Source organism: Falco biarmicus, chromosome 8 (assembly GCF_023638135.1).
Source record: "Falco biarmicus isolate bFalBia1 chromosome 8, bFalBia1.pri, whole genome shotgun sequence".
In the NCBI taxonomy this organism is placed as follows: Eukaryota; Metazoa; Chordata; class Aves; order Falconiformes; family Falconidae; genus Falco; species Falco biarmicus.
The window spans coordinates 53,836,352-53,973,633 of record NC_079295.1 but is presented as its reverse complement, the minus strand read 5'-3'; the positions used below and the strand labels follow the sequence as shown (position 1 = coordinate 53,973,633).

The 137,282-nt window shown below is 53.7% G+C and overlaps 5 protein-coding genes across 15 annotated transcripts; all 5 read left to right on the top strand.

Moving 5' to 3' along the window:
- The first annotated feature begins 19,870 nt into the window (after nt 1–19,870).
- PPARGC1B (PPARG coactivator 1 beta) lies at nt 19,871–77,413 on the top strand. 3 transcript variants are annotated; one of them, XR_008823507.1, is made up of 13 exons: nt 19,871–20,040; nt 55,598–55,771; nt 58,246–58,458; nt 60,352–60,468; nt 61,254–62,400; nt 63,022–63,058; nt 63,472–63,536; nt 63,977–64,748; nt 65,239–65,314; nt 66,144–66,265; nt 66,646–66,800; nt 68,535–76,463; nt 76,575–77,413. XR_008823507.1 is itself a non-coding variant. In XM_056349153.1 (12 exons), the coding sequence occupies exons 1-12, from the start codon at nt 19,957–19,959 to the stop codon at nt 68,636–68,638; spliced, it is 3,066 nt and encodes a 1,021-aa protein (XP_056205128.1). In that variant the 5' UTR covers nt 19,871–19,956; the 3' UTR covers nt 68,639–77,413. The 3 variants fall into 3 exon arrangements, 2 of the variants coding, with proteins under 2 accessions (XP_056205128.1, XP_056205129.1); XM_056349153.1 differs by having other exon boundaries at nt 68,535–77,413; XM_056349154.1 differs by lacking the exon at nt 19,871–20,040 and adding an exon at nt 56,351–56,462 and having other exon boundaries at nt 55,644–55,771; nt 68,535–77,413.
- A 1,767-nt stretch (nt 77,414–79,180) lies between these two features.
- Nucleotides 79,181–88,425, top strand: LOC130153655 (E3 ubiquitin/ISG15 ligase TRIM25-like). The gene is made up of 6 exons (XM_056348805.1): nt 79,181–79,869; nt 80,506–80,601; nt 81,698–81,931; nt 82,027–82,049; nt 83,043–83,185; nt 87,096–88,425. The coding sequence occupies exons 1-6, from the start codon at nt 79,246–79,248 to the stop codon at nt 87,566–87,568; spliced, it is 1,593 nt and encodes a 530-aa protein (XP_056204780.1). The 5' UTR covers nt 79,181–79,245; the 3' UTR covers nt 87,569–88,425.
- Nucleotides 88,426–89,126: 701 nt separating this feature from the next.
- LOC130153654 (E3 ubiquitin/ISG15 ligase TRIM25-like) lies at nt 89,127–97,865 on the top strand. Of its 7 annotated transcripts, none has more exons than XM_056348802.1 (10): nt 89,128–89,792; nt 91,738–91,833; nt 92,413–92,646; nt 92,763–92,785; nt 93,940–94,076; nt 94,537–94,567; nt 94,805–94,836; nt 95,404–95,850; nt 96,780–96,830; nt 97,615–97,865. In XM_056348802.1, the coding sequence occupies exons 1-10, from the start codon at nt 89,175–89,177 to the stop codon at nt 97,653–97,655; spliced, it is 1,710 nt and encodes a 569-aa protein (XP_056204777.1). In that variant the 5' UTR covers nt 89,128–89,174; the 3' UTR covers nt 97,656–97,865. The 7 variants fall into 7 exon arrangements, with proteins under 7 accessions (XP_056204776.1, XP_056204774.1, XP_056204775.1 ...); XM_056348803.1 differs by having other exon boundaries at nt 89,130–89,792; nt 95,404–95,598; XM_056348801.1 differs by lacking the exon at nt 97,615–97,865 and having other exon boundaries at nt 89,127–89,792; nt 93,940–94,067; nt 95,446–96,830.
- Nucleotides 97,866–103,312: 5,447 nt separating this feature from the next.
- On the top strand, nt 103,313–121,435 carry SLC26A2 (solute carrier family 26 member 2). 3 transcript variants are annotated; one of them, XR_008823476.1, is made up of 4 exons: nt 103,313–103,462; nt 109,570–110,223; nt 112,558–114,113; nt 115,683–121,435. XR_008823476.1 is itself a non-coding variant. In XM_056348797.1 (4 exons), exons 3-4 carry the CDS (start codon nt 109,582–109,584, stop codon nt 114,061–114,063), a joined length of 2,148 nt encoding a protein of 715 aa, XP_056204772.1. In that variant the 5' UTR covers nt 103,327–103,462; nt 109,274–109,398; nt 109,570–109,581; the 3' UTR covers nt 114,064–121,435. The 3 variants fall into 3 exon arrangements, 2 of the variants coding, with proteins under 2 accessions (XP_056204770.1, XP_056204772.1); XM_056348797.1 differs by adding an exon at nt 109,274–109,398 and having other exon boundaries at nt 103,327–103,462; nt 112,558–121,435; XM_056348795.1 differs by having other exon boundaries at nt 112,558–121,435.
- Nucleotides 121,436–121,516: 81 nt separating this feature from the next.
- Nucleotides 121,517–131,741, top strand: LOC130153652 (sulfate transporter-like). The gene is made up of 3 exons (XM_056348794.1): nt 121,517–125,316; nt 126,262–129,022; nt 129,801–131,741. Exons 2-3 carry the CDS (start codon nt 128,378–128,380, stop codon nt 131,397–131,399), a joined length of 2,244 nt encoding a protein of 747 aa, XP_056204769.1. The 5' UTR covers nt 121,517–125,316; nt 126,262–128,377; the 3' UTR covers nt 131,400–131,741.
- Nucleotides 131,742–137,282: the final 5,541 nt, after the last annotated feature.

Sequence of the window (137,282 nt, the reverse complement as noted above, 5' to 3'; positions counted from 1 at the left end):
TGCCGGCGGAGCACGGCTGTGCCGCGGCAGCGGCTGAAGGCGAGCTGTGCCCCGCGGCCCTGCCGGCCGCTGCTGCTCGGGCAGGGGTGCTGAGCACGGCTCCTTGGGGCGCTGGGGACACCCTGTCGCCATTGCCCACCCCCACGAATCAGCAGTTTGACACATGCATGCTCTCGGGAAGCACCGGCCCCGTGGAAGAGGTCATTGGGACAATCAACCTGTGTCAGTCGGGCCCTGACCTGAGGCTTGGTCTGGGGATGGACACCGCGCTCCCTCCCACCACCTGAGGTGTCATGGCTCTGTGCCTCAGTTTCCCCATGGCTTGCTTTGATGCTGTGCTGTCATGCGATGCTGATGGGGCTCGGGGCTGGAAGCCATGCCCACACCAGTGCTGACATGGTGTCAGAGGGGAATTCAGGAGCTCCCAGCTGCAGCCCTCAGGGACTGGCACCACATTCCCCCCACAGGAGAGCTCAGCCCGTAGTGCCACACTGCCCACCCCTCACCCACCATGGGCAGTGGAGTATGGAGGCACACACCGGTGCAGTAGCCTGGCGGCATCCCGACTGCCCTGGCCACCTGCCACTTCCCGCATCAAAGGTGTGATGGCTCGGCTGGCGAGCGCTGGCGTGCCAGCTCCTGCACCCTGCCCGGCAGGGAGGCAGCACACTCGGCTGCCCACAGGCTCCCCGCAGGACGTGCTTTGGCGGCAGGGTGGCTGGGTGCAGGTGCCCACAGTGCTGCCCTGCGGCTGCGGGTTGGGCAGAGGGGCAGAAGTGGCATGTCCTCATCCAAGCTTGCACCATGTGGGGAGGGATGGGGTGGGTGCCAGGCAAGTGGAGACAAGCCCCAGACACTGCTCTGCTTTTGCTGTGCACCCCACATGTGGGTCTAGGGGCCTGGTTTGAGGCAGAGCTGCCTGTGAAGCTTGCCCTCCTTTGTACCTGCAGGGTCCTGAGGCTTTATCTGCTGGGAGGCTGGGGGCTTGCTATCTCCACCCAGGTGCCATTGAAAACCCCAAGCAAATGCTCACCCACATGAAACCTTGGAGGGGATGGCAGTGCCAGAGCTGGGGACATCACCTGGGGATGCTCCCAGCCTGGGGAAAGGCCAATAGGCTTCTCCAGATGGGCAGGCTGGGGGAACGAGGGCCACCGTGTTGGGTCTGTGTTTCTGAGGCTCACCCATCCAGCCCCAGCCCCACAGCAGCAGGGCTTACATCTCCAGCTCGCTGCTGATGGCTCCTCCAGATTTTTCCGTTCCTAATCAAATCACATCAGGTCGGATTTCCCTCCTGAATCACCTTCCTGCCAGCTCAGTGGGGTGCAGAAGCAATCAGCCCCGTGCCAGCACAGGCAACGGCAGGAGTCAGCGGTTCGGGCAGGTCCTGCTCTGCAGCCCACAGGTGCCCAGGACCCTTCAGAGGGTGAAAGGTGACAGCAGGACAAGGAGCACCAAGAAACAGCTGCTGCCTGTGCCCTGATCTGCCCATTGGAAGGAGACCTGGGGTGGGAAGGACTTGATACGCAGCTCATAAAACCAGTTGGGCTTTCCCTGTTCTGCTCACCTGGACTCTGGATTTCATGTACTCTGAAACAACAGCTCCCCTTTCCCTCCATCCAGCCACTGCTGATGCTGCCTGTGTGTCAGTGCTGGCCAGAAGGAGCTGTTTGCCCTGCCTACAACTGGCACAGGGGGTGCAGGCTGATGTGAGGTGCCCTAGACCCCTGCTGCCTCTCCTGGGTCCCTGCTCTACCCATCAAATGACCATCTACCAGTGCTTGCCAGGGCTGATGGGCATGAAGAGCAAGATGGAAACAGCCCACGCACATCACACCAGGAGATGGACATGGGCCACACACCAGTGATCTGCAGAAGGTGGGAGCACACTGGGGACATGCTGCTTGCGTCAGGCACCAGCTGCCTGCCCCCTGCCAGGTAATGTGGTTGTGCTCCAAGCTGGGTACAGCCAAGGCACCAAGAGGCTCCACTGTACGGTGCTGAGCCAGCCAGCACCAGCACCCGGCCCAGTGGTGGTGGCAGCTGTGCCCTGCCTACCCCAAGGTCCCAGAAGTGGCTGGAGCACGCTGTGGATGTCCTTGCTAGGAAGAGGGAAATTAGCTCGTGCTACTCCTTGGGTCTTTGGACCCAAAGGGGTGAGCTGGGTTCCGCAGTACCCACCAGCCCTGTTGCCAACCTCGGTGGCCACGGGACCTTCACCGTGGGGTCTGTTCCCAGGACATGGTCTAGTACTTTGCTGCAGGACATGGGGCACCAATATCCTGTACTTTTCCCATGATTTCACCCAAACTCTTTGCACCTGCTGCTGCCCTCAGCCTGGAAGCATAGCCCCTCGGACTCACCGAAGGGCACGGGGCTCTTCCACCCTAAACACGAGGGGTGTAAAGGGCACAAATGTGCCTTTAAATAGCCCGGTGAGGACAGGCTCTCCCAGAAGGAATGCTCTGGCTGGCATGGTGGAACATGCTTGTGGCTGGGGTCACGGGGGGACAGCCAGGCAGGGACGGCTCCTTGCCAGAAGGTCAGGTCAAGGTTAGGCATCGCCCCGGCCAGGCGCCAGTGTGCCGTGGCTTGGAACCACGGGAGCAGACCTGTGCAAGGGGGAGGGAAATGCATGCCAGGCCGGGGTCTTGCCATGCCTGGGGCTGATCTGCAAGGTGACAGCGGAGCCGGGCAGGTGCTGCTGCCTGCAACCTGCCTGCTGACCTGCAAGGGCTTTGGCACCAGCACAGCCTGGCTGCTGGAGCAGTCTGCTGGGCAGCTCGGGTTGTCCAGGAGTGGCTACTGCACTCCTGTCTGAGCTGATTCATATCCTAGACACGCAGGCATTTGGATAGCATCCACCCCTGGGGTGTGACAGCGCATGGCCCTGTCCCCAAGGTGCAGGGCACCAGCCCAGCTGCACACCTCAGGGCAGGATGGTGGCAGCTCAGGCTCTGCTCTCCCCTGCTTTGTGGGGCATGCTGGTCTCTGGGGACATGGCAGCGGCTGCAGGCAGGGTGAGGAGCCGCAAAGCACATCTCCATATGGAGGCACCTGGATTGCAGGGAAGATGGCTGCATGCCCAGGTGTCGATGTGCCCGCTGGTTCTGCTGGGGCACCCAAGTGGCTGGGAGGCATGAGGAGAAAGCAGCTGCCAGGGAAGCACCAAGCCTGGCTTCCCAAACCCAGACCCATCCCCTCACCACAGGGTGCCAGGAGGGGAGTCGGGATGCAGCGGGGCCGCAGTGGCCGGGGGAGGAGGGGAGCAGGGGGTCCCAGCAGGAGCAGGGCAGCTGTCCTGGGCTGAAGGGCACAGCCAGCCTGAGTGGAGCTGTGCTTGCAGGCATGGTGCTTGAGTTCCCCACCACTGCCAGGCTGAGCTGGCTCTGAGCAGAACCAGCCTGCAGCTGCACTGCTCCCAGGCACCAGCCCGTGTGCGGGAGCAGGGTGGCCCATGAGAAGCAGCCCACAGCCCTGGCACCCTAGCCCCCGGCAGCCCTTGCTGGCCCTGCTTGCTGTGCCACCAGCTGTGATCAGCGTGGTGCTGTGTGGCCTGAGGGAGGGCTGAGCCCCACAGAGAGTGTCCCCAGGGCTGTGAAACAGGAGCAGAGGTGTGAGCAGCAGTGCTCGCTCCAGGCTTGCGCAGCCGGCACCTGAATTGTCTAATAAAGTGTGAAATTGCTTTCATGCTCTGCTACCTTTGCTGAGATGGACCGTCATTACGCCCCCCCCACCCCCGCTCCTTCCCAGCCAGCAGCCGGCTGCTGCTGATGTCCCTGCTGTTACGGCACTGCCAGATGAGCCCCTTGCTGGACCTGTGCCTGGCACGGCTCTGCAGGACCACTAGGACCACTGTGCCAGGAGCTGCCAGGTGGTACCCACCGTCCTGGGGATAAGCACCCCTCCCCGGCCTCCTCAGCCTTCCACTGTGCCCACCCCATGTAAAAGCACAAGCTGGTGGGTGCACCACCCTGGATGGGGGCAAATCTCTGCCACGGGGCTGGGGGCTGCGGAGTCTCTGCCTTCCCCCCTATCAGGTGACCTGGGGGTGCAGGTGTCAGCTCAGGTTGGAGCCCTGCCCTGGGGTTGCTCCGCTGCCCTTTCCCAGGAAGGCCTGGTGGGAAGCACGCCTGTTGGATACAGCCCACAAAGAGATAGGGCTCCCTCCAGCTGCACCAGGAGTGCCAGGAGCCACCTCAGACCCTCACTCGGGCAGCAGAGGGTGCCCACCTTGGCAGGGACAGAGGCGCAGCCCAGCCCCCTCCCCCCACCGGTGGGTGACTAATTGCTCTTGAATCACCTGGATGTGCACAGAAACCATTCTCCAGCCTTAGTAACGATAATCAATCATCCTGCTCTGGGCAGGGGCTGTGGAAAGCTTTCCAAGACTGGGGAGCCGGCAGGGCTGGCAGGGGGTCCATGGTGCCAGCGGGGGGGCTCCCCTCAAGGGGACACAGAGAAGTCTCTGCTCTGGTGGTGGCTTTCCTCCTGCATTGCCTGCCGTGAGGGCAATCCATGCCCAGGTACACCCTACAAGGGGAAGTGCCAGCTCCTCTGTCCTGTCTGTGCAAACCGTGATTTTGGAGGGAAGGTAGGGCCAGCTGGGACCCCAGGCTGTGTGTGGGGCACAGGGTGCTCCCTGCCCCAGAGGGTGCCCGTGCTAGAGGGCCAGATGCAAGCACCAGGCAGCTGCTGAGGGGTGCTCAGGAAAAGGAGCTGCATCTGGGATTTCTGCAAGGATCACGATACTTTGCCCCAGGGAGATGGTGCCACATTTTTCCAGCCACTGATAAAGTTAAACCCTTGATCTGGTTAAAGATTTAGCCCACAAGGCAAGCCTGGGTAGGACACTGACTTGGTGACACTTGGCCAGGCAGAGGGGACTAACCCTGCTGCCCCCCTGCCTGCGGCTCAGCCCTCCTGTCTGAGCACATCCCCGCAGCCAGAACCTGCTGTCGGAGCATATCTCTGCAGCTGGACCCCACCATCCCTGGGCTGCATCCAGGCCCCTGCATGGGGGATGGAGCTGGAACATCCCCAGGCACCAAGCTGAGGCTGGGCAGGCGGATGGCACGCAGCCAGGGAGGGAAGCATCCCGCTGGGAGCTGCTCTTTCTTTGGTGTAACCTTATAACCTGTGTTCCCCTGCCACCTGCCCTGGCCACAGCTTGGCCCAGTGCCACCAGTCAGGGGGAGGCTTCATGCCGCTGGGAAGCCAGCCTGGCCCTGACGTGACATGAGTCAGCTGGAGCGGCTGGGCAATACTCCCCACTGTGAATAGCCTGGCTGGCATGCCAGCCCCTGCCCCACATGCCCCTGCCCCACCGTGCCCCAGGGGGTCCCCAGGCAGGGACACTCTGAGCTGGCGGTCCCAGGGTGATGCACCCTGTCTCTTGGGGCTTGCTCAGTCCTGTGGCATGAGGGGCTTCATCCACTTGTCAGCAAAAGGCAGATCCCTGTGGGCTTGTCCTGTCCCCAAGGTCACTCCTCTGGCTGGACAGCGCTCCGGGGCTTTCCAGAGGTCACAGGAGTTAAGCAGTGAGCGTGGTGGGGAGGAGGTGCAGAGCACCCTCCTGCCTTCTGCCGGCTCCTGTGACAGCTGCCCTTTCCTACTGCCCAGCCTGGCAAAGGGCACAGAGACCCACGGCCCCAGCTCTCCTGCAGCCCTCATGCCTGCATCCTCGGGGTGGCTGCACACAGTTGTTGCAGAAACACTTGAGACTTCAGAGGTTCTCCAAATACATCCCTGCAAAGGCATCCCAAACGCAACCCTGGTACATCTTTGGGGTGTTGCTGCCCCCCAGGCAGCAAAGGCAGCCCTGCCTTGAGTCATTTTGGGCACAGGGGCTCTGGAGTCCAGCTCTGCTCCCCTCTCTGTGGGTGAGCATGTGGCCTCCCCTGCCTGGATGGGCTTGCTGCCCCAGGGAGAAGCTGCATGTGTGATCCCTGCATGCCACCAGGCACTGCCGTCGTCCCCTGCTGCAGCTAGAGCTGCCATGGCTGGCCGTGCTCCTGAGCCAGGGGGTTTCTCCCTAGCCTGAGCCCTGTGGCTGCAGCCCCCCACCCCCTGCAGCTCTGGGAGCAGGTTTCCCCTGTTATATGGGGAGGGCTAAAGGGACTGTTGGGTCCCAGACAGCCTGGCCCTGTGGTTTCATGCCTCCTTGGCCAGCTCCCAGCTCAGCTGGCTGCTCGCTCAAGGCATGGCCCCACTGGTGCGTGTTCTGTGCTGCTGGGGAGGCCCCACAGGCAGCTTTTTGCTAAAGCAAAGGCAGAAGGTGCAGGTGGGAGGCAGGGATGGAGAAGCTCAGGTGAGCATCTCAGGGAACTGTCCCTGCCTGCAGGTAGAGAGAGGGCAGAGGGGTCGTCCTGCCTTCTGCAGACATGGGGCTCCACGGGGTGCTAGCTGGCATGCCACGGTGGGGACAGCACACACCTCTTCTGCCACAGGCCCTTTCAAATGGGCCACCAGTTCAGTGTGAAGACCCATTTCAAAGCCCTCTCCTCTCCTCAGTCACTGGAGGCAGAAAGGCTGGCTCATTCCCACCTCCCCTCCCCACTGCCCCCGAGCCATCCCATCTGCTAGAGAAAACCAGGAGCTGGGAGCAGCCAGGTGAACCGCGCTCCAACCCAGCAGCATTCCCTAGCCCTCCTTCATTGACATTCCTCCTCTCCCAGCCTGCACAGCCCGTTCCCGATGCCTGGACTGTTAATTGAATTACTTCCCCCAGAACTGCCGCAGCTTCAGCTTCGGGGATTCGAGCATCTGCATATGCCATGGGCAGCCAACTCCGTGCCGGCTCAGCCCTTGCCCGCACTCCTGCTTTCCCTGCAGCTGGCTCATCTGCACGGAAGAAAAATGGATCTGGCAATGGCAAATCCAGGTTGGTGTGAAGGTGCAAATGGTCCCATTGCAAAGGCTCACAGAACAAAGGGAGTTGGAGTCAAAGTGTAAATCAGAAGCCTCAGGGGCTGCGGGAGCCCCCCAGTAAGGTCTGCAAGTGTTCAGCGGGCTGAGCAGGGCTGGGAAATGTCCTGCTGCTGCTGCAGCCATCGCTACTCCCGCTGTCGGGCAGTAGTCCATCAAGCTGTCAGTCCGAGGCTGTTACTGCATCTCTACCTGAGGGAGGTGATGTGTGGGTCTACAGTTTGCCTCCTTTGGGTTGCATCCGACTATAGCTACAAGCTGCAGACACAAACCCCCTTTGTGTGCCCAGCCCGCATCCTGGCTGGGATTTACCTAAAACAGCCCCAGGGGGTTACAGCTGGGTGGGGACAGGGAGGGGGTGGGATGGGGAGGAAGGCTGCCTGGTGTTTGTTTTTACTAATGAAGCCCCATAATCACATCATTTCAATTTTAATTGTAAAGCCAGCAGGCAGATTTCTGTCTCCAGATGGGACGTGATAGGAATAGTTGAAGGCTGGGCACGTTCTGCTGCTCACCTTAATACTTGGAGCAAGGCCGATGGGAGCAGCCCTGGGGAGGCTCCTACCCTGCCTCAAAGAGCCTGATTCTTGACGGGTGTGAGGACCATATGAGCCTCCTTGGCATCATTCAGAAAAAAGGACCAAGGAAATAAACCCTAGGGAAAGAGTTGCTCCTGCACCCCGAGCCATCCCAGGGTGGAAGTGGAGGCACATCCAGCCACAGTGCCAGCAGAGCCTGGGGCTATGAAGCTGAACCTTGGCAGCGAGGTGTTCCTTGGAGCACCAGCCCAGCGAGCCAGCATCCCGTTTACACCAGCCTGGGACCTCATCTGGCCCAAACCTCCCCACACACACATGGGGGCAAAGAACACCAGAGCCCATGGGGTTGGACAGGGCAATGTGGGACTTGAGCTGGGGTCAGCCCCAAAGCATCTCTTGCTTCTCTGACCCGGGGAAGCTAATGCCGGGGAGGATGTGCTGCTGCTGTACCCGGATCTGAGCAGGGGAGGCGGGAGCCATTTCCCTTGCTTTCATCTCCCAGCTCTGTCAGGATATGTGAAATCTATTTGTAGCTTCCACTTGCCGTCTCATTTTTTGGGTGCTTGGACGTTGGGAAAAGAGAAAAATAAAGAAACTGGGTCATTTTCTATTTAGATAGAAGAGCTGAAATGTTAGCCCTCCAGCCGCAGAGAGCTCTGCTCACGTTTCTGTGGGGCTCGACACACTTGGAAGCAAGCAATGCGGGAGAGGAGAAACCTCCTCATCACCACAGAAAATGTGTGTTTTGCTCAGCTCCTTGTTTAGGCTAGGGGTCAACTGGGTGCAGTGCGATTGGGGTTGACCTCCCAATCTAAAACAGCTAATTCAGGCTAAACACATGTGTTTGTTTCTCGTGATGGAGAAATGCAGCCAGGAGGGGCTGGGTTGCTCTGGGACTGATTAACTCCCCCAGGTTGGGATATTCCCTGCTGCTTGCCAGCCCTTGGCAATTGCTCAGTGGTAAGGGATGGGCAAAGAGGTTCCAGCTGGAGGTGTCAGAGGAAGGAGAAGATCTCCTCTCCTCTCTGTCAGAGAGGTTTACTCCTCCCAGAAGAGGACAGAGTCAGAGGGCTGGAGTGGTACAGCACGATCCAGGCAGGTCATGCCATACTGGGCTAGTGTGGTTGCCATAGCCATAATGGGGCAGAGCCCATCTCTTATCAAGGATGGCTGCTTCCCTCCCCATGCCTGCAGTCCTGCTCCCAGTCCCGACAGCATTTCTGGAATCCCCTGGAAGGGATCCAGGCCGGGGGATGCCAGGCACTGAGAGCCACCAGCATCCCTCCAGCCGGGCCTCTTTGCTCTTATCTACTTTCCCTTTTTGTGCCTGAGTCATCAGAGACAAGACCATCAAATCAGAAATAAAGTCATTAGCTCACTAAGCAAATACAGATGAAAATCCTCACTTTATTTTTTTAAATTGGAGTCCCAGCTCCCTGGGGCTTTAAAGAGTGTCTTCCCTCCTCCAGCCTTCTCTCGGCCAAGTCTGTTCCAGCCCCACGTACATCCTGGGGGCAAGGAGAGGAGGGAGAGGTGGGTGCTCAGCTTTCTCCACAGCAGCCCATGCACTCACCATCAGTACAGCTCTCCAGCTGGGATGTGGGGAGCCCTGTGCCCAGTGCATTCCCTTGCTGATCGACTCCAGCTACACAAAACCACAGCAGCTCTCCCAGCCCGGGCTCGACGTGCTGGGCACATCCAGGAGAGGTGAGGTGTCCCTCTCCCCACCCTGAGGCTCCCATCCCTGCTGTCAGCGCAGCACCCTCTGCCCAGGGCTGGGCACATCCCTGCCGGCTCGTGCCTCCCATGTGGCTGCAGCTCAAGCATCCCCATCCCAGTCGATCCGTGTCAATCCATGATTTCGCTCTTCTTCCTATTTTTTTCTTTTCACCATGTACAAATGGGAATTAAATTGAGGCCACTAAACTCATTCGCACTCGCAGCTGTAATGGGGTTGCAGGCAGCATTTCATCACCAGCTCTTCACAGCAGCTGCCTGTCTCCGGCTGGAAAACCGCAGCGTGCTCGCTCCTGCTGCCGGTGCCCAGCGTGCTGCTGCCTGCTCCCTGCTGGGCCCCCGTGCTGGCAGCCCACGCGGGAAACCAGGGCTGGGGTTAAACCCAACCAGACCAAAACATGCACGAGCAATTTCTTTCTCATGTGAGTGTGCTAGGGGCCAAAAGGCACCGCTCAGCTCCTGCTTGGGCTGCCACGGCTCCGTCTGGCCCAAAGCCCCATCACACTGGGTTTACCTGGTGTCCCAGGGGTGCACCCCTGTCTGCACCCCTGCCCCAGGGAGCTGAGTGGGCTTCAGTGTGGGGGGACAATCCTCCCACCGGAGCCACACGGTGTGGTGCTGGAGGCCCCACAGTGTGGGTCAGCCTCAGGGTGTGAGGCACCATGGTGAGGAAATGGAAATGAGTCAGGGCCAGGGAGGCAGCTGCGGGGCACCTGTAGCTGGTGCAGGGGCTGGGGGTGCTGTTGAGCATGGGGGGCTCAACCTGCGGGCGAGCACCCAGCCAGCCCTGCACGACCCGCTGCACTGGGGCAGGGAGGAGGAGGAGGAGGAGGAAAAAGCCCCTGGAAGTGCCTGTGGGCAGCAAAGGAAGGCAGGCATGAGTGTGCTGGAGGGAACAGCTGCTGGGAATTTCAATGACCGCCCATGAATGCTGGTTTTGTTTTGTCCCAGCCATGACTGTACTCTGCTCCGGCCAGGCAGCATTCAAATACAGCCGCTCGTGGGCTTGCGCTTGCAAATAAAGCTGGTTTGGAAAACCCAGGGAGAAAATGAGCTTGAGAGGAGCCCTGGAGCAGCACCCTGCCCAGCCCTGCCAAAAGCCATTGCCCCGCAGAAGAAACCAGTGGAGCGGGACAGAGCGGGCAGAGCCGCAGTGGCAAGGGTGTGCAGGAGCCAGGCTGGGCTCGCCCTGCGGCCTCCGGTAAAGCTTTATTCCCATCTGCCAGAAAGAAGAGTGATGGAAAGAGAAAAGATGCTCAGGAAGTGAGCAAGGCGTGCTTCCTGCTTGCTTCCTGCATGCTTCCTGCTCGCTTCCCTCTCACCCTGCCTGCTGGACACTGCTGTGGGGCTGGGGCTGGGGACCAGAGGTGGACTTTTCCAGGGAAAACCTCAGGGTGCAGATCTCAGCTTGGCCGCCAGCCTGGGACATGGAAGCTGCCCCGTGACCCACCATGGCTCCCTGGGCAAGTGGAGATGCTGCCAGTCACCGCGGTTTGTGGCCTCAGCCACACGCCGACTCGACGCACGCTGCCAGATCTATGCCCTGAAAATCTAGTTTCATATGGATAAACAGCATTTCTTATTACTATTGTTAATGCAATGTCAGCACATTGCAACATAAATATTTTAATAATAGATAGTTCTTTTAACGAAGAGGCTTAACAAACTAATTTACTTTCCAGCATTTGTATATGTCATATTTGCTAATTTATTCATGCAAGAAATGAAATTAAAGTTACTAAACATTTAGAAAATAACGAGTATATATAAGAAGTGCACCTGTGTATTAAAAAAAAGGCAGGCGCTGCTTTTCCCGGCAGAGAGGCTGCCCACAGGCACACACTGCCGAGTGTTTCCTCCTCCCTGGGCAGCAGCACAGGCTGGAGGGGAGTGCAGCCGGGCACTGCCAGTCCCCCATTTCCCAGGCATGCTGACATCTGTGACAACCACTGCATTTGTATTTTTATCACCCCAGCAATATCACTGTTTAGATCAGCTTTTATTAAAAATAAATAATGCTTTTTAAAATGAAGTTGGCACTGGGGCACCAAACTGTGACAAAGGCCAGGGAGGCGTTGCTGAGGATGATTAACGTGATTTTTTCCAGCCAAAAACTGTAGCAGCTCTCCCATGTCAAGGGCTCTGCTGGGGGCTGCGAAAAGGATGAAGGCACTCAGTGCTGCTTGCAGCCCGGTAGCTTGTCTGCAGATGGCACAGCCCGCACTCATAAGAGGTCTGACTGCAGCCTCGTGCTCTCCCCAGGCTTTGGTGGGCACGTGCCAGGCAAAGGCAGGAGGTTGGGGCACGGAGCCCTCCCAGCTCCTTTGCAGGTCCTGGCTCTGTATCCCTTCCTCCTTCAGCTCTTGTCCCCCACGCTTGCTTCCAGCAGACCCATTTGCCCGAGCCAAGCTGGGTGATGAACACCGCTCATCTTCAGGGTAATGAAACAGGACAGATGGTGTATCCTGACAAGTGGTGTTTGCTATCCGTGGGGCTTTGGTGATGGCATATACCCATTGCTTCACCATGCTGCCCAGGCACAGAGTGGCCCATGCCAGGCATATCCGTATCACATATGGAGACTTCCCTCATATTGCGGCCTCCAGTGCCTCAGGAAATCTGCCAAAGTCTGTGCAAGGCCAGGCTCGCTTCCCTCGGGCACACTCAGCCCACTCGGGCTTCCCAGGAGGGTGAACCTCATCCACCCCAGCGCAGATGTGTTTTACTGCGCAGAGCACCAGTGCAATGACCTAGCTGCCACCACTTATGGTCACAGGGACTGGGCTGCAGCTGCTGCCCTGGTGTGACAACCCCAGCTGCAAAACCCTTGTAGCTGATGAAGCTTGTGGCTGGAGGCCTGTAGCCCTTGCTTGGAGATTGTCCAAGAAGTGCTCAATGCCTAAGTTTTCCCCTGCTTCCTGCTCACAGAGACCAAGTAATGAGCAAAGTCTTAGGCAAACATTTTGGGAATCAAAAAATCTCACTCTCTGAGTGTGGTTTGGCTTAACAGCTTGATGGGGGATGGCGCACAGTCAGTGTACAGATCAAGAGATGGAGATGCTGACCCACCGAGCTTGCAGTTATCTGCTCCATCACGGAAGGGAGAAGAGCTGCTGCACGTTGTTGCTTTGTTCCTTTTGTCCTGGTCCCTTCCCTGCCTTTCCAGGCCAGAGCATTTTCCAAACTCTGCTTTATCCCATCCCTGCCGCTTCCTTTCTAGCACTACCAGCATCACTAATAATAACAGCTCTAAATCCTCCTCGCCTGATGCTTAGTCGGTGGCAACAGGCGCTGTGCTGCCTCGTTGCATCTCTCTGTGTCTCCATTTGGTCTATGCCTGTGTGTGCACCCTTAAATACATGAAATGTGTGGGCAATCGCACAACACACCCTCCTCCCCCAGTTGTGCAATTCAAGTGTTTGGATGCAAAATCCAACCCCCTGGCTCTTTGCTCATGGGAATATCGTGCCTGTCCCTGTGGCAGGCAGAGTAGCTAGGCGGCTGTGTTCCTTACCTCTTGAAGGAGCTGGGAGTGCAGAGAGAGCTGGAAATAGCCCTGGCTGACACAGATACCTGTGCAAAACAGCAGGGGCCTGCACTTGCCTTGGTAATTGCATACTGCATGGCGATGAGTCACCCGTAGCCCTGCTCCGGCGGGCAGCACACGGCCTCCCTGCCTCCTGCTGCATGGTGCAGGCAGGATTTGCCATGCTCAACTTGGTACCGCTTGCCTGGGAAAGTGATGCACCCCCCTGAAGCACAGGCAGTGAGCAGCAAGGATAGCAGGAAAAGGATGGGAATGAGAGCATCTTGCAGCTTTTTAAGCTCTTGAGATGCTTTCAAGTGCCAGGAAGACTGTGTGAGCTGTGATTTTGCTGCATTATTTCTGTTGCTAGCCATCTCTGCACGGGGAGCTCCTGTGTGCGGAATAACTGCTTGCAGCAAGCAGGCATCTGTGCACTGCCTGATCCGGCAGGGGCTGAGCCCTCCGGCTGACATCACCTGCAAGAGACCAGGGACCACCCTGGGACCAGCCCTCAGCACTTTCCAGGGTGGTGACCCGGGGCCTCTGCCATGGGCCCCCCTTATCTCAGCCACCGGCACAACTGTAACTGAAGCAGCCAGGGAAGGAAACCATGTGTTGACTCACGCTGAGCTCCTTGGCCATGGCAAGGCCCCACCAGCAGAGCCCTCCATCCTCCTCATCATCCCCCTCCCCATGGCAGGGGGCTCGGGGGCTGCCTTGCTGCTGGCAATTGCACTGTCAGGAGGAGATTAATAAATAATTAGCCGGCAAACTTCCACCGGGGAGCTTTGTTTCTTCTCCTCCAGCAGTGCCACCTGTTCAGAGAGCAAAATCCAGGGGAGAGCGGCTCTCTCAGGGGTAGAGGGTCTGGAGGGGGTGGCATTTTCCTCACCAGGCTGGCAGCTCCTCGAGCTCTTCTGCAGCTGACTTCACATATCAAAGGGACGCAGGAGGGAGGAGGAGGAATAGGTATAATCAATGAGAACCTATTTGGTGGGATAAAAGAATGTGGGTTTATTTATAGTGCTGGCTAGAGCTAGAGTGTCTCCTGCCCGGGGACACAGTGCCGAGGTGCTGAGAAACAGCAGAGCGGTGTCTGTGTGGGGCTGGGAGATGTGCCAGTGCCTGCTGCCCCAGCACCCCGGCCTCGAGCCCCACTGAGCCCATGGCCCCCTCCCTGATGCTCCCCAAAGTGCTGCGGGCAGCTCCGCTTGCCAAGCTGGCAAGGGGAGCAGGAGGGGATGCCTGTGGAGGGGTTTCTGCTTTAACACCAGTGCCTGCAGCTGGGGCAGCTGGGACCTGACAGCTGGCCCCTTCCAACACTGCTGGTGCCTCAGCCAGGGGTGCAGTAGCTGTGGACAGTGATGGCTGGTCACTGTGAGGGATGCTCGGAGGAAAGCTGCTGAGGAGGGCAGGGGTGCTGTGGAGGAGGTGCTGTGGGACGGGGTCCCAGGGGCAGGCAGGGCAGCCTGGCTGCCAGTTGCCCTGGGCAGGGGGCCACAAGGCAGGGAGATGCCCACGAACATCCCTGCCAGTGACAGCTGGTTGAGGAACAGCAAGTCCTTGCTCAGCAGTGCTGGGGATCCAAAGCAGCTCCCTTTGCTGCTCACCCCCTTGGCCAGCTCTGCTGGTGCAGGGGGATCAGGACCTGCTTGGATGATCGCGGTGTGTGTCTGGGAAGAGGCAGTTAGAAAGAGGAAGAGAAAACATTGATGGCAACACCCAGTCCCTGAGCAGCTCCCATGGAGAGGCAGGAGGAGTCACCCGGCTCAGAGCCAGGGTCAGCAGAGGAGGATGAGGTTGGTTTGGGTCTCAGCCAGCATCTCCTCTGCCCCTCACTCCTAGTGAGCAGAGCAGAGAAGCAGCTGGCAGCAGGATGATGGGGATGGAGGAGACACCCCAGTTCCCGATGCTGTCCTGCCAGACAGGGACAGGCAGGAAAGGGAAGGGAGGCCACGCAGTGCTAGCAGGACCAGAGGCAGCCCAACAAGCAGGGATGAGGCAAGCAGGCTAGCAAGGGGACAGTGGGGAGACATTGATGGGCTGTGACAGACACCATCAGCACAGCGTGAGAGCCACCAGTAGCATGGTGTGGCAGAGAAGCTGAGTTCAGCCAGAGCAAGAGTAAGCACGAGGGACATGTGCTGTAGGTGAGGCTCCCTTTGGTCCCCGCACACGGATAGCTGGCTGGTGCCAGCCCACCAGGCTGCCTCTGGGGCAGCACGTGGGGACACTGCTGGCAAAACTGGGAAGGCTTGTGCCTCCATGGTGGGATGTCAGGCAGTGCAGAAAAAGCAGTGCAGGGTCTTTGACAGCAGGTTTCTTCCCCTAGATAAAGCGAGGTATGAGGTGAGCTGGGTGCCCCAGGCTGCTGCCAGGCTCTCGTCCTTGGGCAGAAGGGGCCTGCTGGCCCCGCTGTGCCAGAGCAGCCTGGGGAGGAGGACAGGTTGCTTCAGCTGCTGTGGGTGTGCTGCTTCCCGCAGACAAATGAGTCACTGAAAACACCATAAGGAGTCAATGGGCATCCTGGTCTCCTCGCTCAGCCCACACAGCTGGTGGGCAGCATGAGCCATTGCACAGGAGCCTTCCCTACCCTCCACCGTGCTGCCTGGCCACTGCTGCTTGCTCCGGGAAATTCCCATCTGTTTCAATAGCTCATCCACAAACCTCTTCTTACTCCTTTGTCACCACATTTCTTTCTTCATAGGTTTCCTCTGCAATAGCTGCATGCCTTTAGCTCCACAGCAAGGCTGTAGTTTTGGAGAGGAGCAGGCTGCAGAATCGGGCAGGCTGGAGCCCTGCACATCACCCTGTGTGTGTGCACCCCCCCAGCCCTCAGTGCCGGCCCTGGGCTCCTTTGCTCCAGGGAAAGACAACTGCAGCTAGCTGAGTTTGGTGGCACAGGGTGGGGAGGGACCCTCTGCTGGGTGCACTCCAGAGAGGGGACTGGGGGGTCTCTGCCCCTGCACAGGCAGATATGGTGCCTGTGTGTGCCTGCATGATGGGCTTTGCTGGCACGTTGGAGTATCGCTCCCTGATGATGCTTGGGGATGCTGGAGTGAGAACGGCAACCTCTGAATAAGCATTGCCATGGCTCTGCTCCCTGGACAAGCTGGAGTTCAGAGCAAGGAGCCCAGCCAGCACCTACGTGTCTTCTGAATCCACTCTTTTTTTCCACAAAAAATCTCCAGGTCCTCTCCAGCCCAAGAGACCACGTCCTCAGCCTTGTGGCAAAGAGGATGTCAGACTGAGAGTGGAGGGGCAGTTTCCAAGCAGGCTTGAGGGGAACGAATGTAACCCAGCAGTGCATTTCCAGAGATTCACTCCTTGTTCACCATTAAGCATCACAGAGCCTTCATGTCACAAACTGAGGAGGAGGAGAAGGAGGAGGAGGAGGTAGCAGGAGCTCCCCTGGGTGAACACAGCTGATCATGAGCCACTGGACACAGAAAGCATGGAGGAAAAGCAACAGCAGGTCCCTGTGCTCAGTGATTTCAGGTGAAGGACAAGGCTGAGCTGAGTGCTGAGTGGGGCTGAGGGGAAAGAAAAGCAGAACTTGTGGAAGGGAACCAAGCAGAGAAACTCAGCAAAACCCGGGAGTTCAGCACTGCTAACCACTGCTGCCCTGTGGGAGCAGGGCCTGCAATTAGCAGCCCACATGAATGAAGATTGTTTTAGGGGAGGACTTTGGGAGAGCCTCAGGGGCCCTTTCCCCTTTGGCTGCCCCCAGATTACCCAACCGCTGCCTCCAAGAGACCCAGCCAACACAGACCCCTGTCCCCCGGGTCCCCTGCGAGAGTGGCCACCAGGGTGGCCATCCTGGCTGCCACGCAGATTTTCCCCAGGGCTGCATGAGTACCACAGCACAGGGGGCTGGCCAGGACCCACCAGCGGCTGGGGATGATGTAACTCAGAGGAGCCCCATGTGCCGCTGCCTCTCACTGCCCACGCTGCCCAGCCCTTACAACATATTCCCATGCACAAACAGGAGCAGCTGCAACGCGAAACCGAAGGCAGCAGTTTGCAGAGCATGGGGTGTCTCCAGCCCTGCCGCCGCTCATTGGCTCCTGCCCCACATTTGCCCTTCGCTAGGCTCAGGGTACCTTCAAACCCTGTCCCCTCCTGACCGCTGGCCTACTGACATTACTTGCTCTCTGCTGTTTTGAAAGGGCATTTGTAGACTTTTCCTGTTATAGTTTACCTTGGTAATATTATCCTCAGCCCCTCTGGGCTTAGCATCGCATTGCTGCAGCCGCCTGCAGCGCCAGCGCAGTGCCACAGTGCCATGGAGCCCTCCGGCTTAGCCAGGGTGGCCGGTACGGGGTGGGCACCAGCGGCTGATTTCTGCCCGACTGTGGCTGACACCTCTTTGGGTATATAAATACGAGGAGCAGTAGAAGCCAAAGCTCCGGCAGCTCTCCCGCTCACAAAGCTCAGGTTCTGGTTTAGGAGGAAAGCCGTGAAACTGCACCGTCACCCTGGGCACAGAGAGAGAAGGGTGCGTGCACATGGAGAATGTAACATCCCATTCACACCATCGCATTGAAGTACTGTGGATCAGATGCCCTCTCTGCCCACCGCGGGTATTTCTGAGGCTGCCACGTGACTGACTTCTAAGAAGGTGGAGACAATACCAGCTATAACATCTTGTCCTCCTTTGCCTCTCTCCTGGTGCTTTCGAAGCCCTTTTTATGAGCATTATTCAACCAATCCCCCCAGAAGCTCCAGGGCACAGGGAAGTGGTGTGATCTCCATTCTATAGGTGAAAAAAAGCCCAAAAGACACAGAAAAATATTTGGACTGTGCAAAAGTCCAGAGCAGTCAGGAGCAGAACTTGGTTGGAGCATGTTAACACCAACTTGCAGCCATGTGAACAACTGTACTTCGTCCTCTGGGATTCCATGGAAACCCTGAAGCAGCAGCAAGCCCACCCCTCTGAGATGCCCCTGTTTTGTTCCATCTCTGCTGTCCTCTGCCCCCTTCCCAGCACACAGGCAGCCTGACCCCAGCATCCCATCCAGTTTTGGCTACCTGGCTGAAAGAAGCTCTAACCATCCTCCATCCAGAGGAGAAATGGGGCAGCGTGGGCTGAGCTTTGCTTTCCTCACGCTCTGTGGTACCTGTGGCTGCTTGGCCGAGCTGTACTGCACGGGTGGCTGATGCCAGGGTGGGTGCCCTGCAGGCTTCTGGCAGCTGGGGGCTGGAAAGGGCTCATCTTGGGTTAGCAAGGAAGGAGGAACTGTGCTTGCACAGACACCAGAAGGGGGAAGGTATTTCTGAAACACATGGCTATGCATAACATGATTTTAGAATAACCATTCACAAGTAATTCCCATGAATGGTTACTTCCTATTTGAGTACAACTGGTATGAAGGAAATCACGAGATAATCAAGTGAGAACCTTGCCTTTTGTGCAACAAATCCCTCACAAACCACTACTTTTATGGTGGGGCCTTCTACTCCTGCTTTTTCCCCTGATGGGGAAAGCGTCCCTCCTCTTTGCAGTTCACCTCCTCTCTCTGTAGTGTTCAGCGCTTGCGTCTTCTGCAAAGGAGGGACTGGGGGGAGGAATGCACTCCAGATCACCAGCCAGCAGCACCAACTGGGAATTCAAGTCTTGGTCTGCAAGGAATTGCACATGCTCCAGAGCAAGGCAATTTCCTTTCCCGGGCCCTCCCGGTGCAGTCTGGCAGCGCTGTGCTCCATGCTGTGCCTGCTGTGAGCTGCAGCTGTGCATCCCAGCAGCGGCGTTTCTGGGCCCAGACCTCCCACCCACGGGAAGAGAAGTTTCATCGCTTGGCAGAGCAGCTTGGAAGGCAACTTGGGTAACTGTTTGAGAACTTCATAACAGTAATTAGTAATAAAGTGCCACAGCAACGAGGAAGAGTTGGCGGCTGTCTGCTGACATCTTCTTTTGGTGCAAAGCTTGGGATCATCAGGGAAAATCCAGTGTTGCTACACTGCATGGTGTTTACAGCATGTCCTGGACCGAATGGAGGCCAGAAGGTACTACAGAGTGGCTGGAAGCAGCTCTCCCTTTGAAACAAAAGCAAGGCAAGCACGCTGACGGGCAGCAAGCCTTTCCTACCAAAGAAGCACCTTCTGTTCACCCACCGGAGCCTGACGCCGAGCTCTCCACCTCGGTCGCTCTGTATTGCTTTGCTTGGTCAGCCATTTGCACTGATCCTGCCCGTCCATCTGAGGGAATTTGAGGATCTGGAGCCGTTAGGTTGCAGGTGTTGCCACTCGGTTGGTTGTGTATCAGCTAATTCAAGCTGCAGTGCCAAGCCCTGCTCTTACCCATGTAATTGCTACGAGTAAGTAAATAGAACATTCATGAGATTTTTGGTCCTATCATTAATTATTTCTGAAAGGGCTTTTAGTATATGCCTCAAAACCCCAGACAGAAACATGACGTGCGTGATACCGAGATGCTTGCAGCAACAGTGGGATAAGCATTGAGAAAAAAACCGAGGGAAATGTGAAAATCTTTTGCTTCTTGTTACTTTTTGCTCTCAGCCACCCGGCCCCACTCCAGTGCAGACCCACCGAGCCTGGAAGCAGACCCTCGGCCCCACACACCGCACTCTGCGTTGGTGTATCTCAGTGCAGGGTGACTGAGGGGCTGTTAGTGGTGCCCGGTGACGCTGGGCACCCCCACTTTTAAGAGCTGGTGCTTCTCAGGTGCGCACAGCGGTGTTTGAAGTGGGTGCCCTGGGTGAGTGCACGTCCAGTGGGAAGGTGCTGGTGCCACGCGGGTGTCTGCAGGCCCTGGGGACACTCTGCAACTGCGGGGAACCCCCCTCCCCGAGCCTTGATGTGACCCTCAGCCCAATGCGCTGCACTCAGGCTGTAGTATCTCAACTCGGGGTGATGTAGGGACCGCCCAGCGGTGCTGGCAGCCCCCGGGGTGCCCCCCCGTTTTAAGAGCTGGCACTTTTCAGGTGTGCACAGCGGCGGTTAAAGCGGGTACCCCGAGTGGGCACGCGTCCCGCGGGAAGGTGCCGGTGCCCCGCGCGTGGCTCAAGCCCCCACGGGGCACCCTGCAGCGAGTGTCCCCCCTGCCCGGCTCCCTCCCACCCCCCGGCCCGGCCGCCCGCCCCGGCTCCCGCAGCCGGCGGGCGGGGGCTGCGGGCGGCTCCGCCCCGCCGGCCGCCCGGCTCCCCGCCGCCGCCGCCGCGCCTGCTGCATGCTCGGTGCCGCCTCAGCCCCAGCCGGAGGTGGAAGATGGCGGAGCCGGGGCCGGATTGCAGCTCTCTGCTCGACGAGGATCTTTCCTCCTTCGTCTTCAGTTACCTCGCTGACAGCCAGGTAGGGAGGGCGGCGCAGGGGCTTTGCTGTCCGGCTCCCCAGCGCGGTGCAGCTGCAGCGGGGAGAGCCGGCAGACCCCCCCCCCCTCCCCCGCTTCCCGGGGCACCTGGGGAAGGAGCCGGTCCCTGCACGCACCGGGGTGTGCGGGGACCGGCTCCTTCCCCAGGTGCCCGGAGGATCTGCAGGGGGTCCCGTTTACTCCGCGGATGCGCGGAGGGGGAAATGCCGGGCGGGGGGACGCGCGGAACCCTGCCGCCCCCGCGGCTCTCTGCGCGCCCCTCCCCGTGGCTTCGGGGCGGCCCCGGCGCGGTACCAGCCCCGCCAGCCCCGCCGGCGCTTTCAGCACCACCCGCACGTGGACTCCCGCGTCCCCCCCCACCCCCCCCCCACCCCCCAGTCCACCCCCGCGTCTGCTGCAGGGAATTTGGGGGGCGGTGGGAGAAGTTGACGGGTTGATCGGCTTTGGCGCACACACCTCCCTTTGCAACAGACCCCCCACCCCCCACCCCCCTTGCTGCAAAGGTGGGGAGGGGGACGCCGTGTTGCAGGGCGGTGGGGGTGGGGGTGGGCTCCGCAGGGGGCTGCGCGGTGGGGGCTGATAAGAGCCGGGCTGTGGGATGAGTCATGCCGAGCGTCAGTTACACGCATACGGGCTGGGATCTTGGGGGATGGAGGTTTGGGGAGGGGGGTGGTTGGCAGGGAGAGGGGGTCTCGGTGCCGCGAGTCAGCAGCTCCAAAATCTGGATGGGCTCCCTTTGGGACGGAGCTGGGTATTAAAATCAGATTAAGGCTCCTTGGCAGCTCCTGCACGATCACGAGAGCGAGCTGTGCTGGCTATAGGGCTTGCATGCTTTTCCATTTTGGGGGGTGGAAGAGCGGCGCTATACAATGAGCCGGGCAGTAGCCAGAGCTGTGACTGCTCAGGAGCACAACCGCGCATTTCGCAGTCGGATTGATGAGGCTGGTGCAAGTGGGGAGAGTTTTCTGTAGTTATGTATCATCCCTCCAGCCCTTCACTTTCATAACCACAGATTACAAAATAGCTTCGATTGTGAAGCTAGCACATTCATCCCAACCCTTGCTCTCTCACCAGTTTAGCTCCGGGATTGCAAACAGCAGGAGCATGTGTGTGGGGAATGGGATGGGGACTAATCCTGCTGTTTGGGTTCAAAACAAGTAAGGTCTCAAGACTTGGTAAATCAGATTTGCCCCTGGCGCATGTGCCAGACAGAACCAGGCAGGTCTTGCCACCAGCTAGGCTGATGTAGTCCCAGCACCTCTCCTCGCCTGCACCAGCTCCAGAGCACTCCGGCTTGGCATGGGACCCGGGCGGCTTGCTGGGGGCAGAGCAAGGGGGAGGTGGTGGCTTCGGTTGTTAACGAAGACCTGCTGACAGGTTGATTACGGCAGAAGGGTCAGGAAGGGTGAGAAGTGGGCTGAGAAGATTTTGTAAGCAGTTTGCGTTTTCTGATTTGGACGGATTTATTATTGCTGAAAGAACCGTCAGCTAGAGAAGAGGAGGCTGGTTGTGTGGGATGCCATCCCTAGGAAGTATGGCAGAAAGGCTGCAGCTCCCACCGGCCCCATTGCTCCCTGGGCAGGTGAAAGTTCTTGGCTCCACTTCCCTGCAATAACCTGCCTGTTCTCCACGTGCTTGACATGAAATGAAAAGCTTGCAATGATTGCAGCATGCGTCTGAAGGTTTGTTTCCTTTTTGCTTTTTGGTCAGTGTTTGATATGCCAATTTAGGAATGTTATTCCAAAAAGGGATTGCTAAGGCAAAAAAAAAAAAAAAAAAAAAAATCCTGCAAATTTCCATCCTTCCCTGGTGCAAAACCACCATGTTGTGAACATCCCCTGCAAAACTGGGGACTCTGAAATGGCCTGAGATCTAGTAAGACCGTTCTGGCATCTCCTGAAATACGGTTTGCTCTGCCTGTCCCCTCTTTTTCTCTCCCTCTCCCATACGTGCACTGTATTGGAGGGTGCGGTGTAGGTACACGCACAGTTAGTGCTAGTCTGATGTCTGTGGGGTGTATAACGTGTATAATCTTCGCAGCCCGCTGCAGGCTCCCTCGGCAGCGGTGTGCAGCCTGTGTTTGCTCTCCCGCCCGGCGCCTGCTTTTGATAATTGCATTTCCTCTCTGTCCCCACGTGCGCAGAGGGGTGAAAGGCTGGGGTAAAAAGAAAAGAAAAAAAGGAGAAGGGAAAAAAAAAAAAAGAAAAGCAGCTCCCCCCAGCTATGATTTGCGTGCATTTGCTTAAGAAACGCCTGAAGTTGTAAGCTTGTGTTGTGCTTGTACCTTAACCTCTGATGAAACTGCAGGGCAGGCTCCAGCCCTGGCTGCTGTCACATGCCTGCTTTATAAGTCGGAGCGGGAGGCGGACCCGGGCTGGCTGCTGACGTCTCTCCCCATTACTACTGTACGAGCTTCTGCTTACAACTGGGTTACTGACTTCTCAATGAAGCCCGAAAGCTACTTCAGCAAAGACCCCAGTGCTCCAGCACAAGATCAGGTTATCCTGAGAGGCTACAATGTCAGGAGGCCATGAGATCATGAATATTAGCCGTTTCCTTCGTGGAAATCTTGAGGAACTCTGACTCTCCTCCTCTCTCCCCCATGCTCCTCCCCAGTCCTTGCTTTTGCAGTAGGTTTGAAGAAGGGCGCAGTTGGGTGCATGCAGGTGCCAGGTGATCCCTTCCTCTCCAGGGGAGGGATCCTCAGGAGAGCTCTTGGGGCGATGCACAGTGGAGGTCTTACATGGATATTTGCATCAGTCCCTTAATTATATGGGCTTGTGCTGAGGATGCCTGCTAACCTCTATTTACATATTGAGGACAGCAATGATTCACGTGGTACCTGCATTGCTACAGAAAGAAAACCAGGGTTTTTCAATTGATATCAGCCTTTCTCCTGCCAACTCCTTTTCCCTTTACAACAACACAAAAAGTGGTTTCATTTTGCTGCGACTCAAAACGTGTCATTTCTGGGCCCGCTTAAACCATTTTGTGCAACTCTTTGCTGCTCAGAGGTATGAAGCTGGTTGTAGCTGGTTCGTCTGCTGGCACCAGGCACTGGAGAGTGCCAGCCAGGCAGCTCTGCCGTGAGCACCGCGGAGCGGCCGGCGACTCTTGGCATCCCTGCGAGAGGCAGCAGTGGTTTGACTCTTACAGTTTCGATTTGTTTACAAACCCCAAACAAAGTGCAGCAGGGGGGGGGAAACCCAAAAACCCAGGCTGTTTCTCAGAGAGATGCTTAAAGATCACATGAATGGAAATACAATATTCCCTTTAACTTCCCGGCCTCCTGCTAACAGCTTAATCCACTGATGAGTGCAGGAGGCACAGGGAAGCCCTCGGTGGAAAAGCGATCTGTCGGGTGGGTTATTACCGCTAGAACTGGAGAGGGGAGATGCATCCCTAATTTCTGATAGTCCTCACTGAGCAGACCGATATTCTGCTTTTTCTGCGGCTCTTCTCTCAAAGATTTGGGAGGGTGTCTGGATGACTGAGACAGCCCAAGGGCCTCTGCAAAGTGTGTCTCCAGCCTGGCTGCATTGCTGCAGCTTGGGTTGAAGGGCTGCTGCATTGCTGGGGCTGGAGGCCCTCCTCGCTCTGTCAGGAAAGCACTGCAGGGTGGCTGTGGCACGGTGGCAGTTATTGCCAGTGGCAGTTCACCGAGGCCACGCCAGTACGTTTGCAAAGCGTGGGGCAGTGGTTGCTGGGGATGCCAGCAGCCGCCTGCGCCGCAGCGGTAGCTGCGGGAGATGGAAAGCGCGGCATGCTCCTGAGCCTACTGCTCTCCTGAGCCTGCTGCTCAGAGCCAGGAGGGAGCAGCGGGAGGGAGCAGCAGCCGGGGAAAGGAGGGCTGGCCTGATAACCGGGCCGCTTGGAGAGCATCGCTGCTCACCTGCCTGCCTTCACCCCCTGCTTTTGACTGGGTCCCCCGGTGCTCCACTGGCAGGCCCCAGGGCTGCCCCACGCTGTGGGCTTCCCTCCCTCCTGCCTGCACATCCCTGCCCCACTCTCATGCTGTAATGGAAAGGCACCTGTCCAACAGGTGAATAATTAAGGTCTCAACCTAGTGCCTCCAGCAAAGGGAGCTTTGTGAGGGAGATGGATCTCTCTCTCACATTAACCTTTCCAATGTCAAAAGCCTCTTTGTAGTTAGAAACTTCACTTGCTCCGGCACTTCAGTGCTGTCGGTTGTTCAATGAAAAATGCCCAGGGGATGCCCTTCTTGCCCCAGACCCCATCCTACCTTTGAGGAATGGGTCCTGTGGTCCCCAGCATGGGGCTGGAGACTGGGATGCCGTGGGCTGGCTCCTGGCAGGTGGTTTGCTGTGCTGCTGGCCACTGCTGCCTGCTGCTCCTGAGGTGCAGAAGCCTGCCAGTCTCTGCAATCTCCTTTGGCGGTGCTGGGGGCCAGCTCACGGCAGAGCGTGGGAGCCCTGCATCTGCACTGCCGGCAAGCAGAGCGCTGGCAAGGGCACGCATCCCGCGGCCAGCATGTGCCAGCACCCATGGGAGCTCGGGGATGTCGCCTGTTTGGCTGGGGCAGAGGCATTGCACAGGAGCAGTCTGTGCCTTTGCTGCCCGGTGCCTGTGGGGCAAACGCCACCAAAGCCACCACTGCTTCTGCCTGCCCATGGCCTTGGGGAGATGGTGTCACAGGGCGAGAAGCACCGTCCCTGCAGGGCACTGAGCCAAGCACCCGTGGGGGTCTTCAGTATGGAGGGGGCCCTGGCCCTGCCGGGTGAGGGAAGAGCTGTCCCCAGAGATAAGGCTCTGCCGGGACCACGCACGTTGCGCTCGCTTGTTGCCCCTGAGGAGCTGGGGACACGAGGTGCTGGCAGGGCCTTGGTCAGCAAACACGTTTGCCGGAGGAATCAGCTTCGGGCTCCCGCGCCGAGCCCCGCTCCATGGCAACCCTGCGCGGGCTTATATTTCTCGTGACTGCTTGGCAGCATGAAGTGATTTAGCAGAGGGGGAACTTTGTACGCGCTGGAGCTGCCACTGCCAGCGCGGCCGTGCCGGGCCAGCCGCCGCAGCCCTGGCCACATGGCGCTCCTCCTCCCTGGGGGGCACGGGCTGGGGCAGCCCCTTGCCTGCACCCCAAGAGTGGGCAGCTGGCTCCCCAGCCCAGGTGCCATGCTGGGAAGGGACAGGTTCCCGCTGCCTGGCCAGCTACCCTCCTGTGAGCACCTGGAGAGGATGTTGTAAGCTGCCTCTGCTTGTAGTAATGAGCCAGAGACTAAAGGTTGCAGTTAATGGGGTGGGTGGTCAGGTGAGGTAGTGACCTACTTCCAGGGGCAGCCGCGGTGTAGGCACCGGGTTATGGTCCAGCCAATGTGTTTCCCTTCTCTTATCGCTTGGCTGTTCTGCTTTTCAGCACTTTTCCTGAGCTCTGGCTCGCAAATTATTATTTATTTATTTATTGCTTTTTGTAATGGGAGCTTCCAAGAAATACCGAAGGACTTTGCACAGATCTGGCTGTGCTCAGAGTCTCATCAGCCCTGTCCTTACCCTGCTCCATCTTGGTTCACCTCCCCAGGCAGAGGCAACAGCCAGGGGTTGAGCAGCTGCAATTTGTTAAATTGAGCCGGTTCCCTTCAGAATTAAGATAGGGAGAAATAAAAGCTGGAAATCTCCTTTGGCTCTGTAAGAGCTGGACATCCCCCGCCCCACCCCACCCCCGGGGAGGGCTTCCCCATGCAACAGGTCTGGTATCTGCTGGTGGGGGTTGTGGAAACTGTGGCAGCCCTGGGGGCTCTTTGTGATGGCCCCATCCAATAGGCAGACTAACCTTCGATTGCTGCTGGCTCCTGGGCAGCAATATGGGGCTTAGGGAAAATACTTCTCTTATCTTGCATCCCTGCTGTCCCAAGACAAAGCCGGCAAGCACTGGGTGCCGGGTGCCTCCCCAGTGCTCCCCATACCCCACGAGCTTCGTCGGGGGGAGCAGGATGAGGGTCCTCCTGAAGTATTTATATCTTCCCGTGGGCACCCACCCTTCCCGTGGCACCCTGCCCACCCACGCAGCGAACGGGCAGGCATTTGCCCTCATGGGCAAGGGGAACCTGGGTGATGGGGGCTGAAGCAGGAGAGCCCCCGGTGCGCTGGGAGGGCTGATGTGACGCTTCTCCCCTCCCGTGGGACTGAGCCGTACATGCTTTATATGGATGTTTTTGTGCTGAGGTGGTGGAGGATAAAATGAGTGCCTCAAGCTCTTGCAGTGACCAGGGTTGCAGGGCAGCGTATCTTTACTGAGATGCATTTTCTGAATTCTTCCTCTGCGCCCGCTTCTGCGCCCTGCGGTCGCTGCAGGGCTGGGAGCACGCGGCCGAAACAGCCCCTTCTGCTGAGCCAGCGCCGCTGCTCAGGCTTCTCGGTTCCTGTTTCAGTTTGCAGCAAGTTCATCACTGCAGTTGCTTCTGCTTCCCTGGCCTTTGTTTGGGGAGGCCGCAGGACCCTGTCCGACCCCGGGATATGGGGTGGCGGGTGAGGGGTGTGGTAGGTGTCATCCTTTCCCCCCCCTCCCCGCCACAAGCAGCCTTCCCCACCTAGTCCCTGAGGAGCCCTCATTTCCTAATTTTTGTGCACATCAAGAGCAAGGAAATCCTGTGTCGGGGGGAGATGGAGGGGAGAGGGCAGAGCATCCCGGCACAGGCGGGGGGCTGAGCTGAGCTGGGGCTGTGCTGCAGCCGGAGCAGCGTGCTGGGGCGGCCGGCTGTGCCTTGCAGACGGAAGGAAGCCCAGCTGCCTCTAACCGTGTTTCTTCTCCTCCCTCCTGCCCGGATGAGGGGGGACTGCAGGTTTCGAAGCCTGCATGTGACAGCTGGGGACCTGGTTGTCCTGCCGCGAGGGGACCTGCGGCCGGAGCAGCCCCAGCTGTCCCTCGGTGGGCAGAGCTGGCATGCCGGGGAGCTGCTGTTGGGAGCAGGCAGCATGGTCCCTGTCCCCGAGCCTTAGCAGCCTTCCTGCTGAGCCCTTTCTTGCTTTGTTTTTAGCCAAAGTGCCTAGGTAGGAGTGAGTTACGTTGGGTTTTTTTATGAAGAAAGTGCAAATGTAGCCATGGAGTGTTCCAGGAAATGTCCCAGTGGGACACTGCTGCAACCTTCTGCATGCACACGAGACTGACAGGGCTGAGCTCCAGCCGGCCCTGCAGCAGCCGGGCTGGGTTCAAGCAAAGAGCAGTGCTGGTCACAGCCGGGTGATGGTTGTGCATGCACTTGGATAGCAGCGAGGAGCTGGAGGTGTAAAACGTGGCACTCGCGCAGCTCCCCTCGAAGGCCAAAGCAGGGGCAGGCTCTGGCTTCTCTTTCCCCTGCAGAGGCCAGCCCCGCTGCCACACGGCGTGCCAGTGCCGCTGGGTGCAGGGCTGGGGTGGCCGCGGTGCCTTGGCTTCTCGCACGTTGCCCGGGCAGAGCGCGTGCTCCCTGGGCTCGGGGCAGGGGGCTGAGCCGCGGCGTGTGTGCTGGGAGGATGGGAGCTCTGCCTGCCCGCGGGCAGCGCTGGCGGAGGGCAGGGCAGGACACGGGGCTGTGCGGTGGCTTGTGCCAGGCGAGCTGGCAGTGCCCTTTCCTGCCACACAGAGGTTGCTCACCTGGCACCCGGTAGTGGTAGGGCTGGACTTCGTTCCAGCTCAAGTCCCTCTGTCCTGATTTCCCCGGGACTTGCATGGCCTCGGTACAAATGTTTGCAACTTCCATGGCCCTTGGCTTCAAGCTAATTAAACTTTGCATTCCTGTCAGCTTCCTTTAAACCGCAGCTGCTTAGCTGCTTGCCTTTCCCCCTCTGCTCTGGGGCCTGCAGCCCTGCCAGCACGAGGTGTGTGCGGCTCGGAGCCACCTTCCAGCATCTTAATGATGGGAGGATTTTTAAACCTTCCCTTGAACAGCATAAACACCAGAGCTCTGCATAGCTGGAGCTGGAGATTTAAAGCAACCAGGGTTGTTTCTGCTTGTGAGCAAGCCTGCACACAGATAGTCACGACCTAACCAGGCTAATAATGAAAAGAAAAAATTGCAAATGTTTTTCTTAAAAAGGAAGTTTCTGTCTTAGTGGGCCCCACCAGGAGATGGGCACATGTGGGTTTTGGGTGCTAAAATCCATTTCCCAGGTAACAGACTCAAGCTTATGAGAACTGCATGGTTTTCTCAGGCTGAAAGGTTGGATGGTATTTGAACTGCTTTTTTTTTTCTTCTTCTTGTGGCCATGTCCTTTTAGGAAAGAATAAGTATGTCTATTTATATATATTTTGAAAATGAAAGCACGTGGTACATGTCCTCAGAAACCCCCATGGTGCATGTTGTCACCTAGTTCTGGTGGGGACGCTGCTTTGCTGATGACCAGCAACCAACCCTCCGCTGCAGCTCTGCCGGCAGCTGAGCTGGGGAGCAGGGGCAGCCCCGGCCCCGCAGCCCCAGCCTTGGGGCGAGCAGCGGTGGGTGTGTGGGACACACTCACGCACGTCCGTCTCCTTTCCTCATGGGAACAGGAGCTTTGCGATGTGGAAGTGGATGCAGGAAAAAGGAAGCTGGCAGCTGTGTGGGGAGGAATGTCGTGGGGGGACTGTTAGGACAGGCACAGATGGGGAGGGCTGGAGCTGCTCCGTTTATTTACTTCTTTTGACTCATCCTGCCCATTCTTTCGGCCGTGCAGCCTGGCCTGCCTGCAGTGATGGCTTCTCTGTTTTTCTGTTAGTGCACCCGAGATGCAGTGCATGGGCAGCCCCCAGGCCCCTGCCTCCCTCTGGTGACCAGGGGCTGCCCGTGAGGGTCCGCTTGCCCAGGCTCCCTCGACTCGGGTTGCACCGCTTGCCTGCAGCCTGTCTGCCCAGAGGAGCTGGAAACCCGTCCACACATCCAGCTGAGTCAAAAAGAAATGAAAGTCAGATTATCGGGGGGAGACTGTCCCTGTCTCTCCTGCTTGCTTATGGCAGTGCAAGGACCTGGAAACACAGCTTTCAAGTTTCTCTCTGTATTTATGTAACACAAACTAACTCTTTTTTGGAAAAAGCCACTCTGTCTCATTTAGATACCTAAATATAGCAGGCGCTCTGGAGGGAGGATTAGCCTGCGAGTGCCCTGGTGGGTACAGGACCTTTGTGGACCAGTGTTAGGGGGACTGTAAACCTTATTCAGTCAGTCCCCGGGGGTTATTCCCCTGCCGTTAGCAGGGTGGGCTTGCAGCGGTCTTGGGGGAGTGGGGAGCTGGTGGCAGTGACCGTCTTCGCTGGCTGGCAGGGAAGCAGTAACCTATAGAGATGTGGATTGCAGGTTTTTTTCTAAGCGTCTCGATGTCTTGTGGTGCCAGAGTCCATCTGTGCCCAAACATGCTGTTTGCTAACGTGCCATTGCCTCCCCTTGGAGGAAGGCACCAAGGCACAGAAGCAGAGCTGAGCTATGGGGCAAAACCTCCGAGTCCTGCCCTGCCAGGGGGGCCCACCAGACTGCAGCACCCCGGGGGGATGGTTCAGGGCTGCTGGAGAGGGGTCACTGCTGCTTCGTGGGGTTGGGAAGAAAGGCAAGGAAGGGCAAAGGTCCCTCTGCCCTCAGGTGTACCCAGCACTGCAGGCGTCAAAATCCTTTGAGCTCCTTTAGTGAAAGATGCGGGGCCAAGCCTTTGAAATGCCGAGCCAGGGGATGGCCCACCCGTGCCGTTCCCCTTTGCCAGGGCTGTGTGCTGCCCACCCTCATGGGCACTGGGGCCCAGACACTTGGCCGAGACACAGGTGGCAGCAGGATCTGGGTGCTGCGTGCATCCCATGGACCCATGTGCACTTCCTCCTACACACAAGACCCCTTGTTGCCTTTGGAGTGAGCACAAGAGATGGGTTCGCCTGGGTGATCTGACCACCTCGCTGGCCTGCCCACGTGGCGTGGCGGGACTCTCTGGGATCAGCAAGGCTTGCACATTGCACCAAGTATTGATGAAAACTGAGTTTCTCAAAGGTGCTCAGGGCGGCCCTTGCTTTTGCCTCATGACATCTCCGACTGCCCTGCAATGAAGGTGCCGTGGTTCCCTTCCAAGGAAGTGGGGAGCAGCTGTTTGCACTGGTGTCCCAGGGACTTGGGGCATGGGACACTTGCTGCTTGAGTCTCTGCAGCTGTCTGTTCATAAGCATATGGAGGGGGCACCCCCCTCTGCTCCTCCCTACTTTGCAGCACTGACGGTGAGAGTCCAGCTGCAGGGGCTCCCTGATCTATCTTGTGATTTGGGCCCTGTGGAGATGCACAGGAGCTGCCTTATGTTTTCTGTGGGAAATCAGGGGGTCCTTCAGCTATCTGAGTCTTCATCTCTGTGCTTTTCTTGTTGCTTTCTCCGCACGTGGTGGCTCTGTCTCCTTGCACACCTCCACACCTCCCTGCTGCCCACCCCTGCCCCTCACCATGCCCTCTGCCCAGCTCGGAGCTGTGCAGCCTCGTGCCAGAACTCAACCCAGTGTGCAGGGTCCTCTGCCACCCTTCCCATCCCACCAGGGCAGGAGCCACCTGGCTAAACGGTGGGACCCCCGGGGAGGTGTTGGTGAACACAAGCATGCCAGCTTCCCACGGTGCCCTTGTACAACCTTGCCAACACCGGCACGATGCCCCCTTGGCTCCCATCACAGTGGCAGGAACCAAGCAGGTTCAGCATTGCCCCGTGGCAGCCCCGCTGGTCCCTGCTGGGCAGAGGTGGCCGGGGTCTGAAGAAAGGACCCTGCTGTTTTGGTGATGCCCTCCTCAGGTCTGTGTTATTTGGCCCTAGGAAGGTGGAGGTGAAATAGAGAAGGTAAATGCTGTGCATTGAAATGGGAGGAGGCACTGCTGGAGATCCGGCCAGAGGGCTCGCAGCATCCCCAGGATCCCCAAGCCGCTCCGGCAGATGGCTGCAGCCCTCCCGCCCTGCTCTAAGGAATACAAATGTGCGGCAGATACGGTTACCCAGCCCGGAGAGCAGTGTTAGCTTTCATCTAGATCGATATCCCTGCCTGCCTGCGTCTGAGGGAGCACTCAGCTGGCAACCCAAGCCTGGCCAGGAGGAGACACCGGCCAAGGCTCTGCTGCCTGCTCCAGACCCTGCCTGTCTGTCTGTCCATCTGCCTTGGCGTGGAGGCAGAGCCAGCACCAACCGCAGCACCGTTGCTGTGCTGTCGGACTCCATCATGCGTAAAATGTAATAAATAGGGCCATAAGCCTTTTACGAAGTCTATTTCCACTCTTGGATCCGGGATTTAATGCATGGCTGCTTAGAGAGGCTGAGGATTTCAGGGGTCAGCAAGGCTAATTGCACTGCTGGAATAAAAGGGCGCGCAGCAGGATCCTGCGTGTGGGCAGGAGGGGGTGCCGGGGGTCCCAGCTGCCTGCCGTGCTGCCCCTGCCCTGCGTGCTCCCTGCCAGCAGCCTGGGAAAGCAGCGGCCACGTGCAGCGGCTTGGCAGGGGATGCAGTCCCTGGGGAGCGCTCCTCGGCTGGGCACCAGTGGCTCTGGGGCTGGGGGGACCGTGCCAGCTGGGGAGTCATATGCTGTAGGTGTTCGGTTCCCCACCGCTCCGTGGTGTCCCTCGGCGTCTGAGCACGTCTGGCTGAAATGCTTGATCTTAGATTACCTGGAAGCCAGGGAAAGCCTGTGTGGGGACCAAGGGCTAGTGAGGATCAGGGCTGGCCTGGTGCAGGCTGGTACTGCCAGGCGTGGCTGGCCCCGGTACCAGCTTGGTCCCAGCCTGCAGCATCTCCTTGAGCTGCAGAGGGGAGCTGGGTGCTGGCCCTGCCAGACTGCCTGCTGTGCCGGCTGGCCCTGACACCGCAAGCTGGGGTGTGCAGGCACGTGTGGGCTCGGAGGTGGTGCTGCCGGGGAGACAGCCCCACCGGGAGTGGAAATGCAGCACTGGGGTGAGAGCCAGGGGCACGAGCCTGGCCGGGTGCTGTGGTGCTGGGTGTGCGCCGGGACAGCATGGGGCTGGGGGTCAGGACCTGGACTGCACTTCCATGGAGGTGTTGGGGAGGGACCGATGGGATGGGCAGGCTGCGCTTCACGGGGACAACTGGCAGCCAGCACATGCCCTGTAAGGCAAGGGGGACCCAGATGCCCGGAGGCTCCCAGTGCTTCGCCCCGTGCCAGCCAGCCACGCAGGACTGGCAGGGCTGTGCCGCCGGCCGCAGCAGACGGAGGACGCCAGCTCCGCTCGGTTACTTTCCTGGCTGATCCTGTCATCTCCATCTCGCGCCAAGTGCTGAAGTCGTCATGGAAACCAGCATGGTGGCAGCCTCGCCAGCAGCTCCCACGCGGGATCCTCGGTCTGAGTGCCCGGCCGGCACTGGTCTGCAGCGGTGGCGGGTGGCCGGCTCAGTCGGCCACTTGCTGCTGGTCCTTATTCCTTGAGGGCATCAGCCTGCTGCTGGGCTCCAGCGATGCATCCCTGGCATTGTAGCAGGGCCCAATCCATTAGCATTCACCAGTCCCAGAGAGCCTTGCAGAAAGCACAAAACCCCATAATCCCTATAGTACTGCTATTAATAGTACCTGTTCACAAAGTTATTTTTAGCAGCACCGTTCCCACCTTCATTCATAACAGCCATCGCATGGGCCTGATTCTTCTCCCTGCTGCCCAAGTGGCTTTGAGATAACCCCGACCTCCTGGGGTGCCCCACTCCCCCCGTGCTTCCACCACTCGTCCAGCATTGCATTTGGCTGTGGAAGGAGATGGTCTGCAAACCTTTCCCTGTAGTGGGAAATGGAGCAGGACTTTTTTTCCAGGGTTAATTTTTCTCTGGTGACTGTAGCTCTGAACTCTGCTTGCCTTTGCCTCTCCTCCCACGTTACTCCTGTCCAGCAGAGCTGTGTTGTGCCAAAGGCTTTCTCCCTGGAGCATCCCTGCTGGAAGTCTACACTAGTGCTGGGATTTTGCTTGATCAGTGGAGGAGGCAGGGCCTGAACTTGACTATTGGGGATGGAGTATTTTCCACTTGTATTTCAGTGGGTGTTTTCATAGGTTTCAAGCTATGGTCCTTCTTTCCCAGCGTCTTCTGTCTTCGAGCTCATGCAGACTCCTGGGAGGGTGCAGGGCTTTGAAAGGGCTATGAGGATTCATGGGTTCAGCCCACTGCTTTGAGGCAGCATCTCCTACCACTGCCAGGGAAAGGCCTGTCTCTCCTATTCTTGAACTCGGCAGTCAGAGAGTTCCTTGGGTTCCTGGGCTAATCTGTTCCTGCCTTTAATGAGCTGCCTCATTAAAGGGTTTTTCCTTAATAACCAACCCTCTGGGCTAGATGAGAGGCTGGTGATGTTCGACTGTAGACAACCTGAGACCTGCGGGCTGCAAAGGGCTTTTCTGGCTGTTTGCAGGCATGCTGGATGAACACCAGCCCTCTCTTCCTGTGCGGTGCCAGCAAGGCTGTGAGGAGGCAGCAGCCCAAAGCACCCCATTCCATACCTCCCCTGGGCTCCAGCACCAGATTTACTGGACCCACAAACTGTAACAGGGCAGCTCAGGGGGGCAGGTTGCACTGGGGAAGGCATCTGTCCTTGGGGTGCAGCAGACTGGGGGTACTGGGGTTGAACTGCCCTGCTGCACAGTCTTCCTGCACAACATCCTTACCCAGTGATGCGCTGCACTGGGGCTGCTCGCTGTCACCGGTGAGCCAAACCTGTGCGTGCATGCTGCTGAGCAGGCATGCCTGTGTGCCTCGGGCCCAGGAGGTGTCTGCCCAGCCTTAATGAGGCCTTTTGAGCTTGTTGCCTTAATGCTTGGGAGCTGGGGCGGCTGGTTTTCATAAATGGAAGTGGAAATCTCCCTCCTGGGGGCCTGCTGTGTGTGGAGGAGTATGCACACAGCTTGCGGCTGTGGCCTTCTTGGAGTGTCTGTCCGGTGGACGTTGGTCCCACTTGGTCCCCCCGCCTCCCTTGTGGCTGCCATGGCCAAGCGGCCGCAGGGCTACGAAGAAGCAGGTTCAGCAGTGCCTCTGGCGAAGGAGCAGGTTCAGCAGTGCTTCTGGCAATGTGGCAGCATTTTGTGGGCTGAGCCAGCCCCGTCTCCAGGCCATGGTTTTTAGGGTGGCAATGATGCAAGGCAGGAAGGTGCCTGGTACCAGCGCTGCTGGGGCTGCTCCATTTATATATAGCTGACCCACTTGCTGAGCGGGGGCTGCCGGCCCCTCCTGGTGCTGCACTTGGTGCGTGCGTGCACCAGGCTGAGAGGGGCTGCACCAGCATCGGCCTGGGAGCGCGGAGCTGTGGGTGCCTGGGCTGTCGTCGCCTGCAGCCTGCTCTGTGGATGGGCTGCAGGAACTCTCTGCTCACAGGGTGCAGCTCTGCTGCCGGCCACTCAGGGGGTGCAGGCTCTGTAGCCTGCCTGCTTCCTCAGCACCTCTCCCAGCCTCACCCACCCACTGGCACCCCAGCTCTCCCAGGGAAGGAGTAGCCGCCGGTGCCCCAGCAGAGACTGAAGCGGGCAGGAATTGCTGCTGGAGGCACCAGCTGTGCCTGGTCTGTGGGGGGATCCCAGCCCAGGGCAGTGCTCAAGCCCCCATCCCGAGATGCAGCCCCGTGTCCCATGGGGTTAGCTTGCCTCCTGGACGTCCCCTCCCTCCAGCCAGGCCGGGGTGTCGGGTGCTCAACAGGCAGGGAGTTCGGGTGCTGGAGCAGCCATGTCACTGCTAGCCCCAGGTCTGTGTGAGCAGGTGTGCATGGGGCCTGCGTGTGCATGCACCGGTGAGGCAGGAGCTGCAGCACACCTGCCGGGGCCAGCTCCCACCACACATGCTGGGTGCCTGCCTAGCCGGGCATGCCCTGCGCCGTGTGCCGTGTCCCACTGCCCGGCCCCTGCCTGCGCCAGTAGGAGGGTTCCTAGCCAGTGGGCAGGTAGGAGTGCTGGGGTGGCTGGGATGGGGTTGCAGGTACCTTGTCCCTGTGCCCTGGTCACCGGGGAGCTGTGCTGCTCCCCAGGGCTCACATCATCTCACAGGCACAGCCTGGTGCAGTGCGGTGGCCTCCCGGCTGGAGTTCCCACGAGAGACAGAGTACAAGGACGGGGCTGGGCAGAGTAGGTGGCAAGCACGGAGTGGGCTGTAAGAGGCAAGGAGCCCAGCTATGGGGCCAGAGGACCCAGGAAATAAGGGAGCAATAACCCACCGAAATTCATGCCCCAGACCACAGAGCACAAATCTTGCATCTCCTCTCCTGCTGGTACCGGTGGGGCTGTCCTGATCTCCCTGCACTCCCCAGCCCCAGCTCACCCCTCCAGCTGCCTGCTGCTGTTTGTGGTGGGTGCTGCTGGTGCCTGAGGGGCTTGGGGGAACTCTTGGAAAGCACTGGGCTGCCAAAGCAGTGCCTCTCCCTGCCAAGCACCTGGGAGCCAGCTCTTCCCCAGGATGGGGAGAAGATAAAAAGAAAATTTCTCTCGAAGTGCGGCTGGTGGGACACCCCACCACGCAACAGCATGGTGCACAGGCCACCTGGACGAGGGAAGGAGGAGGCACCAGTGCTCCGAAGCCTGCACCTCCATGGGCCTTGGCCAGTTTCTCAGGGAGGAGAAGGGGGTGCAGAGCCACCTGCTTGCGCTGTGGCCTTCCTGGTCACAGGTGGGAATGGGGTGAAGTGGCAAGGGCCAACCTCTTCTAGGTGGGCTCGTAGTGCTGCTCCTGTGGAAGGGTGGTCAGCCAAGTGGGCTGTGGTTTGGTAGGAGAGGAGCTGGGAGGCTCCAGAGGCAGCAGTTCTCTGCAGTTCTCTGTGCGGAGCCATCTCCCTGCTGCCCCATCAGTTTTCTGCCCACCCAGAGCCCGGCCCTTGGGGCAGAGCATTGTGGAGGTGACAGCAGGTGTAGGGACAGGGTCTGGTGCCAAATGGCCTGTCACACAAGGCTGCAGGTGACAGCGTGTCTGAGCTGTCACCCACATTGAGCCGCTCTGCTGCAGGATGCCGGTGCTGGCACAGGGAGGTGGGTGCCATAAGAGCCACGGACACAGCAGCGGGTGTCATGGGAGCATGGCAGGGTGGCCCTGGGGAGACTGCGGGACTCGGCCCGTTAACCCTGCAGCTTCCTGTCCAGGATCAGGGCGTCTGGCCAGGATGCTTTCCCGAAAAGAGACGCTATCCATGCGTAGTCGCGTCTGACAGGCTAGAGGGGACATGGTGTTCCCATCCGATGGCCTCTTGACGTCCCTTTGGCTGGGTGTTTCCAGAGCTGTTGTGGTTGGCACACCTGGAGAAAGGCAAGTCCCCAAGGTAGGTCAAAGCAAAACGCTTGCTGCGGAAAGGGAAATTAATTATAGGCGCTTTGCTGCACTCCAAGCAACTGCAAAGGCTGATGGTTCTCCTGTTGGCTGATAAACTAATTGTAATGACAAAACCTCAACAAAAGCAACGCTCTTAAATGCTTTCTTAATTAATAATTCTCTGTAATTACTTGACGTCAATGACCAATAAAAATTTTGGAGAAGGGAAGTTGCTGTTAAGTGCCCAATACCTTTGCTCCTCCAGTTGCTGTGCCTGGGTTCCTGCGGCTCTGATGAATCCCACAGAAAAGAGCAGGGAAGGCCAAGCCTGATGTTTTTAAAGGAAAACATTAAGCAGGAAAAAAGTGATTATTCATGTGCATGTCCACAGGAAAAAGAAGAGGGAAGCTGAACAATCGCTCAGCCCTGCTGCTCCCTGCTGAACAGCTAGCAAGGGATGGCAATGCTGACAGATAGGCGCCCAGAGGGGTGGCACCCATGGGTCCCCATCTTGTGCCCCTCCAGTGCTGCTGAACCCTCAATGGGGTCCTTGCCTGGGGACAGCGTGACAGGGAGGGCACCTTCCCAGGGAGCCCATGTGCAAGGGGGCTTTGAGGCACTGCTGAGTGTCCTGCACTCGTGGAGGGCCACCTCCCTCCCACAGGCATCTGCTGCTGCCTCCTCCTCCTCCTCCTCTTCCTTCCCACGGCCAGTCTGAGGGCAACATCTCCCATCTCGGCACTGCCAGGCCTCAAAGCATCACCAGCTGCATTTTACTGGGTGGGAGCTGGGGAGACCTCAGTCCATCTGCTGTTAAGCAGAGCCTCAAGAAACCTGCCATTCGTCCTCACTGTGGTGCTCCTGTCTGCAGTGCAGTGCCGGGAGGGTTAATGTCCTCCTCCTCCTCCTCCTTCTCCTCCTCTCTGCTTCACAGCCATCTTAAAACCGCTGGAGCCGGAGCTGTGCAGTCCCTGTTCCCACTCCTTTTACAGTATGGGCTGGCCAGCCAGCCAGGGAGCCCAGCTGGCTCTTCCATCCATCCGACTCCTTTCCTTCTTTGGATGTCCCCTGCACTTGCTGCCCAGGCACAGCCTCCTTCCCGCAGGACAGGGACCGGTGCCCCTACCGAGGGGTGATGGCCAGGGTAGGGGGCTGCCCAGGGGCTGGGGGGCAGCAGGCACAGGGGCGATTTTTGCAGAGGTTTCTCCAGGACAGCGCTGGGTGTCTGCCAAGATGGATGCCAGCCGGCTCCCCGGCACGATTAGCACTTAGCGAGCCCTTTATACCTGCAAATCCCGTGGCGGGCGTCAGCAAAATCCTCCTGTGGGGAAAGGTGGGAGAGGGTTACTGTCGTTAGCCAGAGGAGGGTGGCACAGCCAGGGGACATGAGCTGTTTGGGGCAAAGGAGCCTGTGCAGAGCGTGCCATCAGGGATGGGGACAGGGCTCCTTCCAGGAGGATGGCAGCAAAGGCTCACCTGGCCCATGTCATCGTCCAAAATAAGCTGCAGTCCTGGGGGGGCAAAAGCAGTGATGCCACAGGAGGCCCCCCCCAGCCTAGAGAGCTGCAGGCAGGCAGGCTCTGCTCCCCTCTGAGCTCTCCCCCCATCGCCCCTCACATCTGGACTTGGGGGTCCTGAGGGTGTTTGCTGGCAGCCGCGGGAGAGCTGCTGGAGCATGTGCTGCTGCTGTCCTGACAGACGGCCGGCCGCAGCCATGGCTGGCCAGCCGTTAACGGCAGCGCGTGCTTCTGGCTCTGCATCCCCAGTGCTCCATGGCCTGTTACCCAAATACCAGCTGCTGCCCAAAGGTTTATGCCCCCTGTGAGCCTGGGGAAAGCAGGGGAAAGGCCTCTCAGGCTGGGGGGGGAGGTGGAAGCAGGGCATCCATGTGGCCCCTCTCTGCTGCTTCAGCAGATGTTGGCACAGGGAGGAGGAGGTCATCCAGAGATCACGTTTGGGGATTTTTTTTGGCTTGCTGGAAGTTTTTGTGCATAGGATGGTCCCTGATCGGGGAACAAGGAGAGAAGGAGGAGCAGCCTCCAAAGGCATGGGGAGGTCTCTGATGTGTTCCTGCCTCATGAGCCCAGATATTGCCCCAAAAGGAGAGCTGGTACCATCTGTAAGGCCTGGCTGAGGAATGTAGCATGGGACTGGTCAGCTCACTCCAAGCATGGGGATACGGTGAGGGCTGGACTGTTTCAGGGTTCCCCACACTCTGAAAACATGGTCAGAAGATTATGAGATTTGGGGGGAAAGGGTCAAAACGTGTCCCTGTCTCTGGTCCCCAAGCGGGGACTGAATGGGAATTTCAAGACTGGGAGCATCCTATTGTATCCAGGGTTGGGCTGAGGCATGTTCATGGTCACAGGCCTCCTGTGGGCTTGTAGAGTCTTAGCTCCCTCCCTGCTGTGCCGCTGCAGGTCCCTGTGGGCCACTGATAGCAACAGTCTTGCTGCAGCCCACATGGCAGCAGCGACACTCCATACTGGCCAAGGACCCGTCAGTCAGAAGGTGGCTTTTTTAGCTGCCCTTCGTGAGCTTGTGCCTTATCCTGCCTGTCCCTGTGTGGGGACAGCAGCCTGGCATGTGAGCATCCCTCGTGTCCGGGGACCTCTGGCTGCTTCTGCAGCCACCCAGCTCAGTTTCCAGCCAGCAGCTGAGATGCTCAGGAGCAGGGGGTCACCTCTGCCCCTGCCCGGGGATGCTCGGGGGGGTTGCATTGCACCCTCCCCGTGCTGGCGATGGGTGGGAATGCTGCAGGAGAGTGTGCAGTGGGGGTGTGTGCGGTGGGAGGTGTGCGATGGGCGGCTGTGTGATGGGTGGCTGTGTGATGGGTGGCTGTGTGATGAGCAGGAGTGCCATGCAAGCCCAGCAGCTTCCTGGTCCCCATGTGAGCGGTGGTATGGGTGCGGTGGGTGCCATGGCTGCCTTTGCTGCTACCACCGTACCATCCATCCAGTTCACCCAGAGGAGCTTACACTGCCGTCCCCACTGCTGGTGGGATGAGGCAGACCCCAGCAGACCCCCGCTGCTCTGCAAGACCCGTGGGTGGTCGCAATACCAGCATGTGTGGAGTGTGGGACTGGTGCCCCTGTGGGTGCCATGGGCCGTGGGTCCAGCCACTCTCCAGCTGGGTTGATCAATGGCTTAACTCCTTCCCTCCCTCCCTACTTCCCAGCCTTCCACTTGGCCAGTGGGGTGGCTGTGGGGGAAAGGCAGGGTGGGCTACGGGGGTGGAGGGCTGTTTCCTTTTGCTGGAGCTGTGTTCACGGGGCAGGAGCCATGGATGAGGCCAGCAGTGCCGGCAGCAGGGCGCCCTGGCCACCCTGGGAGCAGGTGTCCCAGCATGAACCGGCCAGCCGGGAGTGCCGGCGGCAGGAGGCAGGATGCCTGGAGTTCCCGTCCTGCTTGGCCCTGTCTCAATGGGACTCAGCGCCAAGAGCAGGGGGATGGCTGCTGCGAGCAACCAGCAGCGCCTGGCCCAGCCTGGCTTCCCGGCTTGGGGGCTGTCTTGCTGTGCATCCCCTCTTTTGAGCCATTTTTCCCCAATGTGGTGAGGGAGGCAGCAGGCACGCAGCCTGGCTCCCTGCCCCTCCTGCCTCCTGCGCAAGTCCCCATCGGACAGCAGCAGGAAGGGTCCAGGGAGCTTGCTGTGCCCGGGCAGAACAGGTCACACCAGCCCTGCATCTCCTGGGATGGCTCTGACGGGCCGTCGGCTGGGGTCAGTGCTGGGGTTTTAGCGAGAGCCCCTTTGGGCTCTCACCGAGTCCCACCTCTGGAAGCTGGAGTGAAGGGGCTCTGCAGCTTGGCCTGGAGTGGGGGAGCTGCTCGGGGCAGTGGCCAGGGGCATGGTGCTGCGGCACGGCAGCTTGCAGCTGCCTGTGGGGGTGGGCAGCAGGCAGCAGCGGTTTACCCCTCTTGTTCCTGCCTGTGCCTTGGCCCCGTGGCAGCTACCTTCATACCACGTCCCAGAGCTGAGCCTGGCAGCATTTTGTGCTCTGCTGGGCATGTGGGATGCAGTCTCCATCCTCCCCTGCCTGCCCTACCCTGAGTGTCGACGCCCCCCCCAGCACCACATGTCCCATCACTGAACAGGATCTCTCGGGATAACCTTGGCAAGGAGTCACGGAAGCTGTAGGTCCCCAGCAAATTTTGGGGCATATCTCCTTCCCTCCACAATGTACAACAAAGGGACAAATCCTGGTGTGACCTGCATGTTTGGCAGAAACGATCCCTCACCTGTAGTCCCAGAGAGACAAAATGTGCAGCTGGGTCAAGCACTGGCCTCCGTGGCTGGTTTGGCGGGGAGGCATGCCTGCGTTTCATCCATAGGGAAGCCACAGGAAAGCTGCACATCCTTTGCTGGGAGGCCTGGGCACCACTGCTGCTGTCACCAGGAGCAGGGGGAATCCCTTCCCACCCAGGCAGGACAGACCTGCTCATGCCGGTGCATCCCTAAAGCCCTCCAGGATGCAAAGCAGGGGATTTGGACCCACAGCATTATACCAGCAAACCAGCCCTGTTTCTCAGGAGACACCCAGGGGGAACGCTTATGGTTTATTTTATGCTTTGCACCTTGTAGGAGCCAGTGTGAGCTTCTGCACTTGATGTTTACAGGCAGTCCCCACCTGCGGGCAAGGGGAGTGTCAGCGCAGCCCCCCAGCTCCTCTTGCACCACATCCAGCAGCCGGCAGGGTAATAAATGAGGAGTCTATATTTAGATGCAGTGACTGGAGAAGCATCACAGCATTGCCAGCGGGTTTTACAATTCAGTGCAGGCAGGTTTCCCCGCTCCTCCAGCTTAATGCCACCTTTGTGGAAAAGCTCATCAAGGACATCCAACACCAGCTGGAAAAATACCCCAAACATAAAAACCAACACCTGCGACAAGATCTTGGCGCCCACCAAGGAATGAGTGGAGTGGAGCATCCGAGGAAACCTTGGAAAGAGCTGGCTGGGGGCCCATTTAGTTTGGCAAAGGCCTTGTTTTGTTGCACAGAAGTTTGTAGTAAAGAAACATGTTGCAGGGATGAAGCCATCTCTTGTGCCACCCCAGCCCGTTGTCAGCTCCCTCTCCCAGCGCTACTGCTGGTGCAGCCAGGCTGGCGTCCGTCTTCTCTGTGTGCTGGCTGGCTGATTGCTCTCCATTTTCCAAGGACTGGCACAAAGGCTGGCACAAAGCATTTCTCCCTCTCCATATTCCCACCCGGGCTCCCTGGGTTGGGCACTGTCCGTGGCAGGAGCGCTGCAGCCCTGATGCAGGCAGGTGGCTGGCTTTATCCCATCCTACGTTTCAGCACAGCGTCCGGAGCTGCTAATCCATACGGTGCCTAAACCTCCGGCAGCAGCCTGGAGCTGCTGGGAGCAGCCGCGGGTGTTTAGGGAACGTTTCACTGCCAGAGCCAGGGCTGCTGGGCCCTGCTGACTCAATCGGTGGCGTATGAAGTTCCCTGCAATCTGTGTTGAAATTTAAGGAGAGGCCAAAGTGTTGTGCAAAGGATGAAGAGCCCTGCACAGAGCCGAGCTGCAGGTTTCCTGCTATCCCAGAGCGTGAGATAGGTACTGGCTTGGGAAGGATGAGATTTGCCTGATGCTCAGATCTGGATTTTTTCCTGTTTTGCAACACGTTGGAGGCTGCTCAGAGCAGATGCTCTCCATGTGCTGGCTCCTCTCCCCTCTTAGTCTGGGGAGGATTTCTCCAGGTAAAGCCAAACACTGAGCCATTGCCATAAGATGTGAGCATGGCTGAGGCAGCTAGTGACAGACATGGTGACCAGCTCTGCCAGAGGCCTCCTTTGTGGCTCACAGCACCATTTTATCCTGGACCTTTCCCAATTTTGATGGCAGCAGGTCACAGGGAGCAGTTTGCTTGGGTCCCTGCACCGCACCAAGGACGCAGACAGGGTGGGAAATGCCAGTATGGCCACAGTGCTGGGTAAAACTCACCAGCAATGGGGCAAACGGCCCCTTCCCCACCTCTGCTGCACCCTGGGGCTTGCATGGCCCCAGCTCCCTGCTGCCAGCCAAGCATGATGGGTGTCGCATGGGTGCGAGCTGAGCATGGACAACCTTTCCTCTGATTGCCCGTGGTGCATGCTGTACGTTGGCAGCACCGGGACACTTGAGGACACCTCAGGGACTGTGAAACCTGCTGACTGGGCTGGTTCACAGCCGCGCTGGGGGATAACAGTGCATTGTGCCGGGGGATGGTGAGCCCCTGTGCCTGCCCCCACCTCCCGGGGTACCCCAGGGAAGGGGAGCCCCTTGTTCACAGCAGGCATGGCGTGGTCAGTGTGAGGATGGAGGCACCCGCAGGAGCCTGGGCAGCTGCCCACAGGGGACTGGCAGCCGTTTCAGGAAGAGGAGGAGAAGGAGGAGGAGGAAGGCACCTGACTGCCAGGCAGCAGTCCAACTAGTTGAAACAGCTCCCTTTGCGGTTTGCATAACCAAGCATGGCTCGGCTGGGTCTGGGTATGCGCGGCTCCACCCGGTCGCCCACGGTTGGAGACCACACTTGCAGAGGAGCGCTGGATGGAGGGACCGAGGGGTTCGCTTGCTGCAGTGCCGCATCTTCCCTACCCGCTGTGCCCGTGCTGCCAGGGGCCTGGACCTGCAGGGTGGCTCCAGCAGCAGTGGGACGGTGTGGAGCCAGCTTTGCCTGTGGGCTCAGCGTGTGTGGCCCGGGCAGGGTCCCCGTGAGGTTCCCGCACTGGTGCCATGCTGTGTGGCCGCAAGCCTCACTGCCCTGCCTCCCTGCCAGACCCGTTGCGCTCCCCTCCAAGGTGACATTAGAGGCTCTGCCCGAGGACACCTGGCCGTGCTCCCACATGGCAGCCCCGATGCGGGGATGGGGACAGGGATGGATGGCCTCCATGGAGCAGTGAGATGGATGGGATAAAAGCGAGGCACAGAGGTGACGGTGGGGCCAGTAACTGGAGCTGCTCACATGACTGGGGAGCGGCTGCCAGGCACTGGGACTGTTCAAAGTATGTGAAGGTGGCACACCAAGCAGGCGCCTTAACCCTGCGAGCTCTGCATGGGGATTTGGGCCATCTGCAACATGGCACTGCCCGGGTAGAGGTGGCTTCCCGTGTGCTGGAGGGGACCCTCGGCTCTGATGCTCTTGACCTGGAGGTGGATGCTGGGTCAGACTAGTTCCTGAGCACCAGGCTGTTGCATCCAGATTTCAGGTCTGGATTTCAGGCCAGCCTGCCCTGGGGGCTCTGGCTGTTGATCCCTGGATTAGCTAGGGAAATAGGTGGGGACAAGGCTTGGGAGCAGGCAAGCTCAGGGCAGGGTTGTGAGGGAGCTGGCACAGGACACAGAGCTGGTAGAAGGATCTGATTTAAGCATAGGAGGTCATGTTTGTGGGCTTCAGCCCCACGGGTACGGGGGGAGGAGAGGGGTCCCAGCCCCCAGCCACTGCAGCGGGAGCGGCCAGATTCCACTGGGTGTGCAGCTCCCGTGTGCCCTGTCAGAGCCTCTGGGGCTGGGATTCTGGGGGGGACGAGGTGTGGTCCTTCCCAGGTAGGAATTTGGAATAGCGCGAAGCTTTGTGTATGTGGGTGATCGCCTGGTTTGCATGTGCTCCTGAAGGAGCGTTTTGCCCTCGGAGGGGGTTTTCTATCTGGAGATCTTGGAGCAGTTTCTTTCCGGGGTGAGTCAGTTGTTATGTGGGGGGGAAGAGGGGAGCGCCCGGTCCTGACACTGGGGAAGGCTTGGAGGAGCAGCCGGGTTGGTAGCACCGGCTTCAGGCTGCGGCTCCCAAAAATGCTCCGGCAGAGCCCAAAAGCCCCAAGTCCCCAGGGGGCCTGCCTGGGACCCCTGCCTCTTCCCGGGATGCTGGCAATGCTGTGGTGCGGACCCATGCACAGCAAAGCCTCGTGCCGTTTGGTGCAGCACCGGGAAATCCCCAGGCCAAACAGGTTGTGCTAGCGAAAGTGCAGCAGGCGCGGAGCACGGCAGCCCCAGAGGTGCTGCTCAGGGATCACGCCTCCACCAGGCACCTTGTGAGCTGTGTACATAGCCCGTGGTCACGGGACCTGCTGTAACCTGCTCTCATTTCACCTTCCCGTGGCTCAGTTTCCCCGCTGTAATAATTAGAATAGTATCAATACTATTGCTCAGTTAATTCTGCTGATTTCCTGGTACTGATGATGCCCACCTGGAAAATGCCCAGCTGTTCAGCATCCCCCTTGCCCACCACGTTTTTAGGTAGTCACTGAAGGGGTGACATGGCTGTGCCAGCTCTCTGCAGTTTTGGGATGCTGGGGCTGGCACAGCCCTCTCTGGGCAAGCCCAGGAGGTGGCAGTGCCCCCACCATACCTGCCCACCAATGCCTGTGCTCCCCTGATCCCCCCCTCACCAGCTTTCCCAAGGTCATGCCACCACAGAGCCAAGCGGTGACTGGGCTGAGTGGCGATACATCCCCTCCAGCCAGGACACCTCCAGCCACTATGCAGAAAACGGGCAATAATTTAATCAGGGAGACTGCAGCGCCTGGCTGATGTGCTCTGCCGGAGCGGGGAGAGGAGTGAGCCCCCAGTTCAGGAGGAAGGGTGGGGGGACCCCTTCTTGCTCTCACAGGGGACCCAGGTGATGGGGAGCAGTGAGGTGCAGGCAGCGTGGCCCACCAGCCTGGCAGGGGAGGCTGGGCTGGGCTGGTGCTTCCACCCTCGCTGGGATATGGGCCCAGGCATGCAGGGACTGGCCTGGCAGGAGGGAACGGACAGCTCTGAGCAGTTTAGCCCTTTCCGCAGCGGTTTTCAACCTTTGAGGCCTTGTGCTGCCAGCTGAAAATTTCATTTTTCATGTGGAAGCTGGGTACAGTGGGGGGTCCCCCAAAGACCCCCAGCACGGGGGCTAGTGCAGCCAGTGTCTGGCAGGAGAAAGGGTCTGTGCCTCGCTGGAGTGTGCCTGTGGCAGCAGAGCACCAGGGCTGGCCCCATAGGAGGTCAGGCTAATGTGGGAAGATCCTCCTTGCTCCTTCTTAACCCCAGCTTGAACCTTCCCCGTCTCCTGCTTCGTCCTGATTAGCGCTAAGAGGGTGCTTTGCTGCCGGCGGCACGGGCAGCACCTCACAGTGCAGGGCATTGCCCTGTCTTCCATGGCGGGGAAGGTCTCAACACCTCTCTGAGCTTCAGTACAAAACTTGCAGGCAGGCAGGAGGCATGCTTTCCTCCCTCCCCTGCCTGCCACCTCCTTGGCAAAAGTTTTACATTCCTTTCGGCAGGGGACAGGCTGCCTGCGCAGTCCCTGCTCTACTGGGGATGCATCAGACGGGAGCATCAGTGAGGTCCAAAAAGGTGCCTGTGGCTCGGGGAGGTGAAGAGCATCCTACAGATGACAGCCACAGACCTGGCAGAGGGATAACATCAGGCTATGGTGTCCGGCACTCGGCAGGTTCTCTCCACCCGCTCATCAGATCTGTATGTAATGGGGCAGGATTTGGGCTGGCTTTAACCTCAGCTCCCATTTCACAGCCATGGATCTGCTGACGTGGAGTGCCAGAATGTGCTGGGAATTACAGCTCCGCACCGAGCGTGCCAGAGCCAGGCTGTGTGCCGAGCCGCTGCCTCCTGCTAACTGCCACCCAGCAAGCCCTCTGTCTGGTGTCCCAAACCCCTGTGTTTGGTGTCCCAAGCCCCTGTGTTTGGTGTCCCAAACCCCTGTGTTTGGTGTCCCACCCAAGCCCTGTGTTTGGTGTCCCAAACCCCTGTGTTTGGTGTCCCAAGCCCCTGTGTTTGGTGTCCCAAACCCCTGTGTTTGGTGTCCCACCCAAGCCCTGTGTTTGGTGTCCCAAGCCCTGTGTTTGGTGTCCCAAGCCCCTGTGTTTGGTGTCCCAAGCCCGGTGTTTGGTGTCCCAAGCCCCAGTGTTTGGTGTCCCAAGCCCTGTGTTTGGTGTCCCAAGACAGGGCAGGAGGATATTTTAGTAACGACAGTTCTCCCCGAGCTGGCCTCCCCTCCCCTGTCATTTCACAGCCTCAAGGCACCAACCTCAGAGCTGGTGGCACTACAGGGCGAGTAGCTCCAGTGCGGCCGAGAGCCTGCCCCGCCAGCACGCTGGCTGCCCACCCCCTGCCCCTAGACCCCCAATGCCTCCCAGCTTCCCCATGCTGCCTGGGCCAGCCCCTGAGAGTAGCTCAGGGATTCCCAGGATCACAGACTGCATCTGTGGCTCCTGGCAAAGCCAAGAGGAGCTTTCCCAGCACAGCACCGCGGATGCTGAGGCTGTGGCTGTGGGTAGGGAGGACGGCTGAGGCTGGGCTCGCCTGGGCAGCTCAGGAGCTGGAGCGGGAACCTGATGTGGCACGGCACATTGATGTCTAACGCAGTCCCTCAGGGCACTGGCTCCGCTTCCCTCCATGTGCTGCTGCAGGCTCAACCTCACTCCTAGCGTAGGGAGCTGGAGGGCCAGTTGCTCGCTGCCTCCCAGCAGGGATTTGCTCTTAGAGCCAGCTGAACGAGAGAGCCGCCGGTGCCAGGGCGAACAGTGCCCGCGGAGCGGAACTGGTATTAGCTGTGGAGGGCTGCACCACAGGAGGACATTTGCAGAATCCTCTGGACAGAAAGGGCCTCATGGAGCCCCACCAGCCCACGAGCTGGTGACCAAACCTCCAAAGGGGCCGGTGGCTGGAGCAGGACAGGGGCAGGGCTGCTCCTCCTCTGGCCCCTACAGCCACCCCGACCCCGGAGGAGCCTCCTTGCTGGTGTCCCTTTGCCCACAGTGGTCATGTGGCTGCTGGCTGCCAGGATATCAGAAGAGGAAGGTCTGAAAATAATTGCCCCCTCATGTTTTCCTTTCAAAAGGAGGGAGTTGCCATCGTGGGGAATTTTTGTGACCAGCAGAGCTGGCTAATCATCAGCTCCATGGTGAGTCAGGTGCTTGCCCCCTCCCATGGCACAGCTTGACCCCTCAGTGCCACCAGCCTGGCTGGAGCTTGGGGACACCCCCTCTCCCAGGGCTCCCCAGCCTGTCTCATGGGGCCACAGTGCTTCCTGCCACCTTCACTTTCAGGGTCTTGATGGTCCCACTGGCCTTGGCCACAGCCCCCCCTGCTCCGTGTCCCGCTGGGCATTCTCCTGTGGGGCCTTTGGAGACTGCAGGGCTTGTGCCACCTCTCGCTCTGCCCTTGCCTCACTGGAGAAATGCTGCGGCGAGAAGCTGCCTGCCTCTGCTGATGGGACGTTTCAGTTCCCAGTGTCCTTTTGTACCCAGCTCAGCACGCGCTGGCTGCTGTCTGTTGGTCCTGCCTTTGGTTTTGGGGCAGATAACAAGGAATTTCTTAGAAACCACCACCAGGGTTCAGGACCAGGCCCGTGCCCTGCCTGGCTGATGCCATCGAGCAGTGCCAGCGCCGCTGCCTGCAGCAGCACCCATCGGTGACTGAGGCGAGGCTGGCAGCAGCCGCGGGCACGCGCGCGTTTGGGGGTGCTGCTCCCCGCATCAGTGGGCAGTGTTTGCTGGGCTGGCTGCTGGCAGGGTTGGCATGGGGTGCTGCTGTTTGTCTCAAGGGGTGCAGGATAAAGCTGTGACACATCTCTTGTTATGGGAGACACTGTTACCGGCGTGCTGTGCGTGCCTCAGTGTGCTGCTGCTGCTGCTGCTGCCCGGGCAGCCCTCTGCCTGGTGACCGTATCCTGAGGACATGGCAGCAGCAGCAGCAGCCAGCACGGCATGGCACTTGGCAGCAGCCACAGTCGGCAGGTGCTGTTTCCATTAGGCGGTGTTGAGAGAGGAGCGTCCCTCTTCGGGAACTGCCTGTTCCCCACTGCATCTACCTGCCGCCCCCTCTCCTTACACCATGGCTTCTGCCTTTCTGCCCTTGCCTGGTGCTTGCTGGTGCCGCCCCGGCAGCGGCCGTGCCAGGGGGTGACGGCAGTGGGGGGGTGTGCTGGGTTCTGTGCAGGGCAGCTGGGGCTGCAGGGTCTCTGCGGCTTCGCTGTGGCACTAGTGGGTCCTGCAGCTCTGGGCTGGCCCATCCCAGAGCTCAGGCAGAAATAAGGTGGACTCTGTAATTTGGAGCCCAAATAAATGGCTGCCAAGTATAGTATGAACATGCAGCAACGTAACCTGTGATATACTTTGCTGTTGTCCTTCTTCCTAAACCGACACACCTTTGTTTGAAGTGTTCCAGCAAAGCGTTGTTTATTCAGGGCATTATTACCAGTATCTCAGGCTCCTTTTTTCTGCCCTGTGACTCAGGGATAGTTTAGTGCAATTTCTTCCATCTTTCTTCCATATCAAAGAAATCCTGGCAAGTTTGTGTTTATTGTTTGCAGTTAATGTTTAATATTTCCTATTACTGGCATCTCATGATTGATCTTAATTACACCCTTCTAATGTAAGACAAAAGTCAGCGAGCGAGACCGTGTTCGTTCTCGAGCTGTAGCTCAGAGCCTGGCACTAAGGTCCTCTTGTCCCGCTGGTGCCGCCGGGCTGGGTGCCCGGTGCTGCCTGCGCCCCCACCCCTCGCCCGCCCCGCACTGCCTGGGCTGTGTCGGGACGGCGACTGCTTCATGTGTGTCGGCGCGGGGTGTCCGGCGTGGGGCTCCCACATGCTGTGGCAATGCGGCCAAGCAGCGGTGGGTTTTGAGCAGCTGGAGTGGAAGAAAGGATCAACCTGCTATTTATTTTGTCCAGGCTTTAAATGCTAGGGCTGATTTTACCTCTTGCTGGCTAGGCTGAATTGTTAAAACGGATCAGTAGAAATTAAAAAAAAATAAAAAATCCACAGAGTGCAGAGGGCAAAATGCCCTGCTCCTAGCAGGACAGCAAAATGTTGCATGACTCTGTGCAGACTTGGGAGCCTGGAAGATTTGTGTGCTCCTTTTCCCCCAAAATTGGGAGGTAGATGAGGGAGCAGCAGCCTGATGCTGCAGTGCCCTGCCTCTCCTCTCCTCGTGCCTCTCCACTGTGTCACAGTGGTGGGCTTGCAGGCAGGGTCCCTCTGCCGTGTCTGCCTCCCAAGGAGGGACCACTCACCCTCTGCTTTGGGGCTTTCAGGCTATAAATATCAGGGGGTGGCAAGGGGTGGCCAGGCCATGGCACAACCCGACACCACCTCTCCTTCATTCACAGTGACATTTTGTCAAATGCCAGCGGGGAGGGGGGTTGCTTATCTGCTGGCACATGCTACTGTGACCTTCACAGCTCTGGCCAGGTGCCTCCTTGCTGTATTTACACTTATTTATAGCTCTCTCCTCCATCCCCACCTCTGCCCTCCTCTCCGTTACTGGAAGGTTGCTGCCTGCCCCGTGGGGGTCCCTCTGGGCCGGGAGGGCTCGTAGGGAGCTGGTGCATCCTTGGGGATGATAAGGGGCTGGCAGCACCTTGCTTCACCTCCCAGGGTGCTGGTGGCCTGACCACATGGGGACTGCAGGGTGGGAGCCACCGGGACAGCAGGGTGTGGATGGGGGCTGGGTTTGGCCCCCGTGTGGGTCACAGTGGCTGCATGCCCCCGTTGCCTCCCCGCACCAGTGCTGGGGCAGCTGGGGAGAGTGCTGGGGGTCTGCAAGCACCCATCCCTGGTGCCTGCAGACCCAAGCATCCCACCTGCCCGAAGCAGCTAGTGTGGCAGGCAGCCGTGCCCACCATGCACCAGCCAGGCTGCTGCTGCCCACCTGGGGAAGAGTTCATTCCGGTGAAACTGCCGTGCGGTGCCCGTCTCCCTGCACGGCTGTAATCCCTGTTTCAAGCAGTCTGTGATTACGGATTTCCCTGATAAGCCCGGGCGGCTCTCTCCAAAACCTCTGCCCAAGGATTTTCTTTCTTTTTTAGAGACAAGCCTGGGGTGAGGGTGAGGAGGGGGAAACTTCCTAGCCGGCTGCAAACATGGGCACCAGGAGCCGGCGCTGCCCGTGCCACCGAGGGAGGGCTGGCAGGAGCTGGCACTCTGTGTTCTCAGCATTTCTCACCTTCTGCTGGTTTGGGTCCCAGCCTAAACGCTACCGGCTAATTTGGGGCTCTGTCTCCAGCGCGTGTGGATGTATATTTATCCCTTAGTGCTTTGGGTAGGCGCTCAGCTGTGGGGAGGGAGGAGGCTCCATGCGGGGCTGAGTCACTGCTTTGGCTCCTCGCGGAGGAGATGGGCTGCCTGTTTCTGGCTGGATCCCTCGGCCCCTCCGAGGAGCCGCAGCTTTCCTTCCTTTTTTCTGTACAGCAAAGTGGCATGTGAGTGACAGGGCAATTGCAAAGCATCCTGGGGCCGTGTATGCAGGCGGCAATGCAAATCTGGCCTCTCAGGCTTAAACAGGATTAAGTTCCCGCGAAGGCGCTGTGCACGTCCAGCAGCGCTTTCACACCGGCAGACTTCAGAAGCTGAAATTTTGCAGCCTCACTAAGCATGAGCACAATGTGTGTGCCATCGCCCGGTGCGCTTGGAGCCTCGCTGCGGAATACTTGGCCGCAACTTCAAGGAGCTGGACCCAGGGGTTCTGCAGATAAGGGAAATTTCTACCGGTGTTGTTGTCAGGGCTGTGACAGAGGAGAGGACCTGCAGGTCTCTTCGTCATGGTCACTGGCATGTCCCCAGCCCCTCTGAGCCAGCTAAGCCCTGCAGGCAACTGCCAGCTGAGCTCTCTTGCTTGCTGTGGTTTAGGTTGCTACTGCCTGGCAGCAGGGCTGCGGTTCCTCCAAGAACCGGCGTCTGGCAGCGGCATCGCCCCTTTGCTTCTTTCCCAGGCTTGCCACAGGGAAGGCAAAACCCCAGAGCATCAGCATTTGCCTGCAGGCTGCTGAGCTCTGGGTGGCAGGTGCCTGTTTTCAGGCTGGCAGGCAGGAGGGCAGTGCTGCCTGCTCCCCAGGCAAGCTGGCTGCACACACTTGCAGCCAAGGTCTGCTTTTGGTGGGCTCACCAGGTACGGCTGCCCCCAGGAGCCAGCAGCCTGGCCCCAGCTAGCCTCTCCAGCCCTGCTGGCCAGGGGGGTTATTCTGAGGAGCCTAAGTTGACGCTGAAAAGCGGAAAACATTTCCTGTCTCGCTAATCCAATGTTTGAGTTAGAGTTGGGCTTGGAGAGGAACTTCATGTCTCTGCAGAGATAAGACCTCACATGCTCCTGCACCGGAGTTCATGCTGCTCCAAAGGGAAATGTCCCACCTGCTGTCCCCATGATGTCGGGAGCCAGCACTGAGCTGTGCTCAGCAGGACACCCTTGGATGTGGCTCCAGCTGGTGGCTGCCCTCACGCTGCTGCAGGTCCAGCCCAGGACATGTGCCAGAGCTGCTGAGGACACTAGAGACAGCTGCCCACATCAGCCACCTGTATCAGCCACCCTCACAGATGATGGAGCTCACCCCCATGCCAGCTCCTTGTCCTGCTCTGCCTTGCCACTGCCCCAGCAAGGGCAAAGACTGGGGGCTCTGCAAGGGGACGGGGGGTTGGAGCAGCAGGAGCCCTGGTGGGTGCAGTCCCCAGAGCACTGGGAGCTCTTCCATTTGCAGCCCTGGCAGACAAAGGGATGCTGACCAAGGAGCCACCAGAAGCTCTCAGACTTATCTGCTTGCATGGGGTTCCCAGGAGAAGGCACCGTGCAAGCTGGGTGGGGGGGAGATGGCCCCTCCTCACCCACAGGGCTGAGGGACAGGGCCTGCTGGTCCTTCTCTGGAAACACTGAGGTGCAGTTGAGGCTCTGTGGGACGGGAGAGTTGGTGAGGTGATCTCTATACGTCCTTGACTCCCACTTTGGAGACTGTCCGTTGCGCTTTCTTGATGTTGCCGGCTCCGCCATGGCAGCCACGGGTGCGGGGCTGCAGCGGAGCAGTGCAGCCGCAGCGGGCACAGAGCCCCCCTGCGCTCCGGGCTGTCCCCGGGCACACACGGCACTGGCAGAGCCAGCCAGCCTCCGCAGGGGCACAAAATGAGCACAAACCCTCGGTGCGAGGGTCCCTGCCAACCTCCTGGGGCAACCCCTGCTCCCACGACTGAAGTTAATAAACCCCTCGCAGCGGGGAAGGGCTGTCCGAGCTCAGCAGTTAATGAACAAAAACGTTAATTCTCTGTCTTCCCAGCCCAGCAAAGCCTCTGCAGAGGCGAAGCTCCTTGCAACATGCAAGCCAGTATCAGCTGCCTCTTTGTCCTGTAATTGCGATTGCGTTTCTGCTGGGGCTGAGGTCAGAGTTGGTTCATGCTTTAAAGAAAGCCGAGGAGAACGTCTCAGAACAGAGGCTGTTCCCTCAAACGCCCTCCACCTTTTAGCTTTGGCTTTCAGGTGCAGCTGCCCACACGGTGTTGCTGTGGGGTGCTCCTGCTGCTGGAGGGGATGCCCAGGCTTGGGACTCTGCTCCCCAAAAGGATGTAGGTGTGTGGCATGAGGGTGCCCGCATAGCTGCCTGGGCATCTGTCTCTTCCTTGGAGCAGGGATTCATCAGACACGTCGCAGTGAGCTGCCGGCAGCTTTCTGGTCGCAGCCACACTGCAGCGCGCACGGGCCAGGTGTCTGGGCTGGAGGATGCCTCCGAATTTTTGAGCATGTCTCCATGGGTGTTTGCTGGCTGCACACCAAGAACCCATGGCTGATCTTCCTACAAACTCCCGAGTAAAATTAGAACAAAAGTTCACTCCTCTCCCAAGGCAGCAGGAAATGCAAAGGGTGGGAAAAGGGAAAGTCAGAGCAGATGAGGTCCAGTGCCCGCAGGCAGCCTCCCCATCACTGCTGCCACCCCCTACTCGGGTGGGGGGCTGGGTCCCCGCCACCCCTGCGGCCAGCCCAGAGGGGCTGTGCTCTCAGCACTCAGTGCGGGGGTAGCAGTGCTCAGAGTGATGAATTCCCTCTAGAGACTCAAGCCCTTGGTGGCTGGGCCAGTTAAATGACACTTCTAGCCGAGGGGGCTGGCTGGAGCCGTGGCTTTGCACTGGGATGTCCTGCTGGGTGCCCGTGGGGGCGGCTGCGCTTAGCAAAGGCTCTCCCCACTTTTTGCAAGGAGGAGAGGGAATGAGAGAGCTGAGTTCCTGGGCACTCCTGACCTGTGCTAGCTGGGAACCTGGGAGCATCCACTGCCAACCAGTGCCTCGGGATGGCTGCACACAGCGTGACAGTGCCAGGGCACTGCTGCCTCCAGGGTGCCCAGAGAGGGCAGCTCAGCAGCGTTAGATTGCAGGAGTTTATTTTTACCCAGCCCTGTTGCCAGTGGGGACATGTCACATCTGTGGAGTTGATCAAAAGACATCCCAAGCACTGGTGTCAGCTGCTCCTTGTGATCTCAGCACCAGGATCTTTTCCCTTGTGGCATATCAAAAGGAGCAGGAGAATTTGACTGCTTTGCTATTTTTAATTGAACGCACACACGCACACACAGACACATATATATATGTATGTACGGCTTTTCTAAAAATAAAAGCCTTTGCCTGTGTTCCCATGGGAAGATTTGGGGAGAAGGGGGAGCCAAAGTTGTTGCAAGACTTTTTCTAGAGCAGGCGCAAGAGCAGTGGCAGGAAAGCAGGGACAAGCCAGAGCAGGTAAGGGACACATCTGAAAGGCCTAGGGACGTCTGATCCCAGAGCAGTGCAGGATGCCCCAAGCAAAGGGGGCGGGAGAGCTAGGGGAAAGGTAACATCTGTGTCTCCCAGAGCTGGCAGTGATGAGGGCAGGGACCCTTGACCTGCTACATGTGCTCTGACAACCCAGAGAGCAAAGGTTTTTGCAGGGCAGGTTTGAAGAGCCCCAGCCCTGGGGGGCCCACGAGGAGTACCCGGATCCCAGAGCCGCTCAGGGGTTTGCTTAGATTTTTTCTGTACCCGATATACTTGGTGGCACCACACTCGTGGATGTCTTCCTGATACGCCTCCCTCCAGCAGCAGGATGGAGGGAGGACGCTGGGGAGAGCGTCACCCTGGGGCTGGGGCAGCGTCAGCAGCTCCCTGCAGCCCCCAGCCCCGCTGTGGCCATGGGCATGGCTGGGCTGGCAGTCTGTGGCTCTGGCTCACTGTTGGGCTTCAAAGCTGCTCTCCCCTCCCCTTGCTGCATCCTTGAAACTGCTTACCCTTTCCTCCACGACCCCTGGGATGAGACAGGGTGGAAAGCAGGTGAGAAATATGAAATGGGAGTGGGTTTGTGCACAGGAGTGTCCTTTGGTGTGGCACAGGGTGTCCTAGACCTGGTGGGGAGCATGACACACAGGCTCCTCAGCAACCAATAATCCCAGATTATCCCAATTACCAAAAAAGAGAAGAGAAAGAGAGAAACGCTTTTTTCCATTCCTGCAGCTCAGTTTGAAATCCCTTTTCCTTCCCGTTGATTGTTGAAGGAGATCCTCCCAGGGCACTTCAGGAGGGGAGGCCCCCGCATTCTCCTGCCCCTGCAGCCACTCTCACATGCTCAGATGTTTGCCTGCTCCAAAATCCATTTGCTCTGTAAATAAACTTGCTTCCCTCATCGCCAGAAAACTCCCCCCGGGCAGCCAATACCAGGAGGAGTCACACCAGACCTTTCCCCTCTGCATTTGAACCTGGACATCGCAGGGCAAAGCCGAGCCTGCCCGCTGGGGTGGGTGCAGGCAGCGAGTGGCAGCGCAGGCAGGGCTGTGCCGCAGGTCCCAGAACCTTTCTGTGGTTAAATGAAGATTTCTAGCTTGGTTCCTAGAGCTCGCGTCGATCCGTGTGTGCCCGGACATAGATTCGTTTCCATGCTGTTTTTCTCATCCTGCACATGCAATGCAGGGACCAGGGTCCACATTGCTTCGGCAGTGCTTTGGGACATGCAGGACGTGCGGCTTCCCCAGAGGCACTGTCCCTGTGTGGTTCAGTGCCATGTGGCAGGGACAGGGATGGGGTACTGAGCAGCCACGGGTACCGAGCAGCCATGCTGACCGGAGCCTGGCTCCATGCGTTGCTGTCTCATGTGTGCCCAAGTCTCTTGCCTTGCTCTGTTATTGCTGATCTCCAGGGCAGGTGGATAAACCTGGATGGCATCCTTGGGGCACCAAAGGCAGGAATGGCTTCAGTTTCCCCTAAGAGCACCAGCAGCTGCTTTGCCACAGTCCAGGTGACTGTGCTGTGCCCTGACCTTCTGTTCACCAGAGATGAGGCTCTTCCAGTGCAAATGCTGCTGTTCTGACACCTGCCACAGCATGGGATGTGAGAGGGCTGGTTTGGTGGCAGTTGTGGGGCAGCTGTCAATAACCAGCAGTGCCCGTGCCAGGCTGTGCAAACCCATTCCCGAGATGCCCAGTGCATCTCCACACTCTGCACTGCTGCATTATTGCTCCTGGAGCCCCTTGCCAAAGCTTATTTGAAAGAGGATCTGAAATGGGCTCGAGCAGAGGTGGCTCAATGTGGGGAGACGGGCTGTTTCCACAGGTGGTTGCTGCTGCCTGCCCCTCTGGCGTGGTGGGTGGCTCACCCGCTTGCTCTTCTCTCCCCAGTACGAGGTGTCTGGCGAGGAGCACCTCTACTCTGACTTCCCTGAGATTGATTTGTCTCAGCTGGATGCCAGCGACTTCGACTCAGCCGGCTGCTTCAGCGAGCTGCAGTGGTGCGGGGAGCACTCGGAGACTGACTCCAGCCAGTACAGCACCGATGACTCCGAGCTCTTCCAGGTACCCCCATCCCCCTAGCACAGGGGGCCTGGGGCTGGAGGTAGGGGGAGGGGGAAAAAGAGAGAGGAACAAGGGGGCACACACAACTATTAATAGCTCCTCCCCAGCTGATTAGTGCTCCATTAATTTGCACACCGGTTTTAAATGGGGCAAGTGGAGTAAGGCTAATCAGGTGGTAGAAAAAGGCTGCTGGCTCAGCTTTGCTGTGATGCCTTAGTAAAAAGGAATTACAGCTGGTGTGCAGCACATCCTATTCAGTTCCTGGGATGGTGGGGTGTGCCAGGGTGGCAATGTGAAGGTTTCAGGTCAGTCATGCGGGGTGGGAATGTTTGCTTCCCAGCAGGTGAAAGCAGCCCCCCTCTCCTGTCTTGCTAGCTTTGGCATCATCCCTGTGTTTGGGGCTGGGGTCCCCCGGCAGAGGGTGGCTGATTTCTCTCCTCACCTTTGTGCTGGAATGGAGCCATTGCTTACCAGCACCTGGGACCACACGGTGCAAAGCAGTGCTGGGGCAGAGGTTGTTCCCAGGTACAGGCAGGGCTGGTCCTTGTCCCTTGGCACTGTTTTTGCCTTTCCTTGCAGAAAAGCCGAGCATCTCATGGAGCTGTGGTACCAGGGCAGGGCTGTGAGCACAGTGCAGGCAGGTTGGAGGCAGGGAGCTGTGGAGACTGCCTGGGGACTCAGCACAGAGCAGGTTGGGTAGCCCTCTCACCTTTCCCAAAGCTCACGCTATGCCCTGGATGTGTCCTGTCCTCAGGGGCTGGGGTCTTGGTGCCCTCCTGAGCAGCACCTAGGCACTTACCCCCTTGGACAAGGAGACTGTGATCCACTGTTCTCTGCTAGTCACCAGCTCCAGGTTACATTTTAGGAGGGAGAAGAATTTGTATTTAAACAAGGGCAAAAAAAATAAAAAAGCCCCAATATTTATAACCTGGCCATGATAACAACCCTCTGGGTTTTATGCTGTGCTGATGCTGTGCTTGAAAATGGTCCAGTCCAGCTGAGGGACCTTCATCACGAGATGCATATTTTCCGCTGAACTTCCTGGGGAAAAGATAAACAGAAAAGAAATGCAAAAGACGGGCCCATTAGGAGCAGTGGAGTATGATGAAATGTATCCCACTGAACTTGTATGCACAGCGGTCTCGTGCCAGTAACAGGAGGAAAAGAAATGGAGCCAAAAATGGAGCATCCTGCTGCCTTTCCCTGGAGCCTGCTCTAGTAACTGCGAGCAAGGTTAGGGCATGGAACAAAAGATATTGAATTTTCAAACAAGATGAGAGAAACACGGGAGGCTGTGTGCAGTCAACAGTCCTCCTTGAGAGCCTGAATTTACCCCTGTGCCAATTTTTTAGCTGGTGGTAGCCTGCTTCTTGTTGTATATGGTTTATGTTCAGAATATGATGGAGGAGGACTAAAAAGAAGGAACTCCTGGCTCACTTCAGCCATTCCTCAGCTTCTGCATCCTCTTCTGTGCTTTTGCACTGTATTTCCAGACTGGAGGGGGACTAGTGGGAGGCTGTGGGCTACTGGAAGGGCTGGAAGTGCATCAGCTGAGGTGAAGCCCAGATGGAAAGACAGACCCAAGGGGGCAGGGTGGGTGGTAGGCAGGGAAGAGGCAGGAGCAGCCCGTGGCCCTGTCTGGCCGTGCACAGCCCCAGCCACTCACCGTCTCCCTTCAGCATCCCCAGATCATGCTGTCTGCCAAAAAAAAATGGATCAGGGAGCTATAACGCAAGGCCCATTTTGTTCTGCCGATAGGGTCCCTCGCAGAGCGCTGGGTGCAGCCACCTTTAACTGTGAGGACTGAGAGCCCCTGTCAAGCTGGGGGTGCCTGTGTTTGGGGGGCTTCAGCGAAAACAAACCCCATACTGCTTGTTGCAAGCTGTGTCATCTGGCCAGCAGCGCAGCCTGGGCTGAGCTTCCCCTGGTGCTCTCCCAGGGGTCCGTGCCCTCTTGTCCACTGGGCAGCTCTGGGCTGAGCTTGTGGCTGTGCCCCCGCTGGCCTCCCAAGCCTGGTGGAGGGCAGGGGGCTCCCCCTCCCCGGGCTCCTGTCCTGGCTGGCTGCTGCTCCAAGCCCCGCTCAGCAGTGCTGTGGTAGCCAGCGCTGGGGGGACTTACAGCCCGGAGTCAGGAGGATTTGGATAAGGAGCCTTTTAATCACAGATCCTTTATCTGCTGCAGTTTGCCTCATGATGGGCTGAAGGTGACTACTGGGAGAGAAGATGCTCTGATTCATTGTTTTCCCACTGGGGGAGCAGGGGGACAGACTGATGCTGCTTTTCCAGTTGGGTCTCTCTTCTCCTGATCCCATCCTAGTGCTGTGCTGGGGAGAAGCTCTCCCAGGTCCCCTGCAGGGTCAAGGGGAAGTGTGGGTGCTGGTGTGGCACCGCCGGCTCCTCTTCCCCCCTGCCCAGCATCCCCTGGTCCCTCTGCCCAGCCTAACTCCCCCTCTCTTCTTTGCATATTCCTTTCAGATAATAGACAGCGAGAATGAAGCGCTGCTGGCAGCCCTCACGGAGACATTGGATGATATACAGGGAGATGACATGGGCCTGGCTGCCTTCCGAACTATGGAAGAGGGGGACACGCTCAACCATGTCTGCACCTCGCCTGCCCCCTCCCCCAAACCCACCGCCCCGGTCACGGGGGGGCCGCCCCCGGCCCCCGAGTTTGATGAGCTGTCTCTAGTAAGAACCCACTTCCTACTGTTTAAGGTGGATTTGGATGAGCCCCTGATAAGCCGGCTGCATGGGTATGATAGGAAGCAAAGGTCTGAATTTTTTCATTCTAGGCTTAAAACTCTCTTTAACCGTCAATACCAAAGCATATACTTGTATTGTATACGTATACATGTTCTGCATCATTGCTGTCACCTCCATCACCATCCTCACGGGAACAAGTTGTGTGTATACAAATATATATATGAAGTGGGTGGGGGTGGGTGTCAAAGGGGTGGGGGCTGCTTTGGCAAGACCCACAACTGCTTTTAATCGGATGTGTGGATGTGGGGCAGCCAGGGGTCTCCCTAGTGCATCCCAGCCCCGTGCCCATGGGCAACGGTGGCTGCTCCCGCCTGGCTCTGCCTCGGTGCCAAGCTCCCCACTGCTCTCGCAGGAGGGACAGAGGGGGCTTGGTTGGAGTGTCAGACAGCCCATGCCCTTGGCTTTCAGCGGGAGGGTTTGACCCTCCCATGCCTTCCACCACACCCCCTCAGGGGCTGCGTGGCCTCCAGTCCCTGCAGGCTGGGTGGCTGGAGCATCCCTCTTGGTTCCCTCCGATATCGGGGCTTCAGCCCCCCTCCCGCTGCTGGCCAGGACTAACTGGCAGCATTTGCTGCAAACCACTGCCGTCCCCGGGAGGTCCCCTGGGACAAGGTACCCAGCCCGCTCCATCCTGGGGCTCACGGTCCCTGCCAGGGACCCCCAGCCTGGCCCTGGGGTCTCCCCAAAAGCTGGGGCTGTGGCGGGGAGGAGTGACATCCAGTGGTGAGAGCGTGCATTTCCACTGCCCACACCCTGCGCAGGGGGGTATATATCACACACGATATGTATGTGTATATATAGGATGTATACGTTGCAGGGGTGGGGGGGAAAAGGAGCTGGTTGCTTCCACCAACAGGAGCTGCACGCCTAAAGCTGTGGGTGCCCCGGTTGACGTTTCCCAGCAGACCCTGACCTGGGCACCCCCGATTTCTATCACCCCTTAAAACCCCTATGCCTGCCGTGAGGCTCCGTGCCCACCGGCCAGGGTGGGAGCACCCCCAGTCTGTCTCCTCTGTGCAGTCCCCCAGCGCCTACGCAGTCGTCTTGCTGTTGAGCTGTTGTCGCTTTGGTTGTTAGTGCAACATGGGTAGAATATGAAATAATGTTGTTGCTGGGTGTGGGGTTTGGTTTTTGCCCTCCCCCTAACCAAAAATGGTTTTGAGTAGAAGAAAAATGTTATGCTGGCCTTGCCGTTGGAAGTGGTGGCACTGTGGGTACCCCAGGGAAAACCTCACCCCCACCACTTGTGGGCTTGGCCGAGTGTGTTGGGGAAGATCCTCAACAGGGCCCACAGGGGTTTGCATCTGCTGCAAAAAGCCTTGAAAGCTCATTAATGTGTCGAGGCCCTCTTTGGATGTTTTGGCTAAATACGTCTTGCACAGCAACCCCAGTGAGTTGTCCAAACCCATCACTCGTGCCGATTTCAAGTCTCTGTCACCTAAGGGAAGAGCCGATGGAGTGAGAGGTTTGGATGCCACAACAGCTCCTGTGTGTCTGACAGGAGTGGGGGTGCCCCTAGGAAGTAAATTCCCTCCGGTTGTCCCCACTGTTCTGACCTTCTTGGGGGTCCCTGGGAATATGGTGTGGAGACAGCCCTAACCCCTGCGGGGCTGTGTGCGGCCGGGCACCTCCCCCCACAGTCTCTGGGAGGTGGGAAACACCTCCCTGCCTTTTTATTTTTCCTCCCCCATTTTTGGGTCGGGAGGTCAGCGATGATGTGCTCGGTGCAGATGTGACCTGAGGGGCTGCGGCCCCACTGGTGCTTTCCCTTGCCCTCACTGCGATGCCGACTCCTTTTCTTGCTGCTTCTCTTTGCAGCTGAAGAAGTTGCTCCTGTCTCCGTCACACGTGCCTCTGAGCTGCGAGGCTCAGCGGGATGGGAGTGCCCGGCGCCCGGGGACCCCCAAGTCCCGACTTGCACGGCCCTGCACAAAGGTACTTCCTTGGCGGGCAGAGCTCGAGCCCACCCAGCACCCAGCCCCCGGGAGCCGTCCCAACAGCTGTCACCAAAGGGAGCATCGGGGAGCGTGGGCAGCCTCAGAGCCGGGCTGGGGGCAGGTGGGGACCGTCACCCCTGGCAGAGCAGCACATGGTGTTCCCGTCCCTGGCTGTGCTAGGGCTGCAGTCCGGGCTCAGCAAAACCTTCGGACTTCATGCTGGGCTGAGAAATGTCTCGATGTCATTTGGAGCCAGTGGAGTCAGGTGTCTCCCAGCTTCCATGAGTGCTGGTTTGTGAAAGCCCCTGGCTGCCCCCGCCCCGCTGACTCGCAGCCCAAGTGGGAGCCATCGGCTCCCTGCATGCCATGCTGCAGAGCCGACCCCAACACTTAAGCTAATCTCCTGAAACCCAGAAGAAGTTGCCATCAAAGATTTTTCTACTTTGCTAATAGTAATTGTGCGGTGCATTAGGTCCGGCAGGTTAGATTGCCTGGGAAGAGCAGCAAGTCTCTCCTGGGGAGAAGGAACATCATTGCATGGCGGCTGCTGGAGCAGCAATGCTCGGGGTGGTTGGGCTGCCAGCCCCACATGCCCAGTGGAAACCCCCTGGGGTGTGGGGCTGACCCCCAGTCAGGTCAGGATGCTGGTGGGCTGGAACTAAGGGGTTCAGGGATATGGGGTGACTCTGTCAGCCCAGGAGGCTTCTCCCCCCGTGCCTGCTACTTATGTCAAGTCGTGGCTGTGGGGCTTGGGGCTGACTTTCTCCTCTCTCTTCTCCGAAGGTGGAGGGTCCCCGGGACAGGAGGGCGAGTGTCCCACAGGCACAGAGCCGCAGCTGCACTGAGCTGCACCGGCACCTCACCTCCACCCCACCTTGCCCCCAGACCAAAGCCTCCCAGACATCTGAGGAGTGCCCCAGCAGCAGCCACCACCCATCCCCAGGTGACTGCACCCATCATGAGGATGACAGTGACTCCAGCGAGGACTCACTGAGCTCTGCCGACTTGGTGACCCCCCCTTCCTCAGCGGAGGATGGCTCCGGCAGACAGTTCTCCTGTGAGGGGGAGATGCACTCGGTGGTGGAGCTCATCCGCTACATGCACACCTACTGTCTGCCGCCACGGAAGCTGCCTGCCCGCGATGCCGCTGACACCAAGCCCCAGCCCTGCAGCAGCCCCTTCAAGAGAGTCAAACCGGACTGCCCCGCACAGCCAGCCCCCCCTGGCAGCGCCCAGAGCCGGCCGGGCTGCACCTGGCAGGTGGCTGGGGGCTGCAAGAAGCCTGGAGCATCCTTCTCCATCCTTAAGGAGCTGCTGGCACGGGACCTGCTGTGTGACGTGAGCAAGCCATACCGCCTGGGCAAGCCTGTGTACGCTGCCCTGGCCCGGCCGCCCGGCTACTGCTCCCCTGTGCCACTGGCCCGGGATGGGGAGGATGCCAGCAGGACCTGCACATCCAGAGCCAAAATGGCACCAGAGAAGAGTGAGCTGCAGCAGAGTCCCGGGGCTGAGGCAGAGGCACCGCAGGAGCCAGGTGGCTTCGAGGACGATGCTAGCAAGCATGTGGGTGCACTGGGCACAGCTGCGGGGAAGGTGGCCCGCAAACAGGAGAGCACCGTTTATGCCGTTCGCCGGTCCAAGAGACTCAACCCCGAGCTTGGGCACTGGCTCTCCTTCCTTGATGAGCCACCCCCAGAGCCCTCTGTCCCCCGGGAGGCAGGGGACAGCCCCCAGGATGCCCTGGCCTGCAGAGAGCCCACACCATGCCCAGCACCAGAAGGCTTTTCTGCTGAGGAGCCCGCGGCCGAGGTGGAGGTGGGGGGTGCAGCGCCACTGGCAGAGCCTCAGCCCCTCTCCCTGGGCTCCCCAGGGGATGGTGAGGTGGGCGATGGGGCTGAGAGCCGGCGCTGTGCCCTCCTGGAGCAAGCAGGTGAGGAGGGCTGGGGACTGTCACTCCATTCACCCCTCGCCGGTGTGCCCACGCTGCCTGTGCCGCTGCCTGTGCCGTCCCTGCCATGGGCGAGCGCTGCTGGCCGGGCGCCTGGCACTCAGCTGGCAGTGAAGCTGTGAGCAGCCCAAGCACAGCCAAGCCCTGACCCATGTGCTGGCTGGCTGAGGGGTCCCATGCATGGGGAGTTGGGGGCCTGTTCTGGTTTTGGGGTGTGGTTTCAATCCACGGGGGCCTTCTGCCTCAGTTTCCCTATCTTTACAACAAGATGAAGGAGCTGGTGTAGCACTAGCCCAGCAGGGACTGGGCTGCCCCATCCCTCCAGCTCCCTCTTCCCTGAGGGCTCACCCTTGCACGCCGGGGTTCAGCTGGTGCCCCGAAGTCGCAGCTGTCCACAAGCGCTTTGTGAGCACCAACGGCTCAACCACGGCGGGGTTGGCCCTCCTGCAGACGCTGCCACCGCGCAGGCAGGCAAAGCCCACGGTCCCCAGCCCCCTGCCAGGCCAGGGCAGGCAGAGGGGCCCTGGCTCCCACCGCGAACGCCACGGGTGCTGGATGGAGCACAGCTCCGCTGGTAACCCTGCTTCTCTCCCTGCCTTTCAGAAACACCCAGGTGTCTCACGCTGTCCTTGGCACAAACGTAAGTGCGCGCGGGGCTAAATGAACCACGCTGGGGCTGGAAAGCCACCTGGGCTTGTCTGGCTGGGCTTGCATCCGCAGTGAGCAAGCCAAGCTGCTTTTGCAGAGCAGACTGAGCCGTGCAGCTGGGTGCAGGGCTGTGGGGAGCCCCAGCCATCACTCGGGTGCAAGGAGCTCAGAGGGCCCCGGGCCGAGGGCAGGGCATTCCTGTGTGCCAGGGGAAACGTGCCGCAGAGCTCTGGCTGGGACAGGGAGGGCACGCTGCTCGCCCTGCTGCCCCTCGCACCCCTCCGTGGGTTACTCCGTCTGGCTCTGACCACGGTGGGAGGGCTCACTTGTAGACAGTATTTTCTCAGCTTCCTTTCAGTTTTTGGGACCTACAAAATTTCTCTCTCCTTATTTTCTGCTCTTCAGTGACCCAGCCTTCGGGAAGAGAAACTTTGAGCCAATGCTGACTGTGGAGCTGTGTGGGACAGCAGGTAGGACAGGATTTTCATTTTTGATTTTGCAAAACTCCTCCCTGCGAGGGGGCAGATTTACCCTAAATTTAGCCTGGAGTCACCAGCTCCAGCCCAGCCCAGCCAAAGGGGCACGTTCATCCCCTGGTCCGGGACCCCTCTTCACACTGCAAATGCAGGAGACTTCCCGTGCACTGTCTCTGCATCCCAGCACTGCAAGCAGCTGCTCAGGGGTCCCCTGCCTGAGCCAGGAGGGAAGGGGGTGTCCTCTGGTCTTCTGGTCCCTGCTGGGATCAGGCATCCTCCTTTTTCCCCAAGTGCTGCTGGGTGGATGAGGCTGTGGGGGCTGAGCAGCCTCCTCCCTTGCAATACCTGGTGCAGCCCAGGCGCTGGGGTGGGACGGGGCAGGATGGCGGGGGCAGAGCTGACTGCTGCCATTTGTTTGGGGGGGGGGGCTTCAGGTCTCACGCCGCCCACCACTCCGCCATATAAGCCCGCTGAGGAGGACCTGTACAAGCCAGACATCCCCCAGGAGGCAGGGAAGGAGGACGGGATGGCCCCCAGCCCTGGAGCTACAGGGGATATGGCAGCCTCCCAGAAAGCCCCCAGGAAGCACCCTGAGAGGACAGAGCTCTTCGCCCACCTGAGCCGAGCCGCCGGGCGCCCTGCGCTCCCCGAGCAGCCGGGCATACTCAAGCGGCCCTTCTCCCGCTCCTTCGGGGACCACGACTACTGCCAGGTGCTGAAGCCCGAGGCCACCCTGCAGAGGAAGGTGCTCAAGTCATGGGAGCCCTTGGGACAGGTGGAGACAGAGCACAAGAGGAGGGTCCCGGCTGCCCACTACCAGGGGCTGGAACTCGGTGGCAAGGAGGCGGGCGGTGAGATGCTGTGGAAGGACAGTGTCAAGCAGCTGAGAGACCAGGAGATCAGAGCCAGCTTAACAAAGCACTTTGGCTTTCTGGACAGTGCTCTTGATGATGAGGACATGGTCTTCTGCAAGACCCCTGAGTACGACACTGTCTTTGAAGACAGCTGCAGCGAGAGCGGCTCCCCCCTGGAGGAGGAGGAGGAGGAGGAAGAGGAGGAGGAGGAGGAGGAGCATGGCGACACCAAGCTGTGCCTGCGGAGAAACCCCCTTTCCAGAACCAGTTTGCATTACTGTTCCCGAAGCAGGTCCAGCTCAGGGTCTTCGTGCTGCAGGTCCCGATCACCTGCAAGCAGACGCACCTTCAGGTACAGGGGGGCTGTGGGGAGGGCACTTGGGACTGTTCTTGCCCCTGTGTTTTTGCCCCGGTGCGTGGCAGCCTCAGCTCTCTCTGCTTTGCTGGCACAAGTAATAAAGATGCTGCCTAATAAAATATAATCTATAGAAATAATTGGTAGTACATCAGCAGCTGCTGCAAATGTCAGCCATGGCCAGAGAAAGCAGCACCGGTGGCAAAGCAGCCAGGGGTTTCTGTGGTGCTGGGAGTGGTGGGACATGGGCAGGGGCTGGAGCTGTGCCTGGGAAGGGGCAAGCACCAGCTGGGAACCCTGTCCAGCATCTATCAGAGAGGACTTCCCAGTGTTTCCAGAACCCCATCTGTCTTCTGCTGCCAGTGCTCTGGAGTGCCCGCCCGCTGCTGCAGATGCTGTGTGCCTCAGCTTCTCTTTGACGCTTGAAGCTTTCCTCACCGGATCCCCCCCACCCCCCAGGGCTGACCTCCTCTCCCTCCCTTCCCAGGTGTGAGAACGGTGAGCAGTGTCAGGGCAGGAGCGGGCAGCGGGGCCAGCTGGAGAAGAGACGGGAAAAGGCCATCGTAAGTGAGCAGGGACCTTGCTCTGGGAGAAAGCAGTCCCCAGCCCTCTGTTCATCTCCTGCTCCAGAAAAGCAGCAGTGGAACCCATTAGCCCTGGCTTCAGCATCCCTTGATGTGAGGCCAGTGCTAAACAAGGACATGGGGGGTGGAGGGGGGAGAGAAAAACTCGACGTGAAGTGGAAGCTGCTGGCAATTGGCAATACACGGAGTCCTTGGCAGGAAATGCCCAGAGCATCCTACACGGGTGCTTCAGTGCAGTTGGCATTGGCAGTTAGCGGGGTGAGCCGGGGAATCCCTGAAGCCGCTCAGCCGATGCAGATGCAGTCCCTGCAGAGGCAGCCTCATGCACCAGGAACCTGTGGGTGGCAGCTGGGGTGGGGTGGGCACGCAGGGAAATAACATGCTCCTCCGTACTGTTGTGCGCGCACACTCACACATGCCCCTGTGGTATTTTTCACCTGCAACGTAATTGAATTTTGCCCCTAGCAATTCTCGGGAATATTTCCCAACATCTTCACCAGGAGAAGCTGAAAAAGCTGCAAGAGTGCAGGAGAAATTTAAAAGAGAAGGGGGTGGTGGCTGCTTCAGCCTGGATATGGCTGTCCCCAGCAGCAGTGGTGTCCTGGGGGTGACACCCGTGAGCTAGCTGGAGCAGAGACAGCCAGACCCTGGGGATGTCAGGCTGTGCCTGCCGTGGCATGGCCCTGCTGCAGCCTGATTCCTGGCGCTGCCTTGCTGGGGCTCCTCCATGACCCCACATTTCCAGTGCCCGCCAGCAGCGTGCAGGTGTGGGGTCCCGGAGCCTGAAACCTTTCACTTGCTTTGCCAGGGAGAAGGCCGGGTGGTGTATATCAGAAACCTCTCGAGCAGCATGAGCTCCAGTGAACTAAAGAAACGCTTTGAAGTGTTTGGAGAAATTGTGGAGTGTCAGGTCCTGTCCAGGACTAACAGGTGAGTGGGGAGCAAGCTGTGGTCCAGGGCTTCGGCAGCTGCAGACGGTCCCTCTCCCCAGGCATCACCAGCACTGCCAGGTGGTGCAGGGTCACCCCTGCACACAGCTGTGCATGTGCAAGTGATGCAGTGGTGCTGGTGGGGTAAAGTGCTCTGTGCCGTGCCAGCCCCCTCAGTCATCCAAGCCCCTACGATCTTGGCTCTTCGGGTGAGGAGATGCGAGTCCAGGGACATGGGGAGGGCCGGGGGGATGGAGAGCCAGAGGGATTCAGGGCCAGTGGGATGAAGGGACAACAGGATGGGGGGCCAGGGGCACAGTGCTGGGCAGAGCCATGTCAGAGGGGCCCATCACATCTTGAATTCTTTCTCTGGTTGCTCAGGGGGGATAAATATGGCTTCATCACCTACCGGTATTCAGAGCATGCCGCCTTATCTCTGAAGAACGGCACGTCGCTAAGGAAGAGGAACGAGCCTTCGTTCCAGCTCAGCTCTGGTGGCCTCGGGCACTTCTTCTGGACCAGATACACTGACTTGGGTAAGAAAGCAGGAGCTGCTTTTTCTGACACATCTCGTTTATCAGCACAGAGCTGTAACAGCACATTGCATTGGTGAACCCTAGTCACGCAAGGATCCTAAGCTCTTTAGAGCTTGCAGGAAAAGCCCACCGGCTCTCCTGTGGCTCATGTAGCTGCTCTTCGCTCAGTCAGATGGCTTAGGAAACTGGGACAAGAGGAGAAAAGAAGCTGGTGTGAGGACCCGGAGTGTGTTGGCTGCAAAACGTAGCATCACATCCCAGGGCTGCTCGCTCTCAGCTGACCACAGCCCATCTTGTCTGCTGCATTTCTGCCCAGGACTGGACACGTTCCAGCAGAGAAGTCCCTTCCCAGTCATTAGAGACAGCAGTCAGCAATATCTCATTGGCTCAAGAGGTGATGTGGGTGGTTTGCTGCTCCACAGGATGGATTCACCACGCTGCACATGCACTTTTGAGCCAAAATGAAGGCACTGAAATGTGCTGTGGTCGCATTAACCCTTTCTGTGCTGTATGGGCTTCTGCAAGACCTCCTGCCTCACTTGGCGACCACGTTAGCCAGGGTCTCGCTGGGCCCCATCCCTCCACAGGGACAGGCTGCAGCCTGAGCTGAGGGGCCGGAGCAAAACCCTGTGCTAGTCCTGCAAAAGAACTGTGATCCAGGCTTTGCTAACCCCTTGTTGCTGTGATCTGCAGGTGTTTCACAAACCCTGCACATTTATTTCTGTACCCTCTGCAGGGGGTGAATTGGTACCAGTGTCCCACTTCATGCACGAGAGACTGAGGGCCTGAAAATAAAGCCCTAAGTCTTGACTTATCTCTAGATGTCCAGTCTGACACAAGTACTGTCTCATCTTTTAGCACCTTAGAATCTCTCATCTGCTCAGAGCAGCAATCCCTCTGACTTTGGTTATGGGTGCAAATGGCCATTCATCTAAATAAATCCCAGGGCCTCTCATTTTGGGCACGAAGAAGATAGAAAACAGATAGCACCCTGCGATGAAGATGTTGGCACATGGCTGAGCAGTGCTGTGAGAAGGGGGGCCAAAGCTGCCCCCCTGCATAGCGGCACCCCCCTCAGTGCTCCTCACCTGCAGATTGCAGCAAGGCCAGCAGTCACCCCCTCGCTGCACAGCCATGCTCGTTCCTAGAATCCCACATGCCCTGGAACAGGATAAGATGGGGAGCCCACAGGCAGGGGTGAAATGCAACCATGCCATTCAAGGCTCATTCAAAAATATACATCCAAAAGGGTTAAGCTGCTGTTAAATTAAGCAGCCTTATTTCTGGCATTTGCTGAATTTCCCAGGCTTTGCAGTGGCACTGTTTGTTCAGCTTCTGCCGGAGGGCTGGGGAGCGCGGCAGGCAGGCAGCCCCCTCCCCACGACCCACACAGCTCCCACGGGGCAGCCCTGTGTCAGCCCTCAGGATTCAGCTGCAGCCGGCAGATTTTTGCACAGCACCTGGAAACGGGTGTCTGCGGTGTGTGAGCTGCTGGGCTGCACACCGCTACAGCCCCTCTGCCCCGCAGCTCCTTTCGGTGGGGGGGACAGCACCGTCCCTGCTCCCTTTCCCCATCACCGCCCCGTCCCGGCTCTGCGGTGCCAGGCTGCAGCATGCCGGTAGCGGGGAAGCTGGCAGTGCCCTGCCGTGCCTCAGTTTCGCTCCCTGCCAGGCAGCGAGAGAGCTCCTGCCCCACTCCCTGACCTGGCTGCCTTGTGTCCCTGCCGTTCCCAGATTGCAGCGCGGAGGAGTCCTCCCCAGCTCCAGTGAAAAGCAAGTACGAGACCATGGATTTTGACAGCTTGCTGCAGGAGGCCCAGCTAAGCCTGCATCGGTAACAGCCTTAACCTTGGAGGAATACCTCAATACCTCAGTCAAGGCACTTCCAATATGTTTACGTTTTCAAAGAAATTATTCAGTCTATGGAAAGCAAGAGAGAGCGAGAGAGAGCGAGAGCACGCACGCACGAGAGAGAGACTGCTGTCCCTTCCGATCGATGTTTACATTGAACAAAGCTGCTTCTGTCTGTGAGTCCCCATGGTGTTGATGTCTCACTGCCACACGTTAGTCCCTCTGCTTCTGACTGGTTGTTTTAGGGTGAGCCTAGGAGCCCCCCAGCCCCTCTCCCCCCTCCCAGCCCTCCTCCTCCCCGTGCTCCCGCCGCGGAGTTGCAGCTGTGTTCACCATAACATTTTTTTGTCCGTAGTGTGTGATGATGAAATTGTTAATTGTGAATAGAATCAGGATTATAAACTAATTTTTAATAGAAGAAGAGAAAAAAAGTATATACTTAAAAAAATGTATTTATGGCTCAGATGTACTGTAATTCAGATTTATTGTACCGCTTCCTTGATTTTTAACTATGCACTGTAATGAGGCATTTGCCACTCAGCAAATGGGGGGTCAGAGCAGAGTCACGGAGCCGGCATTCGCCTGTTGGCCACGGAGGCACCCGCCTCCCCTGCTGGCAAACTGGGCTGCTCGGCAGTCACTTCGGGGTCACCCACTTTGCTGTCAAAGCCATTCTTCTCGCTGGCGTGGCCCAAGGCCCCCAGCCCAGCTGGGTGGCAGCACCCAGATGCCGAGATTGGTCCTGGCGTGTGATGGAACCAGCAGGCGATGGGGCACGCCAGCCCCCTGCCCTTCTTGCCATGGGGCCAGGCAGCTTTGCAGGTGCAAAGGAGAAGGGTGGTGGAAGGATGCTCTGCCTGGGGGACCGTGGGACCAGTGCTTGCCAGGCAGCACTGCTTCAGCCCTCCGCCGCCTTTGGAGCCGGTGAAGAGGGGACAGAGCTGGCCAGGCTTGATCTGGCAGGTCCTGACAGCGCAGCCTGCGGGGTTGGTGCCTCCAGGTCTGTGCGATGTAGCTGGCTTCCCTCTGGCTCCTTGGGCAGCTGGGAGACTGGCTGGGCCAAGCGGCTTGCTCCCCGCTCGCTTCCACCGCCTGCAAAGCAAGCGGGGTGAGAAGGACCCATCTGTGATCCCCGCCTGCCCACCCACCCAAACCCCAGGGAAGCGGGAGGGGGCACAGCAGCCGTGCCGAACGCCTGCCCCAGCCAGCAGCCCGCCTGCACTCTGTCCGGTACCTGATAAGCCATACCCTTCCCCAGCACCCAGTTGGCCCCCAGGATCCGTCCCCCATGCCACCAGTGCCCCATGGCATGCTTGCTCACCCTGCCTCGGGCCAGGGGCCCTTGGGGCTGCCTGGCAGAGCTGGATTTAAGGCATGCTCAAGCAGCACCCCCCTGAAATCTGCTTGCAAACTTGCCCTCCGTTTCCGAGCGAGGTGGGCAGGGGGAGAGCCCACCACCGGCTGGAGCAAAGCCCATCACAAGCCGGCCAAGAGGTACTGTTTTCCTGAGGTAGCGGGAGTCTTCCTGCTCCTCAAGCCATTGCCATCGTCTCCATTTATTTTTCAGACCCAGAGACCACTAGGGATTCAGCCATCCTATGTAGATAGAATATTATAGCCTTAACTCTGCCAATAGATAGATTAGAGTCTCCTGGGGTCTCCCCTCAACATGACTTAGGGGTTTTATTCTCATTTCCCTGGCGTGGGTACTGTTTTGTCTTGCAGGGAGTATGACCAAAGCCTTCGAAATCACGCAAGATGTGATGCCAAGAGCTGGAGCCCTGCCGAGGTGGCCCTCGGCTCCAGGGCCGTGTACGCGGCTGGTCTCTGGCAGGAGCAGGAATGCCGGCAGCACCGATACCAGCACAGTTACCTGGCTATTTCTCCCTGCTTTCAGGGAAGCTGTGGTTCTGACAACAACCAGCCTGGCAGTGCAAGGGCCACCGCGGGGTTTGACCTGCAGGTCCCCAATCTGCCGCCGGCGACAATCCCTGTCAGGGAACAGTCCTTGTGCCATTTCAGGCTCAGCAGCAAGGTTTGGCATCTCTCCTGCCACAACCTCCCCCCACTTGTCATCCTACCTTAGCAAACACAAGTAGCTCTGACCGAGACTGAGCATCTGCTATTGGCAATTGCCTCATTGTAGCTTTGCCTTTTTCTGTCCTAGTATTTCCTCACAATGATGATGTTTACATGTGATTGCTATAGAGCTTATGTAGAATGTATATAGCGACACATTTAGGGTGGGTAGTACTGTCCTGTGCTGTGCTGATGTTTTCCAGAAAACGATCAATCCAAAAAAACAAACAAACAAAAAAAAAGCAAAGTAAGTGGAATTCTTCCATCTCCCGCACAGCTCTGGGCACCGAGCCCCCCCGGCCGTGCCCCGCTGGGGATGCATCAAGCGTGGTGGAGGGAAGGGTTAGTGCAGAGCTGGGGGGGACCTCTCCTGGGGGGTCACTCAGTCACTGCCCAAGCATTGGTTTCAGTGTACCCAGCTATAGAATTTCGCATTGTTTTCCTGCAGCTGGGTGCCCCGGGTTGGCCCATAGCCCCTGCCCATGCCCGGCTTCTGGATATTGAGGCCGGTACTCGGGAAGGGGAGGGCTCGTCCTGCACAGAGCTGATCAGTACTGCACCCATAGGGTAGAAAGAGATGCAATAAGTGGTCTTTCTGGTGCCTGAAGCCTATAAGTGGGTTTGGGGTTTGGGTTTTTTCTTTTTTTTTTTGGTTTGGGTTTTTTTTCTTCGTTGTTTGGTTGGGGTTTTTTCCATTAAATTGGGATGGTTTGTTTTCCCTCCTTCCCCAAGAAATTTATCCAGGATTTACACACTATGCGCAGAGGTGTGCGAGGTGCAGATGTGCAGCCGTGGCTGGGGCAGCCCTGTGCCACTGCCCGTCGCTGCAGCAGGGGAGAGCAGGGGTCAGGTGCTGTCACCCCAGGGCTGTGCTGTCACCCCAGGGCTGTGCTGCCTGCCCCAGCGGCTTCCCCCAGCTTTTAGGACTGGGTGAGAGTGGCGGGTGTTCAGCTCAAGAAGCACAGGTCTGCTGGGTTTAGAATCCCTCACGCAGGGTTTGTAGTGAAAAATAGGTTTCTATTTGATTATTATTATTTTTTTTAAATATAGTTGTCTTGAGCTGGCAGTGCCCGAGTCCGCAGAGGGCCAGGCAGGAGGGCTCGGGCACAAGGGCAGGTGGGAGCTCACTGCCTGAGCAGCCTGCGACTGCTCCAGATGCTCATGGGGAAACGGGGCAGGAGCAAGGCGCTGCCCGGGCGCTGTGCGGGAGAGGCAGCCCGTGCTGCTGGGGGCACCCAGCCAGGCCACCCAGTCTGTGGCATTGCAGCGGGTGCCCCAGTGTGGGTGCAGCTCAGAGCTGGGCACCCTGAAAAGGGAACCCTTGCACCCCAGCCCCCTTGGCAGCCCCGGGGAGCTGCCCCCCACCACCTGCAAGGGCTGGGGCTGCAGGCGGGCAAGGAGCACTACTTCAAAGAGAAACTGGGAGCAAAAGGGTACGTTACCATAGGCAGTAAGTAAGGAGGAGATCTATTTTTTTAAGAATATATAGTTTCCTGCAGGTGCTGTGGGGAAATGCTGAATGTGAAGAGTTTTCGTGATAAAATGCCCCTTTGCTTTTTTTGCACAGATTTGCCCCAGAAAAGCTCATTGTTCAGGACGGGGTACTGGGTTTCTGGCTGGAATCCAGTGGGTCCCTGGGGCTCCATGGGATGGAGCACATGTTTCTGAGTGTCTGGGCTGAATGCAGAGGACAATCCTGGTTTTTAGATTCAACGCTGCCCCAACGAATCCCGATCCCTACTCAGCACAGCTGGCTGGGTTGCACATCTCCTTTAACAAAGCAGCAGCTCAGTCACCATGTTACAGTCCTGAGTGTCTGATTTCAGCACTGGTCCATGCAAAGGGGTGTTGCAATCGCAGACCAGCACTTTTCTTTTTTTTTGGTGGGTTTTTTCCTTTCTTTCTTTCTTTCTTTTTGGAGGTATGCTGAAACTGAGATACAATGTTGTTCGTAGCTGTGCCCTGACACCCCTTCTGTTCTAAGCCTCGTAGTCCATCCCTGACAATCTCAAGCAATATAGAGCCAAATGCAGCCTTCGGGTTTCATTCCTCTTCCCTCGCCCACCCTGGGGTCAGGGGCAGCAGCAGCCCAGGGCCCACGGCCACAGCGCCGAGCTGAGAGCCATGCTGCAGTAAACACTGAGTTGGGGAGGGAGTGTGTGTATGCATGTGAGAAAGAGAGAGAAAGATTAAATTGATGCATTTCTTGAGAAAGGTGTAAGAATTTCACCTAAAAAGGGGCACATCTGCTTTGTTATTTATAAAAAAAAAAAAAAGCTAAATTCTGTCTTTTTCTCCTTTTTTTTTTTTAAGTAAAAGGACACTGCTCATAATTATTAGGGGCCAATTCTGCCTCCCTTCCTCATACTGAGTAAGTACTACTTAACTGCAATTTTCTACTTGCAGAGTAAGTAAAAGTAGCAGAATTGATCCCTTTGTGATTAAGAATCAAGTTTTTAGTCTGTTGGGTTTTTTTTAATTGGTAGCATTTTTTTATATTTCACTTAATTTTTTCCCCAGTTCCGTTCTGTTGTGTCCTTATTTATGTAACATACTTTAACCTTAAAAGATGGCATGGATTCTTATGCCTTTCCTTTATTATTATTGTTATTATTTTTAAAAAAGAGATTTATTTCTAGTGTGATTTAACTGTCTACCTTCTAAAACGAGAGAACGTTTTCTTGTATTTTTACATTGTCAGATTCTATAGTTTCATAGATAATTTAACCAAATCGCTCAATGTATTATCTATATCTATCTGGTGGGTATAAAAGTTCTATTTTAAATTGTGTAAATACTTCAGAACTGGCTTCTTTTTCCAGACTCCCCTGCTGTGGAGTTACTTGTTTACATCAAAAAGACTGTAGGATCTCTACGCTCATGTACTGTAAATAGTGAAGTGATCTGCCTATAAATAAACGATAACATATACACTATAAAGTGGAAAGGAAAAAAAAAAGGAACAAGTCTGTGCTGCTAATACTTTAGTTTATTAGTGCAAACCTGCCCTGGGAGGAGGCGTTTTGCTTTGCAGAAGGTGCTTTCCTGCATCTGTCTGGCAAGCAGTGGGATGGTGGGGGCACAGCTGGGGTCAGGGGGGTGGCGGAGCCCCCCAGCTTGCTCACACCGACACTGCACCACTGCCAGAGATGCAGCTCCCAGGGGGAAATACCTCTGTATATTGCTATTTTAAGTGTGGCTTCTTCCAGTTTTAACTTGTGCAGGAAAAGCCTGCCACTGCCACAGGACCCATCGCAGAAGAATGAAGGGTTAAAAATGAAGTGGGGCATGCACCTCGCGTTTGCTTGAGTGGGAGTAAGAGAGCAAAGGGCTAGATTGCAAGAAAAAGTGTGGAGAAGACTCCAGATGGTGGTGCAGCAACTGTACGGCTCAGGATGGTACCTGGATAGCGGTACCAGGAGAGCCGTCACCTGGGAGCCACCCTGCTCTCCCAGAGACACAGCCAAGGTGGCCAAACTGCTCTTCGCCAGCATAGGGTGTCCTGGTCATCATGGGAGCCTGGGAAGGGATGGGATGGAAAGCCTAGGCAGTCAGCAGCAGCCCGGGGGCAGCCACCCCACAGCATGCAGGAGCCCAGGGCCCAGGGCTCGCCGGGTCGGAGACGCTGCACTGAATTTATCTGGAGCATGGTGCGGTGGTGCTGCTGGGCAGGAGGACCTCAGCAGCCCGAAAGGAGGAGGTCAGCAAGGTGCTGAGCTGTCCCAGCTATTTTTTTTTCTGCCAATTTGCACCAATTTAGGTAGTTGCCTTAGACCTGCCCGTGCCCAGCGCAGCACAGTGGGTGGGAGCCCAGTGTGGGTCCCCCTGCCCAGCCACAGAGCCAGAACCAGCCTCCCGCCCTGAACCCAGCCCCTGGTCCTTGCAGCTGCTGCACCCTTGAGTGGCGAACTGGCAGGAAGCCTATTTCCCAGCTTCTTTCCAAAAAAACCAGGTTTCAGAGCCACCGATATTTTTTTCTAAGACACATAAGGGCACAGTGACACTGCCAGTGCCAGGACAGATTAAAACATGAAATTTCAAGGGGGAAATTTGGGGATGCAGCTGGGGTAGCCAGTGTCAGGGTGCCCAGGGTGGATGCAAGCAGGTGCAGAGGCACGGGAGCAGGGTCCCTGGCTGGCAGGGCTCCAGGATGGAGTGGAAGCAGATGAAGGAAGGGGTCTGCAGGGAGGGGCAGACCCACAGCTAAGGCTTGTCCTCCCAGCCTGACCTGTGCCGCCCAGACCTGCCTTCCAAGGCAGCTTTCTGGAAAATAAAAGGCTGATAGTGTTTATTGAGGGCTATCCTGCAAGCAGACCTAGAGACTGAAGGGAGCTGTTGGTGAATCGCCACATCAGCTCAGCACCTCCGTCCCAGCAATTAGTCCCAGAAATTACTTCCAGCCATTTGGAAAAAAAACCCAATAATGCGACAGTTTTCATTTTGGTATAACGTTATGGTACAATGGCTTTTTTTCGCACAGATGGGCACTGCTTCGATAGTAGCTTCTGTGGCTGCTCTCCAGCTGCAGGAGGGAAGGGAGGCGGTGATACCTCCTGGGACAGGCATACCGTGCCTTGTGGGAGGGGAAAATAAGTCAGTAACAGGCTTTTGTGAACAGGGACAGCTTCCGTTGCTTACCATGGCTGGCTGCCACCTGGCAGGCAGTGTGGGCAGCAGGTAGCGTGGGCAGCACATGCAATGCAGGCAGCAGGCACAGCAGGGGCTGCAGGGCCAGCGTGTGCGGTGTGGTGGTGCCCACATCTGCCCAGCTGAGATCACAACTGCCCCCAGCTCCACCGGCTTGGTAGGACCTCCCCCTGCCCCACGGGCAAGGGCCCACAGAAAGGCTGGTGGGCAGGCAGAGGCACAGCAAGGCAGGCTCATGAAACGCCTGTTGCTTGGGTTTTATTTCACTGCCTGGTGAGCTGTCCTGGGCTGCCCTTTGGAGTTTCTGTTCCCACCTGTGCCCTGGGCAATGGCATCGGACAGCAAATCCTGCTCGGGGCTCTGCTAGGCACAGGACCTCCCTGCTCCCTGACATGGACCTCAGCTTCTGGGCCACACAAGGTCTGCACAGAGGACCCTGGAGGACATACTTCAAGTAATGTACGCATTTGCCCACTAAGCATTTGTCAGCCCGGGTCCATGCAGGTGTCTTTTCAGGGAGGAATAGGGACAGGCTTGGTTTCTTTGCTCCCTGCCATCTCAGGGACCTCTCTGCCTGCTGGTCCCACTGTACTGGCCTCCTGCCTGCAGCAGCTGCCCACAAGGGACTCCTGCCAAGCCCTGCATCTCTCCCCCTAAGGCACCTGCAACCCCCACCTCCTGTGTTTGCTGCCTGTCTTTAAATGCCGGTGGAGAGCTTTCTCCAGGTGCTGCTGGGTTTGTGTCCTGCATTCTCTGTTCTCTCTTTCTCTCCCCCTCAGTCCTTGGCTGGATATGTTCTAATTTTTCATACGCCATCTCTGTCTCCAAATACCTTTTCAAACTCAGGCTTGGACCCCTTGTGTTTCTCAGCAGCCTCCTGCAGATAAGAAGGCACCATCCTCTCCCCACCAGCTTTTTGAGCACTAATGCTGCTCTCCCAAAACCTGATGACCTGCTGACTCTGAGGGAGCGTTTCCAGCTCCTTATGTCCGCAGGCTCTTGCTGCCTGCAGTGCACAGTGGGCCCCACTCGGTGGTGGCTGAGCGGACCCTTTGATGACCAGGGCAACATCCTCCCCGGCAGCAGGTGCGATGGGTGAGATGCTGGTGCAGGGGTCTCAGAAGGCCACCAGCTCCACGCAGCAGTGCTGGGGCTGCTGCCTCTCTCCTTCTCTAAGTCTCTCTTCTTCCCTTTCAGCTTGACATGCACAAAGCCCCCTCTTTGCTCCTGCAATCCTGCTTTGATCACCACGAGCAAGCAGGAGGAGGCTAAGCACCAAAGGAATACCAAACGGCTGGAGAGACCAGGCAGCTCAGGTTTGCCAGGAGCTACCCTCTGCCTGCCTGCCTGCCAGTCAACAGCCTGAGGAGCAGAGGGAAAACACGTCCTCGTTGCCTTAATAATAGCAATAACTGTAGAGGAAGACTCTCCACACTGCGGTAGTGCACACAAGCATGCGATGCCCCAGGCTCTCAGTAAGCCCTGAAGCACAAAGGCTGACTGCCCACACAGAACCTGCTGGAGAAGGGCACTGAGAGTGCAAAGCTTGGCACAAGCTGTCTGTCATCTGTATCTGCTCGCACTGGTTTTGGAGCACGCAGAATCTTCATCGCAGTGGATCTGCAAAAAAGCAGTGTCTGACCGGAGAGAGGCAGGGAAAGGATCTGGCTCACCACTGCTAAAAGGGAAAACTCTTGGGTGAAAGCCCTGGCTTTCATCACCATCACCTTCTCCATTCATCACTGCCAGCTACTGAAAGTCAGCCCCAGGCAGGACCTCGGCAGTCCAAGGAGGAAAGGCAACTCCTGCAATCCCCCCAGGATGTGGGGCTCACCCTGGCGTGCTCACGCAGTGGAGGGCGGGACACGGCTCTGAGCATCCTCACTTCTGAGGTTCAGCTCACCTTCAAGTTTACTTCCACGAAACACAAGTCCAGGTCTGCTCTGCTGGGTTTTTCCAATTGGCCAAAGCCAACCAGCACTGAAATAATGTTGTATTTAAAAATTACATAGAAAAATAAATGTATCTGGCAAGTAGCTATTGCTCTCTCCATGCTGCTTCCAGTATAAGCTCTGTCCCTGCTACTGAATTTACCCCATTCCATGCTGCTGGTGGGGGGGGACCCCAACATCAGTGTAGCTGTGAGACCAAAGGGAAGAGTTAAAAAGCCAAACAGGCTGTGGCTGTGCAACCATTTTGCCACACAAGCTGCCCGCAAGTGGCCCGGGAGATACCAGCAGGTTATTTACAGTGGCCATTACCTGCAGCTTCCAACATCTACTGGCCATTCAAACTCCTGAAGGAAATCAAGGAAATTATTTTTTCTTCAATGAAAGGATTAAGAACTTTAATTAATGAAGCGTAAAGAAAGAAGATTTTAGGCTAGACGATTTGCAGGCAGCACACATAGCAGCAAGGCTGCAGCTGGCCGCAGCAGCACGCAGCAGTGGAGCAGCAGCTTGTCTCAGCCTCTGTCTGCAAGCAGGGCACAGTAAGTAACCCAGAGCCATCCACAAAATCCCCGCAGGCACCCACAGGGAGCGAGTCCTTCTGCAGCCCTCGTAAGCTCCAAGCAGATCAGAGGATTTTTCCTACGCAGCACCAGGTTTTGCGGTTGGGATGCACGCAGTGGCACGGCAGTCAGCTGGTGCCACGTGCACTAAGGGCAGCGTTCGCAGGTGCAGGTTGCGCCACACTGCAGGAGGTGGGGAAGGGCAACGGCAAGCAGCAGTTTCATGTGCTTTGGGGGAACAGCAAAGCCAGGTGAGCTCTGCATACAGTATTAGTCACATTCGGGACAACTGTGGAAAAGGGATTAGCAGGAGTGGAGTGTAAAGCCACAAACTCCAGAGAGCGGAGAAAAATAATGATAAAGGACACAGTGTAGCAATGAAAATAGGAAACATCACTTGGAAAGTACAGCTAACATCTGAAACCTCTCCATCCAGCAGGCCAAGGTCATTACAGAGCATTAGGGAGCAGGTAATAGGCAGCAAGCTGAAAATGAGCTTGTGCTCTGATATGGAGGGAATTATTCTACCTACCCCCAGCAGGTGCATCGTGTTGGAGAGGGCTGAGAGGCCAATATCATCAGGAAGAGATTTGTATGATGAATTCTTGTAAAATAACTAAAATAACTATTGCTTCTCTGGGCAGGTAGCCAAGTGCAGCGCCCTTGCCTGGACAGTGGCTCGGGAGCCTCGCTCGGTTCCAGGAGCGGGTGTTGAACAGGTCCTGGGGAGCCCAGGAGCAGCTCGAGCAGCCCAGTAACCCCAGTCTCTGAGCGACCGCCGGCTGTGGGGCTGTGCCGCGGGGGTCGCGCTGGGCTGGGACAGTCACCGCCAGCGTGCCGGCTGCCAGCACCCCCTCGGGAGCTTCCTGGAACAACGGGGCAGAGAGAACAGAGCGAGTCGGTTTTAAACTGGCAAAAATAAGTTGCCTCCATCCTGCTCTCCCCCCTGCTCCTGCGACGGAGGGGTCTTGAACTCCCTCCTGTTTCTAGAAGAAACCGCAGCTTCGGGCGTAGCAACCCGCCGGCGGGACGGAGGGGGCTGCCGGGGGGGGACCAGCCCGCGGGACCCCCCGGCGGGAAGGAGGGGGCTGCCGGGGCGCTGGACCGCGGGACCCCCGGCGGCAGGTAGCCGGGAACCGGCGTTATCCCTGCCGCTCGCTTCGCCCCCCCCCCGCGGCAGGGCCGGGCGGTGCCGGCGGCGGGGCTGGCAGGAGGCAGCGCTACGCGGGGCGGCCCTGCCCGGGACCGGGGCTGCCGGCGGGGGAGGCGGGGCGGGGGGGCCGGCACTGCCGCTTTCGGTTTCTTTTCCCCTCGGTGCGCGCCCAAAGCAGGACCCGGCCGCGCGGCCCGGGCGCCATGGCTGGGCTGGGTGCTGTGGCCGGGCTGAAGGAGGAGCTGACCTGCCCCATCTGCCTGGGCATCTTCCGCAGCCCCGTGTCCCTGAGCTGCGGGCACAGCTTCTGCAAGGGGTGCATCCAGGAGGCGCGCAGGGGCCGGCAGGGCCCCTTCAGCTGCCCGCTCTGCCAGGCCTGCGTGGACCCCCCCGCGGACCCCCAGCCCAACGTGCAGCTCTGCAGCATCGTGGAGCGGCTCCTGAACGCGGCCCCTCGCACGGGGGAGGAAGGGTGCGATGCGCCACGCGAAGAGGAGGGGGACAGCTCGGGCCAGCCGGAGGTGACCCTGTGTGATTTCTGCCTCTGGGAGCCACAGCCAGGCATGAAGACCTGCCTGACCTGCGAGGCCTCCCTGTGCCAAGCCCACCTGAGCAAGCACAACACGAAGAGCCCCACGAAGGACCACGTCCTGGTGGAGCCCTGTGATGCTCAGTCCTTGGCCGAGAGGAGATGCCCCCAGCACGGCAAACCGCTGGAGTGCTACTGCCAGACGGACTCGGTCTGCATCTGCGTGCTGTGCTGTGTCATCGGCTCCCACAAGAGCCATAAGATCATCACTTTGGAGAAGGCTTTTGGCCAAGCGCAGGTAAGAGGCTGCCAGGAGAGTGGCCCAGGCGTGGGTTGCGTTTAGGAGAACCACGGGGGGCTGTGGCCCAGCTGCCTGCAGCACGGGGATAAAACATCTTCCGAGCCTCGGATCTACAGGCTCGGGGTAGGGCTAAATCTCCATCTTGGGTCACTGAGCTTCTATGCCTAGTTTTGCCCCAGATTCCCTCTGGGCTCACCCCTCGGGGTATAAAACGAGATGTTATAAACACTTTCTTCCCATCCTGAGGAGCCAGACTGGTGGGACTGAGTGCTTGTGGCTATGCTTTTAGTTCTTGGTGTACTTCCAAGCTGGAAGATCAGCCTGAGCTGCGTTTACGGGAAGAAAATGAATGACAGAGCAACAGAAAGGAAGCCGTCAGCACTGAAAGTAGCTTTATGCATGGCCGTTGCACATGAACATGAGTTTTCAGTCTCAAATTTCTTTCTTGTGCTCAGAATTGTTGTTATTTGTTCAGGGATAAAATCTTCTAGTTAAACTTTATGTAGTGATTTATCCTGAGAGCATGCGGTGAACAAACTTTTTGCAAGTCTGGCTTAACCCATTTCCATAAAATTGCTGATCTGGTGCCCATATGTCAGTCCTATCCCGATATCTCTCTGGTTATTTTTATAGAATATTTTTCCTAAAACTCTGGAAACAATGAAAACACACGAAGCCGCACTGGATCGAAGCATAGCAAGCCTGCTGGAACAACAGGAGCAAGTAAAGGTTTGTTCCAAGGTCCCGTACTGCTTTGGGGATGGTTGCTTGCTGGTAGCTGATGAGATAAAGTTTTGTTTTGCCCTTCCCCAGATTGTTGATTCCAAAGCCTTTTTTCATTCTTGTGTGGTTTCTCAGATGTTTTCTAGGTTTCTTCTCTGAGGGAGGATGATGAATAACTTTCTTATCAGTCTGGGAAGTATATTCTTAGTTTCCAAAGGACTTTTGAGCTTGAAAGTTGCTGTTAAGTCTGTGCCTCCTGATTAGTGGGTGGCGGTTGGCTTTCCTTTTCCCAACCTTATTCAATTGGCAGGGTCTAAAACATTTCGGAAAATATTTAGGATAAATAAATTTATAGATAGTAATTTTGGAAAATATTATGGAAAAAACCCAGACCATGTTACAGTGATTTTATTCCTTTTTACAACAAGAAATCCCTTTAGGTTAGCTTGTGGTTCTAAAAAGTTGGTAGGAATTAGGTTAAATGATTGCCCCAAAGTGTTTGGGTTTTGCTCCTAGCATGCAGTCACCTATCTAAAAGCTCTGAAAGAGCAGGGAATTTAACACAGGTCTCCAAACCCTAGCTCATTCTGCTTAGGCAGAATTGGCACTTGCCTTCCTCCACAGGGAAGAGTGATGGGAGCAGAAGTCCTGGTGCTGGGAAAAGGAAATGTATATATTCTAGTATGAAGACCTAACTTTACCTGTTGGCAGTGTCCTGTCTGGCAGTATAGCTACTTTCACACCGTGAAGGAAGCTGGGTGGAGGTAGTAAGCAAAGAAACTGTTTCCTCACCCACCCTTAAAAGGACCAAAGGCAATGTATCCCAGAAAAACACCAGTGCAGAATAAGGAAATATATGCATAGTGGAATGTCTTCAGCAAGCATCATGCAAGAAGCACTACTTTTTAATCTTTTTCTGGTCAGTTGCCAGATGCTTTCTGCTGTCAGTGGGACATCTTGATTTGTTGTCATATGGAGCGGCACTAAGTTAGTGGTTACTTCTCTCAGCCCGGAAAAGACCAGGCTCTTTTCTGAGAGAGAGAGTTAGTGTGGAAAATGTAGAATTCAGTCCCTAACAGCTTTGAAAGTGTTTTCTTCATAGGCTAAGGGGAGTCTGCAGAGGGATCAGCTGAAGAGCCTCTTTGACGAGATGTGTATGCAGCTAGAGACCAAAGAAGAGCAGGTCTTGAAAACTCTCAGTCACAATGAGGAGCAACACCTTGCTGAGATTCAGACGGAGATAGAAAAACAGAAAAAGGAGAAGGATGCTGTCAGCCGTGATGTACAGGAGATGGAGGCTCTGAGAGATCAGAAAGACCTACTTCTTTACACCAAGGTACCTAACAGCATCTCCCTTCCCAGAGATACTCAGCTTTTGGGCTGGCCTTTGCCTGGTCTATGCTAATTCTACTTTCAAAATGTCTTTTACAGACTTTTGCAGCGATTCGAGCAAGGTAAGCTCTTCCTGAGGTGGTGCACTATTGCATTACACTTTGTTTCAGGTGCCTGGTAGTCTACTAGTGCGAGTCTGCTAGCCCAGCCTGCATGCCCCAGCCCCACAGCTCCCTGGGCTTGCCCTGGCTGCCCCCTGGGCATGCTGACTGCACACTCTTGAGCCTGGCTTTGGCAGAGACCTGGAGAAGCCCCAGAATATTAACAGAGGTCACGTGTGACTCTTCATATGCAGCATGGCTTCTTTTGCCGTACTCTCCACACCTGTTCTCAAGACCCATTCTGAGGGCAGTTCCTGAATATTTAGGTCCCTGAGTGGGCATGCAAAGGGTGGATGAGCTTAGGTATCCTGAGTCATCCTCCAGTTTACATTGCCTTCTGCTTATAAGAAGCAAATGTGGCAGAAGCCGAAACGTGCATGAAGGAGAGTCTACAAAGTTCATGGCTTCTCTCCTGAGCTGTTCCACTAGCGCCTGCCCAGCGCTGTTCGTCCACCACAGCCCACCGCTGCATGCACACAGGCGGCCCCAGCCTGGTCTTTCCTCAGCCCTGCCTTTCAGGTGCAGCAGTTGCCCCTTGGCTGTCATAATGCAGCACCTCTGGTTTGCTGTCCCAGCATCCCAGCAGCTGTCCCTGACACCTCATTAGCTCCTGCTGTGGGGACTTGAGGACTGTAACCGCAAACATGATGCTAGGGCATGTCCTGGCAAAGCTGGGGCTGAGGTGGCTGAGACAAGGTTCCCTGGGGACAGGTACTGTCCATGAAGTGAATTTCATCCTAACAGTGTTGAAGGGATTTGGGGTTCTGGGAGAAACCTGCTCAGAGGGGGAGTCCCTGGTAAAGCTGCAGAGGGAGGGGAGGATAGAAGCTGCTTTCTGTATCTCCCATCGAGGCTGCATGTGGAGCAGGAGAGGCAGTTGTTGGCTCAGGGATGGGTTTTTTGATGGTTTTCTGACAACTTGCTGCTCTTCTGATGTCTTTCTGTATGTTTTAGGAAACACAAGCCAGTTCCTAACACAGTTGGTGTACAACTACCACAGCCACCCATTATTTTGAATGAATTAACAACAAACACTACTCTGAGGTTTTTCCAGCAATTTCTCTCAGACATGCAGTCCTTATTTAAAGCACTACCTGGTAAGTGATCATTTTGCTACACGACAAGCAAGATGGAAAACATATTTTAAAAAGAACTGTAATAAGACACTGAGTACAAGTACCTCTAGAAGAACTGATTAATCACACTTACTAGACAATCTTTAAGGTCCTTCCAACCCATTCTATGATGCTCTATGATATGATTGTATTTTCACATATGTGTACATAAAAGGGCCTCAGGGCTTTTGGATGTGCTCTGAATACACGCTGTTAAAGTGGGCTCTGGGTAAAGAGCTGTGGATGTCCTAGGAGTTCTCTGAGAGGATTAAGACTAGCAATGCCTCTTCTGTCTGTAGCATGACTTTGATTCAAAGCACATGGAAAGCCGAGAACTCTTCAAAGCAGCAGCAGCAGCAGGTGGAGTTTGTCTCACAGTGTAAAAAATCTACTCTTTTGTAAGATCAACCTGCTGTCCCAGTGCTGTGCACAGTGGGATGCTTGTCCAATTGAATCAAAAATATTAGGGTTCCTTTGTTATAGCTCCCATGCTGACAGTGAGCCTAGGGTCAAGACCGAGAGACAGCTGGGGTGGGAAGGCTCTACCCAGGGCACACGTGACAGTGCGCACACCTAACTGGCTGCCGCCCATACAGCCTTGGGCGCACCAAGAGGCACACTGCTCACAGCCGCTCCTCAGCTCTGTCTCTGCCATCCCTGTAAGCACAGCCCAGACCTATTCTGGCTAGAAAACCTCAGATCCAGGTTTCCTAATTATCTATGCCACCTGAGTGGTTTTGGTTAGTTGCCCAAGTCACTGCCGCTGTTTCAGTTTCCTGAAGGAGTAACTTCCAGAAAAATGTCACAATTTTGAAATGCATTACATGCAAGAGAAGGTCTGAATAACAACATTCTTCAAATTCCTGAGTGTAGAACTCACTTTTTGTTACTGGCCATGGTAAGAAGTTTTGAGAGTTCTAGAAAATAACTTCACAGTATCACAGACTGGTTGGGGTTGGAAGGGACCTCTGGAGATCATCTAGTCCAACCCCCTGCTCAAGCAGGGTCACCTAGGGCAGGCTGCACAGTCTCATCCAGGTGGGTTTTGGATGTCTCTGGAGAAGGAGACCCCACAGCCTCCCTGGGCAGCCTGTTCCTGTGCTCTGTCACCCTCAAGGTAAAGAAGTTCTTCCCTCAGATTCAGATGGAACTTCTTGTGTTGCACTGTGTGCCCATTGCCCCTGGTCCTGTCACTGGGCACCACTGAAAAGAGCCTGGCCCCGTCCTCCTGGCACTCGCCCTGAAGATATTTGTAGCCCTTGGTAAGATCCCCTCTCAGTCTGCTCTTCTCCAGGCTACACAGGCCCAGCTCTCCCAGCCTTTCCCCACAAGGGAGATGCTCCAGTCCCCTGATCATCCTTGTAGCCTCTGCTGGCCCCTCTCCAGCAGTTCCCTGTCTCTGGAACTGGGGAGCCCAGCACTGGACACAGCACTCCAGACGTGGCCTCACCAGGGCAGAGCAGAGGGGGAGGATCGCCTCCCTGCCCCTGCCGGCCTCGCTGCTCCTAACGACCCCGGGACACCACTGGCCTTGGCCACCCGGGCACACTGCTGGCCCACGGGCGACTGGCTGCCCACCAGACCTCCCAGGCCACCCCCAGCCTGTGCTGGTGCCTGGGGCTGTTCCTCCCTGGGTGCAGGACCCTACACCTGCCCTTATTGAGCTTCATTAGGTTCCTCTCCACCCAGCTCCCCAGCCTGCCCAGGTCTCGCTGAATGGCAGCGCAGCCTCCTGGGGTATCAGCCGCTACTCCCAGTCCGTATCAGCCACAAACGTGCTGAGGGGACACTCCGTCCCTCCATCCAGGTCGCTGATGAATAAGTTGGAGGATGGGACCCAGCAGGGACCCCTGGGGAACACCACGAGCTACAGGCCTCCAGCCAGGCTGCGCGCCACTGGTCACAGCTCTCTGAGCTCTGCCATTCGGCCAGCCCTCAGCCCACCTCACTGTCCCCTCATCTCGCCCACATGTCCTGATTTTATGTATGAGGCTGTTACGGGAGACCCTGCCAAAAGCCTTGCTGAGGTCAGGGTAGACAACATCCACCACTCTCCCCTCACCTACCCAGCCACTCATTCCATCACTGAAGGCTGTCAGGTTGGTCAGGCATGATTCCCCCTGGTGAATCCATGTTGACGTTCCTGATGACCTTCTTTTCCTCCAGCATGAGCTGTTCCATCACCTTTGCAGGGACGGATGAGGCTGACCAGCCTGTGGTTTCCGGGTCCTCCTCCTGCCCTTGCCCTTTTTGAAGACTGGAGTGACACTGGCTTTCCTCCAGTCCTCAGGCACCTCTCCTGTTCTCCATGGCCTTTCAAAGATGATAGAAAGTGGCTTGGCAATGACATCTGCCAGCTCCCTCAGTGCTCGGGGGTGCATCCCATTGGGGCCCATGGATTTGTGAGTGTCAGGCTTGCTTAAGTGATCTCTAATGTGACCCTCCTCGACCAGGGGAAGTCAGCCTTTCTCCAGACTTCCTCTCTTGCCTCCAGGGTCTAGGAAACCAGAGGGCTGGCTTTGGTGGTGAAGACTGAAGCAGAGAAGGTGTTCAGTAACTCCACCTTCTCTGTGTCCTTCATCACCAGAGCACCCACCTCATTCAGCAGCAGGCCCATGTTTTCCCTAGTCATCCTTTTCCTGCTGACGTACTTGAAGAAGCCCTTCTTGTCCTTGACCTCCCTCACCAAATTTAGTTCCAAATGGACCTTAGCCTTCCTGGTTGCCTCCCTGCATGTTCTGATCACATGCCTATATTCCTCCCAAGTGTCCTTTCCCTCTTTCCACATCCTGTAAACTTCCTTCTTCTGTTTGAGATTTGCCATAAGCTCCTTCCTCATCCATGCAGGCCCCTTGCCTTCTTTGCTTGATTTCCTACTCACGGGGATGCACCTATCTTGAGCTTGGAGGAGGTGATGTCTGAACATTAGCCAGCTCTCTTGGACCCCCCTACCTTCTAGGGCCCTAACCCACGGGATTCCTCCAAGTAGGTCCTTGAAGAGGCCGCAGTTAGCTCTCCTGAAGTCCAGGGTTGCAGTCCTGCCTACTGCCCTGCTTCCTCCACGCAGGATCCTGAACTCCACCGTCTCATGGTCACTGCAGCCAAGGCTGCCCTCAACCTTCCCATCCCCAGCCAGCCTTCTCGGTTTGTGAGCACAAGGTCTAGGAGCATACCTCGCCTTGTAGGCTCCTCCACCACCTGTATCAAAAAATTATCATCAATGCTCTGCAGGAACCTTCTGGACTGCCTGTGCCTGGCTGTGTTGTCTTTCCAGTGGGTATCAGGGAGGTTGAAGTCCCCCATGAGAACCAGGGTCTGTGATGGTGAGGCTACCCCCTGTTGTCTGTAGGAGGCCCCATCGGCCTGATCAGGTGGCCTGTAGCAAACACACAACAGTGTCCCCCATGTTGGCCTCCCCTTAATCTTTACTGTAAGTTCTTGACTTGTTCACTTTTGAAGCTTCGAATGTTCCTAAGCAAATAAACATTTATAAAATGGCTGTGCTACTGTTCACACATTTCTTGTACGTAGAATTTTCTAAGAGTTTTTAAAAATGCCTAATGAAGCTCTGCAGAGGACAATGATAGAAAACTAAAATTGAAGAGTTGCTGTCGTTGGAAACAAAAAAGGAAAAAGACACTTCAAAATTGTGAAAGAGCAGCATTTCTTGAATTGTGTTAGCAATCCCCTTTAGAATTACATAGGGGCAGCTTAGAGAGGTGTTGAGGGTGTTTCGGTTAACATATGCTTTTAATGACTTGGATAAGATGACTTAGATTGACTTTGATGAGTTGGATTGGGAAATCCAGCTTTCAGCAACAGCAAAAGGGATGTGTGCAAATCTGCACAATTATTAATTAACAATTGTAATGTGTTTTTTTTCTTTCTGCAGTTCATCAACATCTGACTTGTTCAGCTGCTCACCCTGACCAAACAATCTTTGACTCCTCATTTGGTTGTTACACATATAGTATACCACATAACCCATATTCTTTACCATACGTGCAGAGTCACCAGAGCTTCTCAGCGGGCTGTCACTTCTGGGAGGTGGACACCAGCAATGCGAGATGCTGGAAGCTCGGAATCATTCACAACAAGATTGAGTGCTACCTGTGCATGTGTTGTGATTACCTTAGTGTGTTCCTAGGTGAAACCATGATCACAACTGAGAACTTTTCTGCAGGCTTCAAAGTGATCAGGGTAGAGCTAGACTGTAGAAGAAATACACTGTCATTTTATAACATGTCTGTCAAGGGTGGAGGTCCTGCTGAGAGACTCAAGCTTATACAGGCAGTAAGCATCCCTTCAAACTACCCCGCCTATGCTACCTTTTTTGTGTCAAACGGCTCTTTGAGGCTCCTGTAGTGATGGGGGGACAAGGTGGTGTTTTGTATTTCCAGGCCTAGGTATTGGGAGTGCTGCTGCATGGAGGCTGTGCTAAGCTGGCATATCAGCAATCAGGGTTTGGGCTGCTGTGACCGCTCGTCTGTGTGACGGCAAGGCCTCTGTGGGGTATAGCGCAGCACACCGCCACTTACTGCCAGAGCTCCTGTCTTATTAGTCCTGTGAATCACTATGAAAATGCTGCTGAGATGCACTTTGTTGCATTGGATCAAATGCTGTGTTGGCTGCATGTTATTAAAGTAGTGTAGTTTGCAAAACACAATGGCAAGTTGGTGTATAAAAATGTTGACAGCACAACATTAACTGCTGCAGAACTGAGCAGCAGCAATGCTCATGTTTGCTGTAATGCATCAGCTTTTACCCCTGCCTTCCTCCACCCATCCTGCAGAACCTGAGCCATCTGTTGCAGAAGCAAAGAGGGCCTGGGAGGCAAGCAGAGACTAGGCAGTAAGACAACTGCTCTGCCTTGCTGCCGTCACCCCCTGCGAGCTCTCTGATACATCGCTTACCGGCTTCTTGCTGCCATTTCGATTTTCTCCTCATGTATGCAAAAATCTCACAGCAACGGGAGTAACGAGGAAAACTCATGTGCTTTTAGCCTCTGCCATATGGGACCTGGCCCAGTTCATTACGATTGTCCAAACACCTTGGGGAGGAAGAGATGATATTCCTGCCTGCTGCCTTCTGACAGAGCCAGGGTATTTGCCTGAAGAGGTCCAGGCAGGAGCTCTTCACCCCAGCAGGAACAGTGAAGGGCCTTAATGAATGTTACAGTTTTGCAGATCCTAAAATAAATCCTCGTTCAGTCTTGGAAGAAAGTGGCTGTGTTTTGTCTTTTGCATCTTATGCACCAAAATGATACAGAAGACCATGTGGGCAGAGCTGGGTCTCCCAAATGCGCCTGCAGTGGCTGCTGCTCTGCCCGGTCTGGGGTGGTGCAGGTGCCAAGTGGGGTAAGCAAGGCTCCTGAGATGGTGCAGGGATGTTCCTGCCCTAAAGCACATTCCTGAGAGCCTTTCCAGCCCCTGTTTCCCTGTCACCTGGCTGCAGGTAGCAGACCAGCCTCAACAAGTCCCAGTAAAACTTTCCCCTGGGTTCTCCCTATTTTACCTACAGGTAACCTGTAACTGCTGTGGAAAAGAACCAGACAAAGCAGAGGGAGTTCCTGGTTTACCCCTGCTGGGCTCGTGCTCTTCTCATCCAGGGCTTACCTTTCGTTTGCTGTCCCTGGCATGGGATGGAGAAGCTTTCTGGGAGGGCAGAGGGCTGCAGGAGAATTGTCCATCTCCTGCCCTCCCCAGCACTCACTGCTCCCACCAGTCTGGTGGTGGTGGCTCATCCTTGGAGCGATGCTGCATGAGACTGAGGGCAACCATCTCAAAGCGGCTGCCACAGTTTAGAGGAGCTGCGTGTGGGTGGAGCCTGGGACGGGAGCGTTATCTCTGCTGCCCTGTCACGAGGACTTGCATGCAGCCTCTGTGCTGGGTCTCCAACCATGGCACAACGCCAAGGTCATCTCTTTTAGTTTCGTTTCTCGCAGGCCAGCCAACACACCATTTCTGCAGCCATGGCAAAAGCCAAGGAAGGATATGGAAGGGGTGCGAGCCTGGAGGATGAACTCAGCTGTCCCATCTGCCTGTCTCTGTACAGGGACCCAGTGCTGCTGAGCTGTGGACACAGCTTCTGCAAGCAGTGCATCCAGAAGGCGCTCAGTGCCCAGCAGCAATCGAAGGCCACTTACTCCTGCCCTGTATGTCAGCTCCAGCTGGGGCCCATCCTGGATCTGCAGAAGAATTTCCAGCTGTGCAGCATTGTGGAGGCATTTCTGGCCACAACTTCCAAAGAACAACAGGACGAGGGCTCTGCAGAGGAGAAGGAGGTGGTTCCCTGTGACTTCTGCCTGGACTGGTCCCAGCCAGCCGTGAAAACCTGCCTGAACTGCGATGCGTCCTTGTGCCAGGCCCATCTGAACAAACACAACGCCAAGGCTTCCCAGCAGGACCATGTCCTGGTGGAGGTGGGCGCAGGCGGTCTGGTGGAGGAGAGGAAGTGCCTGGAGCATGGCAGGCTGCTGGAGTGCTACTGCCAGGATGACAGGCAGTACATCTGCATGCTCTGCTCTATCGCGGGATGCCACAAGGGCCACAACATCCTCAGCCTGAAGGAGACACATGACAGACAGCTGGTAAGGGGCTCTCCTCTCCCCATGGCCCCTGCAAGGGTTGCTGCAAACTCCTGACCTGGAGGAATGGGGCAAGCTGCAGGAGGGGCTGCAAGGATTTCACCGGGGAGTGGGGATGGGGGCAGGCAAGGACAGGCAGGCAGCAGCTCCGGGGATTTCATGCCCACCCCGGCAGGGACTAGTGCATTGTGCTGGAATTTGCTTTTCATTTCCTCCTTTGCGGTGTCAAAGCAGCCTGGCAGGCTAAGCAAGGAAGAAAGGCAGAAAATGGTGTTTGGGGCTGCCTGGGACAAGGGTGGGTAAATCCTGCAGTGTGTGCTGATGTGGGCGTGCATGTGGGTAAGTGGGTGAGTGGCAGGCGCAGGGCTCCGCCGCCCCCGCTGCTGCAGTGCATACCGGTCGTGCACAGCCCCATGCAACTGCAAACTGCCACGCACCAGGGCGTTCCTGGCTGCGACTGAGAAGTATTCTTGCAGGGGTTAAGAAATTTCTTTCTCCACAGAGCCTCGGGGACCCCACCACTGCTGAACTTTGGGTTGGGAAACAGGTTTTCCCACTCTTGCCTCTGGCTCCCTACTCCCTCTGCCACAAATTTTGCTGAGCTAGCATCCCAGAGGGCACAGAGATATGGGCCCTCATGTCCTTGGCTTTGAGTCCAGCTGCTGTCCTTGAAAAGCTCCAGAATCAGCTGAGACTGAGGGGTTAAAATGTATTTTCCATTCCATTCCATAAAATGCTTGCTCACTGCTTGCATTTGAAATTTCTGGGCTCAGTTTAAAGCCCAAACAAAACACCCTGCAGGAACCCAGTGCATGGGCAGGAAATGCCTGGCTTGCTCCCGACCTCAGGACAGGTCACAACCTCCTCAGGAATTAGCAGGAAGCATCCTTTGCAGTTACACGTATTGCAAACTAACTTTCTCCCCCATGTTACCTATAAAAAATTCAGGGCTGCCAAACAGAAGTGGGGTGTCTAGGATAGTAACCGTTCCCTTCATCCCTGGAGCTGGTAAGGGAGCAGTAGTGCCCTGTCTATGGGGAAGCCATCTCCATGGGTCTCAGCTGCATATTCCTCTTGTTTGCTTGGTTTCTTTTAAACTCCCCAAGATAGCCAGAGGAATCAGGAATGCAGCTTTTTAGAAGGAATTATAAAAGGGTTTTGGTGCAAGGAACCTCAGCTGAATTTGATTATTTGTCTTTTAATTTTTCCAAGAGTAAAACTTTCCAGCTGTGACAACTATCTCATGGAAAACCTAAGTTTTCTGGTATCATTTTTACTAAAGAAACGGGAGTCTAGCAGCTGTGTTTGCTGTGGCCATTCTTGGGTGCTCAAGGTGTGAAAACTGCTGGAGGCAGCCAGAAGCAACCAGAACCAGAGACTGTCTGATCCCCAAAGAACAAAGTTTAATGTCCCTTCTGAAATGTGTCATTGTGCAGTATATATAACAGCACTCAATGATAGTGGTATCCGTTAAAAGAAACAGCTGGGTGAGTAAGTACCGCTGTTTTGCTGATCTTCAGAAAAGATGGTTGCTTATTACCTTATCCTCAGATCCCACAGCTGGTGACAGATGTGAAAACTAAGGATTTGGGTCACGTTAGGTACATGTGAAGATTCTGGCAGGAACAGAGCCTTAACGGATAAATTGAGATGTAATTATTTAAAGTGAAATCTACTTATTCAAAGGGAAAGTTGTTTACTAACCTACCTATACAAAGTTACACATCTATAAAAATTAAACACTGACTTGAAAGTTTTCAAGGTCATGTCAGTTTTCCGTTATGCCCTGTCTTTATGAGGAGGCGTTTATTATAGGACTTGCTGGTGAAAGCAGGGAGGTAGAAGGTACCTGTGCCGTTTTATCAGCTCTGCAAACTGCCGGTCTGGTTTAAAGCTTCCTGTGCTGCTTCCCTGCTGCAAAGTACAGTGCTGCCTTTCCTTCTTCTAGAGTGAACTCATGGACATTGTGACATGGCTGCAGGAATGTAAAAGCGCTTTAGCTACTGCCCTAGAAGAGCTTCAGGAAACCAAGAATCAGCTCAAGGTTGGTACTCAGATCATCACTCAGAGCATCTTTCCTCCACAATTTCCCAGAAGTAAGTGATGGCAAATACACTGTTAGAAGCAGATGAATAGAAAGAGATACAGTCCAAAGCAGGGAGAACACCGGTGTGAGAAACTGCCAGAAGCCAAGCTTTTTCACAGCTCCCCAGCATAGCTCTACAGGAGGAACCACCTGGGAGACTCTGCCATATATTGTGGTTGCACAGATGAGGTTGCAGGACTGGCAGACCACAGATCATACCTATCATTATGTATTTTTAAAGTTCTCTATCTGTTAAATGAAAGAAAAACAAGTTGAGTCTACAAGTGGGATTCTCAGCGTGTACCAATAGAGTTCTCACATTGCTAGCTGGATTTTATCTGATTTTTTTACTATATCAGGATTAATTTTCATAACCCTGTGCTTAATCAGATATTCTAAGCAAATGTTTATTGTCTGCTTCCTTCTAAAGCCAGTGCAAAGGATAGATACAATTAATAAATAATTCATAAACAGGGACACTAAGCTGAAGTGCTGAGTTCCTGAGCCAGTGCACCATTTGCTTATCTGTTCATTTAGACTAATACAGAAACAGTGACTTCTCAGCTGCAAATGCTGTTTGAAGAGATGAAGACAGAGATGACTCAGAAAGAGAAGAAGATCCTGAGTGACATTCAATCCAATGAGAAAAAACAGCTGGCATATATTACCAAAGTGAAGAAGAAAATGGAACAGAGGAGACATAAGGCTGCACAGCATCTTCAGTCTTTGCAGAAGATGAAAGAGCAAACGGATGTTTTCCTCTTTCTCAAAGTAAGCAGCAGTACTCCGCTTTTCTTCATGAATATCGCTGTTTCTCAGCCAGCTGCCCTTTCTGGAAACCACATTAACAATTTTTTTCCTTTTTCTTTTGGCAATCTTATTTGTAGGAATTTAAACTGGCCAAGGACAGGTATGTTCCATCTGAAAACACTTGTTTTATTCTTTGAAAAAATATGGTGTTGATAACTGGGATCAAACCTGTCTGTCCCAGAACCCTATGCTGCAAAGCTGCTCTCTATTCCCGCTGAGCCAGAGGGCACCACCTCCACACAATTAATGAAGATGCAGAGATACCCGCCTGCCATCCCAGAGTTCCCTTTAAGTTTCAGTTTCCTTGGCAGCTACACGGTTGCTGGATTCTGATGAAAACCAATGGGTTTTGTTACCAGAAAACCGTTTTTATCAGAGATTAAGCCCATAGGGTTCAGTTTACAGCAACACTCTCTTGGATGGGTATTGTGCCACTCCTGTATGTAGGTCCCAGTGAAAAGCCTTCAGCTGCAAAGGTAACTGGCTCATTTCCCACTGAGTTTTGCTTCTGCTTGTGGACAAGCTTAATAGCTAGACAGATTTATTATCTTTTCCCTTGCAAGTGATACATTTGACTTATCACATCCTAATTGACACCTGGGTGTCAGCTGCAATTCAATGGTGCAAAATCACACCAACAGTAAATTAGAGATCCACAAGAGGTTTTGCTGCAGCACTGAACTCCCCAGCCGCATGAAGGGCTAGCTTAAACATCTAGGTAGATTTTAAGATGTCATCTTTTTAACTTGTACAAATTAAAGCTGGGTTTGAACTTGGATTGCAAGGATAACTTTGAATCACTGTGTACCTAGGGGGTGTGCTGGCAGCAGCATAGTCCATCACTCACAGCTGTGCTACAAGTCAAAATCTAGACTGTGGGATCAAAGTCATTTTCCAGAAGCCTGGACACCATTTAATACGTTTGGCATTTTCTTTCTATCAGGATGGCAGTTGTGCTAGAACAGTAAGAACCTGCCTGCAGCAGGTCAAATCACAAGGGTATTAGCAAAACTCCTTCCCCTTTCTCATTTCCAGCATTTGAAAGTTCCATCCAGGTTTGGTAAGCAGAAGGCATTGCCAAAAAAATAACTACATAACAATTTCAACTCACTTAACCTTATCAGAGAGCTGTTTACATGATAATTCATGTTGCCAAAGCACCCTCCTCTTTCGTAGAGTCCTTCCTAAAAAAGGATTTGTTAACTTTCTAATGCTAAATGGTTTTCCTTGGTGAAATGACTGCCTACGCTCTAGGATTCGGAGTCAGAATTTCTGCGTTGAAGGGACAGACATGGTGGTGGTGCAGCTGGATCAGGCCAGGATCGATTGCTGCCGACGCCTGATGTGGGACTTCATGAGTCACCTGGGCTCACTGCTGGAAGATGTGCACAGTGAGTGACCTGCCCCGACCTGCCGGCCACACGCTGCCGAACCCAAGCAGAGACCACCAAGCCCCAGGGTTCAGTGAGCAGGGCTGATGGCCACTGAACGGTGGCTCCTTTATACGGGGCATGTGCGTGGCCTTGAGGGGCTGATAAGGATTCAGATGGGATCTTGGGGTGTTGGAAAGGGGAGGGCAAAAGGGGCGGAAAGACTGTTTCTGGGGATAACAAGAAAGAGGTCTGCTCCTAACCAGCGTAAGGACAGCTCCTAGCTGAGGTGGTTTCCTGCTCCCACCTACCTCCCGAGTCTTTGGGTGTGCAATCATGCTTTTGAGAAATGGCCCCTTCGTTTGCCCACCCCTATCCCCACCTAGTTTATCCCGGACCACGAGATCCAGGGACACAGTACCAAATCCCAACCTTGAATGCATTACTAGCTTTGTAAAACATTCTTCTCCATCTTTCTTAGGTGAACTCACCAACCAAATTAAGCGGAACAGGTAAATCCTTTTCTTAACTTACAAAATGTTCCCTGCAAATTTCTCTAACAGTTGTTCATTTAAGGACCGTATGCCCTGTGCTCCTCTGCTTTGGTCTCAAGGAGAGCCCAACAGTCTAGAAGGCTGTCCTTCATCTCAAAAGAGGGGGTCAGATCTATTCACATGTCTTATCTTGTTATTAGCAAGATGTGATTTGTGTTTTATGAGTCACTAACATTCAACACTATTTCTTTACAGTGGGGCTTCAGACACTGGTACCTCTTCAAATTGTAAGTGTTCAAAAATACTAGTTATTCCCCAGGACTCTGGCCTGGGGCTGTGAGTCTTGCGGAGAAAACCTCCCACATAAAAATGTGAACAGAATTTTGTTGCATGCATATCCTCTCCTTGCCAGAGGTGAGACAAGCAGGCGTGCAGCCTCAGGGCACAGCTCTCAAAATCTGCAGTGGGCAAAAATCTCTGGGAACTCACCAGAGGAATCATTTCTCTTCAGCCTGAGGGAGAGATTGGGTTTGCTTCAGTATCCAGTAATCTGAGTCTGAGCTGGCTCCAAGGAAAGACCATGTAGGGTGTGCTGGGTTGACCCTGGCTAACACAGGTGCCCACCACAGTCACTCCATCGCTCCCCTCCTCAGCTGGACTGGGGAGAGAAAATAGAACAAAAGGCTCATGGGTCGAGGTAAGGGCAGGGAGATCACTAAGCAATGACCGTCACAGGCACAACAGACTTGATTTGGGGAAATTAGTGTAATTTATTACCAATCACCAGAGTAGGGTAAAGAGAAATAAAACTAACATCTTAAAACCAGCTTTCCCCACCCCTCTCTTCTTCCCAGGCTCAACTTTTCTCCCGATTTTCTCTCCCTCCTCCCCGCCAGCGGTGCAGGGGGACAGGGAACGGGCGCTGCGGTCAGTTCATCACACGTTGTCTCTGCCGCTCCCTCCTGCTCAGAGGGAGGGCTCCTCACTCTCCCCCTGCTCCAGCGTGGGGTCCCTCCCACGGGAGCCAGACCTCCAGGAACTTCTCGAAGGTGAATCCTTCCCATGGGCTGCACCTCTTCATGAACTTCTCCAGTGTGGGTCCCTCCCACAGGGTGATGTCCTTCAGGAACAGGCTGCTCCAGCCTGGGGCCCCCGCGGGGTCACGAGTCCTGCCAGGAGCCTGCTCCAGCCTGGGCTCCTCTCTCCATGGGTCCACTGGTCCTGCCAGGAGCCTTCCCATGGGGTCAGAGACTCCTTCGGGGATCCACCTGCGCTGGCGTGGGACCCTCCCCGGGCTGCAGGTGGGTACCTGCTCCCCGTGGGCTCCATGGGCTGGGGGCACAGCCTGCCTCACCGTGGGCTTCCCACGGGCTGCGGGGGGATCTGCTCTGGTGCCTGCAGCACCTCCTGCCCCTCCTTCTGCACTGACCTGGGGTCTGCAGAGTTGTTTCTCTTAGATATTCTCACTCTTCTCTTTGGCTGCAGTTCCTCTGATATTTGGGGTTTTTTCATCTCTTCTTAAACACATTCTCCCAGAGGCGCTACCACCGTCTCCGATGGGCTGGGCCTTGGCCAGCGGCGGGTCCGTCCTGGAGCTGGTGGGCACTGGCTCCATGGGACACAGGGGAAGCTGCTGGCAGCTTCTCACAGAAGCCACCCCTGTAGCCCCCCGCTACCAAAGCCTTGCCGTGCAAACCCAGTACAAGGGTTTCCCACCAACTGAGCAGGAGCTGGAGCAAACTCAGTGCCTGAAAGGTTTCCCAGACAAATCCAAATGCTGCAGGCGATATTAAATCTGTAAACAGTATTTCTCTTATGATAGTACTAATCTGATGCTCAAATAGATTTCTGCTGGGTACAGCGGTATATCCTTTCTACATGCTTTTTCTAAGAAATGGTTTTTGTAAGTTATTTGAAAGATTTTTTATATTTTTTAATTGCTGCAACAGAAGTTCTATTTGCAAACAAGTTTTTCTTAATTCATAAATTCAAAATAAAATCCTATCTTCTTCACCCCTTTTTAATTTTTGGAGGGGAAAATTACTCTCTTCTGACAAGCATTTCTTAGAGACATGTTAATGGTAAAATTTTACTTGGGAAGGGATGTGTTTGAGAAGAGCTGTTCAGTGGGGGGGGTTGAGAACAATGTAGTCTTGCCCTAAAAGCAAACATATTTGTTTTACCAGACACATTTGAAAAAGCAGAAAAAAATCTCGTTTTCTTTTTACAGTAATTCATGTAGCTGATGATGGCTGGAGAGCACAACAGGCATGTGGTGCAGGTAAGCAATTAAAAGGAGGATTAATTACACAGCACAGCTTAACAATACAGTTACTTTCATTTAGAATTATAGAATCATAGAAATTTTTTAGGTTGGCAAAGATCTTTAAGATCATCAAGTCCAACTGTTAACCCAGCACTGCCAAGTCCACCACTAAACCATGCCCCTAAGCACGACACCTACGTGTCTTTTAAATACCTCCAGGGATGGTGACTCATCCACTTCCCTGGGAGCCTGTTCCAGTGCTTGACAACTTTTTCAGTGAAGAATTTTTTCCTAGCATGCGATCTAAACCTCCCCCGATGCAACTTGAGGCCATTTCTTCTCATCCTATCAGTTGTTACCGGGGAGAAGAGACCAACCCCTACCTGCCTACAGCCTCCCTTCAGGCAGCTGTAGGGAGCGATAAGGTCCCCCCTGAGCCCCCTCCTCTCCAGGCTGAACACCCCCAGTTCCCTCAGCTGCTCCTCATAAGACTTGTGCGCCAGCCCCTTCCCCATTAACATAATGTCAGCCTGAAATCTAGAGGTATCTTCTTCCATCAGTGTACGTGGCCACTTATTTGTCTTGTGAGCTCAGTCTTCTTCTACAGACATATTCATGTCTGTGTTCTGTACAGAACCAGACGGTTACTCAAAACAGGGGAGCAAGAGGAAGTATCTTTTCTGAGGCAATGCAAAGCTATACTTGGAAGAAACTTGTCAAATATGTTATTAGCATAGCGATAAAATATTACTTTATTATTACAGTAAGTGAAACTTTTCCATCTTGTGTATTCCTACAGCACAAAACCAACGATTGGTGCGCTTCAAGTGGCACATGTAACAAAGTGTATGGTCCACGTATGCCCAGAAGTAAGGGAGAGATGAAAAAAAAGAAGCCAGAACTGAGATGGAAAGAAAAAGTTAAATATTGTCAAAAATGCCTTCTAAAAATGGGGACCTGCCAGATGTCTTGACCTCCCCTGCATACCTGCAATTAAAAGCAATTCTGTAGCATATGCAAATTTGGAAAAGAAGTGCTAAGAATGAACATGAACATAAGAAAATCTCCAACTGCTGGACTATATCATCTCATGGTACTAATGATACTTGCGTACTATTAGTTGTGGTGACTGTGTTGTCATTTTGTGATTGGATAACAAAAGAAATGGCTATAGATACAGATAAACAAGGCTGGCTGATTTCATGCCATCACCAGGAATTAATTGTTGAGAGCCTTGTTTGTGGATGGTTGCAGTAGGAAGCTGTTCAGAACCATGCCACAGATTTGGATTATCACATTTAACATGAGTGATCTTTGTAGCAAAGAATTAATTATCTGTGTATGAGTTAGCCTCTAAGCCACATTTTAACACTTCCGCAGAGTGCTCAAAGAGCCATGCAAAATACCGCAGTCGGCAGCATACGAAGATGCTTTACTGGTCAAATCTTCATGTGTTCAGATGTTCTCTTCTGATCAAGCACATGCCGTGCTTTCCTGATGTAGCCCTTATTGCACCTGTCAGCTCCACCAAGGGATTTCATGGACACTGACAGGCAGCTAGCTCACTCTGCTTTTGTGGGCTGCTCTGTGCCTAGCTGTGGTTTAGATCCTACATGCAGGTTCACAACCTGGGTGTTTCTTCTCCAAACGATAAAAATGTTTTGCTGCAAATGTGAGTTGCCAACATCCACATTTTTAAGAAATAAAGGCTAAAGTTCTGAATGCTTCTGTATGAATTAGAATTCATGGCTACAGCTCTATTGTCACTTGTGGTAATTGCAGTGATTGAAAACAATAAACTCAGCAAAATCCATCTTGGATTTAGTGTAATGTCTCCCTTCATGGTTTAGATGGACTCACCAAGCTGTAATGGATCCTAAGCAGCCCTTGCTCTGCTGCATACATCAATTGTCAGCGTAACAGAAAGTGCATGGCCAAATTCTGGGAGCTCAGCAGTAGCTCAAGGTGACTTTGCAAATATTCCCTACTGCTCGAAGCCAGTGACACATGAAGGACAGCTGCTCTCAACCACTGAAATGAGGCAAAAGAAATGAGCCTGTCCTTCAGCACTTTTGTGTCCTGGTCTTTTCTCTGGCTGCCAGGTAGTTATTGCTTTCACCCCAGGTGAAAGAGCCATGACCAGCCAATGCAGTTCAGTGCTGCTGCTGCATACAGCAAGTTATTGCACTGCTGTAAATCACTACAGAGAGATCTACTCAAGCACGGTATCTTAAGGCACTCCCTCCTCTCCATCTCACAGCATGTCTTGTGTTTGACTGCATTTAGGAAACGTCAGCACCTCTGTAACTCCTTCTGAAATACCAGTTTAGCATTTCCTCAGTGAAACCCATATTGCAAACATGTATTCCCACACCTCCAGCCACAGGCTGCTGTGGGAGAACTGGAGCACCACTCTCCTCACTAGCAGAGGGAAAGGGCAACTGGCAGCGGTGTGCTGAGCGATTCCTGCACTCCCAGGCAGCTGCCCTCACCAACAGGTTTCTGGATATATGGCTACTCCCTTGTCCACAAGCAATTGTCATGTTTTTAACACCGTTTCTGACAGTCTTGGAGAAGCCATGGTATTTTCTTCTCCCAGGGAGGTTCAGGTCCTGACTTCACCTTTCCTCCAGTGCCAGCCATCAGCTCCCTGAATCTCTGAGCCCCTGGCAGAAAAGTCTGTTAACTGGTTAGAAAAGGGTCCTTCCAGAAACCTTCACCACAGGCAACCATCCAGGTTTTCACAAATGGAGCCATATTCATAAGAGGCTTTCAGAAGGGCCAGGAGCGGTTGAGAAGGGAGTATGTCTGCAGCTGGCTGGGTTGAGGCCATTCATGCTTGAAGGAAGAGCTCCACAGCCCCCACTAGACAGTTGTTACGCTGCCTTTGAAGCATTGATCACAGATAACACAGTATTGCACTAAGACTGAAGTACTTTGCATAACTAAAACCCAAGATCAATGAGATTTATTGACCAAAACAAAGATAATAATTGTCTGGATGGAAATTGCCCACCATCTAATTTGGAGGGAAAAGTGCACGTAGCTCTTCACTGCTAGGTTTATCGGACTTGAATTTGGGGTTGATGTTAAGCATCTGCCAAAATGAAGCAAAAAAGGTAATTCTATTGTAGGCAAAATTAATGTGATCCAGGAGATAAAGACCTTATTATTTCTGCTATGTGGCAAAAGCAAAGGGTTTCATTTCAAGTAGATTGGAAAAAATACATTTTTTAATACTGCTGCAGGCTCACAAAGCTTCTGGAAGAAAACGACTATCTAGGAAGGTAGATTTTCTGAGTTAGATACTAAGCTGATGGTGCAGTTTATTTCCCCCATACATTTGCCTGCTATAGTATTAGCAAAGATACACTCCTCTGAATTTGAGACTTGTTGTATTTTTAATATTCCATGCATTAGCCTTGAGGAAGCAAAGAGAGGTGAAAGGACTAGGTGAAAGCAATGTAAAAAAACACACTGAAGTCCAACTAAGCAGTCTAACCCACAACAACAATGAAAATTTTAACACCTTATTAGTTTTTGACTCTAGGAGACAAATTGGACCATGGCATACATTCAGAGTATAGCAATTCTGTACAGATATTTTTGCAGAACACACTTTCTTGATAGCAATATAATTGTGAGATATGTAGTCCTGAGCTATGAACAGAGCTTATTTTTTTTTTATATCTTTATGGCTTAGGTATTTTGATTACCTCAGGACTCTCATTCATTGTGTCTTTCATTATTTATTATGCTCTCTTCCCTCCTCCTGCTTAATTTTTGCTTGGCATTTGTCTCATCCTTGAGGAAAACCTTTAGAGGGGAGGAAAGCGGAGTAGCTGATTTTATGGCTCTTTTTTTTTGCATTTGCCAAGCATTGCATGATGTAGCTGAATTTATAATCAAATGCATAAATAAAATAGATTTCAGAAGCTAGGACAGGCTTCTTTCTGTTACTCTAGTCTGATGGGTTTTCTAAGTAATTCACACACACTACATCTAGACCTTTATGTGTCTGACACCTTCTAAGACCAGCAGGTTAGACACCAGACCCCAAGGATACCACTTTGATTTTACATGCTGGACACCACAGGAGGTCTTGAGGAAAGTTGTCCTAAGGGTCCTGATTGCTCCCCACAAAGGCTCAAGTTCAAGAAGCTCAGAGTAGCTCCACATTTGCTTCTGCTTTTTCCCTGTTTCCTGGCTTAACGTGCCTGGATGACCAGACAAGGTGCCCACACGGGGAAAAAGGTTTCTGTGAGCTCTGATACACTTTCTCACTTTCTGGGCAGCAAGCTAAGCAGCTCCCACCTTCTCTATCTCCAAACTTCATGCAACATTTTGCAAATGCAGGCCTGATTCTCAGAAGACAGCAAATCGTACAGGGAAGGAAGGACAAGGAGAGAAAATAAGTTTTTAGCTGCTTTCACCACAGCCTACCTGTCCTACCATGGACTCACAGAGCCAGTGGGACCGAGGCAGTGGGCAGGGAGGTAGCAAGAGGACATCACTGAAAGCAGGAAGCTCCTTACTTAGGGTTGGGAACCAGGTGGCATAAACCAGCTGACAGCTGGGGGAAATCAGAGGGTGCCTTATCTGCTGAGTGATAAAGCAGAGCTGAAAGCCCAGAGAGGAGTGAGAAGAACCAGGGGGAGTCATTGCACACAGAGGTTTTGTTGACAATGAGGAGAGGGATGATAACACTGTCCCACGCAGCTTGTAGAGCTCTTTGCTGGGGGGACCAGGGCACAGCAGGGCTGTATGAAAGCTACTGGACAACGGGCAAGGTGGAAGGGCTTCCCTAGCTGCAGTGTGCAGGGCTGCCCAAGAGCATGAGCCTGGTGGAACAAAACCAGTGTTTTTCAAGATTGTTTTGTAGTCTGAGAAACTGGTCTCTGGAGATTTGATATTATGAGGATGATGGGGCAATCTGGAGAACTGGAGGCAGTGGGTTTGACAGGCAGACAGAGTGGGATGGGCAGATGGCACAAGCTAGCATTTGTGTGTCAGCAAGCCCCAGCTCACTGTTCCTTGGCAGGAAATTCTGGAGTGTGAGGAGCCCAGAGGCACATTTCTCCAAGGCCAAGGTCCCCTTAGCACAGAAATACATGAACCATAAAACTTAATGTACCTCGAGAAGAGGAAAGCAGTTAGAAGCTAAATGATTTACTTATCTTAAATATTTATTTGGATTTCCCCCCCGCTTCTTAGAAAATCAGTGTACAGTAAAAAGAAAAAAGCCTATCCCTAATAACAGCAGTAATTCAGAAAAATATTAATGCTTGGGATTTTTTTTAGTGCCATGTTCTTTGCTTGGGCTCCAAGAAGGTATTATTTCCCCTCCATGAAGACAGGATGTCTTTGATGATCCAAGTTGTTCCACTGCCAATGCCACTAGAACCACAATGAAAATGCTATAATGCCCCCTGCATGTTTTTGTGGTTTCTTATGAGGTTTCTGCAAAATCCCCACACAAAAGGCTTCTGTTAAGGTTTTTGTCAAGATGTCACTCCTCACAAGAATTTGCTCTTGTAGTCTCTGAGTCACCATATACATCAAACTCAGTGAAAACTCCTGTGGAAGTCCCTAAGAGGACTGTGAAGTCAGATCCACTGATGCTTTTGATAGTGGGTAGCCAGGGGAAGGGAGGGTGCTCTTTTATTTCCTTAGCAGCTTGCTAGTTATGATGGCATCTAGTTAAACCCTTGTGGAGAGGGTCAGTGTTTGCTACTGGAAATATTCTCTATTTCTACAGCAAGATTTATAGCATTTGCCTAACACGAAAAAACACGAGCATGGATTCTGCAGGCTGGAAGCTGGCCTCGCTTTCTCCAACCATGTATTGATGGGCTTTTCAGCAGCTCAAGGTTCCACCTGAAATGCAAATATTAGGCAATGTTCGGTTTCAGACAATGTCTGCTTTTCGCACAAATGGTGAAGGCGAGGCAGAGGAGGCCAGGTACAGCCCCTCCAACCTTGAACCTCCAGCCCAGAGATAAGAGCAATGAACAAAACCCTGGTATTTTTAATACCAATATTGTCAAAGATCTCCTGTCCTTCCCAGCTGGAAGTACTCCCAGACAGATCTGGACACCAGAGCAAACACCACTGAGGGATTTTAAAAGGCTATTTTTCACAGATACTAGTGGCACCCCAAAGCAAAACGAGGGCAATTTCGCCGTCAAAACTGTTACGGGTTCCCATCCGTGACAGCCATGGGGAGTTTAAGGTCACTTTACCTCAGGTTACCAACACAGAAATAACCTTTTAATACAAAAGCGTCAGTACGACTGAACTGACGCGTGGACTCCCCGTTAGAGCTCCAGCCGCTCGTGGCTCCTCAGGGTGGCTGTTTTCCTGAGGTGAGGGCCCGGAGCAGCGAGGCACCACCCCGGCCCCCACAGCCCGCCCACCCTTCAGCGCCCGCCCGGCACCAGGCGATAAGCGGGGGCGGCCCTGCCCGGCCGGGCCCGGCCCTCCGCGGGCGGCGACGGGGGGGCGCGGCGGGGGCGGCTCTGCCCTCCCCCGCCCGCCGCTCCCGGCCCCTCGGCGGGGAGGCGTAGGGCTGCCGAGCCGCCGGGCGCCGCTATAGCCGGTCGGTCGCTCCCGCCCGAGGTGTGTCCGGAGCCGCCGGCGGCCCCGCGGTGAGTGGGCGCCTGCGTGGCGCGGCGAGGCGGGCGGGCACGCCGTCAGCGCTGGAGGGGTCTGGCTGTGGGCCCGGCCCGGCTCCCTGCGGTGGGGTCCCGCTGGTGGGGGCGGGGGGGCGGCGCGGCAGACGGTGCCTCGGAATAGGAAGAGACTAGAAAACGAAAGGCGGGCGGCAGAGTGCTCGCTGCCGGGGCGGGGGTGTCTGCCCGGCGCGGGGGCCGGCCCCGGAGGCACCGTGTGGGGATGGAGGGGACGGAGCGCAGCGCTGTGTTACGGGCGTCACAACTTCCCTTTCCCTGTGCGGGGAGCCGAGGTGTCGGGTGGCTTCCCAAGTGATACGCAAGCTCTCAGCCAGAATCCACAATTTCAGGAGTATACAAAGTGCGTGGGTTTCCTCCACGTGGACGCTCTTCTTGCAGATTTTAATAATAACAATAAAACCCCCCACACAACCGTCTTTCAGGCAGCCCCTCACCCGCTGCCAGCCCCGAGCGTGGCTGCCTGTGGGGGCGGGCGCTGCCGCAGGCCGCTCGGCGGAGCGCGGGCAGCCCGAGCGCGGCCCCGGCCTGAGGGGGCGCGGCGGGGGCAGCGGTTGTCCCCTGTCCCCGCCGCCACAGGTCCCCTTCGCCGGCTAACGGTGAGGGGGAAAGGCCGCCCTTAGGAATGGCTTGCTGACGGGACTGCGCTGTGACACACCCGGTTCGGATGGGAACGGCCGGAGCGCAGCGGGAGGCCGCAGCCGGCTCTCTCCAAGCGGGATCCGCTTCAGACAGGGCAGCGCAGCCGTCCCAGCCGGTGCACCCTGCCTTTCGACCGTCCGCCGCCGGCCCCGGGGGGGGCTGGCTGCCGGGGGGCCGCCCCGGCCCTTCCCCCGGGGGTCTGCGGCCGTGCCGCTCGGGACAGCTGACATCTGAAACGGGAGATGGAATATTTCACGCGAACAAGGTTCTAGTGTCCGGCTTTGCAGGTTTTCCCGCCTGGGTGACTGGCTGGTGACGATCGTGCCGGCAGTAAGGTCGCTTTGTTCCCAGAGGTGTTGCTTAAGCGTGGTGAATGTGGTGTGGCCTCTTACGGCGCTTCGGCATTCATCTGATTTTAAGTCTCTCGTCGAAATAAGTGTTTGCACCTTGAATGTTTTAATTAATTAAGGATTGAATTGTTTTAATTAAGGATTTTGTAAAAAATCTGAATTTTCTTCCGAAGTACATACAGTGCGGTTCCAGTGCCTGTCTTAGTGTTATTGTGGCAAGACTGAATTTCCTTGTTGCTCCACAACAGTTATGAGATTATTTTGAAAGGGTGTTGTCCAACAAGAGTAAGGACAAAGACTTGTTATCAAAGTGGGGTATGCTTTCCTTTTATACTCCTAGGATGAGATTTTCCGAGGACCCGGAGGTGGTAGCTCAGATCCAGTTCAGTTCATGTGGAACATGGTTTTCTGATTCCCCTGCTGCTTCTTTACATTTCTTCAAAAATTGTTCGTATCTCTTTAGATGATGTGTTTATGCATTAGGTTTAAAGTGCATGCAGCTTCTCATGTCTAGCAAGTGGGTACGTGAGGGTGGGTAGTGATAACATACAGTGACGACTCGTGCACGTGAAACTTTGAAAAATAATCTGGAACACTGAGATTGGCATTGTGGAAAGAACACACTTGCTTTAGTTTCTGCTCTCATGTGCTCACCTCGGAAGTTTAAGCTTGCAATACATTCCTTCATCAGGTGAGTGAGCTTCGCAATCCGTTCTTCTCTCACCGTCAAGGTGGCTGGCATCTGCAACGGAGACATGAACTCCGAGCCAGCAAGCCCCCTGCTGCAGGTGGTGGTTCCTGACAGACAGACGCTAGCTCACCTCTGCCGTGTCGTGTGATCAGTAAGAAAGGCCCGGATGGGATCCAGAATAGTCTGTAAAAGTCATTAGAATGCAGTACTCTCCATATCTTTATTTTATGGCAGTCACTTGATAACAGAGAGATACCGGACATTTCCTCAGTGCTGTGTTGTAGTCTTCTTATTTGTATCTTAAGTAAAGCTTTGCAGCAAGCAGACACTCCCTTGTGATCCTGCTCCGGCCAAAAGGAACGAATAAAAGTGAATTTTAGGCATACAAATCAGTTGTACCTAAATAGCAGCTTTCAAAATAAAAAATGAGTAGCTCCTTTTCCAAGTTAAATATACCAAATATCTTTCAGTATACTGAACCAAAGGGTGGTGTGTGGTTGGTTTTTTTTTTTTTTCTTTTAAGAACAAAATCCAGTTTTGCTAGGCAAGCCTGGGCTAAACGGTTACAAAAATAATACAGAGCAATGCTTTCAGACAGAAAAGGGTGAAATGGGTGTTGGAAATTGTGCCATTTCCTAGTGTCCTGACATGGTGAGAGGCAGTGACTGTGGGATGAAAAGCTCTTTTCATGCCACATAGAGAAAGCTGTCATGCAGGTCAACACAAAGACCCAGTATATGCTCAAGAGTTTGGTAGCCAAAAAGATTTTTACTTAGAACATTTCTCTACTGTCTAGACACGACTGAAAAAACAGGGGTATACTCTAATACGCACGTTTTACGGCACTGCGCAGAACTAAACCGGACTATGTGGGTTATCTGTTGGAGTTCCCTGACACATTAAGAAAAACTCCCAGTTTTGAGTGAGCTGTCTGCGAGTCCTGGATGAGGGAGAGGGGAATCGTTACTGATATTTTTGCTAAAAGCTCAGAAAACAAACTAACTCAAGGAATTTGCGACACATTAAAGTAGTCTGGGGTAGCTTTTCCCCTCAGCTTTTACAATATTGATTTGCTGATTTTTGGCTGAAAAGTTTTTTGGTTTGTAAATGTGCTTGTGAAATGAATTAAAACTGCTTGAGCAAATACAACTATAGAATGTGCTTATCCTGAGTACTGCAGACATATGCTTTTGTATGCTATATTCACTTCATTCTCATTGTGCAGTGTCTGCTCTTTTGTTGTGTTTTTTTTTGTAGGTGCTATAAATAATCCCTGAGTGGACTTTGCAATACTGTACAGGTGGGAGAGATTAGATATCTGGAAGGTAGGGATGGGTTCTTCTCCTAGCGTGATCACTGCGATTTTGAGTGTCACTTCTTGCAGTGCACGTTTTCTCATGGTAAAGATCCCAATTCTTCACATGGCTCTTCTGAGACTAATTATTCTAAAACACATCAAAGATTACTGAATTAGAAGGCATTAGCCAAGGGAAGATCGTCATTATAAGGTGTATATAGGTATATGATACAGTAATTCTGTATGGCTAGGAAGCTGTAAGATAGAAGTTTGGAATAATCAACAAGGCAAGCAGACCAAACTGAAGCTCTTTTCTCTTACCTTCTGTTGTACTAGGTGATTGACGTGTCTAACAAGAACAAATATAGAGACAAATAAATTTGAAAATTAAGTGTTAAAAATGTATATGTATTAAGAGTTCTGGGTAGACCTCTTTGGATCCAGAGCTCTCACAAGGACCAGGATGAAAAGAAGGACATAGATAGGAGAAACAGGACTTGAGTTCAAACTGTGGAATTTTTCCCTTAGGTCTCACCTAACCCAGCAGTGCATTAAAGCTTCATTTTTCTTTTTTTGGAGTCAGACTTTCCCTAGGCAGCTCCTCTGCCTATGCTCAGAATAGGAGCCACAAAGTGGCACGATCTTACCGCTGTTTTCTTCTTTCTGGTTTGCAGACTGCCCTGCAGACCTCATGTGCGATTTGGAGGAATTAAGCATAGAGTTAGAAGTATAGGAATATGGAACAGGGCAGGAGCTGGAGAAAAGCCTTGATGCATTGCTAGAAATAATCTGGTAGGTGTGTAGGTGGGTGTTAATAAAGTATCTCACACAGAGCACGAGACCTGGCAATGCTGCTCAGTCTGCTCCAGTGTGTAACAGAGCACGAGTTCTATAGATCATGGTGTCGTAATAGAAAGGCATACAGCCCTGATCTTATGCAGGAAATCCATTGCTGCTGATGCCGTGCTCATCAGTTTTGGAGCCAGGGAGGTCTCTGTTTGAAGCACAGCTCCCTTTCAGTAGCAGTCCTGTGGCAGGCTAGCAGAGTGCGCTGGGTTTGGTTATTTGAAAGGTGCAGGAGCTTACCCACCAAAAGAGATGCTCACTGTCTCTGGGTCTGTAGTGAATGAAAACACCTTTTGGGTGTCCCAACATGGAGCAGAAGATAAGATGTGAGCCTCTGCCTCTGGTATTTTCTGTTGGCTAGCTTCTGTCATCTGTCCTGCGTGTTGACTTTAGATAGCCCTCTGCATGCTGCAGCCTGGTAGCTCTAGGGAGAGGTATGCTACGGTGTAGGGTGGAACAATAGGATTATTTGGGCATTTCTAATTCTAATTAAAGCTTTCTAATTGGAAGGCTGTCCTAGAAGTCTCTGAGTATTTTTGTATGGAAATAGAAGCCAGTTAAATGCTAAGCACTGTAGCTGCTTCTGCTCTCCTGTGCTTTCCTTTGGTGTGGTTATGATCGTTTGCTTAGGCTGCTTTAAGACAGTAGGTACTTGGGTTCATACTGTCTTTCTAGCCAGAAGAACAAAGGTAGTTCATCTCTGTCTGAGCTAGCAGACTGGTGGAGGTACGACTGTGTGTAAACCATTACACAGGGCTGATGCACAGCGCTTTGGATACCTCTGACAGCATCGACCTGGAATGGAAGAATGGAAATGGTATGCTCCAGCCAGCTAGACCGAGGTGTAAGAGAAGGCATTTCCTCTGTGTAGCTGTGGGATCAGTGCCTCGTAACGGGCTACTGGCAGGAGAAGCAGGTAGTTTAAGCACCACACTTAAACTCACTTCTTTCACTTCTCCCATCCCCTGTTTTTGGGTGACTCACACTGAAGTGATAGTAGCAGTGAATGTTTTATAGCTACTTGTGAGATGATGATTAAACGAACAAATTTTGAGACAGACTCTTCAGTGGCATCCTCAGCGCTGCTAGCTCAAATACCAATTTGGTAATTAATTCAGTGGTAAACATTGCATGGAACATTAGTTTGGTTGGTGTTCGCACTGCACAGAGAAGGTGTAAATAGCATATAAGGGATATATGTTGTTATTGGCACTCCAGGACTGTGAGGCAGTGTTGGAAAGGGAAGCCTGGGAGTTAAGACTTTTCAGGGTTCTGCTGCTGCCTCTGGCCTTGACTCCACTGTAGCGGCAGATGATTTGGTTTCTGGCTGAAACGTATCAACTTCAACATACTAGTGGTAGCAGGTACTGTGGCTGAAAGAGTTTTCTGAAGGATTTGGGATGTTTTCTGGAAACCAGGAGTGCTGTATGAATGCTGGCAATCACCATTGATACCAAGTTTCATTAGGGCCTGTCTCATCAAGACTTTGCTCTTTCACATTCAGACAATAAATTTCCAATATTAGACGTGCTTTGATGTAATCACCTTGTTCTGCTGTCTGTAGGCAGATTGTACTAGAGCATACATTCTAGTAGAAGTGTTCCACTTACATTGTGCCCATTAATATGTTTTCCACTTGTGTGTATTGTTTTGGTCAGACGTAATTTACTTGAAAACCAGCTTTTAAAAAGTGTGAAGAGCATTCTTTGCAGTGTGTCATTGAAATAAAGCCACTGTGTAAAGACTGCCTCTTCATAGGTAACAAATCTTTACAATATTTGGCAGGTGTAATCACTGCATTAAAAAAAAAATATATATACATAAATGGGATTTAGACCAAGATGTACAATCCTAGAAATATACGAACTGTAGTTAATTCTCAGCAACTGAAGTGACGATTGGACTACAATAAACCCTGTGTCTATCTTTGCATGTTGGAACAGGCTGCAGACAGTGATTTTATCAAGGAAGCCTCCCAGAGGGACAGTGCTGCTGCATTCTTTTCCATTTCACAACATGGCCAGCAACAGGTTTATTCTACAGGATACCAGCTTCCCTCCTAGGGAAGGTGATTATTTGCTTAACAGGCAGGCTCTTTACAGCTTTGCTTGGAATTTGCTTTCTCTGAGCTGAACTAACTTTTAGCTCTTGCTTTTCATAAATACTTACTCTATTAAAAGGTCTCACGTAGCGCATGCATTTATGGTTTAATGCATATGGTCCTTCTTCATGTTTTTAGGGAGTCATTGAGATGGCGGCAATGGCAGAATTCAAGAACATCTGTTCAGTGACTGAAATGCCAGAAGGAGACGATACTAAACGCAGTTTCCATCACAGAATGTTCTTGGAACCCCAAGAGAAGAAGAGGAGCATGAAGGCTCTGGTAGTTAAGCAAGCAAAGAAAACTTGCAGCTGCACTCCAGCCAAAGTTAAAGACTGTGTTTTTGGTTTCTTTCCCGTATTGCAGTGGCTTCCTAAATACAAGCTGAGAGAGTACCTACTGGGAGACATAATGTCTGGTGTGATTGTGGGGGTCTTACTAGTCCCACAGTCAATTGCCTATTCTCTCTTGGCTGGACAGGAGCCTATTTATGGCCTTTATACATCTTTTTTTGCTAGCATTATTTATTTCATATTTGGAACCTCCCGCCACATCTCAGTTGGCATCTTCGGTGTGATTTGCCTGATGGTGGGACAAGTGGTGGATCGAGAAATACAGAGGGCTGGCTATGACTTAGAGCCAGCTGCACTCAGTGTCCTCGCAGGTACAACAGCGTATGTGAACACCACCGTTTTGCCTGCGAATCAGACGTCACAACAGCTGCTCTGTGATAAAAGCTGCTATGCAATTACAGTGGGAGCCACCATGACCTTCATAGCTGGAGTTTACCAGGTAAGAGGAGGTGGACAAACAGGTATTATGTGGAAATAGTTTTAATTCTCCTTTAGGTGATTGTCCACATGAACAGCCTGTTGGGCTTGCATGTGTCCTCAGTCTGCATCCCAGGGGAGCGGACACAGGGAAGACTGGAAGTCTCCAGTTACAGTGCTGCCATAAACTCGTCTTTGTCCTCTCCTTTTTTTAATAGCATTTTGTGCTTGCATTGCTACTGTGTTGGGGACTGTAAGAACCAGCACATAGCCACCTGCTGCTCTCACACGATCTGCTCACCACCTTCCTTGCTGTGGCCTGAAGCTTTTGTTTTGTTTTGGTTTTTTTTTTCCCCTGGCTTGTAGCTTAGGCCTCTGTCTCATTGGAAAAAATGTGGTGTGTCAACTTTTAATTCCAGGCTTCAGTCATTTGCCTTTTCTTTTATCAAAAAGTAATCTGGACAGTAAAAGTATCTCCAGTTTCTTTTTATTTGTCACTGTGCTTGTAAAACTTCGCTGTTTGTGCATTCAAAGCCAAAATGATGCCACTGTATGAAAAGGGTAATACTGAGATTGTAAAATATATTTGAAATAAGTCTTCTAATTATTACCATATTAAAATATATTACTCAACAATATTTTACTCTCTGCTTACTTCCTAGAACTCACTGCATGCTGAAATTAAAGCAGATACCTTTGTTTTTAGAATGTCATGCATTAACCAGAATGGATTTAGTTTTAACAGTACTTCAGAGCTGTGGTATTTCTGTTTGTAAGTTCACATTAATTTATTCTTGCAGTGACTTCCAGGATGATAGGTAATCAAACTGTACAGGAGTAGAAAAGGAAACATACGAGTGATACTCTAAATCACTGGTTTTAGATACAGCCTGGGACTTTTTCTTGTACTGCAAATTAGTGTTAAGTAATTTCAGAAGTATTCTGGGACTCCTGAGGTACACTGGATTTTGTGTTTTATCACTGTAGGATGGATTCAGTTTTGGAATTTTGAATTGTGCTTAATATGCTTTGCAAGTACAAGTACAATTAAATTTCTTTATATGAAGAAGTCAGATTACTTTAAGTGCCTCTGAATGTTAGGCATATTCTGCTTGCTGTGTCTCTGCCTGCTACCCAATAGGTCTTCACACCCTCAAATACATTTTTATTGGAAGCTCCAACAGCATCACATATTCTTTGTATCAGAAACTTTCCAACCAAATGACAGAAAGCAGGCCTGCTCACACCAGTTGCCTACAGTGTAACTAGGTAAGACAATTATTGCTAATGCTTTACAGTTAGAAAAACCTTGAATTAACTTAATTTCCAAGGCTGTGAGGGAGCCTTTTTTAGAGCTGGGCTCTGAGCTGATGTCCAGTCAGTCCAGGTCTCAAACCTGCCTTTTCTTCAGTAATGCTTCGTGGTTTTTGTGAATTTTCTAGCCTTGATCCCAGGTTATTTTGCCTTACAACCTAATAGGATACATCAAATCGACACTATTTAAAGTTTAATACCTGTAAGTTCTGGCCTGCAGTCTTCAGGTAACAGTGTAGACATACCTGTTGGCCAGCGCAGAGAATTTAAAGGATTCTAGCAAACTGCTGTGAGAAGGTCCATGCTCCATTTGGCATGAGGGTTGATGGGGAGGAAGGGACATCTACCAGGTGTGAAGACACATATATAGTGGAGTAGGTGTCCATAAAACCAGTCATTCCCATGAGAGAGCACCAAGGATTTGTCCATTCAACTAGCTTTACTAAAAATGAATGACAAAGCACTTCAAAAATTTATCTCTGTTTATATAATCTGCATCACAAGACTTTGCAGCTGATATACTTTCTGAGTCAGATGCACCAAACTTTATACAGTGCCAAGTAGAGCTGTTAGGCCATAAGCTGTATTTTTATTGCAGGTTGTGAGCTCCAGTGTAAGATAGGCAAAGACAATTTGGATTGGAAAAATTTTGATCCCTGCAAAGTTCACAGAGATTGTAAGAACTTGGGAGAGAAACGGCAGTAGTAGCCAGTATTTCAAGTGCTTTTTTCCCCAGGCTTTCTTTTTTGCCCACTTGGGTAACTAGAATTTACAACTGAACGATTGAGCGAACAGTAACAGGTTCAGAGTACAGAGACCCCCCCAAAAAGCCTGCTCTGTGTTAGAAATGCATTTTTTTTAAGTGCGGTGCACCAGGAGCTGCTGAATACTGGAGACTCTTTTTTTCCATGCCCAGACCATGCCTTGTCCTCCAGGACTGTGCACAGTGGGTGTTTTTATCCCACCTTCCTCCAGAGCCCCGCAGTGATGACATCTGCAAAATTTGCATCCTAATCTGTTGTGTGTTGTTGATTCCTTCCAGGTAGCCATGGGTTTCTTTCAAGTGGGCTTTGTCTCAGTGTACCTCTCTGATTCGTTGCTGAGTGGATTTGTCACGGGTGCGTCCTTCACCATCCTAACGTCACAAGCCAAGTATCTCCTGGGCCTCGACATTCCACGGAGCAGTGGCATCGGCTCCCTCATAGCCACGTGGATAAACATCTTCAGAAACATACACAAGACCAACATCTGTGATCTCATCACCAGCTTCTTGTGCTTTCTTGTACTTATCCCAACCAAAGAGCTTAATGAACATTTTAAGTCCAGGCTCAAGGCTCCAATACCAGTTGAACTAGTCGTGATTGTGGCAGCTACTCTGGCATCTCACTTTGGGAAGCTGAGAGAGACTTACGGCTCAAGTGTTGCTGAACACATCCCAACTGGTTTTCTGCCACCCCGCCCTCCAGACTGGAACCTGATTCCTAATGTGGCTTTGGATGCTATCCCCATAGCTATTATTGGCTTTGCCATCACTGTGTCCCTTTCAGAGATGTTCGCCAAAAAGCATGGTTACTCTGTGAAGGCCAACCAGGAAATGTATGCCATTGGCTTCTGCAACATCATTCCCTCTTTCTTCCACTGCTTCACAACAAGTGCAGCTCTTGCCAAGACTCTTGTCAAAGAGTCCACAGGCTGTAGGACACAGATGTCTGGCATGGTGACTAGTTTGGTAATCCTATTAGTCCTCCTTGTGATTGCACCTTTATTTTATTCCCTTCAGAAATGTGTCCTTGCTGTCATAACCATTGTAAACCTCAGAGGGGCCCTGCGGAAGTTCAAGGACCTGCCAAAAATGTGGCATTTGAGCCGAGTGGACACAGTGATCTGGCTAGTTACTATGGCAGCCTCAGCACTCATCAGTACTGAGATTGGTCTTTTGGTTGGTGTTTGCTTCTCTATGCTCTGCGTCATTTTCCGAACTCAGAGACCAGAGGCACCGCTGCTTGGCTGGGTGGCAGAGTCTGAGACGTATGAATCTTTGTCTGCTTACAAGAACTTGCAGACCAAGCCAGGAATCGTGGTGTTCCGTTTTGAAGCACCCCTCTACTACATCAACAAAGAGTGCTTTAAATCTACCCTGTACAAGCAAACAGGGGTCAACCCAGTCTGGGTGAAGGCAGCAAAGAAAAAGGCAGAAAAAAGAATGCTTAGAGAGAAAGAGGTGGATTCTGGTGGCAACCAGACCAGCATCTCCATGGATTTTGTCCCTGAACCTCTAGGGTTTCACACAATAGTGATTGACTGTTGTGCAGTTCAGTTTCTGGACACAGCAGGAATACGCACGCTCAAAGAGGTCTGCAAGGACTACAGGGAGATAGATGTCCAGGTGCTACTGGCCCAGTGCAATCCTTCAGTGAGGAGTTCCCTGATCCGAGGAGAATTCTTCAAAGAGGGGGAGGACCACCTTCTCTTTCACAGTGTGCACCAGGCTGTGGACTTTGCATTGGGTGCACAGGGGCACAGTGGGACCAGCACTTCTAAGAACTAGTTGTGGAAAGGCAGCAAGTTGGAACAAAGCCTGGGGAAAAATGGCTGTGGGTCTGTATGTCTATGCAATATATATGCACTCAGAAAAAAAAGAAGCAGGGTTGTGGTTAACACACAGGTTAATATGCAGTCTGTTTTGATGCTTTAAATTTGCCTGCCAGGTGTAGTGATTCAATAGGTGGTACCGAATGAAGACAATCCTTAACTTGATTATGGCCAATCTGTGAATCCAAGAGTTTTCATCAGCTTGTTCATCTCATTTCTCTTTTCTCTGGAGCTTTCCGTGTCTCAGTTCCCCTCTGAGTTTTGATCGTCAGCATTGAAGTCTTTATTTCAATCCTGTCTTTATGGATGGGATGGGAATTTGAAATAGTTCGGGCATCCTGTCCAGCCAAATGATGAGAGGCAGCTGATTTCTTGTCCCCCTTTCTGCATTGCTTTTCTGTATTGCCACAGCCTTTTATTTTCTAGGGAATGGCTGACGGGAATGGTTTGCTCTGGTCTTTACTGTGGAGTGATTGGTTGGTGATTTTGTACCCTCCCTGAATTTGAGACTGATGGAGAAAGAAAATCAAAACATGCACGTAAAGGTCTTAACGAATAGCTTCTAACTACCTGTCACCTCCACAAGCTTTGTCATTGTCTCCTGAGAGCCAGTGGAGGCACGGTTATCTCATTTCTACACAGGCCTTTTATGTGCCAGGAAACTTTGCCTCTTTAGCTTGATTTTTTTTTTTTGACTGATTTTTATTCAGAGGTGACTGTTTAGAAGTCTGATTCGTGCTTATGGTCAGTCATTTATTTTCTTAATATTTAAGAGCTCTTTAGAATTGTGGACATTAGATGCAGGAAAATCTCTTAATTCTTGAGTTTCGACAGAAAACAGCCCCTTATAGCCAGTTTTATGTAAGAGGCAAACAATCACAGGCACCAAAATGAAAAGGGCCAAATAGATTATCCAACATCTGTCCAAATTCGTCCATGTCGTACAGACTTCATGTGTGAATGCAGGTTTTATTGACCATAGACCCTTTAAGCATGCTCCGTCATGGACTTAGGTAATGGGGGTGGACAGGCCAAGAAATGCAGCCATTAGAAAAGGAGCCAGAGAAATTCTTTGCTGAATATTTTTTATTTACCATGTGAGTGTAAATAAAATGTACTTTGATTTTAAGTTATGCAGAACAGTAAAGAGTGCCTGTTCTTCATGCAATACAAGCACTGGGTAGGAAGAGGTTCTCTTTTCTTGTACCAGTAGAATACAATTATGAAGGCAGAATTGAGAGAGTAACAGTTTTCACTGAGTACCAGCTATACATAGCACACAGTACATCCTTGGAAGATGATGGTTTCTCCCAGGGGAGTTTACAGTCTGAATTGCAGGTTCTTCAGAGCTTTTAAAAGGGAAAAGGTGCTGTATACAGACAATACTCTCATCCTTAATTGTTCAAAAATAATGAGCCAGCAGTCGAAAAAGGAATAAAATGCAATATGAATTGTGAAACATTTGCTAAATAGAAATACATTTTGAGTTTAGGATTATTTTCTTGTTTTTCTGAGCTAGGACCAGTAACTGTTCTTTCTATGAAAGCTGAAATGTCATGTATCACTTCGCTCTAGGTGCTGGGACCTCAAGAGAAGGACTAAATGGGAGAAAGATGAGTCCCAGGACCTGGCAACCTTTGTATGTTAACTGAACTTACTACATTTTTTAGGACCTCATAAGAGAATATAGAAACACTGGGGGAGGTGGCGGGTGGCTGTAGCATATATTGAAGAAGAGCGCATAGCTGAGGTCTGTTCTAAAACTGGCGTTGTTAAGGAACCAAATCTCCAAGTATCAAAGAGAAAACGCTAAAGCTTCTGTAGTATTCAAAAACAACAAATGCTGTTCTTTCTCAGCCTTAAGGCATGTTTATACAAGAGGATGAATCCCAAATAGCTACTGCTGAAATTTTTCTTTTCTGCAGTAACCTCCTACATGAACTTCTTTATTCTGGGCTAAGAATCCCTTCTGCTGTTTGGATAATTACAATTACTGAATCGATATTAGCAGAGTGGATTAGCCCAAGCCGTGTAAAAGCAGTGAGTGGGGTTAACGCCTACACAGGGAGTGAGTGCAGGATAGAAATTAAGATTTAATTCCTCACCATACCTGTTTTGCACTGGGTTCCCATTCAGAGCCCCTGGGTTGGTGTTGAGAGAGAGCTGGCACGCTTGTGGCGGCTCCCGCAGCCAGGTCCAGCTGGGGAGGGTTTGTCAGGGGTTTGTGCCTGACCATGGTGAGCTGGCTGGTGGCAGGGGCGTGGGGCAGACCCGTACACGTGTATTTAGCTGATGGCAGTGCCATGGCCTGGGGGAGGCCCTTTTCAGCACAGTTTGTCCACATTACCAGAAGGCATCTCTAGAACTTTGAACAAAAGGCTCGATACCATTTATAAACGCTGATTTTTAACTAATATTTTTCAAGATAGCAGAACAGTGCTAAAAGCAGTGCCTTCTTAAAGCCCTTATGAAAAATTACAGCTTAGTGAGCAATAAGCAGTGTATGTTACTGCAACTTACCCGCAGCTACTTGTTCTCACCCCTTTGCCTCTTAGGCATGGGCAGCTGAGAAAGAGAGGAGGAGTGCGTAGCTGGCCAGGAGACTTCCTCTAGGGCAGGTTGGCTGCTTGTGGGGTTACAAGTAAAGTGGAAATTGCTCTGGGTGAGTCTTTCCCATTTACACTCACAACCTCTCTCTCCTGTACTCTTGCCACGCTGCCAAGGTGGAGACTTTTTGACCTCTCACCGCGCATAGGTTTGTGTAGCTGAATTCTAACTGAGAAGGGAAAAACAGTAATTATTCATTAAAAGATTTTTTTTCAACTCCATTTCTGCCTGTGCCAGGAAGAGAGGAATAGCATTGTTACTTCCAAGAAGTGTGCACTTTCCACTGCTAGCAGGATTCATATTTGTAGCTCCTGGGTATTTGTTTACATAAAAGCACAATAAAACAGCCATAAATTGATTTTTCAAAGAATTAATTTAGATTACAGCTAGAAGATATACTGAAGTGATTTATGTTTAGCTAGAGCACACCATATTTGGCCGCATTTTGCTGTTTGTGCAGCCACAACTGACAATATAGCCTCCAAATTCCATTTCAAGCAAAGCATAAGAAATGGTATTAAAATGCAACAGCAAAAGCAGCCAGCCAACCACAATAACAACTTCTAATGTTCTTATTTAAGATAATGTCCAGAGGTCATATTATTAATAAGTCTATATTAATGCACACAGCCATAGTTAAAAGGTAACAGAAATAAATGCTGTTTGCCAGAGAGTTCAGTATAATAGAGAGTCCTTTGGAATTAACAAAAGGTTAGAGCTTATCATGGTTGGAATTTCTTAAAACAGTGGGTTTTCAGCCATTTGCATTTTAGGCCTAGAAAAGTTTTTTAACAGAGACATTAATCTGGTTTAAGCCTACTGGTAAGAAGCACATTTTGCTTGCATATATTTAAGGACCCTTTAGAAGTAATCCAATTTCATCTTTAGGAGTCAAGGACCACTGACTGAAAACTGTTGCCCTAAAGAATTTGTTTTATAAAGGAATTTCATATATCCTTATGTACACATCTATTTCTGCATATGTGTACGTGTATATATATACCTTTTGCTGCTGTATGACAGATGCAGCAGCTATATCTATCCAGTTACGCTTTTGTGATACTCCTGTTTCTTCCTGGAAAGGGCTCTTCTGCCTTCTACTGTTTCAAATGAACAGTGGAAAACGTATCAGATTTTACAAGGGGAAGCCTGCCCTACTCACTGCCTTCTACAGCTTCTCTTATCCCTGCCTCACAGCTTTATTTGTAATCGATGGAAAGAAGGAATCTCAGAACGACTGTTTCTGGGTTTATGCATCTGTCCAGAACAGGAACGTTCATCCCAGGTGCAACCTTCAGAACCCCAGGCCAGACTGGAAGATGACACTAAATAAGTTGATCTCCATTCCCAAATGTATTAATCAGCAATTATCAGTCTAAATGAAGAAGATTAAGAGATCATTAGCACATGAATTAATGACAACAACACAGCGTTATGGAAATTACCAGTCTCTGCTATACTAAGGACTCCTGGAAATGTCTGCAGTAGTCTGCTAAATGTCAGGCTCGCTCTATACGTTTATTGCTGCTATAGACAGTGGTGTCAGTTCCCCGTAACGTGGCAGTTGCACTAATAAATGTCTCACTTATGTGAATGTTTTGACATGGGAACAATTTTCCGTTCACTTCATAGAACAGGGAAGGATACTGCAGTGGGGCACATGGTGCTTATTTTTGTGTTTATAATGACATTGCCAACCTTAGTCTTGTGTGATATAGTGATCCCAATTCCCTTGTAAGCCATTGCAGCTTCATCTGCTCCTCTCTAATTCCCTGCAAGACCCACCTCCACCTCCTTGACACTTCTGTGTTTTGTCATAAGACATTGCATATGATTGACTGTAAATAGAAGAATCACTGCTTTTGTGTATGTTGCTATTATGTGTGACCTGCTACTCAGTTTTCATGCCAGATCTTTTGATAAGGCTAAAGCTCCTGAACAGGGAGTGTAAAACAACTCCAGTCCTCTGGGTGCTGGGGCTGGGAGAAAGGGGGCTGTGGGCGGCTGGCCGGGAAGCACCGCTGTGCATGCCCCGTCGCGAGCACGCTGGAGCCTTAGCCTGGAGTGGGGCTGTGCGAGGGTTTGTGTAGCTGCAGGAGTAACGGTGCTGCCCAGGGATGACAGATTAACCTGGAGGTGTCTATTATGCGGCTACTGCGACTCTGTGGTACGCAGCCATGTGCCTGTCTCCATAACAAGTGTAATAATACCGCAGGACCTAGTTCTTGTGCGGTGCTGCTGCATGAGTCACTGTCCTGAATTACATATGTAAGGGATTTCTGTTTTCATGCTTATTTATTTTTATCTAATTTTATTCTAAGTCTGTGCATGGCTCTCCCAGCCGTGCTGGGAGCAGAGCTTCCATGACTGCTGTGCTCCTTCCCTGTCAGGCTGCAGTGATGAATGGAAAAGTACTCTCGGGGAAAAAGCAGTCGTTCCTTCATCTCCATTCACTTCTGCTGGCTTGTAGAATCCCCTGCTGATGGGTCTGAAGTGCAGGGGTGAGGTGCTGCAGGCAGGAGAGCATGCTGGCTGTCGCACCAGGGGTTTAAGCCAGTTGATACCCAGCTGCCTCCCACAGATTGTGCTGAGGTTGGCTGTGAATTCTGCCTGTGCCGGGTCCTAAATGTAGGTGATACCTGGCGGGGTCCAGTCTTTCTGTGGCCAAACCTCCCTTGAGAAGACCAGCAACACTGCACATCTCCTTGGGTCCAGTTCCTGAACCTTTCACCCAAGGGCTGTGCTAACTCACTGTTCTCCACCACGCTTAGCTACCTGCTGTCATCTCCAGTGCTGCCGGTGCAAAGCTTTTAAGCAGGTTGAAGTCAGGTCGCCCACGTCTCCATTCCAGACATGGTACAGGAACACTCATGCTGGCCTGGACCTTACCCTCCCAGTGCTCCCAGTGCAGTGAAGAGCACGGCTGGGTTGTAGGAGCCTTCTGGTCTAGAATAAGATCATAGTAACTGGAATGAGAAGAAACCCTTTGAGTTGAAGGTGAAACTTTTCAGGCAAATAGTTTGTTTCAGGGCATTATCTTCTGTTGTGATTTTATTTTCACATGCTTTGGGAAGGTGATTAAATGATTGAGGTGATTTACATTTTTGAATTTTTTTTTACTGACACGGCTAAGCTAATGAAGCTGTGACAGATAGTCGTCTGCTGCTCATGCCATACAAGGTGCTTTGTATCTGTGCGGCTTATTTTGCTTTGCTGAGTCTCAATGTAGGATACTGTTGTCAGACTTCAATATTGATGTAACTGCCCACACTGGAAGGGCTTTGCACTTCTACTATGCTGGCATAGATAAAATGAGCAATGCTTTTGGTGCAGACTTTGCACTGTGAATGGCCTTGTTAAGTCCCAAGAATTACTTGCACTTGGTTATCATGTTTGTAAGCTTTTGTAGGATCAGCTGCTTATGTGAAAAACTACCTGATCTTTACTATTTTAGTGAAATTCCACCTGAAGTGGAAATAATTCTGAGTCTTGCTTTTTCTTTTGAGATAATTACAATGCTACAAGTGAGGACTTCAGTTAGGTAAAATGGCAAATACTTAATATATATATATTTAGTTCATAGTATAATTAGTACCTTTCTATTTTGTTTTCTAGAGATTGTATAAGCTAAGGCATATTGCTGTTTTCTAATGTGCAAATAAAATGTTTCAGCAGTGGATGGAGAATCAAATCTCCATTGAGAAGATTTACTGCCAAAAATATTTAAATTCCTGCTCTCTCCAGCTCTGAAAGCACTTAGCGCTCAGCCTGGCCCCCAGATGATCTCAGGACTCCACAGAAAGATAGTGAAACATTTTGCTGGACTTGGGTCCAAATTTTTTATGTCTCATTTTTGACTTAAGGAAGTAAATTTTATGTATATTTGAAATGCAACTGAAACATGGTTAAGGAGAGGTAAAGCCTCACTTTTTCTGGAAAGCACACGATGCTTTGAGTTCATCAGCCTCTTGAGTCCCTGACCATCATGTCTGGTACCTTGGTATATTCTGGGTTATGAGTTTTGGATTATTTTAAATTGAGAATAATTTTAGGTATTAGTGACTTAATGCTTTGCAGAATAAACAAAATGGTAAATTTTGCCTGGAGTAGTTTTTTCAAGTTGGAGAATCAGTTTAACCAAACAGGGACCTCAGGAATGGAATAGATCACGTTGCTTTAGATCACAAGATCAAACCAGTTTACAAAATAGTTTATTTGAATAAAATGTGGAAAATTTGTATAGTATGTATAAAAGATCACCTTACTTTTTACTGTTACTTACCTGTGCAGTAAGGGTAGGATACAACATTTCCCCCAGTTTGGTGGTGGCTTCCAGGGCGCTGGGGAGTCACCTTGCTGTGTGGCATCAGTCCGTGCTGGATGGCTGTTCGCTGACACGGACTTTGCCTTGTGCCTGGTGTGGGGAGATGTGTTGCCATCAGCTTGTCATTGAGTGCTGCACTCACTGACCAGATGTTTGTGGTGGAAGTTGTATTTTATCATTGTCTTATGTCCTGCCATCAGCTGTGGGGTGTAGCCTCTGCATGTTGTTGACCCTCCTTTACACTGTCTCTGTTAGATCTGTATCAGTTGTCATTTTGAAATGATAATGTGCCTTATTTTCATTGTAGAAGATTTGCTAGCACAAAAATTTTCTGTCAGATACGGTAAAATCTTTGGGATTTCTTTATGAGCATTAAAAGATTATATTTATGGTTTTATCTGTTGTCGGACATATGCTTGATACTTCAGAAGGTGCTGCAGCTATAAATTTTAAAAAGGAAAGCCACGCATGTTTGAGCAGTGAGTGCCATCCCGCTTTCTCCTGGCAGTGGTGCCCAGCCCGCTGCAGAGCAGGGTGAGTACACAGCCATGCGCACCCTTCTGCGCGGGGTGCGTACCGTGCAGGCACGCAGGGGAGGTCCCTGCCAGCGCGCACCAGGCCACTGACAGTATGTGGCTTTTACCTCGCCCTGACTTGGGTGCTCTGTGCAACCAGGCTGCAATTTGTCTCATGAATAGTAAGTCATAAGCAGTGTGATGACCACGATGTGCCGGTGAGCAGCACCCTCCTGTGGGCCAGGTCCATATTCCCAAGATGCAAGAAATGACACATTTGGTCAGGTTTAGTGCTAATTGTACTTTACAATATGTGTAGTTATAGCACATGGTATTACATATTCAGGCTTAGAAACTTGCTGCCGTGTATTTTAATGTTACTTGACATAACAGGTTATATGACTTGGTCAGGTCACGGCCAGTAAGAGTCAGAACAAAAATTAGAGCAGCGCTGGGTGCAGTTCTGAGCACTTACTGTGAGCATTATCTCTGCACACATGTCCTTGAGTTATGCAGAAGGTTTTCTTGATCCGGCGTGGCTCAGCTTTTACCTGAGGATGCCTTTTACCTTAGGAGACCTCAGCACACATGCTGTAATTTTTGTGTTGGTGCCAACAGAGTGGTAGGAACACTCAATTACAGAGAATGCCAGCACGAGCTTTCTGCTCTCTTGAAAAGCACAGGACAGCCGTTGCCTTCGGTGGAGTTACTCTGATTCCTGCTGATACAGAGCTGAGATAACCGGCTCCCATCAGCAGCACCCTTTACCCATGCTAATCAAGGCTCTATCTGACCTGGGGACAGCTAATTCTCAGTATACACGGCCCTGTACTAGATGGGATCCCCCCAGCCCTGTCTCCTGTGTCACAGCGTGGTGGAGGCAGCTTGGGAAAGGTGTTCCAGGGGTCCAGCCCATGCAGAGCCCTCCCGGCACCCGGTAAGCAGCAGGCTAGAAACTTCCTGAGCACTTAGACCTTTGTTACAGCTTTTGCAGCACTTCAGGAAGCTTCATAACCCCTTTTCTCAAACCTGTTGACTCCCATCGCACGCTGGCAGTCCATCCCACCATTTGCGTTGTGGGGAAACGCTGCTCATGTTTAATAGCACATCCAATCTGGTTGTGTGGCAGGTAGTGGGAGATGGGCTGTGGTTTCTGGGCTTCTTACCCACCTGCTGGAGCTTCTTTCTGTCCTGTGACATTGAGATGTGACCTCTGTAGGATCCTTCCCCACTGCCTCGGTGCACAATGAACTGGTGTGGGATGGCTGCTGGTAGAGCTTGGGAGCTGGTCACGGGGCTCTGCTCGACACAGAGCCTGCTGTGCTGGGCGGGGGGGGGGGGGGGCAGGTTGTGTTAGCTGCAAATAGGGTGACCCTGTGAGCCAGCCAGCAGCTACAGAGGGAAGCAGCATCCCACCAGCACGGCCTCGGTGCCGTGAAGGGCTTGTAGGCAGCACACACAGGTCAGGCCTGAAACAATGCCAAATAGCCTGGGCTGAGGGCCAATTCAGTATGAAATAGAAATGCGTCTCCCCATTTTTATTCCACTGTATTTATCTGTAATCAATTTAATCTGTTTACAGAGCCATTATAGCGTTTTTAGTTATTAGCTTGAAAAATTGGGAAAGGATTATAAACACTGGACATTTATCATGCAGGGAAAAACATGAAAACAGCAACAAAATGCCGCAAAAGTTGGCAAAGAGTTATTTTCACCCTTCTTATATAAACTGGGAATGCTCCCCAAATCTTCTTGCTGGTGTGTTTGGAAGTGCTCTTTTATTCCGTCTTCTAGCAGTGGGTGTCAGTGCTGAGGGAAAGGCTTGTAGCAGAGCATTAGCAGGGTGGACCCAGTCTGCGGTGTCCTCGATGGCTGGACAGTTGATGGGTGGTGTGTGACCTCTGCAGCCAAAGATACTCTTCCACGTCCTTTTAGATGTGCTACCTCTGCACTGAGTCTCTTTCCAAGGACGTACGTTCCATCTCACACCTTTCAGAACACACTAGAAAATGTTCCTTGTATGTCTGCCGTCATGGTTAATTGCTGGGAGCAAGCAGTAGCTTAAGTAGATGCCCTTTATCATTATTTATTTCTAGGTTCCTTGATCCCTCTCAAACTTCAGTGGTGTGGCTGCATTGCCGTGTGCAGTCACAGGGTGAGCGACACTTTTAGGCTGACAGTGGCTATGTCTGGAGAGAAGTTTATCTTTGCCTTGCACGCTGTGCACCCCTGCACATCAGCATAAACTGCCCTGCCAAATAACAGGAGGCTGAAAAAACTTCTGTTTTCTGGGATGATCTAGTGTACTGCTTTCCGTATTGTCTGGTGTTATCTCTTGCAGAAATGTGAATAGTTGCTTTCCAGGAAACCATCGGGGAGGTTCTGTTCAGCCTTTGTGCCCTGGGGCACTTTTGTTGCATTTTGCCGTATCTCAGCAGTGGGACTGATTCTGGGCTTGTCTCCTTTTCCTTGTTTTTCCCTTAAAAAAAGGTGATGTTTTGCAGATGTCTACTTATTGAAAATCGGTTTCCAAGTGGAACTGAATCAGCAGCCTTCCAATAAGACTGTCAAGTCCCAAATCTGAAGGGAAGGAAAAGCATCTCTCTTAGATACCTGACTCCACTACCTGGCTCACTTGCCTTTTGTTTGATAAAGTTGCACGTGTTCTAAGTAACTGCAGAGCAGTGGGGTGCAGCCATACTAAGTCTGGGTGGCCCATTTACGGAGCCAAGACACATGGGGTGCTACTTGAAAGGCTTCCAGAAGCCAAACAGTCATAGGTGTATGTGCAAGCTTTAAAGCAAATAAAAAATCCTTGTGCAGTGAAGTTAGCTCTGTTCCAAAGAAAACTGGAGATGCCAGCTTGTCCTGTTAAACAAAAACTATGCATTGATGCAGCAGCAGAGATTTGAATTCACGACACTTCCCTGCTGCAAAATGCCTGGGGAACAATCACAAACCCAGATCATTTCATGATTTTTTTCTACTGTAGGCTAGAAAACTGAAATTCCCGCTATTGCATTTTCCTTGCACCTGGAGCTTGGGTTCCCACCGCTCTGTTTCTAGCTGGCTGCAATGGCTGTTGCCTAGATGGATGTTACATTGCTGACAATCCATGTCATAAACAAAAACTTTGGATTTCATGGTTTCTGCTTGGTTTAAAAGCAGAGGGTGCCATGTTACTGGCAGGCAACATCCTGTCTGCACTTGCATTGTTCAAGCTCACACCATCTGTCCAACCCAACCTTGCCCAGAATGGAGCTAAACAGCAAAGTGAGTTTATAGTGGCAATAAAGAACAACCCTTGAAGATGCATTTGAAAACAAGCGGTTTCAGCAGGTAGCTGTGGTGACCTTGCATTTGGAAGGCAGCATAGCCTTAGCCAGCTCAAGGTCACATGAAGTTCCGCTGGGGGTTTCTTTTTTTAAGCTGTCTGCTATACGTTTGCTAGAGGAAATGTGAAATGTCTGCGGTTTCTGCCCTTGCCTCACCTCATGCACTAAAAGTGATTTCAGAGATGTACACAGTGTTCAGTGTCACCAGCTATGTTCCTACATCCTTTCTGCCGGGGAGAACATCAAATGGGCTCTCCTCAGTGCCCACAGCCTGCGTTTCCAGCACAGAGAGGACCATGCAGAAGCTGCCCTAGTATGAAGGCTTGCTGTTCCCAAGAAGTCAGTGCACAGAACTGAACACGTGGAGAAGCCAGCTGGAACAAGGACCTTGAGAGCATAACTGCAGGGGAAGTGTGGAATATTTTAAAGTTGAGTATACAAAAGCAACTGGGAATTTGCACACAAGAAAGGGGGTGAAAAATGTGTGGGGAAGGGTGGCAGGGGAGGCACGGAGAGAGAGGAATGAAAAAAAGAACTGCTCACCAAACCTGTGCCTTTGAGAGGTGGAAGAGCATGGCTATATCAAGGCTTACCAAGGTATATCAGGTGGTAAAGGAAATCGTAACAAAGAGTTCCAGAATGTATAAGTGAGGATGGAAGTTAGAAGGAAAAGCAGCAGCCCGCAGTGAAGGCAGGGTGGAGGTTAAAGGTAGTCTAGATACTGTCATAAATGGAATAAGTGCTCTGTCCCATTTTCTTGGTGGAGACATCAGAGATCCAGAACTGGAAATAAATGCTCCCTAAATAAGGTCAAAACCCAAAGATGGATTGTGCTCAGATGTGTTTCATCCCAGCAAACCAGACGACTTAAAAGACCAGCCTGGCCAGCTCTTCAGTGACTGAATTTCAAGATGAAGGAATAATACAGAAAATGGAAATTTGGGTCATTTGCTAAGGAAGAAGATGGAAAAGGAAAATGTGTAGAGACAACATTAGACAGACCAAGACACAAAATGAACTACAACTAGGAATGATTGTAAAGCATATGAGGTGGTCATCTTTTAAGGACGGGAGGAATGATGAGTCTTAAGGAAAGTTACAGTTCGTTACTGAAAGAAGGGGAAGGGAAAGGGGAACTATCACCAGATGTACCTGAAAATACATGAGCTGTGGAGGAATGGCAGAGTAAAGAATTCATATAAACAGATAAAAACATGGAGCAGTTGTCTCCCCTACCATGTGCTTTCATTTTTTGCTGCTGTCAGAGAGCACTCATGCTTCTTATTTATTTACTTCTAATTACTGAGATACAGACTACCACTGATGAGATAAATGTAGCTCAGGATGCTGATCTTCCCCTTCTCTTCCCTCAGGGTGTCTCCCCAGCATCTAAATCAAAGCTTTGTGGAAATGTCATCCCTCCATGCCCCACACCATCTCTCCAAACACCGTGGGCTCTCAGCCCGCTCCCCAAGCCCAGAACACAGTCCATGCCAGAAGAGGCAGGGGCCAAGCTGCCATGGGGCAATGACACGTCCAGCAAGATTTTAGAGACTAGGTTGGTGGAAAATAGATGGAAAAGAAAAAGTGGAGAATGAGGTGAGTGGGAGTATGTGCTGAGAGGTCTGATGCAGATTGTTGGCAGGGATCACGAGAACAGAACAGTTCCAGCTGGTATTTATGAGGCTGCTGTTTCAATTCAGCATGATAAAATGTTACCTTTCCTCCTGGCCTCTAATCCAGCTGTTCACCTTTACCTACAAAAGAAATGCAACCTTGCACTTACTGAATTGTGCTTATTTTCTGCAAAGCACAACCCCTTGTTCTTTGTGCTAAAAAAAAATTGTGCTGGTCTCTAAAAGACATGTGCAAGATGTGGATTGTGCAGATTTGACACGTACTGAGTTCTTCTGTCTCCTTAGAAATCACCTGTGTCACACTTCTGACTTTGCAGACCTCTGTTTTGCGAAGCCTGGGTGCAGCCCGGCGTCACTGGTGCTGTGGAAGCGGTGAGCGCAGCGTGGCCGAGCAGGGGCGGAGGCATGGGGAACAGGCAGCTGAGCAGGGCCCAGGGGCTGGTGGCAGCACGCTGGTGGAGAAGCTGCCAGGAAAGAAAAGTCATCCTGGAAAAAGTTTGGCTTTTTGATTGGTTTTTTTTTTTTTTTGAGCAAAAACTTACACAGAATAGACGAAAACCTGAGCAGAGAAGCCCGGCAGGACTCAAGCAATGATGCTCTCTCAGTTCAGGGCGGGGCAGAGCAATAGCACACACAGGCAGATTTCTTTGCATCGTTCCTCTTGTTTTGCAAACACATCTCCAGATACCAGCAATACTGTTACCTGGCAGGAGCACTGCGCTAAACCCCTTCAATCATTCTTAATGGCCAGAACAAGTTTTCATCAAAAATACTCTCTCAGAACAATGTTTGTTTTCAAAACACAGCTCTGTTTAGCCCGCTGCACCATCTTCATCGGCTGGAGCAAGATAAAAGGACTGATTTCTTGGCTGAGAAACTTAGCTCTCTTCTCAAGGGAAGCAGCACAATGTCCAGAAGGAAGGCAAAGGAAACAAGTTTGCAGTTGTTCGCCTCATGCTTTCTCTGTTCAATGTGCTCTGCAAGGTGAGGAGACGGGTCTGTCCACAGGGGACAAGCCCCAGGTAGTGAGAAAACACCCAGCATCTCCTCACAGCCAGAGGTAAGGCAGTTGGGTTGGGACTAGTGGTGTGAAATGAACCCATGGGGCAGGGGAATGGGATTTCTCATCAGCCCAGTTCAATTTCCAAAGTGCAGCTGCTCTAGGTCTCCTCTCAGGAGAATTTCTGTCTGTGTGTATTGTTGTTTTGACAAATAGGTATGTTTTGTTGCAGCTGCATTTTGACTGAAAAACTCAGAGTAGCTCTGGAAAGCGTGTATGTTACTTAACCAGACTGAAAAAGCAGGATGCTTTTGTTCTGCAGATAGGAGCCCCTGTGGTGGGCCTGTTTGATGCAAGCCAGGAATGTAATTTAAAATTTTGAAACGTTAAAGGAAAACTTATTTTGAAAATTACCTCCCTTACCCAGGTGTTACATTCCTAAAGCATCACTTGGAATTTCTCAACATTTTAAAAAAGATTTTTGCTGAAGTGGAAGTGTCACCAAGAAATGCAGGGTTCCTGAAGAAGTTTTGGTTTCAGTGAAATAGTATGATCTGATCTTAACCCATTCTGCTTTCCTCTTTCAGAACAAGAGGTATGTTAGGAAGGAGCACAGGGATCTCTGTAGCTCTGCTCCTGACATGGGCATCTGTGCCGGTGTGAATGCAATTTAAAGCATGGTCTCAGGACTGTGGTTAATCAGGTCCATAAGTGAAAACGAACTGGCACCATGGGAAAGTGCTTTTCTGTTTGATTTGTCTGAGGTTATTTTCCTTTATTTTATTTATCCATGCAATGAGCAAGAGGCCTGGAGCTAAGCAAAGTGCATTATGTACATGACTGCAACACGTCATGGCTGCCTGTTCTCCTGCCTTAGCAATGGAGGACACATCAAGCCAGAAGTCAGGGCAAAGCAAAGACGCGCTGGGCTCCGTAACGCCAGAAGAGACTCCTGCCAATTTTATACATGTCAAATTGGAGGAGTATGAGCCTTCAGGCTTCAGCACCAAGGAATTAATCCTACAGAAAGCCAGAGAGGTCTGCACATGCAATCATCAAACCATCATCACCTTCTTCTGTCGGCTGTTTCCAGTGCTGGACTGGCTTCCCTGTTACAATGTCAAGACGCAGTTGCTTGGGGATGTCATATCTGGGCTCCTGGTGGGGATAGTTGCCGTCCCTCAGTCCATTTCCTACTCCCTCTTAGCCAGCCAGGATCCCATCTACGGCATCTACACCAACTTCTTCTGCAATATCATTTACGTTGCTATGGCCACTTCGCGCCATAACTCTGTGGGCTCCTTCGGTGTCCTGTGCCTGATGATCGGGCAGTCTGTGAACCGGCACCTCCAGCAAGCAGGGTACAGTGACGACAACGCTGGCTCTTTGGTGGTGGGCAACTCGACCTCCTCCACTAATGGGACAGGTGCCTGCGACAGGAGCTGCTATGCCATCACTGTGGCCCTTTCCTTAAGCTTTCTGGTTGGTCTTTACCAGGTACAAATGTTTGCTGTTGTACTGTTTCCCCTCTGTCCTTTCCCTGCTAGGAACTTCTCTGAGCTAAAGATCTCTAAGCTCCAGTCTTGGTTCAGACTTACAAGTTACAAGAAACCTTTCCTGATGTGACTAGACCCTGACGCCCTTGAATCAAATGTAGAGATTTAGAAAGTTCCAAACATGGCTGAATGTGGGGGTTTGTTTCCCCCCCACCATATAACAGGCCATGTCCTTGGGTGTGTCTGAAACATCCTTAGGATCACACACAGCAAGGCAGGAGAAGGAACTGTGGACCACCTTCCCACTGCCCTCAAGGACCTTGCCATCAGCAGGGGCTCCTTCACCCCTGGCAGCGTCCCCACCACCTGAGCCTAGCTGTCCCCAAACAAGCTCAGGCTCTTTCTCTGGAACAACTAAAATTCGGTGCATCACACCAGTTTTATGCCGCTGAGTGATACTTGGAGCTGCTTTGATGGGGCTGCTGCCGGGACTTGCAGCGCTAATTATGTGCCCTTATTGCTTGTAAAGAGACAGCAGAAGGGACCTTGTAGGCTTCTTTGCATGGCATCTCTAGCTACGGATGAGTGTTATAGGTAGGTTTCTTTAGTTTTTCATCCCCCAGATTAACTACTGAAGACAAAGCCCTCTGCCTCACACTGAATGCTCAGCAGACAGAATAGCCAGAGCTGCTAAAGTGTAAGCAAAATGACATAAATTACCAGTTACCTCTTCCAGCCCTTCTCATTGATGCTAAAAGTATGGCTGTCTTGCTTTTCAGATCCTGCTGGGGGTTTTGCAGCTGGGCTTTGTGGCTGTCTACCTGTCAGAACCTCTCCTCAGTGGCTTTGTGACTGGCTCCAGCCTCACCATTATCACCTCCCAGATGAAGTATCTCCTGGGACTGAAAATCCCTCGTCATGAAGGAGTGGGGTCCTTCATCCTGACATGGGTTGACCTTTTCAGATACATTCAGAACACGAACATCTGTGACCTGGTCACCAGCCTGGTTGCTTTGGCCGTCATAGTGCCTGTCAAAGAGGTCAATGAGCGGTATAAGGAGAAGATGAAGGCCCCGTTCCCCATAGAGCTGCTGGTGGTCATTGTAGCCACAGTAATATCTTACTACTGCAACTTTGAAGAGCGATACAAGTCTGCTGTTTGTGGGGAGATCCCCACTGGTTTCAGGAAACCCACTCTACCAGATATAAACCTGTTCTCCAGCCTGGCAGTTGATGCTCTGCCCATTGCTGTTATCGGTTTTGCCATGACCGTCTCCCTGGCGGAAATCTTTGGCAAAAAGCATGGCTACGCTGTCCGTGCCAACCAAGAGATGATTGCTATCGGCATGTGCAACCTGATCCCTTCTTTCTTCTACTGCTTTGCCAGTTCTGCAGCCCTGACCAAGACTCTGCTGAAGGAGTCCACGGGGACCCAGACCCAGGTCTCTGGCCTGGTCACCTCCCTGGTGCTGCTGCTGGTGCTGCTGTGGATCGCCCCACTTTTCCACTCGCTGCAGACCTCCATCTTGGGGGTGGTCACCATTGTCAACCTGCGGGGGGGGCTGAGGAAGTTCCATGACACCCCCAGCATGTGGCAGCTCAGCAAGCTGGACACGGTGGTGTGGTGGGCAACCATGCTGTCCTCCACACTGATCACCACGGAGATCGGGCTCCTCATGGGCGTCTGCTTTGCTCTGCTTTGTATCATCTTTCGCACGCAGAGACCCAGGGCCACGCTGCTGGGCAAGGTCAGCAACACGGAAATCTATGAGGACCAGTCCACTTACAAGCAGCTCAGCAGTATTGCCAACATCAAAATCTTCCGCTTCGAGTCGTCCCTCTACTATGCCAACAAGGAATATTTCAAGACTGTTCTCTACCAAAAAACTGGGGTAAATCCTACCCTGCTGGCCGCTAAGCACCAAAGGGTGGGGGCCCAGGCAAGTACAGACACAGGCAACAGCAAGAGCTTTTTTGGCACCAGGTGTGACTGCCTGAAACAGGCCAAGAAAAGGGCTGAGAAGCCTCCAGCAGATGCCTGTCCTCCCTCCACAGACATGCACACCTTAATCCTTGACTGTAGGGCAATGCAGTTTATAGACACTGTGGGTCTCTCTGCGCTGAAGGAGACACGTCATGACTATAAGGAGATTGGTGTCCAGGTGCTCCTGGCCAACTGCAACCCATCTGTCCGCCACCGGCTCCGAGAGGGTGGCTGGGCTGGCGAGATGGACAGTGGTGGCCAGCTGGCTTTCCACAGCGTCCATGCAGCAGTGCAGTTTGCTGAATGGTGGTACCATGCGCAGCAGGAGGAGAGCAAGGAGAAAAAGGGTGCTCTCCCGCACCCCGACAACCTGAACTTTCAGGTGTCTTTGTAGACCTGAGTGTGAGGGATGATTTCTAATGGGGATGGGCTTAGGGTGTGCTGGAGAGGAGTTCAGTCTGAGCGTTCGAAAAAAGAATCTGATGAACTGTCAGCAGCAGGCATGGGGCAATAGGATTGGGGAAGGCATGGATGTCGGGAGTGGAGTGCCAGCAGCTGAACAGCCTGAGCGGCGTTTCGGGGTCTGTCCCGTCGGTGAGGAGCCTGGACAGCTTCTAACCCTTCTCCTTGGAAAGGGCTGCGGCGGCAGGAGGTGCCGCGCAGGGGGACGGGCCGCCGGGCTTCCACCAGCGGCTTCCATTGCAGGGCTCCCCCCGCGCCTCGCCGCGCCGCTGGCCACCCGGAGCCCCCGCTGGCCACCCGGAGCCCCCGCGGCCGGGGTCGCCCCGCCGCTCCCGCGCGGGCCCGTGTCTCGCGTGGGCACTGGGGGGCACGAGTGAGCCGCGCTGCGCGGCCCCAACTGCGCTGCGCGTCCCCGCGGCCGCGCCCCCCGCGCCCCCCCCCGCGGCCGCGCTCCCGCCGGCGGCTGAAGCGGCCCCCGCGGTGGCGGGCAGGGGGCGCGGAGCGGCTGGCGGCGGCCGTGCGCGGCCCCTCTGCTCTCGGTGCGTGTCGGGGGAGGCTGATCCCGGCCCCCAGCCCGGGCAGGGCGGGCTGGGTCGGGGGGCGCCGGCCGGGGCGCCCTGTGGTGGGGCTTGCGGGGCCCCTGGGAGCTCACCCGCCGGCCGGGGGTCGGAGCGGCTGGGCCTCGCCGGCAGCCCGGGACAGCCCTGCCCTGTGCTACGGGTGATGCGCGGCCGCGGGGCGTCACCGCGGGGGGAGGCTTCGCAGGGGCCTGTCCCCAGGGGTCTGTGGGCTACCCAAGCTTTATGCCTGAAAATCCTATTTCCCGTGGCCCCCTGGCGTTAAGCACCACCTGATTGCTTTTGGGGGAGGGTCGAGCCGGGACACCGAGGCGAAGGAGAGAGGGGCTGCAGGCCAGGTCTGCCACCTGCTCCGGGGAGGAGCCCCGGTGGTCCCTCCCAGCCCCCCACCAGCAGGCACAGCCCAGCCGCTGTGAGCATCTCCCCTGTGCTGCGCTCTGTGTGCACCCCCAGGCGGGAAGGGGCTGCCCCCGGCTCAGACCCCCCAGGAAGGTTCACAGACAGAACCGGAGCTTGTTACGTGGAGTTTCCTTCTATGTGCAACTCCATGTCCGTATACTGGCCCAGTGCGGAATGACTAGGGAAAGAGAGGATGCCAGCAACCCCCCTCGTGGCACAGTCCCTTGACAAATTGCATTGTGGAGAAACGTGCACCCCAAGGCATCTCTGAGTGCAAGGCAGCAAAGCTGCTCCCCTGCCTCCTGCGATGTGTGGCTGTGGGGGCTGTGGCCTGATGCCGTCGGGGACGAGAACCACCCGTCCCACTCACTCCTTCACTCGCTAATCATCTTTTGCCACCTTCATTTTGGTCTGCCCTTCTCTTCCTCCACAACCACCCTGAGTCAATGCGGGAAATGAATTGAAGCAGCTCATTTATTTCCTAAACACCCTGTGGCAGGGAGTTTAACAGCCCCTCAATGGCCACAAAACAACAGCAACAAACCTGGCAACAGCAAAGCACTTCCCTTAAAAACAAAGATATTTCGGAAAACTGTTGGGAGTTTGTTCAGCTGACAGTTATTGCTCAGGACGGTCTGGCTGCAGGGGAGAACAGGTACTTTCCCCTGCTGTTACTTACAAACCGGGGTTCACATGACTTCCATGGCTGAAATCACAAATTTCCTCCCTAAAAAAAGGTATCCGAGATCACCAGCTGCTGTTCGTAAACTGTAAACTGGGAACACCTGTGCCACAGCGTGCAATGGCCGCAGTTCTCCCAGTGTTTGGCAGAAGCTGTGCTGCCTTCCACATGCATGGCCGGGCCCTGGCTGCAGCTGGGGACGCAGTGCTGTCACTTGGAGCGGTGGGACAGGGCTGCCTCGTGCCTGCAGCACCGCTGAGTGTGCAACTGGAGGGAGCCTCAGCTCTGAAGCAGATGGGGGGACCTGCCCTTTCTGCTGGGCTGGGGCAGGCAGCAGCCTGCTGGCTCTGCTTCTGTATCCCAGTGGTGAGTCCTTGCTCTGAGCAATGAAGGCTCAGTGGCATTGCCAAGTACCAGAATAGCTTTTCTTCTGCAAAATCCATCTGTAAAACGCCTTCTGTGTTGCATATTTAATAGGTGACTATTCCCCTGGCCTCGCCCAAGAAACGCAGCACCAAAGATACCTTGCTGAAGGGAACTCTAGCTTTGGCAGCTGCTCAGGAGCCCAGAGACAGGAGACTGTTGTAAATAAAGTCCATGGAAGAGGAATCCTACTGGCTCTGCTCAGGGAAATGTCTTCTTGTGGTCAAAATACTATTTCCAATGGATTAAAGAGCATGGTATGCCCACCTGCTTGCAGGTCCTTGGAGCAAGGCTGTAAGTGTCAGGTGAAGCTAAATTGACTGAGGAGGCCAGTAAAGCTTTGCAGGGCTAGATGGACAGGCATGCTCAGCATGCCCTGGGTGCAGGTGTCAGCAGGTGGGAGCTGCAGCACCTCTCTCCAGGGGTCCTCACAGGGCATGGCAGCATGAGGCAACTCCCCAGGGAGGTTGCATCAGCCATGGAGCAATGAGTAATGGGGCAGGTTTGTGTCTGAACAGCAAGTCAGTAGAGAAGAAGTCTTATTACCTGCAAGGATTATGACCTTCCTTCCCCTTTGGAATAGCATTGCTGTAAAGAGCCGTTTATGGACAAAATTAAATTATTTTAGTTAGACTTTAGATGCATTTATGATCTCAGTGGGGTCATAAAGCCATAACAGGAAATAAACCCAGTGCTGATAATTCCTGGGCACAGCTTGGTGCAAGATAGCACAGATGAGATTACTGGCAGAGCAGCAGTTCCCACAGCCCTTTGCAATGGGATATGGCTGTTTATATGAGCAGTTTTTGATCAGAGCTGGGACAGTTGTGAAAATGCCAAAGAGATACCCAGCAGTTTTTATGGGATGCCTTCCCATGGAAGGGAGAACTGAGGTGGCAACCTCGTCAGCCCAGAGCCGCTGGATCTTGCTGGCAGTCCTTGCACAGGCTGCTTGGCCAGGTCTCCCAGCCCATCGGCTCCAGTATCACCTTCCAGCCCAGAAATCAGATTGCCAAGGTAGATCAAAGAATAATTGCTATTTTTATATCGGTTCCTATGAAGAGGCCCTGGGTTGTAAACGACACGGATGAGAGATGAGGAAGGACAAATGACACAGTAAAAGGTCAGCTTATAATCAGTGCCACGGGAGATCAGGCTGGCCTCTCACCACATGCATAGCCTGGTGGAGACAGATGTGAGGGAGAAGGGACCACAACAACTGTGGACCAATATTCGGTGATGAAGGGGTTCCTGGTGAGGGCACAGGGCACTTGTCTGCCCCAGGACCTGACTGCAACAGCCCGAGTCCCCCCATTAGCCGAAGGGCCTCAATGTCTCAGCTGGGGGCTGACCCACTGCATCTCCCACCCAAGAGGACCTGCTGCTTCATCCCACTGCTGACAGGCTGCACCCCAGGGCATCTCGCGTGCCCGTCCCCTAAAGCTTCACCAGGGGCCAAGGAAATGCCACGCAGCTGAAAGCAAATGTTATCCCTCCTGGTAAGCAGCTCACCTGTTATTCTCCTTCTCTCTCTCCCCCCCTGCCGTGCTGTGGATCTATAAATACTCCGGGAGTGTGATAAATAGAGGATTGCTGCTAAGGCTTTGTCAGCTGCAGTTGGAGCTGACTGTGCAACTGTTAATTATGCCTCAGCAGCAGCCGGACAGGTTTAAATCCTTTTGATGCTTTGAAATGCTCCCTCTGGGGAAGTTTAAGGAATAAAGGTTGTCATGGCTGATGGGTGTTTGCTCCCCTTCTAGAAAGCATACGAGACGCTGATTGCTGCATTGAGGGCTGTTCTTCTCACTCCTGTTGCCTGTTCCTGGAAAAACGCAGTCTGTATAATGGCAAGAAGTTGCTTCTGCAGATCTATAACTGCAATAAAGCAGTTAGCGTGCTGCCAGCACATGCATAGGGTTTACCCATGTAAGCTTTCCCTAGCAGACAAAACTGATCTATAAGGAGAAAGCTGTAAGCTACAACCAATGGCACTGGATTTTCTGAGAAAAAAAAAATAAAGGTTATGGCCAGCATTAATGCCTCACTGGAGATAACTTGGTGATGAAGGAATCAGTGGACAGCGGCTTGGGCTAACATGCTGCGGGTGAAAAGAAGTGCTTTCAACGCTTACTCTCCTCTTAGAAGATTGCTCTGGGGCACTGTAAAGCACTGTAAAGTCCTTGTCATAAACAATAGTCTGCTTTCACAGATATTTCCTCCTGGACGTAGTCTCCTTCCAACCATGATGACTGCGGGCCAAAGGCTGGACGTGATTTCTGTTGTGCAATCAAATAAATGATGTTGCTGGCAAAGGACACTGCCTTCACCGAGCCGGCAGCGTGTGCAGGTGTGGGTACCCTGGTACACCAGCCTGTATACACACGCATGCACACGTGTTTCCATGCCCAGCCTCGTAGGTCTCACCCAGGTACAATGCTCCCGCACCATTTCCGAGCCCCAGCTCTCCGACTCAGGCTCCTTGTGTGGAGCTTTCAGCATGACCTGGCTGTGATAATTTGCCAGCAAAGCCTGGAGTCTTTTCCTGCTATAGTCACATGGAAAAGAGTCTCCAGCCCCCAAGTCTTTAAGTCCTTCCATGACATTTGGACCCTGCTATGAAGGCTGCACAGGTGGTGCAGCCTGAAGGCGAGAGCCTGGAGAGCTGGGGGAGGACCACAGCACAATGTTTCCTGCTCCATCCTTGGCAAGTCACTGAACATCCAAACCCTGTTTGCCTCGAGTTCACTCTCTCTACCTGCTGTAAAAGGGAAGCAATAAGAATCACATCCCTGAAGGGAACTGCCAGTGCTCAAACCAGATAGCTTTGCAAGTGACATTTTTGGGAGCATTGCCAGATTTTCAGAGACCAAGAACAGCAAGGGGAAGAGACACAGCAGCTTTTGAGATGCAAAATTCCCCATATTACTTGACTGGGAACGTGCTCAATTTGTTTTTTCCACAGTGAATCTAAGAGATGGGGCTTTTCTCAGGGATGTTCTTGTGAATAGAGGATTATTTTTTTTTTTTTAAAGATACGGTTCAGTATCCTCAGTTTAATCAGCCCTACCCAGCACCCCTGGGTAGGAGAAGGAGGGGTGACAGGTGTCTGTCACCAGCCACTGGCCTCCCAGCAATCCTCTTCTCCCTTGCTTACAACCCGCCTCTCCTCCAAAGGAGTGCAGATTTGTATTAACAGCGTCAGTGGCACCTCTTATCTCAGCAGCACCTGGAGTGATAAGGGCAGTTGCATGAGTGATTAACATTGATGTCCAAAGAAGCAGAGCAGCTTCCTGGAGAGGTTGAGAAATGCTTCCTCGTGTCTACTGGGGGAGCTGGTGCTGGCGGCAGGTTCCTGCTTCCCGTGTGCTGGCAGCAGCGGCCTGGGCAGCGGCGCTGAGGCTGCGATGATGTCTGGGGCACAGCCACGTCCTCCAATTTTAGACACGCAATGGAAATTCATCTTTTCAAACCCTGCTGCTCAGGACAGAGATGTTTCTTCAGACATGGAGTTGTTTCTCTAGAGAGGAGTTCAGAGCCCTTGGAGGGAGTCTGTCTTTTCCTGTGGCTATAGAGGGGGTCCAGGGGGACCTCAGCATTCTCAGCAGGTCTCTAGGGAGAAAATGGAGCAAAGACGCTGCCCGCTTTCCCGCAGGTGTAATAGCAACCTTTGTGTTACACACCCAATGCTAGGTGCTTTCCTGAGCACTCAACAACCGTTTCCTCAAACAAATTA

What these genes read in the sequence shown, in the direction of transcription:
- PPARGC1B (XM_056349153.1), top strand. Translation starts at nt 19,957, where the DNA reads ATGGCGGAGCCGGGGCCGGATTGCAGCTCTCTGCTCGACGAGGATCTT. An exon ending in GCAAGCAGACGCACCTTCAG is followed by an intron (nt 64,749 to 65,238) that starts GTACAGGGGGGC and finishes CTCCCTTCCCAG; the next exon opens with GTGTGAGAACGGTGAGCAGT. An exon ending in AGAGACGGGAAAAGGCCATC is followed by an intron (nt 65,315 to 66,143) that starts GTAAGTGAGCAG and finishes TTGCTTTGCCAG; the next exon opens with GGAGAAGGCCGGGTGGTGTA.
- LOC130153655 (XM_056348805.1), top strand. Translation starts at nt 79,246, where the DNA reads ATGGCTGGGCTGGGTGCTGTGGCCGGGCTGAAGGAGGAGCTGACCTGC. An exon ending in AGGCTTTTGGCCAAGCGCAG is followed by an intron (nt 79,870 to 80,505) that starts GTAAGAGGCTGC and finishes TTATTTTTATAG; the next exon opens with AATATTTTTCCTAAAACTCT. An exon ending in ACCTACTTCTTTACACCAAG is followed by an intron (nt 81,932 to 82,026) that starts GTACCTAACAGC and finishes TGTCTTTTACAG; the next exon opens with ACTTTTGCAGCGATTCGAGC.
- LOC130153654 (XM_056348798.1), top strand. Translation starts at nt 89,175, where the DNA reads ATGGCAAAAGCCAAGGAAGGATATGGAAGGGGTGCGAGCCTGGAGGAT. An exon ending in ATGTTTTCCTCTTTCTCAAA is followed by an intron (nt 92,647 to 92,762) that starts GTAAGCAGCAGT and finishes TCTTATTTGTAG; the next exon opens with GAATTTAAACTGGCCAAGGA. An exon ending in ACTGCTGGAAGATGTGCACA is followed by an intron (nt 94,077 to 94,536) that starts GTGAGTGACCTG and finishes CATCTTTCTTAG; the next exon opens with GTGAACTCACCAACCAAATT.
- SLC26A2 (XM_056348795.1), top strand. Translation starts at nt 109,582, where the DNA reads ATGGCGGCAATGGCAGAATTCAAGAACATCTGTTCAGTGACTGAAATG. An exon ending in TCATAGCTGGAGTTTACCAG is followed by an intron (nt 110,224 to 112,557) that starts GTAAGAGGAGGT and finishes GATTCCTTCCAG; the next exon opens with GTAGCCATGGGTTTCTTTCA.
- LOC130153652 (XM_056348794.1), top strand. Translation starts at nt 128,378, where the DNA reads ATGGCTGCCTGTTCTCCTGCCTTAGCAATGGAGGACACATCAAGCCAG. An exon ending in TTCTGGTTGGTCTTTACCAG is followed by an intron (nt 129,023 to 129,800) that starts GTACAAATGTTT and finishes CTTGCTTTTCAG; the next exon opens with ATCCTGCTGGGGGTTTTGCA.